We start from the raw sequence: 144,150 nt of genomic DNA, 5'->3' as shown, positions 1-144,150 counted from the left end.
TGAACCTAAACAACATAGTTTCCCCATTCTCGTTGTTTGTGTTATTTCACCCTCCTTTATGACCACAAGTAACCACTCCAATAAGATTTTTTTGTTAGACTCAAGAGTTCTGAGCACTTGCATCTTGGTGCCCTGATTTTCTCCATTCTTTTAGTTTTTCCTCTATTTATTATTTGTTTTTTTCCCAATTAGGCTGCCTTCTTGTTTTTCAGGTAATGTTTTATTTATCCATTTTCCTATGTCATGTAATTGTTCTTCTTGTATTTTTTTTCCCCATTCAATGCACTGTATCAGTGCAAGCTTCCAACCAATAGTAGTATTGTGACATGTACAGACTACAGTGAAATTCTTACTTGTATGTCTGACCAAAAATCAAACATGTTGCCATTCTCTGGTTCCATGTAACATTCTTGTAAAATGTTTCATTCGAATATTCAGCAATAATAAGCGTAATGCAGATGCATGCCATGTTGTGAGTGCCAGCCCGTTGAAGTCAACAACCAAAAACATAAAGTTGCTAAGCCAGTGTGGAGCTGCCAATCTATTGAACACCTAAAAAACATCACCCGATAATCATAGTAATCGTATACTTTTCTTTTTTAATAATATATTCGGCACTTTACACCTCTATCAGTCTCGCTCTTAAACAATAAACTAGACCATCCATTCCCACAACATATTGAGCTGACATTTCCAAATATTATCCTTATGATTAAATGATTTCCCATACTAAATTAATATGAACACTGTGTGGTCCAGGTAGGAGCACTACTGTTGGCTATTAAATCTTTCTGTCAAACCAGCACACATTTTTTTCTCAAGTACCAATCATTTTCTCAGCCCCACAGTATTATGAACAAGATGCTAAGCCGCTCTCATGCAAGCTTTGCGTATTCCCACAAGAAAGGAATCAGAGACTTTAAACCAGCAAATGACTCCCTCAAGATCAAGTTAGCATTCAAAGATGCAATATCCAGTAATTCTCAAATTCAGCGAGTTATAGCTGGTGCAAATGAAATAATGAATCATTTCAATGAGTTATGAAAAGTGCAAATAACTTATTAAAGAATTCCACCAAGGTGGAAAATGTGCAAATGAGACACTAAATCTTCCTTCTTTCAAGCTCTGTAGTTGAAAAATGATACATTAAAATGTGCTTCTCTTTGAGAGATGCAAAGTATGCAAATTAGGTCTGAAATCACCCAGGCTGGGGCTGATTATGCAGATTAGACATGTAAGAGATAAATAATGCAAATGAGACAGCCGATCATTCCAACAGTATGTAAATTATGCAAATTACATCCTAAATCATTGTCATTGGATATAAATATTACAAAAGACATGCTGAATCATTATTACATCATGTATCTTGTGCAAATAAAACACTATTTCTTAGCACAATATATACAATTCAATATGTAAATGAGTTACTGTGCATTTGTGGCAATATTATTAATGAACATAAGTCATATGATCACTCCATGATGTGAGTTATGTAAATCTGATACTAAATCATTGCCACTGAATATAAATCAGGCAAAATGGAATACTTGCACATTATTTAATTATATAAATAAAATAGTAAATAGTTGCACCCATGATGAGCATCAAGCAAATTAGACAAAACCTTAATCCAGTGCACAAATGCCTGATCATTTGAACAAAATTTGAATTATGCATATCTGGTGCTAAATCATTGTCACAGTATAATAGTAATGACCATTAAATTCTGAATCCTTGCAAAATCATATAAAATAAGCTGAATATTAAATCCTAAATATTTCTGTTTATGATAATGCATACTGTAAATAGTGACGCTGTATTTACAAATGATTAAAGACTGGTTCTTAGTGATTCAGTCTCACTGATCCAGGATTGTTCCTCCCATGTCCCCAGAGATGTGCAGGTCATGTTCATTGCCAATTTTAAATAGGCCTGGTTTGATTGTGGGTTTGTGCCATGTTACAGACTTGCACCATGCACAGGACTGGTTTGGGCCTTGTGCCCAAGTGTTGCCAGTATAGTTCAGCCGGGTGACACAGTGGCTTGTGGTGTTGTATCACAGATCCAGATTCCTAGATTCAGATGTTGGGCACTTAAACAATCTTGCAAAAACTATCTCAAGCAAATTAATTTGGACTGAGAGATTTTTAATAAGCATTTCGTAACAGGGGATGAAACTATGACCTGGAGTCCAAACACCAATCAACAATGCAAGAATGCTGATTCTCTAAAACCAAAGAAATGCAAGATCCAAGCCAGTGCCATCAAGAACAATTGTAGAGTTTGTGTTCAGGGTGTGGTCCATACCGATTACAGGCCTGAAAGGCCCACATAATTGCTCACTATGAAACTGATTTGCTTTAATATTTGAGTCAGTCAATCAGAGGAAAGCAGTGAGGAAAACTACCAGTCATCCCCTACAGTTTCACAACAGTGTCACACTAGCAATGCATGTGTCACAAATCCTGCATTCTAAAACTGAAAATTGAAAGAGGTGCCTCACACACCTTGTTCTTTAGACTTGAACAAATGTTACTAGCAGTTGATCCCCTATGTGACTCACTCTGCCACTGATGTGGAGAAGTTAAGATAGAACTGTCCTATAGTAAGGATGAAATCATAAAGGGCCTGGCCACGAGAAAACTGACTTCAGTGCCCTGATCACTTTATAATCATTATTGAAAAGTTCTGTTTTCCCTATCCACACTTACATGTGAGACTCACTATTTTCATATTTAAACATTTTAAAATGTGTCTTCGAAAAGATTGAATTAGTCAAATTAGTTACAGTTAGTAATTTGGGCTTCAGTTTTAAATTTACCAAACATCCAGAAGTGTTAGCTACATAGCTGCACTTTTAGTGACAAAGCACAAGTCCCACTTTTAGCTCACTGTGACCTTGAAAATCCAATGAGATCATATCTACTATTCAGATGGGTTAAAGGTATAGAAGAAAGTGGTGCACCTCCTCAGGAGGTTTGTCTAGTGAGTCAGCAGTACAGAGCCATCTAGTAGTCCAGAAGAATAGCTTTCTGGTTTTCTTGCTTTTTGCATCTGGTTAAGCGAGGGGAAAAAAAAATGTTCTTTTGGCTTTTTGACTGTCACGAGTAATCCAAAAATAGCAGAGCTGCCAGCACTGTCAGCTTCTGAAAGTCCAGGTGAGCATGCTGCTGATTTTAAAGTGTGCTGACTGTGAGGAAATCCCTAGATGCTTTGCTGCATACTGAAAAGCATTTCTTCATAGATGCCATTTTAGCTGAGCTGCTGCTTTTGTAGGGCTATTCAGGGGCACAAAGAACCAACTCGCCACCCTTCCCTTATAATTAGAAGAAATCACCTGGGCGATTCCAAGAGGCACTTAAACAAGTCAATTAAAATGATCCAGTGAAGAGCTGACTGGCCTGACATGCTGGCCTATGGGACACTGGATGAAATAATAGGAGCACTGAGTGTTTTACTGCTGATAAATCCCATGAACATAGTGCCTTACCTTGGGGATATTGGCTGTAGGCTAGCAAACTGACCAAGCTCAGTGTCAAATCAAAGCCAGGTATATAGAAACACTTAGAGTATGTATGAGGCCTGCATTGGCTTTCTCACTCAGTTTGTTCATCACATGGCTTTTCCTATACCATTTCTACATGGTGTAATTGAAATGTATGCTAATACCCTTAAATTAAATTATGCAATTTGTACTTTAATCAATAAATTGTTTGACTTGTAATTTTAAACTGTGGAGCAGAGGAGTAAATCAAGGAAAATGTGTCTTTGTCCGAAACATTATGCAGGGCACTATATATAGAAGTGAAAGATACAATATAGTAGGTAGACAAATGTAAAAGACACTGTGTAATTGGTAGATATGAAAGGCTCTACATAAGATGGACCTTTTTTGACACTAAAGTTCAAAACACAATAAATGTAATGAACAAAAGCAACAAGAACAGCCCGATACATTCATTGTATTCTTTATTATGTGACTTGGGTTCATAATGTACAGCTTTACACAGGAAAGCATCATTTTCCACCACTTCCTTTCTGCGCTATTTTTATTGCTTGCTAAGTGTTGTGTTGGCTTACTTACTAGTACTGTATCTGCTGATCCTGCAAAATGTTCACATTTCTGTTTTTGCATGTTTAGTACTACTTTGTGCTGAAAATTGTCAATTAAATTTTTATTTGTAACCATGTCACATCATTTGTTTAATCCTGCATAATTCAATGGAAAATGCTTTATTAATGTAAGCATAGTGTTAGTTGAGACTGATTTATGTAATTACTATGTATAATACCATGTGTGGTTCATATGGTTCACTGCTTTCTTTGGCTCTGTACTGTGATAGTAGATTTGCGAAATGGGTGATTTTGGCTCAAGATATTTTATTTAGGTCAAGTAGGATCTGTCTAATCTCTGAATTGTATTTAGTGGGTTGTTTTGTTATGTCACTCTTGCTGTGCTTACTATATTATTGTTTTAATCATTCCTGTCTTTTGCACTATTAATGATGTGATACATGTCTGTTGATGGATGGTAGCTTCTCAGTCCAGGACACATCACAGTTGTTAAAGTCAAGCCAGCTTTAGGGATATAGCAGGTGTCTTGTGGAATTTACTTCCAGTGGCTATTGAACTTCATATTGTAACCATTTTCAAACATGTGAAGTTCTTCCTCAGTGCTTCAGAAGATTGTGAATGGGGATCAGGTTCAAATCCTAGACATTTTATAAATATTATGTGAATGAAGAAAGCGTCACCAACATCTAATTTTGTTTGCCAGGTGTCTTCATAATGTAATTTAACATTCTCACACCTGTTTAATCCATCACAGGGTCACAGGCGGGTGTGGCCTATTCTGGCAGCACTGGGTACAAACATGACCTACTATCCAGGCAGGTTTCCTGTCCATTGCAGCTTTTGGTAAGTTTAAAAAAAAAAAATTAAAAAAAAAAACACTTTTAAACCCTCTGAATCCAAATCAGAGTTACAGGTGTCTATAGCCTATGCTGGCAGCAATGGACAAAAGGCAGAAAATGCCACCTGGAGAAGGCTGCAGGCTCACACACACACCCACACCGGGCTAATTTGCCTAACCAGAACATGAAAGAAAAGCCATTAAGACACAAGGAGGCTCTACAGTGCTGCCCATTCAACTCCTGATGCAGTGAAATAGCAGAGGTGTAATGGGCTTGGAACTGTAACAAGGACACCACAATCAATTACTTCAATATATTTACTGGATTTTCAGACTCTCAAAATATTTCAGGTCTACTACCAACTCTTATTAAGTCAATTAACCGTGAAGCTGGACGACATGATCAGATAAGAAGTATACCCTCCCCCCAGATCTGGCTTCACGCCCTTGGGTTCAAATAAACAGATGTTCACACCGGCAGAGGGCTCTTTTCTTCATATGGGTTGCAATCGTTTTGTGCTATAAAAAGAATTTGAAAAGCACAGGCTAGATGTTTTATGTCTGCCTTTGTAGCTTGCTTTCAAGTGAAGGTTCAAGAGAATTTTCCCACTTGAGAGTTCAGTCTTTCCTTTGCTTTCTTTAATTACTTTCCAATTTCACTTGAGATGAATTTTAAAAGCAAGGCACCATGGGACTTTCACAGTTAAGAGCAAAAAAAAAATGATGAAAAGTTGAGGAGTAAATAGAATTTTAAGTTAAGCTTTAGAGAAGTCAATCATTGAAGCCTTTTAAGTCCCAAGTCCCAGCTGGCACTTCTCTTCTTAGCTTCACCACAGACCATCACGTCTCATACATATCTGATGTAACATTAAGAAAATGTAAATTAAAAAAAATTATAAAAAGAAGGCGGCGATGGAGGGGTACAGGGATGATTTTGGAGACTTTGACATGATTAAGACAAGCATACAAAACAAAAGAGGCAGGCACACAGCTCTAACTGCTGCCATCCGGCTCCAGCATTGGTAAGGGAATGGACCTTGGCAAGGCAGCAGGGCTTGGGAGGAAATTCATGAAGCATTGCTTTTTTCATAGTTACAAGAGGTTGTTTTCTTTTTAAGTCATAATACTTATGTTTTTTATGTGTTTCCTCATTGGTTTTTTTTATTTTTTTTTTTGTATGTTAACATTTTTGATTCCTGCATCACCCCTCTGACACTGCTGGAATAGGCTGTGGCCTCCTCTGTCACACTGAACTACATTAAGAGAATTTGAAAATGTTGTATTATTTTCATCCTAATGTATAATGGACCATACCATCCAGAATTGGTTTCTTCTTTGAACCCATGTTCAAATTCAAGTCTATACTCATGTGTACTCAGTAAAATAAAACTCTTACTTGCATGTCTCCTCAGAACAGCAGACAATTATACAATATCAACAAAAGATACACATACACACACAAAATGTAGCTCATTTATACACAAAAAATGTTGAACAAAGTGCTGTATACACAAAGAATAATACCAACTTCTGAAAAAAACAAATAAAAAATGTTAAACATATAAAATTATTAAAATTATTAATAAAAAAATAAACCACAAATCTTTCCAAACCATTCAAAGGGTGTAATAAAATATGCCTACTACATGTAAACATCTCCATATACCAATGAGAAAAGGAAAGATTTTGAGATTTAAAAATGTAAGTAGTATTTAAAGACTGAATGTAAAACGCTAGACTATTCCACATTGCAAGTATTATATACTATATTTATTGTATATATAATATAAATATATTCACGGTTTACGTTACAATAGTTGTTCTTGTGACTGGCTGTTCAGTAACTTTATAAGCTGTTGACTGAAGCTCTCTCTAAATCCAGTGGTCCAAAAGGGAGGACTGAGAAAAGTGACCATGTAATATGGATGAGCTCATTAACAATCCTGTGTGCCCTGCAAAGGTAGCGTGTCTTGTTTGTGTCCCAAACAGAGAGCAGCTGTGTGCTGGTCGTATGTTTTGCCACCTTCAACACCCCCTGCAATGCTTTATGAACTTGAGCCAAGCTGGAGCTATACGAGCATGTCATGCTGCCAGTAAAGATCGGCTCCACTTTGCACCTGTAGTAGTTCGTGAGAGGGAGAAATGCAAGCAATGATGAGCCTTTCTGACAAAATCTGAAATGTGTTGTGTCCACTTCAGTTCATCAGTAACGGTCATTCCAAGAAATGTAAAGATGCTCAGTTTCTCAACAGCATGGCAATGCATGTATCACATCATTCCAAATGAAAATTTGTCACAAATAGCCATTTCTGTGTGACCTGCTTATTATTTTGCCAGTCAGTGCTCTGACCCTTTTACAGCCCTTTTTATAGCCCCCGTCCCTATTTTCTTCCACTGATGGTCTATTACTATAAAACACCCTGCTACATTTACTTGGGTGGAGTTCTCCGCCTCTCTCCCTCAAGGGCACATTGCTACTGTAGGAAGTTGTGTGGAGCATTTTGCCCTAAAAATGAGAGTTAAGAACGCCAGTGAAAGGTGGCCTCACATGCAGAAAATTAAACATGATATGCTAGAAGACATATGCACAGCAAAAACCACATAGTATGGTGAGGGAACAAGCAAAATGGAAACTTTCTCTACTCAAAGGAAGTTGTGTCATTGTTATTAGAAATGACAGATGGGTCATTAACCACAGGCATCAGTAGCAGCAATTTTCAGTAAGTGCGAAACCACAACGTATGATAAAATGTACCAAGCTTCTGATTTCTTCTTGATTGCATGCATACAGACCCATATCATGATATAGCAAAATATTTTCGTTTCTTATTTTTGGAGGACCTTTTCTTACAAATAAATAGGTACAAATTAGATATACCCCATCATTGCTGTCAATTCTGCTTCCCTTTCAGTGTCTAAATGATGAATCTCAAGTGAGTTCACATCCTACATAGTGCAGTCCTGCTCTGCCTAAATTAAGAAAGTAGGAGTTTTAATTTCAATATGTCAAATGACTTATTCTGGGGAAAAAATTAAAAAATTTAAGGGCCCATGCAAATAGTATGAAAGAATCAAAACTGTGGACTTTCTAGCCAATGTAATTTTGGTGTGATTAAAAGACAGTTTTTTATGTTTAATATAGATTGGAGAATAAAGAGTCAAAGCACAAGGTAGAGGAAATAGTCAGTTGGTGGGTAGGATCAAAGACACGCAAAGAACTAAACCAAATTGTGAGACAAAAGTCAGTCACTACAATGTGAGCAAAAGATCAGGATTAAAAACATGGAAAGTAAATCCTCCTCATTCAGTCTTTCATCTTTTATACCTTAAAGAAAGCGAGGTCATACTATAATGCCAGTGCCCATCACTTGCACCCACTACAAAACAAAATGGTATTGCAAAAATGTTAGAAAATATACATAGAATACTTAAAAACATACAAACATATGCAATCAATATCACAGGAAAGCTATGACAAAATTCAGGAAAAGCGAAGATGTTGTGTTTAAAGCAGATGAGGGATAGCAATTGTATTCCTATTGGAAAAAATCATGGTTTGTGTGACTTTAGTATTTGCCTTGAATCCTTTTATTGGGGCAGTCGACTTTCTTGCATATTATGACATCGGAGTGTTTCACACTCAATGACATATTTGTATTGCTAACCAACTGGTGGTAGGCATACACTATGCATGCAGTCTTTCAGGCTTTGAGAGGTGGGGGCCTTTTGAATAATCCAGCGGCAAGACCACTGGACGAGGCTCACGATAACCGTGTGATCTAATACTGAGAAAGAAGGATGTGACATGTATCTTTGTTTTTAAATGTACTTAAGGCCGTTATCAGCATGTATGTATCTTTTGACTAGTGGAGTGCATAAGTTATGCTAAGCCATATTACAGATGTTGCAGACTAGTATTTATCAGTTTTTCTAATCAATCATGGTATTTCTCTGAAGGGATATCCTACAGTGGATGGTTCTCATTCCACAGTTCAACCAATGTTGTCCTCCTTCAGATTTGTCTACATACATTTGGCAGCCATGCTTGGTAGACCATAAATGTGGATCTGAGTGCTGATTGGCCATTCGGAACTGAAGCACAGAATTGACTCACACCATCTCTCACATCTGTCGAACTCAAGCCGACAGTGTCTGAATTTTTTTGACATTTCAGAAAATCCTCAGGCTCCAATAAACCACTTGGATGGGTCAGCATGTATTACATACCATAGAAGCAGCAAAAATACAACATTTTTATAATTTTGAGCCAAAACTGCTTAGAAGCTCAAAACCTGGGCTAAAATCACATAGTGAAACCCACCCTTAGAGACCATCTTGATCCATTTGGATGATTTGTTATTTTTGTGTTTAAAAAATTTTTAGTGTTATGGTTCTGTCATAATTGTAGTGACATTTTGTTTACCAGTATTGTTTACAAAGGTGCTGCCATGCTGTTGATGTCAAAGGCACCCATTGCTAGTTATGTGGTTAAATGTAGATGCAATCTACAATGTCAGTATGCCACTGTTATACAAGCATTCTTCTCTTTCCGTTTGAAACAAAGTTCTTGTGCAACCTGCAACCCTTCCATCCTCTGTTCACTCTCCTTTCATGTGGTAAGGTGCTCAGGTCAATCAGACATCATAATTTGCTGACTCTCCAAGTTGTGTTATGTATGACCCTAGGAGTTGCCTATAATTATTTGGAAAATATGTTTGCAAATGCAAGATAGTATGCACCCAGTTTGGCCAGGACAGGCTTCAATATAGAAATTGATGAGAGATCAAAATAACATGGGCCTCAGTACAACCAAATACCCGGTGAGCCAGCTCCAAGTAACCAGAGCTTGGCAGTGCCAGTTTGCTCAGCTCAATTCGGTGCATTTCATGTCCCTGCAAAGCAATGCTATTTGATTTAACTTAAAACAGTTAAAAAATGTGTTAACAGAATGCAGGTCAGCAAAATTAAATGCAGTGTGATTTAATTTTAAACATAAACCACTTCAGTAAATACCACCTTATTAGTTCTGCCTCAGGCTAAGGCTTTTTCTTGCCAGCCAAGCTTCTTTTAGTTGTTATGCATCATAGCTAAAGAGCTGCTGGTTTGAAAAACCAAACTTTCTTTCTTTTGTATTAAAGAATGGCCTATGCCAGGGGTAGGCAACGTCGGTCCTGGTGAGCCGCAGTGGCTACAGGTTTTCATTCCAACCCAATTGCTTAATTAGAAACCAATCATTGCCAATCTCAGACCTTATTTAATTTTATGGCTTGTTAGTCTGTGCAATGTAAGGCTCTTATATCGTAGATTTTTTTCCTTTCCAAGGATATCATCCAAATGATATGAAGCCTAAAACAGATCATTTTCAGTCTGTCACATTTTTCTATTAAGTGTTTTATTAAATCAAACAGTGCATGATGAACACACACAGATGTAATTGGAAAAAAGCTAGCTGGAGAACTGCTGGCTGCTTTGTCTTTTACATCTTATTGCTAATAAGGAGCAATTAAAACACTGAATGCAGCAGTTTAAGATTGAAATAAGCAATTAAGGTTGGAGAACCTTAACAAGCGAGACCACTAAAATGAAGCATCAAAATGTCACTTAAGCAAAATGTGCTTTATCAGCAATAATTGAGTTCTCGTTAAGGAACTGGGTTGGAACAAAAACCTGCATATACTGCGGCTCACCAGGACCGACGTTGCCTACCCCTGGCCTATGCTATAAAGTAATTGTGTCTATAAGGTCTGATAAATTTGTGAAGTGAACAGATTTGCTTTAGAATCACCACTTGCTGCAAAACTGCAAAAAAAAAATCACATTTCTGCAAAAATATGCTGTCTCTTTTTAATTTCAGAAAAAAAAATGAGCTGACCATAGGAATTGCGAGCTGGGTGCAGGATTCTAAAAATAAATACATACATTCTGAATAATGAAAGAATGTGGCTGATTCCGTAAGTATTCACCCTGTGTCTGTTAAGGGATTTGCCCAAGACGAGGCCCCCTTACCAACTGTAGTGGGACTGAAACCTGGGGCCTTGAATTATAGAATGGCCTTTTCATGCAGTGGAGCTAAAAGATAGCGTATTCCAATCTATCTATTAGCCAGTTGTGCCTCTTACTGTACATTGCAAAAGACTCTGTTACCTGGAAAAAAATGCACATCATAACCATTTTGATCTTTGTGTAAACAGATCAAGATGGAAACAAGACACAAGGACATACAGATTTCTTGCCAACTCAGAGAGAGTAGAAATATGTAAGTAATGGCCAAAATACTAAGATTCAGAAATAGCTAAAATACTTCACTGGGAAAACAAGACTTAAAATTGTTAAACAAATTATGGGTCAAAACTTGAAACTATTCCTTTCAAATTATTTTCCTAGGTTTTTCCTTTATGTGAATACTAGCTGTGCTACCTGATGGGTTGAAATTCAAGTAATCAACATAGACCTTGGCATTAACGTTTTCAGTGCGCATTGCAATGCATATGTGTCTGTTATGTCATTTGGTGTGGGACTCGTAAATCAGAGTTAATGTTTATGATTCACCATCTGTTGGAATTATAGAGACATAACAACCAGATGGATACACAGATACTTAATCCTTTTATTAAGGTGGAAAATTTGGACGCCCACTAACACACAACTCATTCTTAAGTCATGTGCCACACTAGAAGTGTTCAGTCTGCACGTACAGTGTGGTTTAGCTTTTGTTAGGAGTTTTTTCTAATATTCAAAATTTATTTACAGAAATTACCATTATCTCTAGTATTGATTTCAAGGTTTCAAAATATTTTTGCAGCGACTTGTGTTCTGATTGTTTTCAGTTGCCACAGCATTGTCATGTGGGGATGACAGGTAATGTATAACACTTGATTGCACTGTCACAGTTATATAAAGGTCAGTTTCATGTTGTCCAAGATTGTGGATACAAACAAAACCTTCTTGTGCTTGCTTTAAGTAATTAGTTTTATGGATTCAGATTTGTCCTCATATTACCGTTTAGTTTTGGGTTTGGTATTTCATTCACTGATTTCCCAGTAAAAACTTTTTTTGGCCTGTTTTTGACCACATCCTATCTCCTAGTTGCTTATTCTAAAAATCTGCCATGTTTTCCACTCCTGCAGTATAAAAACATGACTACAAAATATTGCCAGTGACCTCTGGTTGGAGTTTTAACTTTCTCAATTTTTTTATTTTTAATAAATTTGCAAAAACCTCAAGTAAACTTTTTTCACGTTGTCATTATTGGGTGTTGTGTGTAGAATTGTGAGGAAAAAAATGAATTTAATCCATTTTGGAATAAGGCTGTAACATAACAAAATGTGGAAAAAGTGATGCGCTGTGAATACTTTCTGGATGCACTGTATATGGAATAGATTTTTAAGCCAGTTAATATACCAAAGTTCCCAGAGCATGTTGGCACCAGCTTGCTGAACAGCTGAAGAATAAGGTCAGTCTTATGAAAGATTTTAATGGTGTCATGTCTGCAAAGGTAAAGGTCGAGATCATATTAAGTGTTCCAACACTCTCACCAACAATACAGTTAAGCTCTAACGTGACTTTCTTCATGACCTGAGGAAATCAACTGCTGCAATGAAACCCTTGATTCCCGCTCAGGCTTTGACAGCCACTTGCAGGTTAATTTAAAATGAGATTACTCTAAGCTCCCCCGGAAGGGGGTTTGTGGTACACAAAGCTAGAAGTTATCTGAATGAGAACAGAAAAAATGTAAAAGCGTGTGCCTTGCTAGTGACAGCGATATTGCAGGTCTTTGGTGAGGGCATCATGCAGGTAGCCAATCATCTATATTCCTGTCTTACTGGCTTTTAAGTTTCAGAGGTCAAGTGCAGGCTGTTCTCAGCATTCACACTGAAGTGTTTCTTAGGAGAATGCTTCAGTTCTCCATTCTTTTATATTTGTCACATAATACTACTGGACTGCATGGCTTTGACCTTTTAAGGGAGATTCATGAGATTAGATCACCTCGAGTTTTGTAATTCTCAACCACACACGTTTGGTGAACTTGCAGTGAACAGTGAAGCCTCATTTTGAGTTTTGAGAGCCTGGCAGAAATCATAACAGACATGGCATACAAAGTCACTGTTATAAAAAAGTCGCAATGTACTTTACAGGACATTTACATTTTATTTGCTAAAGGGAAGACTTTTGAAAATCAGTGAAATAAAAGTCATGGTTTAGGAACTTGCTTTGTTCTGAATTAAAAATCCTTACAATACTTATGAACTCCTCACAGGTGGGCCTTATATTTAGCAATTATGGGACAATTAGTGTACTTTGCAGACGGGGCTACCACACTAAAAAGTGGGCATCACTTAAACATTCATATATTTTTTTTTTCATTCTTTTTGACTAAGATCATTACTAAGCTATTAGGATTTTAGAACCAGAAAGTATTTGCCAGGAATGCAGTAGTTATTATTGATATATTTATTGTGTTTCCTTTTTGTGCATTATAATTGTTTTTCCTTTTGTGATTGTTTCTTTCACATGACTATATCATTGTTTTGGTTGTCTGTTTCCATGGGTAGTGCCATTTTAGCACTTTTGGTTGCCATGATGCTGCATAGTTGCTAGGTGTGTAACACATATGTCGTGTGAGCTTTGAAATCCTGCCACATATAATACTGGCAATATGTATTGAAAGGACAGCATTAGCTTGTGCTGTTCAACTCCCATTTTTTGTATTCCCCTTGTTTTTGAATTTTGTAAGTTCTCATTATGAGTTTCTAGTTTACAGAATTTCAGCTCTTGTTTCTGGATTTGAAGTATAGATTTCAATTTGGATTCTGTTAATTATAAAGGAAACATTTAATATAATTCTTGTTTGGATTTTTAATGTTCCTTTTCATAAACCGTATTATTATCATTACTGAGTTAACCATCTATGACAGGTAGATTACCACTTTAAATTTATAGAAAAACGAACAGCATGAGATTTCATTTCTTAAATAGATAAATATGTATTACACTTTATATTGTATATTGAGATTATTTGTATGGGAATGTTACAATTAAATTGAAGTAATATTGTTGTTTATATCAAAGTCATCTGAGTATAATAAACATCAGATGTTTAATAATTTCTTCTTTTTAAATAACATTTTTGGTTACGTGATGTGGGCCATGCATCAGCAAAGACCTGTTTTTGACACCCCTTGAAGACAAAAAACATAAAGCTGGCCATGAGAAAAGCCATCTCTTTAAAATTAGTGCATGACCTTGTGATTTGTTTAAGGTCACAATAAAGCAGATGCAAACAGGAAACTGACGATCTTTAAAAGAGAATGGACAACTATTATGAATTAGAGGTATTCTTAGGATGAAAACTATTTGTCACCTGTCAATATTTCATTCTCTATTATGTGACTATGGAAAGCTATAACTTTCAATGTACAGTTTCAGACTTAGCTGTTCTTGGCTTTCAAAATCCTGCATTTGACACTTTCTTCTGGCATTGACAGATTTGGATTAAAATTAGTTCTATTTCTCGAGGGTATATTACTTAAAAATAAATTAAAAAGGAAACAAAAGTAGCAAAACTTACTGATTTTATTCCCCAGAATGTAAATGGCTAGATCTGATAGTATATACACTCACTAAAAACAATTATCTGTCGAAGCAGAATTACCAAGGTGAAACTTTTTAAGTGGGTCTACCTGTTTTTTTTTTTTGTTTGTTTTTGTTTTTTTTATTTTAATCTCTGAATTGTCTTGACAGATTGTTAACATGCATCCTTGACTTGGGAATAAAAATGTCAGAAAATAATGTTTTGCATAGCAGGATTTCTCAAAGAAGCTACTCCTGAGCTCCCCTGTCCTATTAGATTGGGGGCAGAAAAAAGTAGACTATACTGTTACAGGGACCAAGACGAATATACTGTACATACAAAATTTCATTTACAGTAAATTGGTTTAGCTGTTCTTGAGTGGTGCCCAGACATAGAAGCAGACATTCTTAACTTAATTTACACAGGATAGAAACTCTACCTGTTCAGTGAGCCAGGGTTTTAACAGTCCCATTCTAACTTTTTGAAGTGTATAGGCCTGACCTTTATTGAGTGTGAAGGCTGCAAGCCAATTTTTGAGTTTCAGGACCAGTCCTACTTTTTATTTTGAGACCTACATGGAGATGAAGTCTCTTTTGAATTGTGGGCCTGAAGCTTCTAACACTTTTAGTACTTCATTTCCAGGTCCAAAGACTTCTTTTTCAGTCCTTCAAGACAAGCATTTTTTTAGAGTTTTGTTAATAAGTTCCACTTTGCGTTTATGCTACCAGTTACCTTTTGGATATACAGTAAATGCTTGTTGCTTGTGTAAATAATGTACTGTATGCAATTAATTATCACTAAATCTTTAGTATTAAGGTCAAGATAATTGTACTGATGCCAGATTTTGTGAGTTTGACTGATTTTGTCCAACTTGTATTAGCTTTCTTAGGGCCCAGTGCCTGACAGTCGAACAACATAATCAACTTGGGTCACATCCATAGTACCACCATTTGTTCTCATTGGGAATTTGTACCACAGAATAAGTGACTTGAAGAAGAAGAAGAATTGATCTGTTCTCAGAGCCCATAATAATAAACACACGAAGGCAGTTTTGGAATATTAGGAAATGTTTAATTTACAGGTACAACCTGAGGAGAATTCAGGCAAGTGCAATAAGTTAAGCTTCACTCATTCCGTTCCTAGGGTGCAGAGATTTGATTGCTTTTTTAGGAAATGTACAAGTGCAAATAAATCCGCAATCCATCGGTACACAACTGCACACATATTCTTATAATCTTTCTTTTTTTTTTGGTACAAACATATTAATTTCTGTACAAAATACATTCATAAAAGTGACCAGCTTTGAGCGCATTTAAAGTAAGAAAGAAAACTTTCAGAATCAATCAGTTTCATTAATTTACAGCTTTGGAACTGTTCTTATACACAAATACATAGAGTAGGTAGGCCAAACAAAGGCATCTTCCATGTGTCAGAGGTTTACACATTGCCTGGGACTGTTGGAGATGTATAGTAATTCTTCAGAATTTTAACCCAAAACACATACACTCAAATGTAGCAGAAAAATATGACTCCATAGTTTTGCTGTTTGAAACAGAGAGTGTACCAGCAAACCATAAATGTGTGTGTGTGTGTATACATTAGCCTGTTGTGTCATCCAACCATTGACTGAACCCCTTAAATCCAATTTAAAAGTTACAGGGAGACCTTAATTGGCACAAGGCCAGAACTAGCCCTAACTGGGTTACTGTCTATTCCAGGGATTTTAGCTCCTGCACCCACATGAGACCAGTTTAGAGATGCTAATCAATTTAACGTGTCTGTTAGTTTAGGGTACCTGCACAAAACATACAAATGGCATACAGGCAATGTTTGAACACAAGTACTCAAAGCTGTGAGGTTATCCAGTGTGCCAAATGTAATCAGTATTTTCGTAACAGTACCTCTGTAGGAGGTCATTTTTTAATTTTGACTTTGGTGATTATGTCCTGTTATTTTGTAAGCTGCTTACTCTGGATTTGGGGCGCTGGATGTTCTGAAGCCTACTCCAACTAGCACAGGGTGCAAGACAGGAACAAACCATGGACAGGGTTCCATTCCACTGTAGCACTTTGGTGGTGTTTTTGTTAAAAAATAGACTTTGTTCATCCACCCATTCCTGTAGTAGTGGGTACAAGCCAATCCTAACTGTAAGTGCTATGCCAGTCCATTCCCTGGCAGACTCATACCCACAATTGTCAACATTGCCTAAAAATTATTTTGGTAAAAAGTATTAATATTTATGCAAAATACTTTTACACTTGCCCATTTTCTGAGCCAACTTTGGGCAAAGGAACAATGGGAACTGCATCATTGGGCACAAAGTAGGATGCCAGTCCATCACAGGGCACACACAGACAACGCATTAAAAAATGAAATGAAATTGCCACAGAATTTCAGCTGCTGAGCCTCCTGCTGTAGAGATGTCCTTTTGCTATCTGATGTTAAATTTAGTATTATCATCCATTATTGATGGATTAAGATCAATAATTCAATTTTGTACCCATCTACACACTGTGCTCTGAATTCTCACTTCTTTTAATCTGGAATGTTCTATATTTAGTTGTTTGCTATTTAAACAACTGGTGACGTTAGAGGGTGTTTGGGGAGGGGTGATGCCTGTGTACCATTTTTCTGATGGTACAGTGACCACCCAAACAAAAATGAGTATGAATTATTTATTTTTGATTCTTTAGTAAAGTTATTTGCCTCATTTGCCTCTATGGTGAATGATATGGATGAATCATTCAGGATACCTGCTTCCTATGCTTTATTGGACTGAATTAGCCCCCTCTTGTTTGAAAATTTCTTGGCCAACAACACCATCTACTCAGTTGCTGGATGTGCATGTGATTTTTGCTGATCCTGTAGTGTAAAGACGTAGCTAAAAAAAATTGAAATTGATAAGAGGTGACTGATGACTAAAATGGCAGAAATCAAATACCAGGCAAAACTGTCTTCTTGAATACTTGACCTATTGCATACAAACACTTTTATCTAGGCATGCTTTAATATACCGATATTGTGATCAAATTCAGACTAAACATATGGCAGGTCTAGTGCTAAAACATGGTGATTACATAAATACATGATGAGATGACAAACGTCTGTGTCAAAAGTTGCCCTCTATTGCAGGAATGACGAGGAGCTATTTATAGACTCTCCTCACTGGATCTGCCATGCGGACTAGTGGAAACAAGTGTCATATCTTTTTTATTCATCATTGACGCTAACCTGCACAGAAGAAAGTCCCAAGGTAGAAAAGAAAAAAACGTGTGCTAGTCACCATGATTTCAGCTCACTTACTCAGCCAGCATCTGAAATTTTAAAGTAAATGCAAATGCTAAACGCTGCTTGTCATGTCACTGCCCCTCAATTCATGTAACAGACGGGGAACAAATTATATTTCAAAGCCTGGATAGCAAGCTTCAGATTATGTGAACACACACAGTAGGACATCTGTGCAATCTGGCAAGTGCCTTGGCAGAGAGAACAAATCTCACTTGTTGCTCTTCATGCCGACAAATGTAGGTGCCAGAGAATGGCCCCCAATGTAAGACAGTCATCAGCATGGCATATCCTACTCATTGGCACATATTCTTCATGCTCTTGTACTAAACTATAACATAGAATTTGCTAGGAAAAACTTAATGTTTTATGTCACTGCAGAGAAATCACTTAGGGCCCACCCTATCCTCTTCATCTCTTCACACTAAAGGTGCTAACCTGGAACACAGGACCTCTGAGTCAATAAGCGGCCACTTATCGAGTCATGTAATATGGGCTGTCCATTGGTGCAGTGGCTGACAGGGCTGCTTTTTAATCCAAATTTCTTCTGGGAAGATGAACTCGTGAGAGGGGCTGAGTGCCCTGAGTAAAAGACCACCAGGAGAAGGGTGAGTGTATCAGAAAGAGAGAGAACCTGCTGTAGTGGAAGAGGCACCATCAGACCTGTTGGGCCAAAAGAGTTCTGCTTTATCTGCTGTTTTATGACTTGAACATGAAATGGAGATGGGTGGTTCATGGGCAGTCGAACCCTTACTGGTTAGAATAGAGGCTACCAAGGTGCATTGTGCTGTTATTTATTGCTGTATAACAAGTTCTTCATAAAGGCTTTGGTCTTAATAAGAACCTCAAATGATTAGACTTCAAAGTAGGACCTACAGTTCCTCTAACGCGTTAATTATTCACTTACTTCAGTGTAGCAAGACCTTAACAAAGGTATAGTTTATGTTATATAAGTGTCTAGAGTGTCTGCATTCAGTGAAGAGTGCTATTAAAAAAGATGTAGTGTATTGCTGTCCTAGTAGATGCAAATGCTGCAATTTTAAAGTGTACCTAACAAATTGAACTGTTAACTCCCATACTATCATATGTTTGACCTGTGACAAAGCCTCCATTGTGAAAACTTAAAGATGACCAATTGGCTTAACTTGTTTGGGTATTTTGTCCTTCCAATGCCCAAATCTTTGTTTTATGGCCTACTTTTATGTGCACAATTGGCCATTTATTGTTCATCAAGTGGCCTCAAATGTCTCTTTTGTTAGACTGTTGCATGGCTTAGTATCTCATTTCACAACTTGATATCTACTGTGCATTTTTCACTGCCTCATTAACATGATGGCACCCTAAGCATTCCAACAACCTACTGTTTACCACCTACTACTTATTTATTTTCTTCAACTTATTAACTTTTTGATCTGACGCTTGGAAAGCTTGCTATCTTGTTCGCACAACTTGTTTAAAGGATGCTCCTGAAATTACCACAGTATTCAGATGATGTAAAATAACTTATTATTCTGTGTTATTTTTGATTATGCATGAAATACAGTATGTCTGAGTACAAGTCTAAAAATGTGAAATACGCACATTTTTGTTTGTGTGAACATTTTCATCATGTAAATATGTGAATGGCTGTGTATTGCCTTATTAGACTGAGACAGTAATTATTATACACATTGAGTTCTTTGTTATTGTTTTGTAGAGAGAGTATCTCTAACATATTCTGTTACACCAAAGCATTACTTTTTATAATAAAACTTAATTTAAAAGTTAAAAATGTAATGTTTACATAATGTCTAAAACCAAGGAGACGGCACAGATCCTGGTGGTGAAAATGGACATGCTACATTGCATTTAGTGTTGTAACATGGCACTGCTGACATCGCTCAGGATGGCAGTTTATTTCATTAACTATTTTATCTATCAGACTATCAGTGACAAACTGCAAACAGTCCAGATAATTATGATCAACAGATATCTTTAGACTTCAATTACCCATAAATGGGCAACAAGGAGGTGCAAGATTGTAGGCAGTAGTATGAAGCCAACACCAAACATAAGCATCACTGAAACGTGACAAGTTGGAATCTACCAAATGTGTCAGTTTTACTGTCAGTATCGACATATGATGGCCAATTCATATCAACATCTCTATCACTCAATTTAAACAATGTTTCACTTTCAGTTTGTTCTAAAACTGGTTTTACATTTGCCATTGTGTTTTTGGTTGAAAGTTCTGCTCCACTCATTAATACTGATGAGTTACCATAGTTCTACCATAAAGAGGCAGAACGCATAGAAATATTCATGATTTTTGGCATCATGATGTTATTTCATCCACTAGATGGCAGCATAGTTATTTGGGCTTAACACTATAAAGCAGATGATTATACATTACCCCGATCCTGACTTGAGCTTTATGTAGAATTTATATAGAATTCTGTGCCAGAGAAGGTTAAGTAGGTAGGTTACGGCAAGTGAGTGCTTAGTAAACTGTCTCTTTGACTTACTGTTTCTTTAACAGTAAGCCTGCTGAGTTGCTTCCAATCTCACTTTAAGAAGTTCCTATCTTGTTTAACAGTTTGCAGCAGTGACTTGCTCTCTCATTCCTCCAAGCGCCAACAATGTCTTAACTTCCATACACATCATCAACTTCTCAAGGCCATGAGTGGGACTTGCATGAGATCATCCATTTCCATAGTAATTATTCACAGCCTTCACTTTGACAACACAATTTCCTTTCCTTAACTTCTTGTCATACAGACCCAACAGGTCACATTTTAAATAAATTGTTAAAATTTGTTTGACATGGAATAGAAGTCATGAACACAAAAAACAATATCTCCTGGGCTGTGTTTTTATTTTTCTCTTTACAGATTAGTATCCATTTTACACATGACTGTGCAATTTGGTGTCAAAACCAGAAAATTAATATAATAAGAAAAAGCGTGAAAGTAATATCGACCACAAGAAATAGGCCAGGAGGTTACTCAATTCTTGAAATTCTCATGTGTACTAATTTATAGCTACGACTATCCCACATCCCACAGTATGTATACACTAAGCTCCCGGTGGGATTCTTCTGCCAGCACAATTTATCTGCTCACCATTTTGAGCTCTTTTGACTAAAATTGCCTCCAATCTTACTGCTCTCAGAGACTTCCTAAACATTTTATGCATCATACAGAGTCTTCCAAATAGTAAAACATGTGACCAAATTCAAAGTAATAAGTAACATTGTTTAAACAGAAGCAAAATTCTCATAAATTTTAAGAGTTAATTCAATACAGGAAATTTCCCCAAATCAGCAGGTTTGAAGACACAAATACAAATACACCTTGGCTTGTGAAACATTTGACTTATAGCATAATCTTGAAGAATTAGTTTAATTATTCTATGAGGTATAAAAATGTTGCATTGCACATTTCACTAGTTGACATGGTGTGCTCTCCCTCAGCCTTTGGTCTTTGTTTGCTGTAATCAGTTTCTAATAACATTTTTCACTCTTTATGTGGCCTGGTGCAGCATTTGCACCTTCTTCACCCAGCAAACTGAGTCCTTTGTCACCCTCAACTAAAATGCTGGCTACAGTGAGCTACAATCATCTTAGAAATAATGCAGGTACCTTTGAAGTAAATTGAATGTGAAGGTTTGCTAAAATTGACATGCTTCATCTTGCTCACTGACACATTGATGTATTTATACAGTACTCTGCATATGTAGCTATAGCCTGAAGGAGCAGAGTCAATTTCTATTTATATAAAGATGTCCAGAATGGAATTACAGGTGGGTCTTGGGTCCCAAACAGGTACGGTTCCCGCAGAGATTTCATTACCTGATATTGTATGCAAGTAATAACTTCTATTTTAAAAAAAAAAAAAAAAAAGTTGGTTAAATGAAAATTGTCAAAAATGCACAATTCTTTATTACCACTACAACTACATTCACTTCCATTGGAAGCATTCCAAAGGCATAAAACTCCTCCCTTGACAATTATGAGATAAATGTAAACCCCAAACTGTTTTATAATAGTGACTAAATACACAGTGCAGTGTACTCGTGTACACTGCACCTTGGCACTTGTGATGTCCGCAACATAATCATCTGCCTCTAAACTATTTTGGTTTGTTTGTAAGTCATTAGTTGAAAATTAATTGAAATTCAGTTGAAAAGAAAAGTGATTGAGTTTAATGTATTTGTTCATATCAAGAGATTGCCGCTGAGATTGCTCTTGTCCAAGACCTGTGTCTATTACAAATCCTGAGGTGTGTCTGTATTTAAGGACTGAAAACTGAATCTAGGATGAGAGCATTAGTAAGAGACATTTGTGAAAAAAATGTTGAATGGTACCCAGTAGTTTGCACTTCTTTATTTTCGTAGAAATGTTTACTTGGATGGGAAATTTAATTAAGAACATGGAATTCATATAAAGCAGGAGTTGCTCAGTAAATGTCTGCAACGTAAATTAACAGCATGACAGTACTAATTTACAGACTGTAGTGACAACCAGTGTTTTTTTTTATCTTGTAGATTTCCTTTGACTTGAGGTGCAATTCAGTTTTAATTCCTGGCAAGCCTGCAAGCAGACATAAGGGAATGTAAATAGTAACTCTTGACATGTTCAGCCAACTGTTATAAAGCAGGGAAAGGACAGGCCTGTTTAATGTATTTAATACCCTGGCAACTACTCTGAAGAGTCCTAGGTTAGAGGGCTTGGCATCTAAAACATTACATTATTTTAAAGAAAAGCAACCTAAAAGGCAATCTTTTTGTTTATTATTAAGCAATATGACTGGATAAGTACTGGATAATACAGCTAATAATCATACTTTCTAAGTTGAAATGTTAAATGTCTTAACATTTAGGAAAAAATGGTAACCAACTTAACCCCAATCATGCTACACTTACCCAGTGATTTTTAGTGATAATTTTCATCTACGTAATCTTAGTGTGTTTGGGGCAGCATTGGCACTCATCTGTGAATGCCATCCACATCGACTCAATCACAGCACCTCATGACTTGACACCCTTGATTTTGTCCCTAGTTATAGGGATGGACTCTTGTACGTGCAAAAGATGACAGCCCAGCTTAAAAACAAAGTGATAAAGATGGAAAGCATGAGCTTTGGATGACACAAACAAAAGAGAGGTTTGTATGTTTGATGTTTCATGAACTCAGCTGGAAACATTCCTACAGCCACCAGTACTGACATACAGCACACCAGTTCACTGACAAAAAGAGGTGAGCTTGCAGTGCTTTTCAAGTGCAATAGGAAATTTGAAACTGAGGCAGTCATCATCAATTTCTGCAATTTCTAATAGTGTAATCTGACATCTTCAAGGCTACAAGATCAAGCAACTAGTTTTTACAATATGTGTCACATTATTCTCTCACTTGATGTCATTTAGTGTGACAATGACCTTAGAAGCACTGAAGCCAAAACTAAATAAAAAAAGAGACCTGTTCTATTCAAAATTGTAAAAAATGAATTTTTCATCCAAGGAAATAAAAAAAAAGGTTCTTTATAATTTGGCAAGAGTGTATTAATGTTTTCCTTAAATAAACATGCTGGGCATCTGGTTACAGTCTAGATGTTTATATAATGTAATTCTGCAACAACTGTAATAATGGGCTGTGTGATTTCATAGTTGAGTTCCAGGTGGGTTGGGGATGGTATGGAACAGATAAAACTACCAAAGGAAGGAAGACGAGAGATAAGAATGACTTTTATTTGAAGATGTCTCATACTGTCTGCTCCTGTATCTCTTGTAAGAAATAAACATGTGTGGCACATTATTTATTTACACAGTAATGTACCTAAAAATGTGCACTGTGACCAGCCAGACTAAACATGGCCACTACAAGATGATGATATTAGTGCTGTTAGGGCATTTATATTAAGTCTGGAGTGGACTACGAGAAAGCAGAAGGAAAAAAAAACAAACAATTGACTGACATATCGTTCAATAAAAAAGCAAACCCTTTACGAAAAAGGAATTCATATAGCCATCAAAATTTAGCTAACAGCATGCAGTCTAGCTAAATTCACAGATGTGCGATTTCTTGAAAATGTGAGGTCTAAAAATATTAATTTACTAAAAATATTGTTGGAAGATCTTTTATTTACAGATTAGAGAAAGATTGTTCTTTCTTTCTGTCTATATTATGTATCACTTTTTACTAGGGAACACATGCGTACTGCAGTTCATTAGTAAATGTGATTACTGGCAGAGGACTTGACTCAATCAGGTCACACAGGGGCTCCCAGGAGTAGATGACACTGCGAAATGCAGGACAGAACTGTGCCAGTAAGGGCCTCTGATGGCAACTTGTACTAACAACAACAGTGTCAATGACACAGCACCACTAGCAGGGGCCCCAGTTTGAAGACAGGTACCTAGGAATTAACTACTGCTGGGGCGTAAGTAGGGCGATGGGCAGTGGGATTTGGGGTGGGGGCACACAATAAAGGCCAATAGTCCTCCAAACCAAAACGTGACTTTTATAACCCCACTCTGTAATGTAGGGGCACCTGGGACTGCAAGAAGGTCCTGGACTTTTGAACCCTTTTTACATGAAGGATTTCCAAAACATTGTACCACCTGACCAGTGTCTCCCCACTAATATAAACCGAATTTTGCAGAGCAGAATATGATGTTGGCTATTGATGACTGCTAACAGTAGTCACATGGCATGCTTTTGGATAATAGTAGACCTGTTAATCAAAGCAAATCTTTAACTACAGCAGACTACTGACACATACAGTTTGTGATCAAAGGTCACATGATACAGAATTGTATCTCTAGGCTGTAACAATAGTTTTTTGCAATAGTTTTAGAACATGTAAAGTTATGTTTGTTTAAAAACTGTGCAACGCAATTTTAAACATAATCATTAAAACTGGAATAACAGATTCTTTTAAAGAGCATCAACCTCACCAGTACTGTGGTGGCCCCTTCATGGACCCTGTAAGAGGTTTATGGGCCTATCCTGGAAGATGTTCCTGGCTGGGCCTTTGAAGCTCCTTCCAGCCACGAGTAAGATGAACTTGAGGAGTTTAACTGGTGGGTTGAACAGTGGCCAGAGAAGGAAAAGAAGCAGAAGGAGTTGGTGTAAAGTGATAAATGAAGTGGATAAGTGCCTTAGGCGCTCCACCACACAGTCACAGTCCACACCTTAGTTTAAATAAGTCTACATGAGTTTAGTTGTTTTCATGATTGTTTATATTTTGTGTCTTCTAAACTATTTACCTTCTGTTACTTATTTTTGTATTTGCATACTTTGACTAATGTATTCCATAATGCCCACTACTGGCCACAACTGGCAAGTTAATGCATAACAGCTCAAAAAAACAACCACTGTCAACATGGAGGCAGCTATAGTATAATTACAGTGTCATGCAAAGGTAATGCAACTATTAGAAGTGCACAATGACCCAGAGCCCATATTACAACCGTCTCATAGGACCAGCTTTACCTCATGACGACTGACACATAAAATGTAGTGGAAAGCCATGTAGGCATCTCAGAGGAGAAATGGAAGGCAATCAAAGTGCACTGTTGACCTGACTGAGTGCACCTTTAAACAAAAACTGTCTTGATAGAAGGCGTTGTAATGAAGTGAAGGTGCATCCCTTTATGCCCCACAAGGGCACTACATTTATGGGATTCAACCAATGTGGCTCTCATATTCAACACCAGGATGATGTGCATCATTAACAAATCAAATCTCAAAGGCACAGCTTCCTGTTTTATCACGTCCAGCTATAGTCTACAGCAGTTCTTAGACATTAAGGTGCTAATGGGAAAGAGTCAATGAGCCACCAACAATACAGTAACTGTGGCTTTTCTTTCTTTCTTTGAAAAATGTATACTTTACAAAATAGAAATCCACTAATACCACACTATATTTCAGCAGATACAGTATCCTCATAATAAGAACATTTCCCTATGCTTTAACTCTGCATCAGAAAATTCAGAATTCTATCGATTTTAAACTGGATACGTTTTTTAGCTTTGAGCAAGAAATATTTTTTGCTCCCACATGTTCAAAACACTTTCTGTCTTTTTCTAAGTTTTGGATCATGAACACGTTGCAAGTGGCCATCACTTCTGTTTAAAGCATTATGGGAGAGTCAGAGGCAAAAAAGGTCTACCTTCAAATATGACGCTATTTTAATAATTTCAACAAAAAATAAATAAAATATAGGATGCCCCCCTTCTCCTCTAGACCAGTGTTTCCCAAACTCGGTCCTAGGGGCCAACTGTGGCTGCAGGTTTTTGTTCCAAACAGATTCCTAGTCGGTGACAACACCTGATAGCACTGATCTCATCTAATTACCTGGTATTTTTTTCTGTTATTCTACATTCAGAAAAGCACAGAAGCATGATTTTTTATTTATAAGAAATTTAGAAATATTTCTGCTTTTGCTATAGATTTAAATGCTTAACTCTCTTTTGTTGATTTCATTATATTTTGCCCTTTCTCTGTGCAATTTTTCCCCTTTGTTGTATCTTATTAATGACAATTAAAGACGAGCAAAGCAGACACACTGCCAAACAACACAGGCTACGACTACTTTAGCATCAGACCCACTAATTAGTAAATAATGGATTAATTAAACAATTAGAACACCTAGAAAAGTAGAATGAAAATCAAGATGAAAATATTGTTAAAAAGAAAAAAATACATTATTCCCATGCTTGGTAATTAATATATATATATATATATATATATTTTTTTTTTTTTTACCAAACTTACTTTTCTAATTTCTATATTGTTCCAAAACACAGAACCTGGAAAATAACACATCCAATTAAAAACAGAAGCTGGTTGGATCAAAAACCTGCAGCCACAGTGTGCCCCCAGGACCGAGGTTGGGAAACACTGCCCTAGACTTCTGTGTTAATGTCCAAAGGTGAACTTGCACCCCATTCAAGGTTGGCACCTCCTTTGTGTCGAATTCTGCAGACATTGGCTTTGGCCATTTGAGACTTTAAAGCTGCATTTAGTGGGTTCAGGACAAGGATGTTTGACAGGATATGAAGGTGTCCGCTGATGTCTAATAAGGAATGCATGTTAATAACAGTGTGATAATGTTTACTACTATTGTGGTTGTTTTCCTTTGCATTAAAACATTATCATGAAACATTGCATAATGTCCTTAGCAATTACACTAATATGGTCTGTTTATTGTATCATTATAATCAACATACACTCCATTTAACTGTAATGCCACATCCTCATCAACTGCATTATGTCCAGTTGCACAGGCTCTCTAAAACCCAGAACTGAGTTGCAAAGGCAATACAATGAAACATATTGGATATAATAGAAATACATATTTAGCAATGTGATGATTATAGGTCAGTTTAGGTATCCCTGTTGTTTTGATACCTGTAGCAGTAAATGATTATTCACTCATTCAAAAAAACAACCTTGGATGAGACAGCAGGTCATTGTTACTTGTGCTCAATTCAATTCAACTTATTCTTATTAAGCACACTTCAGTTACTAGCATAGGGTGTAATATAATAACTAAAATATGCTGTAGAAAATTGTTCATCTAGAATGTCCTACCCTTAGCCCTCTCTGGTTAAGGGATTTTTCAGAATGTTAGGTAACTTGATTAGATTGTGGTGCTTTTCAACTCTGTAGGAAGTAGGCACTGTTGACATTGAATCAAACAGGACATTAATCTGAAAATAGGCATCTTAATTAATATGACAAGAAATAAACGGTTTTAAATGTCATAGAAAGCCATTAGGATGCATTGTACTGTGTAAAGAAATATACTTACTGTGTATATATAAATATAATACTTGCAAAGTAATGCTCAGAACCTAAAATTCGGAATAACTAACACACACAAGATTAAGAAGCTACTAGGAGGTACTAGGTATATGGTGGCGCTCAGAACTGCTGTACCAAATCATCCCTCATTTACTCCCTTGTTTAGATGTTTGATGTTCCAGAGAAATTATCTTCTATAGAAGGTGTTGTACTCCGTAACCATGGCCTCAGATGGTGGTGATTAGCACATGTGCGTAAATATGTAACTGTACATGTGACAATACTGACCCTACAAAATGCATAATAATTGTGAGTTATTATAGTATTATTAAAATTCCATTTTAAATGTCATTCTGACGCATTCCATATAGGCTAGGTAATGGCTACCTGTGGCTATATAATGGATAAGCTGGTTCAGAAAATGGATGGACACTGTCTCTGACTTGTGTACTGTGTATCCTAAAGGCCTAGAAGCTAGACCATGAAGCACAAGGTTGTGAGTTCATTCAGTTCCCATCTCTGACGCACTGCGAAAGCCTGACCAAGTCACTTAACCTGCCTGGGCTGTCACTGTGCAAATATTGAAACCACTATGATTTGTGAGCTGCTTTGGTTAAAAGAGTCAGCAAAATCTAACTTATCATCCAGCATAACAATACAGGAGAAAATGTTAAAATCTATAAATAAAACTATTGAAATATTATTATTAATTCTAAACATTACCATAAATATGTTTGCTGCCACAGGTTTGAAAGACAGACCATTCTTATAGCAATGTGTGTGACTAAGGAACTCATCATTGATCACTTTTGGAGATGTAGCTCCATCGGTTCACTTCACAACACTCCAACTAGAACATTCGGGTATGCTGAAAGGGAATCCATCTGGAGTTTGAGCCTAGCACTGAAGTCTGACACACAGAGCAGCAACAGTGTGACACTGTGCTCCCTAACAAAGCAGAAAGTTTACCATGTGCCTTCCATAGGCTAACTTGAACCTGTGATCTTGTGAGAATCATCCAATTCAAAAAGCATAAACAATAAGCACATAGCCTGCTGAATTATTCAAACAGCTCTGTAGACCGGGAAGCTACAGTCAGTTTTTTGTTCATTAGTTAAGGCACATCTTATTGACCACTCTCCATCAGCAAGTGTGGTAGTGTTATCACGCTCAACAAGCCCAAGAATTATAATTGAGCCATCTTCACAAATGAGTTTTGGTGTGCCCTTTGGGTGGATGACCACCTGATTTGTTCATATGGCCCACTGTCAGGATTTGGGTGCCATTGCCTATGAGAGTTTGATAGTAGACTCTTGTAGTTGTGGAAGGCACACTTGGTACCATTTTCCACAATCACACTGCTTCACAGCCGAGAGGCGACTCCTAATACAATTCAGTGTCCATCTCAATTGTAAGTTCTTTCCATTGCTTCACAGTTTATATACACAAGTACTCAAAACTAGAGAGGAATATGCTGGAGTTAATGGCAAAGGGCACAAAACAGATCTTCTCTGTATTTCTGCGTACTGCTGATGAGAAATGAAAATTCTGCCCTGAGCAAAGTAAATCCACAAGCACTTATTGCCACACACACTTGCTGCACAGCTGGAAGCAGCTGTCTCACTCGCTGGCTTTCTGGTCCACCACTTTCTTATTACTGTCAATATTAACACAACTGATGCTAATATAATTTCTTAATAATAATAATAGCCTCATGAGTGTTAGTAATAATACCGCCACTAGAGGAATTTCCCAAATTTCTCTCACTTTAATGATTTACAGCTACGAGTGCAACTAATGAGTATTTTGCTGATCAATTAGTTCGTTGATTAATATTTTCAGTAACTGATTAATTAAGTGATTTAAAAATGTTTGTACAAAATGAATCTTGTTAATAGCTATAAGGTCTAACAGTTTCAGTGTTCAGTGTTTCAGTTCTTGTTGGCAGAAGACAATATGAAAGGGTAGAAGGTTGACACCATTATTAATTTGGAAAAATGTTGCCTACAGTGTGTTGTTTGATTTTGTCCACTATATGACAGCAAAGGACTGAATCACATGCAATTCAAACCTCATTTTCTTTACAGTATGACATGAAATACTGGCCATCATGGTCATTAAAAGAAGTACTCTGCTGAAAAAGGCTTCACATATTCTTGTTGACTTGTTGAAGCGTTTGAACTGCCAGAATAAAAATAAGAAAGAGGCATTGGAAGAGTTGATAGATAATCTCCAAGTGTGAGATAGAGAGAGAGAGATAGCCATTAATTACTCTAACATGGTTTCTTTTCAGATTCTCCCAAATCACTGCTATGCTCCCATGCGAAAGAAGCTCAGCTTACACTTTTTGCCCGAAGTGAGTTTCTTACCAGATGTGAAGCTGAAATGATTTCTTTGGTCTTTGATCCTCTACTGTATTTACATCTCTGCCTCTGCCATATTTCAAAATGTGTTTAACATTACTTTTCTGCTTAGTCCACATTAATACAAAACTTTGAAAACAAAGTAAGGGGAGATCACAAAGGGAATTATAAACATAGTGCTTAGTTATATGACAATCATATCTGCACTGCTTCACAAGATCAGGTGTTCAAATGTATACACATTAGAGAGCACTTTCAAAAGGACTCGTCGTTGTGGTTGAAAACACCATTTCAGAGTGGATGCAAGGCCAAAATGAATAAAAAAAAAGATGTATTTTCAAATGTGTGTTAGTGTGGACTAGGTCTTGGACATTGAATTGTTTTACTTAATACATAATCAAGTAACTAATCGATAATTTGTTGGCAACTGTTTTTATCACTGAATACTGATGACATCAATTACGTGTTGCAGTCCTAAATTCAAAAGTAGTTTTTCCCCTTAAAATGCCTTGTGCAGGATTTCTTAAACAAAATACTTTTAATGATTTTCCCCTTCCATAAAAAAAATATACATAATAATTGCTCTTTGTTTCTTATAAATAAATCTATTAGGAGTAGTTTATGTTGTTTGAGGGAAATAACAGTGGGGGAAAAACCATTACTTGTGGAAATTAAGGAGATTGGCCAGGATGAAAGTGGTTAAATCAGTGAGTCTGAGTAATGGCAACATTAAGCCCTATTAGGTAGCTCTAATAAACTGCCGGTGTTGTTTTATGACTGGTTTCAATTGACAGTCTTTCCTTTGCTCTAATGAATGCATGTGCGGCACAAGTATTTTTTTTTTCTGAAGATTATCATAAAATAATAAGAAACATACAATTTGCTCACTGCTTTCTTCCCAATTTTCTTTCACATTTTCTTCAGCTTTTGTATTCCGTGGGGTTGACTGGTGATACTGTTCAGTTTGATCCGAATGAGTAGCAGCACAGTAAAATCTCCGTTTTATTTTCAGTCTTTATCTCCAAAAAAAAATGTGGAGGAAAAAAAAAAAACTAAGCATTTGGCTGAAATGAAGTCAGCCATAATCACTTGAATTTTCTTTTATTAAAAAAGAACTCAGTAGGTGAGGAGTTCCCAGATGTCCTCTATCATCTCGGGGCATAGTCATCTGGGACACCGGTGAGATTCCTTCTTCTCAAAGCTAGGTCAACTGTCTTGATAAACCCATTGATTGCCTTTCTCATTTCTGGTGTGTAAGGATCATACTCAAGCTTTCGCAAGCCAGATCGCTTGAAGTTGCCGTCCTTCTGTCCTTCCACACACAGCAAGCGGTCTTCAGAGACGACAAGACCCAGGAATGTCACCATTTTTTTCAGATGATGGAATAGCTGTTGCTTTAAGCTTTCAAAGTGAATGACATGGACGTTTTTCCCATATTTGAGCCAGTCCAGGGTATGAGAAGCCCACCATGGTGCGTAGTTTTTGACAAACTCGGGCCATTCTGCAAAATAAAATTTAAAGGTCATTATTAGTCAGTAAGTTAATTATATAATGTCTTACACAATAAAAACCATCAGGAATAGATCTCCTGCTGCTAATCAAATAATTTACTAATCAAATCAACACAAAAGGGATGATCAAAAGGAGAATAAAGTTTCAAAAAACACAAAGTAAAAATAAAGCCTACCTACCCCTGTGGTATGGACTTCTGAAATCATTTTTGAATAATCAGACTTTTTTCCACATACTGTTAAAATTAATGTTTAGTTGTATGTTTATGATGTCATTTGCTTCTTGACCATGCTTGTTTACAAGGTGAGTTGCAGAGATGGCACTATAAAAACACCAGTTTTTGACTTTGCATTTGCCATCTTATTGAAGAGTTTGGGGGATTTTAATCTGTTTAAAGTTTTGCTTTTTGCCAAAGAATAATTAATATCTTGTCAAGTTCAGTTTACCGACTTACTCAGCTCTTCTTTGACTTCATTTCTTTTCAAGCCCCATGAAGTCATGAAGGCTCCATGCATGATCAATCAATGCTTGCCTATTTTATCATTTCCGGTTAGTATTTTTTACACATCTGACATTAGAATGTTAAAATTAAAGGCATTAATTTTTACTTTTTCTGTATATTATACATAGTCAAATTATTGTTTGGTGTGGGTTATCCCCTGATTGCCTGGACCAAGAGGCCTAGTCACATGCCTTCCTCAAAACAATCTCCCTAGCTTGCACTCATCTACTCCCCTACTTCCTGACTCGAGCCAGTCTTTCTGTTAATATAGTAAGGGAGACCCCTCTGACAGTTTTAAGGCTACTGTAACTGTATAGTGGTGTAGATAGGAGTGGAGGGCTAAAAGAGAGAGAGCGAGTGTGCTAGTCTGACGTCACACATGTGGAAGCACGCCACTTGCAGAGTAGAAATTGTCCTATCCACAGAGAGGGCAGAGTTTCTCTTTTGTTCTCCCCATTGCAAATGCTTCTTTGAATCTTTGTAACCTGTTCTCCCCTAAAACCAGAAATGGTTGTTATGTTCATTTTCCTTTCAAAAAATACTTAAAATAACTTCAGGTTTAGGTACAGCCCATTTACTGTGACTCATGTGAGCCTGGATTTGCTTTTTTTTTTTGTATTGAGGTGGCTATGTAGTAGGCCAGAACAAGGCTATTTATTTGATTTGACTCCCAATTGTTTTATTCATCCTTGTTAATGCTTAATTTTTTTTTGTTACTTAGGCTATTTAGGTTATTCTGGCATACTGAAGTTTTTTAAGAAATGTAATGAGCAAATAAAAAGACTCATTCAAAATGAACTGTTCCATAAATTGGATTGGTACTCTGCCAGATTAAAATTCTCTGAGATTTGTTCCAGTTGCATTAACATATTGTATAAAGTCAATCGTCTGCGCCACTTAGCTGTTTAGGTTTTTACATTCCCTCTGGATCAATGCATTGGTAATCATAATTTTATTCTAAAGGGGAATCGTCAACAGGGAGAAGGCAATACTACTTAAAGAACACAACGCACATGAGACACAGTACCTAGTGATAATCTACTACAGGACATGGCTGTTGTCAAGAGGAGCAATCATTAAATGCATGTGACACACTACCGTTATGTACTCAGCACTCTGTGAAATGTACCAATAAAAATGTATGGGCATCTAACACCCTGGTGACTGTCAAGTATGCTATAGAGTGTCGGAGGAAAAAAATAAGGATTAGAACTGAAATGAACACAAATGGGTGGCAATAGGAACTAAAAATAAAGCAATGGAAGTGAAACAAATTTTTAAAAATAGACTGGCAAAAATGGAAGAGCTTGTAGCAATGGGCTGCCAATTATAGTGACCGAAAGCAGTAAGTGGGGAACTGTAATCTTTGCTGAACAGGGACAGCAGTGGAGCACAAACGTACTGCTTAATGACACTGGGGCAGTTGCACAAGGTTACTGGACTCTTAAAAAAGTAAATTTCCCACTCACACTTGAAACTGTCTGTGTAAATCTACATACACGTGGAGGGTCCTGAGTGTTTGCTTGTATTGGGGTCACCAAACTCAACTGACTTCTGCACAGTGGATGCACTGCTAAGCTAGTCAACGAAGTGAATCAGCAGGGCTTTAAGGTCTAATGGGTTGCAGTATGTGTTTATGATGCTGTGTCTGTCAGAAAAGATTCAGTTAGGAGAGGAGGATCCATATTTACCTTTTCCTTTCCAGTGCGCCTGAGAAGCAAATCCAATGTGCCCACCGTATTTGCGATTGAATTCTGCCATCAGAGCCTTGTATGGGTTACGAATCATGAGGATGGCAGCATCAAAAGTTTCAATCTCCTTCTTGCCACTTTCATGGGTCTTGATGCAAATTGTTCTTCCACTCCGCCAGTGTTCTCTCTCACCTTTAAAGCCTACAAAGAGAAAAAAGATGTTTGCAGTATTAGACAAGAAGATCACATAGTATGGTCCCGGTCAGCTCCATGCAACACACCCCACCTGTCTTTTTTTATATTCTAAACTTAAAGAAGAACCAAAAGAATACATTCAAATAAGACTTTCAGTGTAGTCTGTACTCTTGACAATGCTAAGACTACTACATTACAACCTGCATGATTCCAACAAGACAAATCTCGTATTTCAAGTTGCATTAGGGAAAGCTGGACAATCTTACATACCACCAAAAAAGGTAACAAACCAAAAGAACCATATAGTCACCATGGCTAGGCTGCCAAACCCTCTTTTGTATGTATTATTGACTAACTGCACAAAGAAAGATCTGCACCTACCAGTCATGCACATTGAAAGGCACAAGGCCCATGCTGGCAGCCAAAGTAAGGGGCCAGCACTAGAGGTAATACCACAGCATTGATGTGCCATGAAAATAAAACCCAAAAACTGTATAGAATAGCTACTATATAATAGAATTTATACTCAAGTTCAAGTTTATTGTCATATGTACAGTACATCATATCTTGAGATTCTTACTGGCACATTTCTCACAGACTGGTGACAGTAGAATAGCAGACACCGAACACAACACGTACAGTAGATAATCCTAAGTAGCACGAGAGTGTAGAGCTGCTCTATCATTCTCCATACCTGACGGCCTGTGTTCTGATTCTGATACAGATTCTATACAGAGCACGGTATCCCTTAAGAATTGCCTGCTAAATAGACGGTACACAAATCATATGTTCCAAAGTTACCCTGAGCACTGGCATTAATAGAAATACACATCAGAATGCAGATGCATTAGTTACTCTGCGATGCAGTATACTTATTGACAGTCTGTATCCATTTCTGTGTACCTTATATCCAGCCCAAAGGCCTGGTATGTGTGCTGTAACTTAAGTTTCTTTTAACACCAGTAAACCCCCGATTCTCTAAAGAATCGCAGATCCAAGAATGGCAATTACTTTCTGTTCCGTCCAATCTTTGTAGGGATGTAAGATCATGGAGGGTGGGAGCGTCCTGGGAAAGTTTTCATTTAATGAAAGAAATATATTTGTGGTAAAGTTGTTTCTTTTTGGAGCCATGACTTGTTTGGTTCTGGTGTTTCAGAAGTGCGTTGTAGGCGCCTTCGTTCATTGTTTTTACACATGTAGTCTCGCTTTTGTTTTTCTATGGGTGTGTTGTTAGCTAGAAGTTGTTTGCTGCTAGGAATCATAATTGAACCCCTGACCGCAGGCACTGTGGAGTAGCTGACTGCTGGCACTGTCAGTAGTCACCACTACCTCAAGTTTAAATACATACACATATATAGATAGACGCCGCATTCACTGTGTTTCCCAGTAGACACAATACGTCAGCATTATTGCGAGTGGCAAAAGTGCCATTTAAACTAATACAGGTAATGTGGAAACCGGGTTTTCTGATGAAAAAACAATAACTTTTAAAACAGTATCGTTTACATACAATAGATTTTGGCGAATCGTGTAAATGCAATTATTAATATCCATTTATACACTAATAATGGCAATTATTAAATAATAATAATTATAATTATTATTATTTAATAATTGCCATTATTAGTGTATAAATGGATATTAATAATTGCATTTAAACGATAATAATTATAATTATTATTATTATTATTAACCATTCCTCCCATATAAGTAACATTTCGGGGACTGCCTTCTTCTATCTTCAAAACATTTCCAGACTTTGTCCTGTTCTTAAGCAACACAGTACTGAAGTATTGTTTAATGCCCGAGTCACCTCACGTATAGATTACTGTAATGCTATTCTATCTGGCATCCCACAAAAACTTATCCATTGCTTAGAACTTCTTCAAAATTCTGCTGCCAGGATAATATCCTGCTGTTGTAAATCCACTGAACATATTACACCGATTCTCTCTCAACTTCACTGGCTCCCTGTTAACTACAGAATACAATACTAAATACCGCTCTTAACATTTAAAGCTCTCCACAACCTCACTGATCTCCTCCAGACTTACACTCCTCTCGGTCACTCAGATCCTGTAATTTGAGAGTATTCAGTCTGGCAATATGGTGCAGCCTTAGTTTGTGGAAGACAGACACAACTAAAGACATGAGCATAAAATGATGGTTGTCAATTTCAAACTGTGTTTCCTCAATGTGCTCCTTGAGATAAAAAAACATCATCAAGTTTGAGAAACGTTAACAGCTAACAACAGTCTAAATAGTTAGTGACTAAATACGTTTAGCCAAAACGTTGTTTGGAGGGTCACTTGAGCACATAAATGCATAGCTTTGCTAGCTTAGCCTGGCTTAGCTAAAGTAAAGATTATAAAACGGGATTTTCTAATGGCCAAATATAACCAAAACAATTGTTCAGTCTTACCTATGAAATGTAATCCCCCGGGATCTGGTTTGGAGCGTACAGCGGTTTGTACAATCCCAAGCAGCACATTATTCATTACTTCACTCCACAGCAGTGCCACTCACAATATGGCAGCGACATTGACGTACGATTCTGCTAGTCATGAGGCGTCTAGTTATTCTATGTCTATGTTTAAATATGTCACCGTGGCAACTTGTTGGCGTGCACGCTTTACGTCAAGTTTAGTTTACAGGTTGTGTTGTGTTGTTTGGGTGCCACTTACTGACTTTGGGAAGCCGCTGGGTTTGACTCTGGGGCGCAGTGCGAGTGCGCGTGCGCTTTTGGCACGGGTTGCGTCTGGCATCCGTGCATATATACAACCTTTGTAAACATTACTAAACGAAGGTTTTATATGCGGTGGTGTGCACTTTCGAGCGGCAGTTGTATTGTGACCTGAACTTTAGTTTACAGGTTGTGTTGTGTTGTTTGGGCACTACCTACTGAGTCTGGGAAGCCGCTGGGTTTGACTCTGGGGTGCTGAGTTGCAGTGCGCATACTCTTCGATGCGTCTGGCATCCTGCGTCCGTGCATATATACAACCTTTGTTAACTAATATAGATAATTCTGTCTTAACTGCCCTCCATCTGTTTCGTTTACCCGAGTTATCCTGGTCTGGATGATGAAAAGGTGGATGTTATCCTGAAAGGAACACAATCAATCTATAATGCCTACAGAACCATTCATGGTGATTAAAAAATGAATCATAACTTTGTTAAGCTCATTTAAACCGATTTAGGGTTGTGAAGGGCTAGAGTTTGGCTTTAGGCACAAAGACGTTAAAAACAAAATCCAGGTGACCTGTCCATCAGAAGGCCCACTCACATACAGTGTTATGATATGATTGTTTAAAATGTTTTTTCTGCCTTTCCCTTTGCTCCCTGAGGAACCTGTTTTGTCCCTTTACTGTTTATAAGAGTACAGAATCCATTTATTTCATTCAATCTCTGTTTCAACAATGTTTTCTGCTTGCAGATTTTTTTTTTCTGCATGGGTGCTGCTATTTTTCCTACTGACAGTTATCTGTTTCAATGCTGTTGCTTCAGAGGGCAGAACGAACATCCTGGTTATCCAAGATTATGGTTGCAAATCAGATTTTTGGTACAATTTCATTATTAGCTTCACTGGTTGACAAATCTTTGCTCTCAAACTCCTGACTTGATTCATTCTTTTGGTTTAGATGTATTAATGAATCCGACTTCATAGTAATGAACTTTTTCTGCATTGCATTTTGTGTTGTGCATAAGTAGCACAAAATTAAATAGATATATTTAGTTACAGCATATTAAGGTGGTATATTGGTTAGAATGGACACCTCATTGATCCAGCATCCTGGGTTTGAATCTGTCATATGGTTATGTCTGTATTCTCCTGGTGTCTGTGTACATTTTCATTTAGGTATTTTGGTTTTCCTTCTACATCCACAGAGATGTGTAGGTTAGATTGATTGTTTATTCCAGATTAATCCCTGTGAGTGTGCATGAGTATGTCCTGCAATTGTTTGGCACCTCATCCAGGTTTGGTTCTTGCTTTGCGCTCAGTACTGGCAGGATACTCTCAGACCCCCCACAACATGAGCTAGATTACGCAGTTTTCACTGTGTTATATTCTATTATATTAGGTTATATACAATGTTACAATATGTTATGATACAACATATTTCTAATGGAGGAGTCTGACAACTGCTTCAGCCGTCATTTGGAAGTGTGAAGACTGAGATACAGTACATATCATATGCACATCCAAATATCTATCCATGCATCCATTTCCACAACAGCTTAATGCAGTTTTCAGTGTCAAAATTTAGGGCCTATTCAGGCAGCACTGAAATCAAGGCAGGAACCAACCCTGAGCAGGACACTAGATTATAGTAAAGCTGTGCTGACTGAGTAATGTTCTGTGCTTTGAGTAGTTATGGAGCAACACTTTGGACAGTACTTGATGCTGATGTCTTATAGCTTCTGAAGTCCTGCATTTCAGTCATCAGTGTAAAGTTTGCATGTTGTCTCTTTGTCTGTGTGGATTATCTTGTGGCACTCCAGTTTTCCTCCCAAATCCAACAGAAACACAGAACAGGCTAACTGGTGACTCTAAATTACCCCGGTATAAATGAGTGTACCATGTGGTGGACTGGCACTATATGTACAGTAGTGCCAGGGTAGGCTACTAGCACCCCATAACCTCGAAATGGATTAAGCAGGTTTGAAGATGCATGAATATAATTTTTAATTGTGAAATGGACAGTTAGCATATCTATTGGTCCCCCTAGGCACTTCAGCTACACAATGTTTTATATTGATGCAAGATCTTCAAAAACACAGTGAGACTGAAGATCTAATCAAGTGATTTACTATACCCTGTTAATTATCAGAGTTCTGCTCCAAAACAGACAGCACATCTATCCCCAATATGTAAATGATTCCCTGCAATGGTCTGTAGATGTAAGCACTTTGAAAAGGCCTAAACTGCAGATGAAATGAGTGTACTGTTCCACTGAGAAACATTTCAAGGTCTGATAGGAGGTGGCAGGCAGCAGCTTTAACAAGATTTACCAGCGTGCACAGACTAACGTAAGTGCAACTAGCATCCCTGGGGAGGACTGTGTAACCGTGACCCCGTAAAATGAGATGTTAGAGACTATTCTATTAGAGCCTTTGAAATTCAACACACGGATAAAGTTAACACACACTGGTTCATCAGATCTGTGTAATTTTTTGGAGTTCCACTCAAAATGGTGCAATGTATTTGGAATGTAAGTTGTTTCCCAACAGTGCGACAGCTTGTTGTGGCAGAAAGAATCACACAGAGGTTGTGTGGCATTATGGTGTATGCTTCTAGTTCAAATGAAAACATTAGAAAAACGGGACTACATTTGTCTGATCTCCTCAGTCACATGCTCCCTTCTGCAGTTACAAACTAATAGCAAAACACCTCAGCTGCTTACATGTGAAAGCCCTGAGATGACTAGCCAGGCTCCTGCCTTGTCCCCTTTAGCTGGCAGGTTAATAAGCTCCATCTGCCCTGTGTCTTTTGGTGTAGCTTCCTGCACACACCAGCTTACCTAGACAGGCTACCTCGCCCTCTGCTGTATTACTTTAATTAGTTTTGGTGATGCCCCATGTTCCTTGTAGCAGATGGCAACAGCTTTCCAGAGTGCACAAGAAATGCTTGGATAGAATTAAAGTATGAATTGGATAAATCAAAATTCCCACCTGCATAACACTGATGTGATGTTTGTACCCTTTAATGCTGAATAACAATGAACATGAAAGTGCTGTCCATTCAATTTGTGAGCAGCTTGAGGAGGCGGGCACTGGCCATGACTGGGAAAGCAGCAGATTATGAGAGTCAGTGCTTTGAGCTGAGCAGATGGACCCTCCCATGAATGCATTAACAGAGGGGCAAGTGTTGGTTCAGTGAGTGGCATAGTCACACACATCCAGTTTACAATTGCCAGTCAGCACTCTGTGGATGGGCAACCAGAATCACTCGACTAAACCTGTAGGGACAAGGGAGGAAATGCGCAAATACCATACAGATGGTGCTGGAACCCAGATCCCTGGGAATTGAGAGGCAACACAGCTGCACAACTTTGTTTTGCTTAATTCAGTTGCTTATTAGATTATCTTCCATGACTTTGTGGTCCTAACCATGATCTTGTTTTTTGATAATGGTACAGTATGAGGTGCATTAATCACAAAATCAACCTGATACAGTTTTATCAAATACTCAGTTGGCACTCTATAGTTTCTTTCATTGCGTCAACACGATTCATCTTCTCACCTTTGTTGTACAGAGATCCGTCAAAGTAGTAGCTGCCTGTATAGTAGCCTGTGGCCAGCTCAATGAGGTGACGTGCCCAGGTGTTCCCCGCCCCAGGAAAGCTGGCCAGTCCAATGAGCTGCTTGGATCGAGTGGGTAGGAATCGTCGGTCCATGCAGCGGTTATCTGTGGAAAGAACGGAAAACGGATACAATATAAGAACTGGGTGTTTCTATAAACCCATTTAACAAGCTGCCGCTTCTTCCAAAATGGGCCAGGCTCACCCAAACAGAGTCATCCATTTTAAGTTATAAACCACAAGGACGTTTTCCATAAGTACATGCTCAAAACCTGAAAGTATCTCAGAACATGCACAAATATACAGCAAGGCTGTCTTTTACAGTGTAGTGTATGATACCATCCATTTTCGCAGCCATTTAATCATTTGGTTGCACACAGCAACCAGCCTTGAACAGGACACCATTACATACTACAGTCGGCTGTCTAAAGCAGCATTAATGCAAATATTAACGTCACGTTTCTAGATCTTACATTACAGTCTGGGCTGATCAGCTTAACCCTTTAATGCCAGCCATGTTAAGTAGTACACTGAATGTGAACTTGGTGAGCAGGGCTTTACGAGTAAGGTGGTCTTGGGTCACTCTCCATCTCCCACTTAAATTTTAGCAGTTCTAAAGCTGTGGTTAACTAAAGCGAAATCCTCATTTCCACGTTCAGGTTGGGTGATTGGCACTTCCAGTTTGTAATGCCAAAGACTGACTTCAGTTTCCAGCCATCTCATGGTTATTGTAGAACCTGCATGCTCTCCCCATGTACATCCACATCTGAACAGCTGACCACAAACTGGTTCAGGCTGTATGATGAACTGGTGCTTCGTCCAGAGATGGTTCCTGTCTTGCTGCCCAGTTGTCCCTGCCACAGTGACATCACAACGTACTCTTTAAGCTCGGCAGTATTGCCACCTGGTTATTAGCCCCAGATAATGGCTTCAGAATTGCAGAGGTCCATCCTAGATGTGTAGAGAAGACAATTTACTTTGGGATGGCCAGGTGTACAGAATCTAAGAAATCTGGCTTCATTTTTGAAAATTGGGGAAAAAACTGTTAACATGAAAACTTTTATGCTACCTTATTTTAAACCATTTTTCTCATTTCTCATGCTGGCTCTTTAAAACGTTGTCAAGACTCCTGCCGTCTTTCTTGATTCCTGTTCTAGCCGACTGCCTCCTTTTTTTTTTTTTTTTTTTTTAATATCGCTAATGGGGTGTCATGTTTCTCAAGCCATAAGTGGAGAAGAAGAAATAATCACATCAGAGTATAGGCTGGAAATGAAGAAAGGACTAAAAGTAGAAACAGTGCCGTTGTGTGTCAATACCAGAAACAGAGGGCAATCTAATGTGATGCAAAAGGTAATCACATTTGCTGTAAACCTGAGCAGCTTTCACTATCAAAGTCACAAATCAAGGTTGACACGTTCATGTTATCTCGACAGTGTGGCGACCCCTGGCGGCAGCCTCTGGAATTGTGAAACTTTCATCTTGCCCGAATGAGTGGACATCCCAGTTTTAGCTTGAGGAGGAGGAGGAAAGGTTAGGAGCATGCGCTGATACAGTTTGTTGCAGCACCCACCACACAACGAACCACCTCAGGGTCCCACATTAGCAGCTGTGCAATGGGGTGACACCTCAGCACCACTGTAGTTCAGATGGATGTCCCGTAAATCAGAACAATTTAGAAGCCCTGATTAAACTCAAAGGGAATCTTTAGACGTTACACCGTGCACTGATCCTTGTTTGCAGCAGACTGGAGGGCTTGAAGTCTAACCCCCATTCACGTTAGTTCTATTAAAACCAGATATAAGATTGGACCAATTGGAGGACTGCGTAATTGTGGTAGGGTATCTGCAACGAGAAGACAACTCTCCATTGTGGGGTGTACGCTCAGCAATCAACCACATGACTGATGGACATACTGGCCCAGCATCTCCAGTTAAGAAAGAGCATTTTACAATTACACATTTGTAAATCAGTCACTAGTGAAGTGCCTTACAGTCTAATAACACAGCCTGTGTGACTTCCTCAACGTACATCTGTGGAGTTACTCTGTCTGTGATCAATTATAATGTGAAGAAAATAGAAAGGAGTGAGTTCTAATGCTGTTAATATGGCAAAAGACATAAAAAATTGGTATAAATAAATAATAAAGGAAACAATCAAGCATTACTATGCCACAACAGATATCAGTGGCTTGAGATATCACACCTCTAACCATGTAAGCCAATAAAATAATTAGTAATTTAAGTAATGCATAAAAATAATAATAATAAATAATAAAAAGTATGTGTAATGAAAAAATTAAATAGTCAAACGACGTAAGCCATACACAGACAACTATGTTGTATGGTAAGGATCAAATATTTCAGCCCACCCACATATGACTTTGTCCATCCATTATCCTTCCACAGAGGGTAATTGGTCTGGTCCAATACCACAACATGCAACAGTCCCTTCCTCCAGTTGGGAGCCCACTGCCGTACAGTTAGTATTGGTCACCCTAGCCCAGTCCTTCAGGCACATATCCAGTGTAGTTGTGTACAGCCAGGGCACCGGCAGCCTGGCAGTAAGGTGTAATTCTAGATGACAGGCCATACCTTGTACCTGAGTCTGGTAGACCACAAAATAGTCCTCATTCCCACAGCTCTCAAATTCTTCTCCACTGCAGCGATGCATGCAGAGCTGTTCATCCTCCCGCTCATGGAGAGTGAAATGTACGGATGGGAAACCACAGTGGCAGTTCTGACCTGCAAGAACGGCCAGTGAGTATTCCTAAATTAAAGTACAGAAAAAAGGATATGGTTAACCTGGGCATGAAAATTTGCCAGTAGACTTGGTACAATTGCTGTCATATCCACAAAGACCCCTTAAAAATACACCTTAAACATAAGTGAGTTCTCAAGTGTACTCTTATTGTCCCATCCATGATTGTACAACCACCTAACTAACTCATATCCACATAAAATACACATAGCCCTACAGCAATTAAACATGCATGCACACCAAAGCAATAAATATACTTCCCTATGTTCACATATGTTTTCACACACACATGATCTCAATGATTTTCACATACAGATGTGGGCAAACAATTAAACTGTTACACGTGAATGCTCTGAAATCTCCCCAACACATACCTGTATGAAAAATGCATGCAAACACGTTCAGTCCAAAAAGCATGTACACCATGGCCAGTGGGGGACCTCAATATACATCCCCAAACCCAGAATGAACACCAAGGCTGTCTAGGTTAATCAGCAAGGACTGGAAATAGACTCACAAGGGTAAGCAGTGCAGGCAGAGTTATAATAATGTAAAACCTTGGAGCCTCTCTGGGCCTGCCTGGAGGCCACTTTACACCATGTGGTATGCCTGTTTCAGTTTCCCTCGAATAGACACTTATTTCTCTAATATGTTGAACCACTCTGGCCTCTATTCCACCTGCCAGCTGAGCTCTTGCCTCTCGCGCAACTCTCCACTCCATGAGCATTGCTAGAGTGACCTCAAGGACCTTTTATTTTGGATCTACTTTTATGGTCAGGAATGCCCTTTAACAACCTGATCATTCTCCTAGAATCCCCCAGATGTCACTTGAACCTGAACCCTAACTTACACTAAAAACACCAGGTGGGAAAAGGACAAAAAAGGTAGTAAGACAGTGTTTTTAAAGGGGCCATAGTCATCTCAATGGCACAAAGTCAATACCAAAATGTTCAGAAAACAAGTAATCAAAGCACAAATCCATCCAGTTTCCAACCCGTTGAATCCGAACACAGGGTCACGGGGGTCTGCTGGAGCCAATCCCAGCCAACACAGGGCACAAGGCAGGAACCAATCCTGGGCAGGGTGCCAACCCACCGCAGGATGCACACAAACACACCCACTCACCAAGCACACACTAGGGCCAATTTAGAAATGCCAATCCACCTAACCTGCATGTCTTTGGACTGTGGGAGGAAACCGGAGCGCCCGGAGGAAACCCACGCAGACACGGGGAGAACATGCAAACTCCACGCAGGGAGGACCCAGGAAGTGAACCCGGGTCCCCAGGTCTCCCAACTGCAAGGCAGCAGCGCTACCCACTGTGCCACCGTGCCACCCAAGCACAAATCAAAATTCAAAAATATAAAGAAAAAGAGTCCTAAACCAAGTGAACATGGAAATGTCCCTAACTAGAACTAAATTACAAGCTGCTTTATTTTGAATGTTTTTGTTAAGTAATTGCAAAACATGAATGCCCAAGACTGCATGATGGAGTCTTTTACAGTGGAGGGACATGACATTATATAGTTAACAAGTCATGTGATGTAACCAGCCTAGCAACCAGACAAAAAGATAACTGCACCTATAAGAAGGTACACAAAACTATAACAGCTACAGTGAAAAGAAAATAGTTAATTGAAATGAGAATCAGAAATAATGACACCAGGAAACTACTGTATGTAGCAGGGAGTTAAGTGTAACAAATCTTCCAAAATTCTGTCATCCCTGGAACACTTAACTTACTGTATTATTTGTGTATCGACTAGCTTATAACACTGGAGGCTCTACTGAATTATGACTATTGTCCTTTGTGCTTGTATGTCATCTAATGCATCTTCTGTGTCCCGAGAAGCTGAAATTCTGGTCCACATTACAAAATGCACACACTCAGACAGAAAAATGGACAACAAAACATTAAGGGTATAAAAGCACACACATTTATTTATTATAAGTGCCCTGCCAGCCTGTCTGTCTGTAACACAACACAGCATTTTCAAACCTGCTTATTACAATTACATGTTCATGCAATACCCTTAATGATATACATATATATTATCTCACCGACATTTATTCATAAGCATGTGCGTAAACATACTACACACCACAAACAAGTCGCTTGACCAGCCTGTGGTATCATAGATGTTGCAAGGGTGTCAGCCAAATAAGTAAATGTAAACATTTACTTACTCACTTATATGCATATAAATGCACACACATGTACAGATTTGGTGTAAATCCAGACTGACACACTGACCTTCACAGGGCCTGGTATTTCATTCTAATACAGTACTGCAATGGGTCAATTTGCACACAAACGAAAAAAATGCATTTTCCAAACTTTTCTCCACAAATCTAAAAGGCAGATAGACTGGAACTGGCAATTAAAACTTAGAGAATTTATCTCGGGTGCCTGGGGTTTCTTTATTTAGCAAGATCTTTTGCATGTTACAAAAGAGACTTGCAGATAATCTGCTCATTTGAAAACATTTCAGCCTAAGGAGATAAAGCTACTTGATTATTTTCTAGGCAGCCAATCACTGTGTTTATTATCTAATGTGTAGGAGTTTCTCTGAAAATATTCATTATACACTAAATATCCTTCTACAGCTGGCTGGCTTTTAAGCTGAGAAAAGTCTTAGCTAACATCAACCAATTGTGAAACGGATGACTGGTCGCCCTAAAATTAGCCCCTGGAGGGCTAATCTGGTGGAAATTCATTTATTCAAGATGTTTTAAAAGTCGCTGCTAACTGCTGTGGAAATCTGCTGAAATGAGAGCAAATTGCCATGACTGATACTGAAACAGAACAGAGGCTCTTAAATGAGATAAATATAGGCCTCCAGGGGGCGTGGCTGCAAGGAAGGCCAAGGTTCAGCCATGTAAGGCAGGGAGGTGTGCTGTGCAAATATGAGGAACCTGTGGGTATACTCTGTGTATGCCAGTGTCTCTGATTTGTTCCCCTAAAAACAAAGTTACACACATGCAGAACCAAACTAAATTAGGAAAGGAGCAAAAAAAAAGCATTTGTTTAAAGTCTTCAGCCTTTGTTATTGCTGTTGTAGTTTGTCATTCTCTTTATAATTCTTATTGTTAAACACGATTCAAGCCCTCAGTATGTAAAGAGCCCGCCCCCAAGTGCAAAACTAAGCACCCATTGGACAGCCTTGGTGTTAATCAGCCTGCACTGCAATAGACTGAAATTTTGGTCCTCTGGGTTAGCAATTAAAACAATGAGAGCAATGTCAAACTAGCAATCCAGGCCACCTGAGTCATGAATAAGCTTCATCAGGCATTGTCTCATGTGAGTTTGGTTGTGCTAATGAGTATGTTGCAGGCACCCTGTTAAATGACACTTTCAATAGAATACAGAAAAATCTTCATCTACGCCAGTCCCACACCTGTAGCCATAGCTGCAAATATTGAAGTAATATGTTAAACATGCACCACTGACATATCTCTAGTCTTAAACATCACAAATTTTTGTCTTTGGCTCCCCAGACAAATTTGTATTCACCTTCATCCAGTTAAGATGCCTACCTTTTCCGTGCAGAAGTCCACACACTTGTCGACAGACATATTTGTCATTAAGACACCAACAGGAAGTGCAAGTGACATGTTGTCCGGTTTGTGGAAGCATCCTTTAAAAATTGCACTCCCATCTGGAAATGAAATAGTGGCAAACATCATTTGTGGAAGTGGCAACTGCTTCCGCTTACATTTGTTCACAGCAACCTTTCTAGCCCAAATATACTTTTTGAAAGATGGAAGAAATCATTTAAAAAATATATGCCAATTTTTTTAATTTGTGTAATCACATTCTGGGAATAATTTTACAATAGTTATGTGGCCAATGCCTAGTTATTGGAGTTCCCACACACAGGTTAGATTTTATATTCTCGCTACTGATGCTTTTGTTCTTAGGGAGTTCATAATGTACACAAAATCCTCTGCCAGCACCACCAAAAGCATCCATTTTGAATTATCATGTTGGATGAGAATTCTGCTGCCCTGGTCACCACACATTCTCCTCTCAAACAGCATTTTAAGGTTCAAGTACACAAAACATGTCTCAGGTCTTCTGCATTTTTTAGATCAAAAAAGCATTTTTAGTAGATAAGCCATAATATAAACATGCCTAAGAAAGGCAGGGGAAACCTGCCAACTAACAGAAGAGGATGGCTGTTGAAGGTCATCCAGCCAGGAGAATCACCAAATACAAGAAAGGTGTTTAGCCCGTGCTGCATGTGAAGCTTGCTAATTCTTATTTTCAGACCAAGAAATCAGGACTAATAAAGCGTTGATCTCGAGCTAATAAGGCTTCTCTTTTAAAGGCTGTGTGTACGCAAGCTGGTTGCATAGTGCAGAGGTTTCTCAGCTTTCTTTGCCACAGCACTCTTTTAATCTTGTAACCTGCACCTTCAACTTAGCAGCAGGTAGAGTGTGGATTTGATTCATTCATCACCTTTCAAGTGCTCACTTAAAAATGTGTTGTCTACAGGTGAATAACAGGCCATTTCTGTCTGCTCGTCTCTGTGTCTGAACTGGATAATTTGGCCAAACGTTGGTCTAACATGTGAACCAGCTGAAGGAAATAGAAAGCTTGGTGTTTATTAAACAATTTGAATTTAACCAATTTTAGTATGTAATACACATTCAGTACAGCATACAAATAATTCTAATTTGGTAAAACTGATTCTTATTAATTTGTGTATTCTCTCCATTCAGCCAATTTTGATATAAAGTATATACTGGAATTAGAAACAAATCAAACAGAGGCTTTTCAATCTGATGGAAATCACCAAATAGGTTGTGGAAAGTTTGTTATCTGTTTATCTCATATTAGCTGGGAGAACTCATATTTTTAAATGACTATCCTTCTAAAGTACCTTTTTCTTTTTCAGAATATTCGTATATATATTAACAAGTCCTCCTGTATATTCTTTCCTTACAACATTCATTTGTAATGCAGGAAAGGCATATACAAAACAACCGATTTGAAAAAACATATAATAAAGTTGGCTTTGCTTTAGCAAAATTTTCAGTTTTATTATGGTGAATGGTTTAAGATTTACCTCCAAGGTCGAAATGGACATGCTTAGTTAGTGATGGAGGGAATCGGTTTTGAATCTTTATTTATTTATTTTTATAACTATATGCCTTGGCCTGTGCTTGGGCACTTGGTAATGCAGCACTGGAGCATTTGTTCAAATATGATGAAACATGAAAACACTTTAAAGCTGAGGGGCTTTGTTAGTTGCTTCCATGCATGATAATAATTTATTCCATCTATTCTTTACATATATAGTGTTCACTCAATGGATCTATTTGCACCTTTAGATACCTCTGTATTGATGACAGTAGGTTTGACTCCCTTGAACAATCGACTTCAGAGTACCAGCAGTACACAACTTTTACTGTACTGTTAATAGAAAGTGCCTGACTTTCCAATTTGCCCTTCCGTATCCAAAGTTGAAACTTTACTACCTAATGAAGATGAAGGCATAGGTGGTATTTGTGGCTTATTTTGGTCTGTACCCCCCCTACATAATCTAAGACAAACATGACCTTTTTGTTAAAATTTCAGATGGGGAACAGAAATCTGTCATTGACAACCTCTTCAGCTTCAACAAAGTAGTTCAGATACAAATTATACATCAAACACATGTATGTTGGCTAAGATTATTCAAAATATATCCAAGATTAAAGCCCGACTTGTGATCAGTATTATCAAGTGCCCACCTTTGTCTGATGTGTGCTTTGCGAATGCTGTACACTTGAATCAAACATGAGGAAAAAAAACTTTCTTTAGTTCTTAGGTAGTATTGCATTTACATATTACTAGAAATCCTATTCCAGATAGGAATAATAGAGTTAGGAAGAATTATATTAAACACACACAATGGTTCTCTGTTCAGATTTCTTCATATTGGGCTAAACCCAGCTCCCTGAACTGGGCTGTGCTGCTATTAATTTCATAAGGAACATAAATGTGTGCAAGTAGCATTGACTAAATTAACTCTGTGTGTAATTCATCATAAGATATCTCATAAAATCAGTAAAAAATTTTAAAAAGGAAAATGGAAACATATTTTGAAATAGTGTCATAATGAGTGGTTCATAAAATTGATAAAATATTTATAAAAAAGTATAGAAAAACATTGAACTTATTTTAATGTTGAAACAAAGGATGAACAGATAGAGACATGAACAGGTTATTTCAGATGCTGTGACAGATTAAGCTCCTAGTTTTCCAATCTACGACTTGAACCTTCTGCATCACAGTCTATACTGAGGGGAAGGAAAGCCGATCAGTAACGGCGAGAACATCTTTCCATTACAAGAGCATGGTGTTGGGTGTAATGTTGTGGGATATGGAGGTTTAAATGCAAATCTGGAAACTGTAACCTTATGATAAATGGGGACTGACTGATCTCTCAAAATTGCAGAATTAGGAAAACCAGAAATCATATTAGAGTTTGCTTAATTGGGAAGGTGATATTTTTACCAAAATTATATTTTTTCTTTTATTCTACAAGTGCATCTTTCCTAATATTTTAAGTAAATTTCAAATGAGGTGTTACTGCAACCTCTTACAGTTAAATAAGATAGTATCTAGCAAGTAATCCATTAATACAGGTGCAGCAGCAACACAGCAGCAGGCTTAGACACAAAACACAACTTGTAACATAGAATTATTTGGTCAATAAAAGTTCGATAAAACACTTGACCATTTGAAAACATTTTTAAATATCAGTGGAACAAATGTGGAAAAATATCCAAAAAAAATGAATCCCACAGAATATCCTAATAATTTTAAAATAAAAGCTTTACCACTGACTAGTTCATTTTATATCCCCCAGTCTACCCATAGCTTGGCAACCTTTCTAAAACTATGGGGCTGGGGAGCTTGAAAGTTCTAAGGTTTGCTAGTTTTGGAGTCTGTGGCACAGCATTACCATTGACATTTGGTGATCCACAGTGCCCAGTTTCCTTTGGATACCACCATGTTGCATGGCAACAGCAGTTATAGACTATGGCATCCATCTCTTAGCTGGTTAGTGTGGCTGTTTTTCCATTTCCTGTACAGACACGGCCCCTTCTGCCTGCTTCTCCAGTGCCAGCACCCAATGTAGCTCTCCAGGTAGTCATTAACGTTCATTATGTCCATAGGCTGAACAACCTGCCCTTGCTTAAGGTGCATGAGATTTTAGAAATTTGTGTCAAGGTGATCAAGTGCTGTGTTTGGTTGTTCATTTACGAACATCTCTGCAGAGCCCTGATTTTACAGTTGGGTGTGGTGAGTTGTGCAAGATATGCCAATCAGTCTTGTACCACATCTTCTGCTCATTCACTTGAGGCAGAAATTGAGGGCGACTGTCTCATGCAGAACCTTTGTCATTGTGAGGGAACACAAACTTGGGACTTGGGTGTTGTGTGGTGAGTAGTGAAGAGAAGAAGCCTTGAAGTGGCAATTGAATGAAGTTATGTCATATAGTTTTAGCTAAAACCCTGAAATGGGTTTTTAAGATCAAGGTTTAGCTTGGTCCATGAGCTGGCTGATCATTCACAGAAGTGCGTCACTGCCTTTGGTGGTTTAAGGGCATGATTTTTGAATAGAGAATTACGTTTTTACTGTGTCTTTGGTTTGCAAATCCAATGCAGGCCGCCACACACATCTGCTGGCAAGGCGTTTCATGTGAACAGTTCCAGTATGAGATTCGTAAAACAGTTTAGGCATGTATACGAGTGCCAGGACAGGCATCACAACGTGCCTATCTCATTATCATCAGATGATAACATCTGACATCATTTCATGAGGAACGTGAGGTTACTGCTCCAAACATCTCTTATGCAGCCGTCTAACAGCCAGGGCACATCCTGAACACTAGTTAGCTATGTGCACATAAAGCTCTGGATGATGGCAACAGCTGTGGAAACTCCAAACAGCAGCTGCTAGATGGGGTATGACCCCTGTTGTGTGTTTATTGTGAGCAGCTCGGCTGAGAGCTTGCCAAGTAGTAGGCTTGTTGCAAATCCAATTTACTGAAGATGGCACCCCCTGCCAGTGTGGCAAACAGTTTTGTGACTGTGGGTAATGGATAAACTTCAGGACTTTACAGCTGCATTAACCGTACATCTGTAGATCACCACAGATTCTCATGTTGACATCTTTTTTTTTAAGCAGGAGCAATTGGTGTTGTGCATCTTAACACTTGCACTGATATGAAATCATCTAACTCTGTAACCTCCCCTACGTTCTTTCGGACTGTGAGTTACATTATACCTGCTGTATAGAATCTGGGTGCAACATAAGTGCTTTCTTGCATGCTACCATTTTAGCAGACTTCCGTTTCATATGTTGCTGCACCATTTTACTCGGGCCATGAGTATCTAATCACTCCTGGACTAAACATTGAACAACAACATGATAGGTCCTGGTACTTCAGGCAATGCGAAATATAGTCTATCTACTGTAAGTGAGGATGACTAATTGGACGCACCATTGCTAATCCAGTATTAAATTACACTTCCTAACTGTTGTTCACTGTAACTGTGGCCTTAGGATGTGTGTTTCTCTTGTGTGTTATACACCATACACTCATCTTGGCCTTCCAGAAGGGCCTGTGCTGCTGCTGCTGTGGAATGTGGCCAGATGCTCTTTTTTCTTGCTGTACTACATATTCTCTTAATACTATGGAAGCATTTTTTCTAATTATTCTCTATGACTGTGTTTTGGTCTGTGTTTGCTACCATTCGTCATCCATCCCTCATTTCTACTTGGAGGTTCAGATAGGCAGAATCTATGGCCAAGATTGTCCCACTCATCACATACCCATACTTACTCTGTTCAATTACCAGCATAGAGTTATCATCTTATTCTTAAGAAATTGATTATCAGCATAGAGCTATAATCCTATTCTAACAAACCTGTGAAAGTGGCAATAAAATTAATTTCATTGGTATTGAAATTTAATACATACATTATGAGAACTCAGCAACAAAAGTTCTTTTCAAAGAGAAACACGCAAACCCTGAATTGCTCACTTGAACGGGACAATGGAAAGTCACCGGTTAGCATAATTTGCATTTTTAATGGATATGGCAGGGAAAAATCATGGAATGTGCAATTTCCAAGATTCCACACTACAGTAAGTCTCCATTAGGTGCAGCACTAGTGACCCTAAATGTTTGTTTTGTTTTGCATATTCAGGCGACTACTAGAGGGAGCTCTTCACTAACACTAAATGTCACTCAACTCCGCACACTGCAGACTTCAACCACACAAAATGTGTTTATATTTCTTATGAAAATCACAATCTGCATAATATTTTTGGTTTTTATTATTTTTTTTTTCATTTTAATAATTGCATTACAGGAAGTAAAAATACATCAGTAACACATTGTGTACTACATCTGATTATAATCAGATTAGATATAAAAAAAAATCACTCTTCTACCCAATGGAGACTTTTCACAATGATGAAAGCAATGAAGCCTGAAAGGCTCTGTTTGGGATAATTTTTCAGAACTGCAGAATTGCAATCATATAGTTTTGTACAAGTGTATAATTTCTGATTGTTTAAGGCTCTAGTAATGCCAAAGAGAGTCAATTTTGCCATTGTATAGAAGAGTACAGTACAATGTAGGGAGCATTATGTGGAATAAGGAGTCACTTCACAAGCCTGTCTCTCTGTATTCTCAGAGTCATTATCCTTAATGCATCTCCCTCCAAAACACCCATTTAGTTAATCTAGCGCACTTGGGCCCTAGTGACTATTGTGAATCTTTTTATTTTTGTATTTTTTTGTATATCACTTGTAGTTATTGCTCATTTATTGCATTAACAACAAATTCTTATCATTGTGATGATGACATGATTCTGATGCCTCTTTGGAAACCGTTTTTACCATTTACGCTTCCATTTTGCCGTTTTTTCTAATGGCTGTGGCCATATGGTGTGTTCTTTATGTCAGTTGCAATCATGTGATCAACTTCCATGCAAAGGTTATTTAATGTGAAGTATCTTAGATGTGGGATACAAAGAAATTTTGTAGAGTTTATTTTTGGTTAAGGATCTCATCTTTGTAACTCTAGTTACTGAATTCTGTTCAGTTTTCCTGATTATGATGATGCTCTCTCTTCTTTACATATTAGGTTTGTTTTGTTTACTGGCCTTTGTTAATTTCCTGAAGAGTTGCCTTTCCCAAAAAACCCTTTTCATTCTCCTGATCGATTCCATCTCAAAACAGTCATCAATTACAGGCATTCTCAAGTCTGTTTCTAACAATGACAAGACTGTAATCAGACCCTTACACCTAGCTACAGTTCCACAACCTCGATATCATAAATCTTTGCTCATCAATGTCAAAACAGTTCAGTGTTTGCATGTTTCACTTTAATTACCATCTTGTTTTCATTATTAAATTTCAAAACTAAGGAAAGCTGTTTTATAGCTCCTTCTCTAAGCTTGTTAAAATAAGACGATGCCTGCACACTGGAAATTGACTAACTACTTTTACGACCTATGGCTTGAACTCCCTGAAACAAGCTCCTTACTGTATATCCAGACAGGGAAGCTAATCAATATCAGAAAAGGCAGCTATAAAATATACAAGAGAAGACATTTACTGTATGACTGTAGCCTTTAAATGGTTTTGTACAAATCATTATAGAGTACTTTTACATTGTTAATGTGTGTATATTGTATTTGACAATTGTTGAGCTGGCCTTTCATATTTAATATAAGTGGGTTACCAAGGTAACTGTGATCTATGAGAGGATAATTAGCCCCAGCATTTTTCTTCTTGCTATGTGCTTGTTGGAGATGTAATTAAAACAACAGCCGTCTTAAGTGATTGGAAAATTGACAGGTTTAGTCATCGCTAGTGGAACTGATGCTGAGATTTGAATGCAGTCAGATTGAGTGGCTCTTCAGCGTCACCAGTCTTAGGAATATATAATTCATGGTTGTTGATGTGAGGAATATTTTAAGTGCATTACTTTTGGGTTTCAATAATTATAATAGATAGCCATGAAAGGTACTATATAACAGAAATATAAATATGCAAGTTGATTTATACAGTAGTAGCTACCCAAATAAAATATTACAATTGGTTTTATTTATATATATATATATATATATATATATATATATATATATATATATATATATATATATATATATATACATACATATATATATATACATACTGCGGTGGGCTGGCGCCCTGCCCTGGGTTTGCTGGGATTGGCTACAGCAGACCCCCGTGACCCTGTAGTTAGGATATAGCATGTTGGATAATGGATAGATCATTTTGCCTACACGAACGTTGTCATTTTCAGCGTTTGCTTGCAGTGCGTCTGATAGTTCAACGCGCAGATCTTGTTGATGTAATCTCAGATAGTTGACACGCGCGCCCTCTGTTTTAACATACGCATCTACGACGTACTGTTGGAATAGTTTGCCGCTGGAGTGCAAATACTGAATATATTCCTCATTGCTAATCTGTACGCATAAAACTGGCATTGAGTAAGCCGCCTTATTTGCTTGGCGGTTCTTTTATCGGGAACATGTTGGAAATCTTTGTGCCAGCCAATGTCTCCGTAAGGGAATAAAAGTGGGTAAACCATAGGATCACAATTCATATTGAGCGTGGAAATTACAGGAGTTGCCTATGGGATAGATGCAAATGTCCCTTTCGGCAGGCGTTTCGCCATCTTCTGCGACGAAAATCGCTGCAACATCGGTGTGACATGTCGGGGCATTGTATTGTTGTAAATCCTGCCTAGGGGTTTTCTTGAAAACCATTCGTGCAGATGCTGTTGGATTGGACTGAGCGATTTCATGCATGTCTTTGTATGATTTAGCGAAGGGGTTGATGGTTCTGAGCATGGAATCTAGCTGGAGAAGTAGATTTTCGCTGCACGCAGAGTTTGCTTTATTTTGTAAGTGTACTTCAGTAGGTTGCGCGGTGTCAAAAACATACAACTGTCCATATCCTGAAGAGGTAGAAGTGTTAGCGTATAGTGGAGAGATTTGGTGATAAATTTGCCCGTGTATTTTAAAACAGTATGGTCCGTGGCCAGGAGGTTGAGTTATCAATGCACCCATGGAAGCAAACACTAGAGAAGAGTTGTATTCTCAAATGTGTTCACGGTAATTTTTAGCTTCTGATGTTTGCTGTGTAAGAAGCTGTTGTAAAGACACAGGTGGCTCCCGCAAAGGTGGTAAAGCTACTTTACTGTTGTGGCAGCACCTCGAGTACTTGTTGGATGTGTTACGCTCAGCAGGCCAGTATAGTGCATGACATGGAAGACGACGAATAGGAATCGAGAAATGCCGTGTTGGCTGTGTGTGGGCGGGACCGGTTTTGAAGTGGAAGCAGGACGAACCAGAAGAGAAATATATATGATATATATATATATATATATATATATATATATATATGTTTGTTTGTGTGTGTGTGCATGTATATATTTGTGTGTGTGTATATATAATTTATACACACACATAATGAAGGACAGAGTATTCATTATAAATAAATAAATATTTAAACTAGTAGAGGGCTTCGTTTGCAAACCCCCGTGTTTGGTTTTCTGGATACACACTTTTAAGATTTTTTTTTCTTTGAATTGTTACTATTTCATTAGTTTCACTTTTATTTCAGAACTTCTGTAAAAACAATATTTGTAATCTTGCGAGTCCCAATATGCTGAATCTTTTTAATGAGGTCAGTATAGGTTTCTCTGTTTGGAATTTCAGCACAGACAAAACGATCTACATCATCAGCAGTTAATATTTTTTTTTTTTACAAAGTAAAAAAGTAAGTAGAGTCCTGCATTGGACTCCTGTCTGTAAAGTCGTGCTATTTTCCTCTCACAGTTCCAAAAGTACATGGGGTTACCAAGGTGATACCCCAGCTTTTGTCTAGGTTTTTGTACAAGGGCTAGACAGAACGTTTTTGACTCCTCGGGTAAATTTAGCTTTTTAAATAAGCAGACAGATAAATATATATATATATAAACAAAGTAACCAATAAATGCATGTGCGGTAACCTCTGTTTTTGAAATTCTCAAGATTTTTTATTTGTCACATGCGTAGTTATACAGGACAACACGCAGTGAAATGCATCCTGATCCGCTTATCAAAAACTGTGCAAAGTTAGAAGAATATCAGTTAGTTTAACAAACAGTCATAGATTGAAAGATAACAGTATAGTAGAACATAATAAATAAGTAAAAATGATGTGAATAAAGTAGAATTAAGTGTTAAGTTGCAATAGTGTAGTAATTATTGTGCAAAACCAAAGTTAGACTGGTGCATAGTTAAATGAGGCATTTTTTTTTCCGCTACTGCGATCTTTACTTTTTTATATTTTCTAATTTTCCTACTTTCGTATCCTTTAACTTTCTTCACATGTGTATAGCGCCAATGGTTTTTTTTTTGTTTTTTTTTAGCCTTTCTAATTTCCCTGGTTTCATAATCTCTAACACGCTCTACATGTGTTTAGCGCTAACATTTGTAAATGTCTTTATGAAGTTCTACTTTGTCTTTTACTCATTGTCTTTTAATTCTGAGCCGGACTGGACGTGCTTTTTTTTCAATTCTACTTGTTCCGGGCTGATAATTACTTTCCTTATTTTCTGAATTTGCACCTCGATTATTCTTGTTTGTTCTTTTTTCTGTCCAACGCATTTGAGTCTCTTTTCTCCGCGCTGCTTTCTTCTTCGCTTATATGTCGACATTTAATTTATAACGTACTGTCCTTATACGCTTTATATGCGCTGAGAGCCCTGGATCTGTGTGTGCTCCAATCCTTCACAAGACTGAATGTTTTGCTGCCTATTGTCCTATTTGATAGATTGTAAGTAGGGCGTGTCTTTGGTCTCGTGGGTCTTTAAAATGTCTCCAGAGAAGATCACGTATCGTAGACTTGCTTTTTGCTTTCCAGGACAGGATTTCTTTTTATAATAGATAGATAGATAGATAGATAGATAGATAGATAGATAGATAGATAGATAGATAGATAGATAGATAGATAGATAGATAGATAGATAGATAGATAGATAGATAGATAGATAGATAGATAGATAGATAGATAGTGTTTTGACAGGTAACCCTGTTGAGGCTGTCCAGAGAGCTCTGGGCTGATATAACAACAGAAGGGTACAGCCTTCGATCTCCAGATGCCTACGTTTGTTTCTCTCCAGCCTCAGTGCCAGGTGCTAATGATGGCAAAATGCTTTCTTGAGTGACCAGTTAATAGAGCTTGGATCCCAAACCAAAGAGAGCACGCTGGCTATAGCCAAGAAAGCAGTTAAAGTTAAGAGGCATTAAGGAGGTGGACGTCTGCTAGTGTGGCTGAACCAAATACTCGGAGCATGAAGATTCCAAGCCTGAAGCCTGGAATTAGGTGTAGACTGTTGATTTTTCAGTTATAAATGAAGCATTTATAAATTAAGAGTTGTAAGATACAGTATATGAAGGAATTAGAGGACCAAAAATGTTGACTGCGCCCCCTAGCTGTCACACACACACACACACACAGATAAATTGTATTCCTGTATAGCTATTATAGATAGATAACACTTACTATATTATAATAAAAATAAGTTTTTTTTTGTATATTTGAATTATTAAGTTGCAGTGTCAGAGAAAACTATAATGGAAGCTGTGAAACTGTTTTACTTCAAAAAAGCTTCCTCTGTTCAATGTTTCCCAAACCCATCTTCGATTAAAACCAATTAGGATGTAATCGCTGTCAGACTGCATTGTTTCTGTCTTGCTCCTCTATGGGAAGACCTAATAAAGGCACGATTACAGCTTTGTTTGATGTGAATAAGACGTTAGGAACAAAAAGATTGACTCTGACAGTGTTATTCTAGTCAAGAATCCTTCTGACTTTGTCTTTGCGGTGACAATGAGTGATTGGACCCTGAGCTCAGACATTATTAGCCAGTAATGGGCTCTGTGCCTTCTCGTTCTGGCAAGGACAACGAAAAGCGCAATTAGCAGAAGCCTTTTGCCTGAATCTCTCGCAGACAGAAGGGCTGCCTAATATTCACAGCAGGCACTTGCACATACAATTAATTTTCTAGGAATGTGGGTCAAAACTGCCATAAATATCAAGTGGCATGCTCTCCTGTGAAGGCCTTAGTTTACATTTATTTATTTATCTGCTTATTTGTGTGTCTTCTTGCTTTAGTATCCAACAAATTAAAATGGCACTGGAAAAAATTGCAGTCTTCCATTTTTGTCTGCACCATTTTTTCTGGTTAGGCTTGTAGAGACCGTCCTGGTCAGCGGTGGATTGAAGAGCAGCCAATGCCTACATGAAAGGCACTTCAGCCAGCTGTTGAACTAAGGCTCAAGATGTGCAGGGAAGCAGTGCTACCTGCTGGTCCTCTGTACTGACATTAGTATGTCTTTATGTTATTTTCTATTTAATATATTTTTATGTCAGTGGATTTAATAATGTTTGACATGTTGTCCCTGCTGAGGTGGACTAGCGTGAGGATGCTCTGCCATCAACACCAGTGAATCGTTACTAGGCTGAGCTCAAACTCAGACAATCTTACAGCTGGGATGAGTGGCTGGAAGTATACCAGGCTGGATTGATGGTGAGACCGTCTTGGATGGAGGGCCGTGGAGTGGTGGAAGGGTGCTGGCATTGCTTAGATAATATACGTTTATATAGGCCCCCCTTATTATGAAAAGTTTGTTATGTGGAGTACTGCCAGCCTAAAAATGTTTAGTGAATGTGGGAACAATACATCAGGACTGGAGTGCTGGAACGCTGGTATAGCACTGGCCCTCACCACATGTGTTTGAACCAGGATCAGAATGGCATTTATTTTCTCTTTAGTGGACTAGATGATTTAGGTGTGGCAGTGGGAGGGGGGATCCAGGTGAATCATAAAGCCATCATTCCAGCACTGGCATGGGCCCCACTAGCTTGAAGCTAACATTTGTCTTGCTGCAGACATTTTATTTGAAATGCGGCTCATGGAGAAGCAAAACAACATCCAATAAATGAATAAATAATGAGCTCTCTAGAAATGTACAAGATGGCTCAGACAAGTTGTGTGTTTATACCCCAGGGGCCTGTTCACTGGCAAAGTAAAAACGGAGCTGGAGGAGGGTGGGCGGTGGGGTCTGTGTTATCTATTATTCAAACAAAGACTCTTGCCTGCTGATTTCTTCCCAGAAATTCATACAAGAATACAGTGTCAGTGGGCCACTCTAGGGGCAGAGGCATTATTAGTACCTCATTCAGAGGTGGGCAATTAGATATGTAGAGAGGGTAAATAACCTAAAATTTTATTTTTTAGTTGGCAGATGAGCCTTTTGGGTCTGCACTACCCATTCCCTGCTCACCCATGGTCATGACCCTGACTGGGCGTTTTTTTATGGACACTTCTCCTTTTTTGGCACTGCAGTACTACAGTCTACTTACATCTCCTAGCTGATTCTTGGCTGAGCTCAAGGCGGTAGATGGAGAGGCGGTTGGCACCCCCGCAGATGTTGTTCTTTTCCCCCTTGCACTCCATGTTGCATTCCGACTCACTGGCATTGGGGGTTTGGATTTTGTGTCCACAGTAGCACTCAGCTCCGAACTCCAGTCCAGCATACATGTAGCCCCTATGATAAAAGAAAGAAGATGCTGGGAATTGTAGCAACCTCCTTCATCCAAACTGGCCTGTTCTTGTGATAATAAACACATGATTCATTTCATAAGATAAACCATTGGTAATTATTCTTGTATATAGTGCCTTTCACATATTTATCAGTGTGAGGGGTTTTCTTTTGGACACTTTCATTTTGCATGTACCAAAGACTTGCATGTTAGGTCAATTGGCACTGTATGAGTAAGAGTGGGAGTATTCATGAGTCTGCCCTGCAGCAGACTAGCACAGCGATTGTTCCTGCCTTGAGTCCAGTGCTGCCTGGTTAGACTCTGATGCTCCCTCCCTACACCCAACCCCAAAGAGGGTAACAGAATGGACAGGCGGCCTTTCCATTGTGCTCACCATCCCCAGTGCATCCCTTATAGGTGTGTTACAGACTGGATGGGTAAATTTGTGCTTTATAGTCCAACACCTAAACCGTTAGCATCCTCCCATTACAAACTTCATTTTACAGGAAGAGTACACATAGTGACATGGTGGGCCTATTTACAGATGTCTCCTATCAAGATTACATTTTTATTTTTGGATTACGATTACACAACAAAGGAGAGGCACCCTCATGTTGAGAAGGCAGATTGGTCACTTGTACTGTTAGTTTTCCTTCGCCTTGACTAGCTAAGATCTTTGTGTGGTGTGGACCTGAGTTTATGTCCCAGAAGCCCAGTGGGGAAAACATGCACAGCAAGCATCTCTGAGTGTAGACAACTCAGTTACACATGATTCCTTATGTTGAAACGTTATGTTTTGTGTCCAGGTTGCTTTTATTTTTCATCTTATATTTATATTTGTAAACCATACTAGGCTTGTAAGTGGAGCTGCATTTACTAAAAAATAGATTCAACTGAGCTTCATTGTTTTGATGCAACATCCCAGCCACTAGGTGGCCACACTGCTTGCTAGTCATAATGATGTTTAATGCACTTTTATATTTAAAGACCAGCGGTTCCTTCTTTTCCATCTCTGCATGACGTAATCCACATGGTGTTGCTGCTTTGAATACGCAGGGATACAGCAGACAAGATTTCAATGTGTCAAAACACCCTGTTGGTAGACTGATGAGTATTAATCAGCCATATGTGTTTTGCAATGACATGGAATCTTTACACAACAATGCAGGATTTTTCAAGTCCATCATTTCCACCATTGCCCTTTGTATCTAACTAATCACACCAGTGTAACGATGGAGCACTTCAAATTATGCACACAGTAGAAGGTACTATACAGCGCTGCAGTTATTTACTTGGTCAGTGCCCACAATGCATCCAGCTGATAACGCATATTGTCCAATTAGTGCCTTATATTGACTCGATAATGCTTTGATTAAAGTACACATGCAAAGCAAAAGAGAATATGTCCCATATTTCCATAGTACACTTCAGTAGCTTCTCAGGCTTGGTGGTGGCCACTGAGCTGTCATTCATGTGCTAGCCACCAGGGGCACTCCCTCCTCAAACCAATGGTCTTTTGATATCCAGCACCTGCATTAAAGACACCCACCAAGATGGCACCCCATGTAACCACCAGACGCCTCATAACAACAAGAGCATAGTATGGTGGATAAAGGTAGAAACCAGTAAACAGAACTGCCATTATGGAATGACTGGCGGCATCTGCAGAGAACAGACGCAAATGGTTTTATGATTCCTGATAATCCGAGAACTAAACCCATCAGAACCCTCATTAGAGATAAGCTCTGGCTCCACTTTTCGACAAGTTTGAAGTGGTCGTGCTGTGGCTTTCGTCCATTAAAAGCATTAAAAATTCACCACCTTTTGTTCATCGCAGCTGGCCATCCAGCTCACATTGTTATTCACTGAGAAGCCAGTGAGTGAGCCTCAGGCTTAGAGCTCCTGAAATCAGCAGGCACAGTCACTGGGGGGGAGTAGCTTGGCACTTGATTTATTTATTTATTTTACTTTTAAAAAATACAAAAAGAATAAAATTATCCAGGCATATCATGGAGCCTCCCTGGTTATATTTAAAAATGACTAACAGGGACATGCGAGTGTTGTGTTGAGCATTGTGAGAATATTACACTTCACAAGTGCTCTCTTTACTGGGGTCTCTGATTTGATTAAGGAAGTGTAGGCCATCTGGTAAGCATGACTGAAGCGCCACCTAGTGTCCATGGCTAATCACACTGTAAATTTGGCAAATGCTTAAAATTCATAGGAAATTCTTCAATGTGATGAGAGTTCAAGGCACACCATGGCAGAAAGGTCATTTAGGTGAAGTAATCATTCGTCTCAATGACTTCATGTGTCCTCTTTTGGATATTTCATGTTATTGTTTTGTGTTTCATAAATAAAGCGCAAAAATGTGTAACTACAAGTACCTCAGTGTACCCAGAGTGTGATGTGTGAGTGAAGAAGGCCTTCCACGTATTTACAATGGAAATTATACTTTATACTGCTAAGAACCTAATAGTTATGACATTGGGCTGGGATCCACTGGGATACTGGTACCACCTCCTCTTCCAATACCCTCTGTGCCCTTATGTGAGTCACTGTGCTGAACTGCTGCTTTGTAAGGCAGGTCAGGATGCATTCCATCATGGAAGGTGCTATATGAAAATAAAAGTTTTTAGTTCATCTCTGACTCTCAGTGTGATCGCAGGCAAGTCACAGTGCTTATGTTGTACAAGGTGACTTAGGATGGTCCTCTTCATGAAAGGTACTTTATACAATCACACAGATTTAAAGCCAACTCCGACTCCAAGCTTGGCTGTGATGGAATTACTTTTCTTGCTAGTGCTCACACTGTATGAACTTGGAAAAAAGTCTACTGCATTGTAAGATATCTTCTTGATGGCCTGTACCATGTATGGTGCTATATAAAAACAGAACATACGATGGGCAGACTTCTGGCAGTGCTCCCACCGTGCAATTGTACTGCATTGGCTTGGGATGGCATCCACTGCTCAGTGAACAGTATGGGAGTGAAGCCACTGACTTTCTTGATGCAATAAATAGCAACAACAACATTTATTCCTATACCATATTTTCATACAAATGATATAGCTCAAAGTGCATTACAAGTTGTCAGAAAGTAGTTAGGCTACAAAGAAAATCAAATAAAAATTAGATAAGATAATAATGTATAAACAGTTTACAAAAAAAGGATACAGTACATGAGTAAGAGTGGACCAGGAGCGACTGGGATGCTAGTTCAGCCTCTGTTTCTGATTCCCTCTGTGACCCTGAGTGAGTCGCTTCACCTTTCAGTGCTCATATTGCTCATCTCTGCTTTGTAAGGCAGTTTGAGAAGATATCCACAATGAAAGGAGCCATAGGAAATCACAAGAGTTTCAGATTTTATTTGAATACCAGTTTGATCACAGGCAAGTGATCAACTACAAGTTCATGTTCCACCTGAAACTACATATCTAGCATTACTAGGTTGTGCTTGCTTATAGTTTGAGCACATTATCAATGGTACATAATTAAATGTGTAACTTAACTCCTCCCTGTTTATGTACTCTTTCTAATTGCATGACGTTTTAGTTGTTAAAGGGTAGGAGAGGAGGAAGTGCTGAACTACAGTACCTGGCAGTGTGGTAAGAATTTGGGATTTTAAACATTCTATTAAAGTCTATATAAAAAAAAACTATAAAAGGGAAAAATAGTGTCACCTAGCGCTATATATGACAAAACTCCCCAGTAACATCAGAAGCATCCTGCATTGGCCTGCACTCACTCACATAGGGCCAATTAAGTAACCATTTAAACGAGAAGTGAATGATATACAGTATGTGAAACAAACCAGAGTACCTGTAGAAAAAAAAAAATCACACAGACACAGGAATAACGTGGAGACTCCACACACATGGTCATCAGGCTGGGATTTGAACCAGTTCATTGCAAGTCACTTTGTGGCCTAGAGAGAGTCGCTTAGTCCATCAAGGCACACAAATGGGTGCAGTTGTAATTTGTGAGCTTCATTGGTAGGCCGTGGTGCCCTCTAGTGGCTAAAGCTTTAGATGAGGTTACTAGTTGAACTTTCAGCTATGAAGGAATTTCTTAGCCTACCAACGTTCACACTGATGAAACATGGAATCAGTGCCATGCACCCTTTGTCACAACAGTGTCAGATCAATAAAATATAACCAAGCCAAATTTGATCATGTTATAATCATGGTGCATGGTCACCAAATAACCATCAAAGACTCAGGATGAATATGCAAACTCCAAACTGACAGCAATTGGTTACTAATAATTTACTGTAAATGCACTTAGTCAGACCATATTATATAGCATCTTTTGTGCTTTAGATTCAGCCTTCTGACTACACACAGTGTAGTCACTGAGATGCCCTATAATTCTATTCTTGGTATTTTTTTCCTTTTTAAACATCTTTATTGCCTATCCCATAGTATACATACATCCTCATAAATACTTGATGGTTATACTGACAGTAATTGTAAAGAAATTTGTCAATTTGGAGTTTTATGGCCTAAAAAATAGCATACAAAAGTGACCTCCATTCATTTATCTGTCAGCAAGAAATTTAATGAATGAATGAATAAATGTTTAACATGCCAAACTGCAATGTTGAGCTCACTGTAAAAAAATTTAAGGGCAAACATAATAAACAATAATTAAAAAAAAAAATTAAATGTAATTTGAACCTATGTGACCCTTGGCCTAGTTTTCAATGAAGGGTTTAACAAAGCCTGACAATGTCTCATGAAGGCTATGGGTGAGGACAGAGGGGCATGTAACATTTATGTCCCTTTCCCTTTGGAGCAGAAGACCTCCTTAACATGTGGTAAAGGATGTCTGGGATGGTGGAGCTTGGTGAGTGTGACAATGTGCCCTCTTGGCCACTAGAACTGGTCAGAACATTCAGTCATTTCATGTGTGATAAGGGGAACCAATTATCACAGGGAGATCACAGTGCATAAATCAGTCCCAGCTATGGCGCGGAAGCTGACTCCTTCATGACAGGCTAATAATTGGTCCACTCCAAGACTGATAATGTATACATGTTTCAAGAGGTTTGTACTTATCTTAAATTTTGAGGCCACATCACCAAGGAGTGCTCTCAAACTTAGCAAATTCATCACATTGTATGCATTTGGCTGATGACATGGCAGATGAAGATTCTACAATGAGAATTGACTTCGAACCATCAAGTATTACAGTCTAGTTTTTTGATACAGCCTTCATAATGCCAATGATATTATGAGACTTTTCCGTTACCACTGTGTTACATAGAATGGGTTCATGCGTTGCGCTCAGTGCTGCCGTAATAGGCCTGTTCCCATGATCTTCTGTTGGATTAATCAAAATGAGAACATTACATAAACTGAAAGTATCATCCCAAGCACAAGGGTGACTGATGACTTTGGGAAGTACTTTGTTTTATTTTTCGCATTATTCTGTATTTATGCTACTTAAAATTGAAACCCTATTAGACTTTTACTTCAGTTGCATGCACTGAGTGTCTAACAGTTGCAGCACTTTTTACTTTGGCTCGCCTACTGTTTATGGAAATGCAGCGTCAGTCACCGCAATTGGAGTAATTGACAGATCAACAAGCTTTAATCAGCCGCCTGCATGGTGCTTCAGCAACACATGCACCATTTTTAAAAAAAAAAAAAGGGTCAGTCTTCAGCTGAAACATTGATTCAAAATGCAGACCACTGAGCTGAGTCTAGAAAGAGTTCTACTCATAAGGGAAAAAAGGCACATGGCCAACTGACAGCAGCGGTTTAATCACTGCTATGACCATGCAGCATAAACACTTAGATCTGTGAGCGAACAATCGCTTAGAAAGCCGCTTAATGTAGACAAGCTCAGACGCTTCTGCATATGTAAATGCATTCACCTAAGTGTTTTGATACAAATGTCTGGCATCCTTCTCAGCAAGACGGCCAATGTAAGCTTTTACCTTCAGTAATGGATTTAGTGCTTTTGTTTTGTAAGCCTTAGTGAGAGAAACAGCATCACTTCACTACTAAATCTTGCTGATGACCGATTAGAATAAAATCTCTTCCTGCTGACCACAATCTGCTATGATATTCTATCCACTGCTGAGAATTATACTGTACCAGTGAAACTGTGAAACCAAGCTCTTTACATATGCAGCTGTCTTCACCATACTATACTATCCTATACTGTCTCTCACTCTGCTGGTTTAACAGACAGTTTCTGGATTCGTCCAGGTTGCCTCCCAAATTTTGGGGTATTGGAACAGAAATTTTCATAGCTGGATACTTTTTCTGACAACAACCTCATACAATGACTGTTTATGATGCACAAGAGGTCTGTACAGTGGATTTCTTACAATGGAAAAGCACTATATAAAATAATACATATTTAATTGTGGATGGCATGTCCTAATCATACTGACAAGGTTCCCAGTTTATTGCCTTCCATTGAGTTTCTTTATGACGCACAGCAAGTCATTTGACTTTTGAGAGCTCACATCATACCAAGTTTTACATGCTCTACTTGCTTACCTTGGGTGTATAAATTGATTGATTTGTGATGAAAGTGTAAGCAATCTGATAACAATGAGCTATCTATTGCACTGTGTGACCTCTGTGGTCACACCTGCTAACTAACAACAGGCCTCAGTACTTTAATATATGCTGTCCGCCTGTTCATTTATCTATACATTTCTGAAACAAAAAAATCAATCAGTCTTTATGTCATTTTATGTAAAGCTCTTAACAGAATTAACATATACTGCTCAAGGACAGGTCACAGGCAAGAATGTGCTGAAGGCAGGGGTAAAGCCTAGATAGGACACCCAAGATGACTCAAATATCTACATCTGTAAAGATAAACAAGCGCACCAGTACCCTAATTCAAGAAGAAACATTAAAGTATAACAAATCTGTGGGCATTGTAGCGGTAATAGTAGTATTGACACGTGTATGGAGAACAGTGAGATTCTTACTTGCATGTCTAGCCAGCGTGCAACCTGTCTACACTCTCTGGTTCCATGATAAACAAATGGGTAGAGGAAGGCAGAGTAGTGTAGAGGACAAGGCTTTGGACTTCAAACCCTGAGGTTGTGGGTTCAAATCCTGCTACTGACACTGTGTGACCATGGGCAAGTCACATGACCTGCCTGTGCTCCAAATGGAAAAACCAAAAAGAAATGTAACCAATTGTATCATAAATGTTGTTAGTCACCTTGGATAAAGGTGTCAGCCAAATAAGGAAATGAAAATACTTAATACAGTATATAGTAACTTGCATGTCTACTGAGTGGGAGAAGAAACAACAAGAGTTACACTATACCCTGGATTGCCAGGTGTCCCTGACTATGTAAGAGGAACAAGGGTTCCAAGGATCTCCCTTCTCTATTTTTACATGGTATTTGTGTGAAACAAATAACATCATGTATATAATATTTTTGCTTACCTTTCTGCACAGTTATCCTGGCAACGAAAAACAGTCATCTTCCTGTAGTCGAAAAATGAAGTCCCCCTCAATGCTCTCTGCTGTGTGTTGTCAGTATAGCAGCCAATGTATTTAGCTGGAAAAAGAGAAAGGGTGGTGGGGTGGGAAAATAATCAGTTTTAAACTTTTTCAAATTGCCTCTGAAATTGGCAATTTGAACCATAAATCCATAAAGAAACCCTCTGTTAAATCTGACATGGAATTAAGTATCTTGTTGTGCTTATTGATACTCCTCACACCACAGCCTCAGATACATATTATTGCCAGACCAATTTGATCCAGTTCATAATGAGGGGCCTATCCCAGTGGCATTGGACACAAGGTAGAAACCAACCCAAGAAGGGACCCCAGTCCAGCACACACATAGAGCCATACCTAAATAGATACAGTGCTAATTTAGAATTGTCATTTAATACAGTACAACAGAGAAATCAGAGTAGCACTTACATCAGGTTTGAACCCAGACACTTCCATTTCATTTCAATCCAGATATTGCTTGTTATACCATTTCTTTGTTTTTTCTTTATGTTGAATGGGAAAGTACGCATTTCGAGCCCCAACCTGCCACTTGAAATAATGTGATTAAAAAGCAGTGCCCCAAACTTATCCAGAGCTTGACTGACATGCTTTGCCTCGGTAGTATTGTCATTAAAAAGATGTTCTATATTCAAGTGCATGCTTGTTTTATCATGTTGCTGGAGAGTTGCACGTTACATGTTGGTTGGATATGCGAGTCAGAAATTCCCTGGATTTAGTACATATTGCTACTATGAGTATTATTTGGAGAGGGATTTGAAGGACCCCTCTGCTTTTCTAATGGTTTTACTTACACACTCTCTGCTTTGCAACCTACATAATAAAGAGTTAATTGCCTCTAGGCAGTGGGAGTTATGTTCTTAAACCTCACCACTTCATTAAAACTGGTGGAAGTCACTAACTAATACTCTCAATGCATTGTTTGATTACTAGATGCAAGTCAGGTCAATGTCTGCAAAGGCGCCAGACATGATGTAGTTAGTGTCTTTGACACTGTGCACTGTTATGATGGATTTACAGTGTTATATGTACTGTAATTATCCCTGCCTCAGATCGAAAAATGCTTTAGGTTACTCTAAAATTGTAGCGCAGAGCAGGGAGGTAGGCAGGTGTTCTAATGGAAAAGACACTGGTGAAACAATTGAGACAAGCCAAGAATTAATGGCCTATAGTGAAAATAAGTAATGAAGGGTGAGGTTGGTAACACACTGAAGCAATCACTCACACACCATATACAGGCAGATTACTCTCAAACAATTAAGCACTTGAAAACACAACACTGAAGGAATTAAGTCGACCAAGCATGGCCTGTGTAATTCTTCTGGGTACCTTCATAAGTGATTAAAGTTTTAGCACAATATCTGTATGGATGGTAATGAAGTAATGGCATGAAGGCTTTGTCCTTGTCAGATCCTTAATTAAAGTTTCTTGAGTGCTGTATGCCATCTTCTGCAATAGCTCATGTCTGAATGAATACTGTATCAATAGCTGTCAACCTTTAAGATGGGCCCAACTATTGGCATATTGGAGGAAGGCCACGTCAATCCAAGATGTCACACATTGAATCAGATAGAGCCCTTCCATTGTGTATCATGTGTGGTACCAACATGTAACTGATGGGACTCGGCCACCCAGTTCATGTCAGTGAAGTGCAAATCTGTTAAGCGCTTACATTAAGTGTCACAAGACAAACCATTAGCTGCCGTCTGTGTGACACTCTCAAACTGCAATGTGATGGCTCACTTTGACAACTCTGACTCTTAAAGACTGCTGTAGAGCACAATGTGGTTGCTTTGTCTTCAGTCAGGAATCTCATTGCTGTTAGGTACTGAATGACAAATGACATTGAGACTGCAGATAAAAATCTTGGATTGAAAAAAACACTTTGCTGCTCATCATATATTCAGAAAATATTATACTCTGAATGCTGAAATATTACAACATTTTGTCCTTATCATAGAGCTATTTACATATAATTAAATTATTAAGACACTATGCAAAGTTTGGAACAATATACAGTATCTAGCAAAGAACTAACAGTCAATATCCTGTGAGCTTGTCACCATAAAGCAGACCACTCAGTTTATTTCCCTATTTCTTTTCTGTTGGTCAGTAATTACCCATCTTATATCTCAAATTGGTTATTTTTGTAGTCCTTCTTTTTGATTTGAACCAAATTGATTTTAATGGAAAAAAGTTGTGTGATGTCAGGTGACTTGTTAAATGAAATGCTGCAAATAAATGTAGTGCTGTTTCATATTTAATGAGCTATATTAAAATGGAAGGCCCTGAGCCAACTTGTTTCCGGGTCGCGAATTGTTGTTATTGCTTCTTTGGCAGCGTTCTCTAGAATTGTTTTTGCATTTTTTTTAAATGACACACAGACAGGTTAAGTGATTTTCTTGGGGGGGTGTAGAGGCTGGAACTGAGTGGTGGCCAACAACCCACACCCCCTCAGTTAGCCAGTCATATGTAGATGTGAGACTGTAGCAATTTGTTTGGATCCTTTGCAATTTTTCTTTCTTAGTTTACTTGATTAGGACTTGACTTTTTTGTTTCTGCTCATTTTTAATGTTATGGTGTCTCTTTCTGTATTTAGTCTGGCTATATTTCATTTAATTCTTTTTTTGTAATTTTGAATTGTTGGTGTTTTTTTGTTACAATTTCTTTATTTCATAGATTCAATTAAATATTAAAAGGTTTTTGGGTGGTGTTGGTTTTCCCCATTTGGAGTTTAAGCATAACAAAGACAGGGTCCAATTTGGTAACATATTCTGTAGTTAGATGGCCTGGAAAGAGAGGGAAAAAATGCAGGCGATGAGATGCTGAAGAACCTAACCTCAAAAACCAAAAACTACGCAACATCCCCTGGTATTCTACAGTACTTAAATGTGGAAAAGCTATGCATTAATGTCTACATATGATGAAGTGTCATCTTGGCAGTGGCACCCTTCAACATTCTATAGCTTCAAAGGTGGCTGCAGAGTGCTTGTACTGGTGGTAGAGGCGTAGCACAAGTAGAAAAACAAAGACATTAGTTATGAGTAGTAGGAAAAAAAAACAGTAGTCATGTATAATTCATCATTTAGATGACACACAGGCCACATCTGTGGTGCATCCCTGGCCCTTAACCAGGCTACTTCTGTTATGTCATCATGTGTGATGCAGCAAGGACATGTCCTTTATCTTATAACGCAGTGTGATGTCATCAAGGCATGACAGCTAAAGAAAAGTGGAAAAGAATATTGCACCAAAACACATTTATGTTATTACATTGAAAGTCCCAAAGCACATAAGTCCCACTAGGGGGAAAAACCGTCAAAACAGACTAGTGACGAGGCAACACAGATTATTATTTTTTTTATATAAATAAAACGATTTATTCTTCACAAAAACACTCACTACCCCAAATGAAATGAACCGCTAGGAACTGTGGCTTGCCCCGCCTTTATAGGGCTGAGGGTGTCCCTTGTAGTGATGGACAGGTGGCCCCACCTCTTGGGGAACCACCCACAAAACACAAAGAACATAATACTAGTTTTAGGAATAAAGCAAGTAATAAACAAAAGTAACATAAATCAAATACTCAAAAATGAACAAAAAATACATTAAACAAGAATTTGAATCCCAGCCAAGGGACAGCAATTTAACCTGACAATGTCCTGACAGTAGGGACCTCCTCTGTGGTTTAAGATGGATATGAGTACAATAGAGATACAAGTCAGAAACGTGTCAAGAGACAGCCGAGCATGGGCAGGAGTAAACACACAAATTCAAACAATGAGGAAATGGCAGTATAAGAGAGCAAATGAATCAGCAAAGGAGACTCTAGCATGGCGCACAGTGAACGCTGTAACCTAGGAAAAGGAGATACTACTTGTGTCTAAATGGAGGCCAACAAGTAAACGTGAAAAGACAGCACAGTTCTCAGAACATCCTGCCTCCCTTGCTTGAATGACCACAGACAGGGTCATTCAGGCCAAGTTGTATTTAGAGTTACAAATTCAGCTAACCTGCACATTTTTGGGGGATGCAGGGAGAAGACCCATACAAACGTGGGGAGATCCACATGTGAACAGCTGTGCTACACGGCTGCCTAACGATAACCACATAAACAAAGGATCCAATTCCATTTAATTCAAGCTCAATAACCAGAGGCATGCCTGATCATGATACCAGAGCTAAAAATAATCACTAATGCTCTATCTGCAAGGGATCAAGAAATAAGGAGAGTGTACTTACAGAGCCCATTCACCAGCTCATTCTGAACACCCTTTTTCCATTCCCAGCAGTAACAGGAGTAAAGCAAATGCCAACACTGGATGGGTTGCCTGTCTATCATAGGCCATACTTTCTCAGTGGATTAGTTTAGCATCAGAAATCAGCCTCATGCACACATCTTTACTTGTATAAACCCAAAGATTCCCAATTGTGGACCCTCCACCCTGTCTCTATTGAGTCCATATTGGACTGGCAGATAAAGCCATATCTGCTGTTGAGCTGATGTCATATGAATTATAATTTATGAGTCCTACCATTTCTAATCCTGCCTGTCTTTTTGTGAAGTAATGTGCCTTTAATGATCGTAGAAGTGGCACTCGTTAGCATGATTGTAATTGTGGGGCACACAGCGTGGTAATCAGGAGGACAAGTGTGTGCTTCACGCCATTTATTAAAAAGAGGCCGCAGTTTGGACTCAAAAACAGAAAAGCATATAGGGTGACATATTGTATGATATGATGTGGTACTTGTATATTTTATTTATCCCCTAGAGTGAAAATAAGTTAGCACTGCTAATTTACAGTTGAAAAAAGAAATAAAGAGGATGCAACAATTACTGCACCAAACCAGTGCACTGTACATTTGATGGGATTATGCAAACTACATAAAGCTTGGGTTATAAATAAAAACTAAAAAACAAATGCATACACACATAAATAAACTGTTGGTAGATAAATGCCCTTGGGCTAGGGTTAATTTTCTGCAGTTTACAGCCGACTGGGGCATTAAAAAGGTGGTTAATAAAGTTGTTTATTCTGGCAGTGCCAGATGTGTTAACTTAATTAGCCTTCAGGAATTAAGTGACTGTGCCCAGTGATGCACTGGCCCTTGGTACTCTGTTTTCCGGGCACTGGTGTCACACAAGAAAATAGTGGTGGCCACCTAAAGGTGCAATATTTTAAGACAGGACATTAAGCAGATCAGAAGTTCATGGCCATTGAGTTCATGGAGTTTTTTGGCTAATAGCCAAGTTCCCCTAATATCTGATCTAGCTGATGCTTAGAAATCAAATTATTGATTAATGATGAATGATGATAATAATACAGAGCTTGGTAGTTGATTCTGCATTCCTCTACCTCTTTGTGTAAGGAAGCTGGTGCCATGTTGGTGTATTGGCAAAGCACTGGACTTTAAGCTGCTGGTTTGACTCCATTCCAACAGTCAGTGTGTGGTCCTCAACAGCTCACTCAGCTTGACTGTGTACCAGCTGTTCTCCACCCATGTTTTGGATAAAGGTGTTCGACAGATATGCAATGTTAACAATAGGATTTCATCCTAAATGCACTTTCGCTTAATCTCCGTCAGGTGTCCACAAGTACACAATTTGCATTATAAAACCCGCTTACACCAACTAAAGGGCATGGTGGCTGGAGGCTATCCCAGCAGTACGGGGCACAAACCAAGAAGCAGCCCGGACAAAGTACCTGTTCATCATAGGACCCAATAATGCACGGTTTAATCGGGACTCACCACTTAACTCAACCTGTATGTGTATGGGAATGTGGGAAGAAAACCCAGACACATTAAAACGATACAAACTCCACACCAGCAATATCTAGGTATTGGATTTGAACTTGGGAGGCTTTCTCTGTAATGCAGCCTCGCTATCAATTGTACCACCCAGTATTTTGCAGACCTGGATTAGGTCCCCTTGCAGCCTTCTCAATTCAGATCGTGCGACTATGATGAACAGAAGTGTGGATATGCTGGTTATTCCTTAAATGATACCAAATGGATTCAATCCCCAGCCCTCCCCAGTCACCCTTATAGCTGCAGTCTAGAGGCTAGAGTTGGTGCTAAATGGCTATAAGGAAATACTGTATTTTTAAAATCTCAGTTGAGGAAATCCTCCAACAATAAATGACAGCAAATGAATTTAATTTCCAGCCTTCTCTTTAATTTGACTTTTGAAGCTGCTTGCAGATGTGGTGCTGCCCTCTAGTGGTAATAGTAAGAGTCAGCATATGATGGAGGAAAGCTTCCCAGCAGGCAGACCAAGTTTTGTCTTTTATTGTCATTGGGTGACCCACTAATGATGAGGCAATTAACATTTTGGTTATTTTAATGTGTCATTAATCCAAACAAATTAATTCTGGCAGGATGAAGAGATACAAAGTGAAACAGACAAACGCTGCTGTCCCTTGTTCATTCCTTTAGAATTAGCACACTTGGCTAATGAAATGTCGCAGGATTCTGCAAACAGGCAACAGACTGTAAAGAATGGAGTGGCACAGCTATTTTCATCTTTTCCCCTAATATACCTTATCTGTTTTGTTGCTAACTTGATTACTAGAGCTTAAAATTTGATTTCACATAAAAAAAGAAAGGAGGGAAAAAAGCAAGTCTCAGTTGGAGTGATAACAGCTGTCTGAGGATGCCTGATTTAATTTCCTTGAACTTTGTATGTATTTGTTTTTAGCTCACAAAGTCTAACCATGGGGACCTGGTGGATGGTGGAGTTGTGGATATATTAAAGAGCATTGTTGTCTTTTTGAGTCGTCTCAAGGGTGTTGATGGTTAGCACTGCGGTCTTATAGGTTCAGTGTCCAGGTTGAGGCCTGCTCCTGGTTGTTGTATGTGTGTAGTGTGCATGTTTTCCTGACAAACAAGAGGAAACCATTCAGTCAGTCAAGTTCTTCTGATTGGCTAATAGCCACATTGTCTCTGTATCTTATCAAGATACCTCCAGGTTTTTCTTCCCACATTCACAAAAACATGCTGGTTTTGTTAACTGGCAATTCCAAATTGGCCCAATGTGTGTGGTCTGTGTTAGACTGGCTACCAGTCCAGGGCTCATTGCCAGGTGCATTTTGGGCAGCTCTTTGTGTCCTTGAAATGAATGAAGTGGTTTTAGATATCTTAATGTCAAATGTCGAAAATTGGGTGAAAGGCCGTCTGTAGAGCACCTTTGGCACAATTAGAGCCATCGAATCTGCTGTAAAGCTTTAAAATGAATAGAACTGAGCGGATGAACCACCTTGAAGTCATTTGTAAGAAAAACATAGGCTGGCCAGCAGTCCACCACTATCATCTAAGAGGAGTTGGGCTAACCAGCTGTCGACTTTCACTGAGAAAACACATCATAGACGGACATATAGCAGAATGGAGACAGGCTGAATAAGATGCAAGTTCGAACTGACAAATAAAGATCTACAGGACCTACAGATGTTTAGGTCTACTTAAAATGTTTTGGTTTTTTTTATCCATGGCTCAGTTTGTTATTTGCTGTTATTTTTTGGTCATTGATTCAGCCTAGAGTTTAGAATCTCTGCCAGTTGATTAGTATATGAAACTCATGGCACAGAGACATTCTCATGTTAGAATTTAGGAAGGATTGGTCTTTAAGATGAATGGTTATTACTTGGTAAGATGCTAAATTGTGAAATGCAAGGCCAAAATTAGGCAGTTAGCAGAGCTTTGGAATGCCTAAATTACAAAGTAAGGTAAAATTCAGACAATTTTAGATTGCCCCTTATTAGTTTTCTTGTTTCTATTCTATAGCTCACCCTAATTATACAGGTTTTTATTCCCTGTACTACTGGTTAATTATTTTATTTGTAAGTGGCTCACAATGGGCAAGAATTCCCCTGGATGGGGTAGGACATTTGACCTTTATAGATCACTAGGGTTTCTTTTTTATTGGAGGCTTAAGAATGCATGAAAATGACCAAGCTCCACACGCTGGGCAACTGAGCTATGAATCATAATGGAATCCTGGCATTCCAAGACAGCTATGTCTCACCTCCATTTGAATTATTATATACTAGCAAAATACCTGCGCTTCGCAGCGGCGAAGTACTGCTTTAAAATTTTTATTAAGAAGAAAAGTAAACCTTTTTAAACTGAGGGAAAATATACCAATAATTATTTGTTAAGGATCTCTTTGTATACCACGTTGTCAGTTCGGCCCTCCGGTTGTAATATGACGAAGCTGTGCGCTGAGCTTACTCTTGAGCATGCAACGTATAGTTGGCCATGTGAAAAGCAATCTTTTGAAAAGAGTGGACATCTCTTTTCTTCTTAGGCTGAAATTTGGCAGGCTTATTCCTTACAGCTTACTTACAAAAGTTAAGCAGGTTTCATTTCGAAATTCTACGCGTAACGGTCATAACGGTCGACAACGTCATGTTAAACTGTCTTATTTATGGCCCCATCTTCACGAAATTTGGTAGGCGGCTTCCCTGCGCTAACCGAAACCGATGTACGTAGTTATTTCGGAGGTATGACGCCACTGTCGGCCGCCATATTGAACTTTCCAACGGTCTTTGTTACTTATGGGCCTATCTTCAAGAAATTTGGTACGCGGGTTCCCATCGCTAACTGAATCCTACTTACGTACATATATACGTCCATAGCCTGCAGCTCGGTCGCCATGTGAGTCGGCGTTGGGTCCCCCATCCCCACGCCTCCCACATAGTTGGCTGCCTGCCTATATAAGGCCGTCCATCGCTCCGGTCTCTTCATTCCCTTTCTTGCTTCGCCACGGTATTCACGTCTTCCTGCTGATAACTGCAGCCTTTTTATTTAATCCATGGCTTCTCCGCTGTTTTATTGTTCGTTTATTACGATTATAGTTATTGTGTAGGTATTTTAGTCTTAGTTTACATTGTTCAGGTACCCATTTCCTTTATCGTTCCAACCGTACCCCCATTAACATGTCTATCGAGGTGATCACCATCGATCAAAGAACTGTCACTTACCGAGTGGTTTCCATGCCCGGAGATGGCGACTGCCTTTTCCATTCTCTGTGTTACATATTGCACGGCCATATCAGGCTCACTCTTGATATCCGGAGGAACATTGTGTCTTATGTATTGAATGACTGGGACAGGTTCAAGGTGTGGACTGATGACGGTACAGGAGATAATTAAACTACACAGGAGCACTAGAAGAGTGAAATGCTTAAGCCCTTCACCTATGGTTCTGTATGTGAGTTGATGGCTGCCGCTGAATTGTTCGATTGTCGCTTTCAAGTGTACCGAAATGGCCAAGTATTTTACACCTTTGGACAACCGCCAATGCCTCTTAAACATCTTAGATTCACAGGTGACGATTTGAGTAGTGGACACTTTGATGTTTATGAATGTTTAAACTCTCAAAAGCTGGATGCGAAGTTATCAATAAAACACATTTCAATTAAACGCCTCCAATTTCCACTAAGGCTCTGCTTCGCAGTGACAATTAATAAGTCTCAGGGACAGACCCTACAAAAGGTTGGCATTGATTTGAGGCAAGATTGCTTTTCACATGGCCAACTATACGTTGCATGCTCAAGAGTAAGCTCAGCGCACAGCTTGGTCATATTACAACCAGAGGGCCGAACTGACAACGTGGTATACAAAGAGATCCTTAACAAATAATTATTGGTATATTTTCCCTCAGTTTAAAAAGGTTTACTTTTCTTCTTAATTCTCACTAATGTCCAGGTAATCTCACCAATTTGCCTCACTTGGAAGATGAGCCTCTTCTGTCATAGGTTAATTGCAATGGACATGTTACATATGGCCAGGAGAAAGGAATGCTGTGCAGTTTAACAGCAACTGGAGATTTGAGCTTAGAAACCATCTGTCAGGAATTTTTCAAAAGTCACTTCAGATTGCTGTAATGAGTGCTGAGTGATGCTTTTCTAAATTTAACTTTGCCTTTTACCTTCTTCTACTTTTTTTCTCTTTCCTTATGTTCAGCCATGCAAAACTAGAAGTGGCAAAATTCCACGTTCACCTTCTCTGCAGTCTCATAATGAATAGTGTGTGTTCCCTTGGCTTAAGTGTGACTAAACAGGTGACCAGTGACAGGTGGGAATTTAATAAGGTTGCTTATGTGGTGAGATACACATTACATGGAAATATTTTAGGTAACTGCCTTTGTAGGGTTTGAATGTTGTCCTTGTATCTACAGGGAGGTCATCTTTGAGTAGTCCAGTTTTTCACCCATGTCCTGAAGATAGTAATGTTAGGTTAATTGCCTATATACTGCCCTGATAAGGGAGAGTGAATGTGAGTGTGTGTGATGGTGTGCCCTGCCACATCCACATTAACATCAACAAACATTTATTTCTACAGCAAATTTTTATACAGTACAAACAATTTAGTTCAAAGTAAAGTATCCGGTGCTGCTGGGGTAAGACCCCAGCTAAGAAAGATTCCCTAATAAGACTTAGAAATTTGATGGTTTTTATCCAGTGATTTGTATACTTATCAGTTTATTTACTTTTATTTGCCTCTAATGTCAGTCACATGATGGCAACTTGCATAGGAACCATCAGCAACATGGCTGTGCCAACAGAATATCAAAAAATAGCTTTGCAGCAAAATAATATGATTCAAATAATGCAAAATCTATTCTAAAAATTCGAAAAATGTTTTTTGACAACAGGAATCATGTAACAGTTCACCAAAATGGTTAGAACTGCTCTAAAACAATAAAAGTAAAATGTTTCCTGTGTTGTGCAAAATATGTTATAAATTTAAAATCTAGAAGTTACTGCTATTCTGGAATCCAATCGGACACAAAGTTGACACATGAGAACAGAGACATTAATAGAGAGGCAGTGTGGATGACGTATGGGACAGCCAGCAATAACAACCGGGTCACCATTTAAAAACACATAAACTTTTGCTTTTTTTCTTAACCCATTCTACGAAAATAACTGGGCAATGGCAGGTACTTCAGCTAGTAATCTATATAGATAAAATCATAAACCATTTCCATTTGTTTGTTCACTAATCATGCAAAAACAGCTGAAGTGATTTTCATGAAATATTGCATGTGCCCAGGTAGGTGCAACTTAAAATATGTGCTATACAGTATGTCGTTCTAGGAAGAGAAATTATAAAGGGAGGGAGGCAACTGCTAAAACAGCTTTGGCGGGGGGACTGCAATTCCCATCAGGCAGCATGAGTGTGCTGGAACAAGGATATCATCATCAGCATTCACAAAGGTGTATAATGGCCAAAGCAGAATCACCAAATGTATGCACACTGTTTTCTTCTAAGTTACTTTTTCATTGTCTCACAGGATTACAGTTTTTGTTTATGAGCATATTTTTTCATGGTGGATTGTGATTCACCATGTTGAATTTCCAAAATGACAGTTTTTCCCACTCATTTATTTATACTTAGGCAACTACAGGAACTTTGGCTAGTTCTAGATAAGACCCTGACAGCCACTGACACCACAATTACCTGTAGGCTCAGACAATCCCACACATAATATTTGTTTCATACATTTAGCAATACATAGCTTTAAGCCAGCAATGCATAAGCAGTTGGCTTTTGCTAGCAGTGTTTTTGGCTTGGGTGAGCATGATCAGGCCATGTTTAGGACTATCAGAGCATCAAATAAAATACTGAGTGAATTCTGGTTTAAGCTGGAGTCAAGGCTGCTAGCAGGGAGACACCATGCACACTGGTTCTATTCACCTCTGATTTTGGATATGCAATGAGTTTTAATGGCATTACAAAAAAATTAAAGTAGACTACAGTTAATAAATGGACCCCACGTTACTTTTAAAAGGATCCATTCTGGTCCAGGGAAAGAGGTAATTATAATTTATTGTGGTTGGTAATAAAAAATGTTAAAATTTAAACACTGGATGTAGACTTTCTGCAGATATACAGTTTCCAGGTTTGAGAAGTCAGGGTGCTTATAAAATGTATGATTGCATTTGTAACGAAAGTCTTCATAACTGTCCTCTAGTGGATTGTCTACTGCCATCATAAAGATCTGCATTGTGATAGTAAACCTTGTGGAGGACGCTACATAAAAGAAACTGTGATTTGTTGGCTGCAGTGTGGGTTAGTAGTATAAAAGCTTTGTGTCAGCCACATAGAAGATACCAAGAATGCACAAACACCTTGGCACTTGGCTGACATCACCACTGTATTTCATTCTGTGTGCTTGATCATTTTCTTCACACTTAATCAGAATGAAAGGCTCTGTATACACTGACTGGCCCCTTGATATCGTCTCTCAACTACCTTCTCCTAGTAGCTGCAGTATGTTGAGACAGACTAGGCTGTTGGCCTCATTAAGACTGTTTATTTTTTGGGTTTTGAGAGATATTATAGGATATATGGAATGACTGAAAAGTCAGTGTCAGGTGAGAATCTTCCTTCTGTAGTGCAACATACACACAGAGCACCTATTGACCAGAACCTTGGCCACGTGTGATTCAAGTGGGACTTCATCTTTCCATGACTCACCTCGACTTTCCTCCTGATCCCTGCTGCCCTTCCCTTTCAGTGCCCGGCTCCAGCTACTAGCGTAATCTCTGCCTTTCTCAGGTGCGTCCAGAGAACCTGTTTTCAACCATGGGGGGCCATAGCGTTTGGAGGGCCTCTGAGCCTCCTTGAAAACCCTTCCAATTAGGCCCAGGTTCTGGACATCCAGGTCCCCGTTAATCGTCTCACTGGCCAGAGGCTCTTTTACAGTTTCTGTAGTCTCCCCAGCAAACCCAGAATGCAGGAACACCAGACTCCCAGCTGTTAGATAGAGGATTATAAAAGAAAAGAACCGTACAGGCTTCCTGCGGAAATAGCGCTGCAATTTCAGCAATAGCCTAGCCATTCTCCACCTGTCTTACTGAGCCCAGGTTGGATTACGCTCCGGATGTGTCCACTCAGCATAAATAAGGCCGCTTTCTGAGATGTAACCTCAAGTCTCAAAGCAAACCCCCAAGAAACAAGAAAGTGACGGGGGCCGTGCCCACTGGATATGGGGATGCAGCACACTGTCTTGCTTTCACTTTCCTGGTTCTTGGCATGGTGCAGCGATCAGGTGATGGTGTCCAGTGTCAGCTCGTGTGTCCAACTCTCACTGTTTAAGTCCTTCTAGCGCTCCCAGGGGATTCTGCTGATGGAGGATTCATATCTCAAAAATGGAGTGATCTGTGGTACTTTGAAAGACGATCATTTGGATTCCAGCTGCACACAGCCCGATCGCTTCTCTAGTGCCAATGGCTTTGTTTACCCTTTGCTGAGAATAGTTTGTTGTCTCTCATCCTTTTGTTTTGTAGCAGGGGAGTTCAGCGCCTTTGGGGGGGAAAAAAAAGAACAGTTAAGTAGGAAATAATAAGTAAAATCCTGTATTTGACTTTTTTTTATATCCGTGACCTTTTCAGCCTCACCTACCATTAAACAATTTACTATTGTAATATAGTAATTATTACTGTAGAAGTGTCAAATTTGAGTTATGCAGTAATTATTATCAAACAGAACGCAAGTAAATTATTCAGTTAAATTATATAAACATAACGGTAATTCTACAGTTAGCACGTTATTATGTTATATTAAAATAACAGGTAAGATTTGAATACTGTTGTTCTGTTTTCCAAACAGCCAGGCCAACTCCAGTAGCAGACCATCACAGACCACACATATAAACACATACACTGACACATCCATACTTACAGCCAGCATGATTTGGAGACCCTGATCCACTTAATTAGATTCCCCATATGAACCAGAACACCACACTGATGGCATACAGCATCTGCTGCAGCCAGGGTCAAACTGCTGCACCATTAGGTGGCCAACCAAGCTGTACTTGTCTTTTAAGAAATGAACACAATTCCTCTTATTGCTTCTTACTGACCATTACTTTCTGTAATTTATTTGTATGAGCATATGATGAGCTTTATGTGTTTTTAATGCTGGTAGTACTTCTGGTAAAACAACATTGAATTGGATTTTAAGTACTTTGAGTGTCCATAATGTCTCCTATTGGCATTAAGAGATGGGCGGGCCATATTGGGGGGTCTGAGGAAGTGCCCAGTTGCACATGTAAAGTAATGGATGATCCGAAGAACAAATAAAGTAAATGCCCTCAGTCTCACACATAAGCATTACACAGTTGGAACTCACAACTCGGCCTGTACTGAGAAGTGACTGAGTAATACACATTTATGTTGTGATAGGAATGCTAAACTAAAATTAGTGAGGTGCACATTGACTTCTACAGACAGCGTATCCATCACTTGTACATTTTGAATGTGGCCACATAGGCCTGGACAAACATAGCAGAATAATTGTTAGACATCTATCTATTTGGAAAGAATGAAGAATGTTAAGTAATTTTTGTGAATTATGACCATGGCCACTGTCACAGTTTGCAAGGATGAATGAGTTTTCTATTTTCCAAACAACAAAGGATTTGAAAGCATGTTTCTTTAAATACCCTGGTTGGGAAGGACAGATGGTATTTGGATCAGCCCCACAGGGACATATTACTATGTAAAAGTAGGAAAATAAACCATGAGGGTGTTCTTTCACAACATTCATTCGGTGGCAGATGGCAGTAGCATTTCTAACCATCATTTGATACGGATCATAGACCATCAGACTAATAAAACAATGTTCAGTGAGCACCAATAACCACCAAGGAATCACAAAGGAGTTCTAATACATACATATTTAAGCCCAAGTGTGCACATAAATACAAATATATTGAGCTATATATTTGGCATACAATATCTACAGAGTAATACAGAGTATATGCGTACATCTTTTAATTATTTTGTTTTATTTTTAGATTTTTTTTTATGGCTTGGTGGCTTAGTCCCTTACCACTCCCCAAATGCAACACTAAATAACACTTCTTCTCAAATCTTAGGCTTTTCTCTTTGGATCCCATCATCTCTTTCCTACCAGGTGACTCTTTGTCCTAATTCACCTGCCCGGCTCAGTGTGTGGGGTGGTAACATTATATCCCCCTTTGGCCTGATCTCTGTCAGGAAGGGTGAGTCCAATAATTTAGCAAACATGTCCTAACATATAACCTTTTTGGGACCCTAAGGGGTATACCTGTTTTGGGGCTCCAACGTGGTTCATGAAGCTGAGCACATTTATGCCAGGAAATGAGTATATACTCTATATATCAGATTTAATTTCTTGTATGTTCATGAAACTGTAGTAATCCAATGCAATTGCATGGGGGTGGGGGGGGGGGGCGCATACTGTTTGTTACAGTTTGGCAGCTCTCTAAATTAAATACTTAATAGTCTAAACCTCAAGGCTTATTATGAGACCTAAAGCCAAAATCAGCCTGCCCCAAACTTAAGAAGCAAGCTAAATGGCCTGCACAAGGCAGAAAGAGAGAGGGAGGAAAACTGTAAAACCACTTGTTGCAACTGACAGACACATAATTCCTCAGTCTTTAAAGATTTTATTAACCAAAATTTCAAACACAAGAACAATGTAAAAGCAAAAAAGAATCAAAAGGGAATGCCTAAAAGACAACCCTATAGGCAATTAGTCCAAAATCAGAAACCACACATCGAGCTAAAGTGTGGACGTTAGCACTGAGGCTGTCACAGGCTTGTATAGGCCTGGGGGAAGTTCATCAACTGCAGTGTCGGGGGCACTATCACATAATATCAATTAAAAGGTATAAAATGCAAAGTTGTTCACACACTCACCGGCAAAAACACTGATTCCAGTTTAGTTAAATAACTGAAATTTGCCAGGATTATACATGCAGTGTGTACCTGTTAAAACAAGACATTCTGATATTTCACTGTTTATGGGTAACCCCCCTCAATAGAAATACTAACTGCCCCAAAATCTAAAATATGCTTTGACTGATTTGATTGAAATTTGGTAACATTATATAAAAAAGAATAATACTGTAGTGAGTAAGCTATGCTAAAGCACCATGTCCTTATTTTGGCTCATCACTGTAGAGGAATCGTGGAGAGAAACGGTGCCATCCATCTGTTTAGGGCTTTCTGGCTTATGCAAATGAAAGCAACCAGAAGTAGCAATAAGTGGGATACACGAAGAGCAGCACTGACCAATAGGGTGGATTGACAGATGAAGAAGGGGAGGTGTCCTGGACAGGTAAAAGAGACAGGATAATATGTGGCATGGAGAGTGAGCTGTGAAGTGGAAGGAGGAAAGCTCAGCGTAGCTCTAGTAAGACATGGTTAGCAAGTGTGCTATAAAGCACGAGTACAGGTTTTGCTTTGCCACAAGCAGAGAGAGAGAGAGATGTAAAAGAGGAAGTGGTGTACTCGGATCCAAAACAAGCCAGGAGCAACATTGTCCCTTTGTCAGTTTAAATGCTAGCATAGCTCAGCTAATGGGTCACCCACACCCAGAATGGAGTGGACATTGCACATAGTTCTTGTCATCTGTTCATTTCTGTGCACTGATTTCAATAAGTTAAAGTAAAACATGATTCAATATTAAAACTTTATTGTCTGAGTATAGCTTTCATGGTTAACATGAACAAAAGATTAAAAAAAAGAATACCGCCATAGTAATGTTTTCTGGTGATGTTGTCACATTCCACTCTTGTCTTTGTGATTCTTTCATTAGTTTCCTGTTAGCAAACAGGTTTTAAATATATATAAATGAATACCTGCAAATTTGTATGTATTGTTTAATTGCATATACAGTATATGTTGCATGCCATTTTTAGTTTTGTGTTTGTGCCTGATGTTATTTTATTATTATTGTCACTGTCCTGTGATGACAAAAATTATATTATGCTGTGTCCACAGAACAGTAAACTTGAACTTGAATTGCTCAAAATACCAACGTGTCCCTTAATTCACCTTCTCCATTAATACTTAATGTTCTGATAGAGGATGTTACTTACTGCACAGGATGGGAAGGTTTTTTTTTTAACTTGTAATGCTCATTTTTGTTCATAAAATAAAAAGGTGCAAACAATATCTATGTGACAGCCCACCTCCAGGGGGTCTGATTGAAGAGTGAGTCAGCTGTGGCTTGTGATGGAGACGCCCAAAAGGGATGAGCGTAAACTGCTTTACAAATCTGATTGCCTCAGTGCAGTCTCTTGTTGCTGGGGAGATACAAAAATTGTGTGTGTGTGATGTTTGTTTGTGTGTGTGTGTGTGTGAGCAGAAATTATCAGCCCAGTGATGATAGAGCTATCAGTCAGCACAGCTGCGGAATTTAAAAAAAAAAAAAAAAAAGCACAACAGGTCATTAATTCTGATTCATATTTAATGATCCAGCAAATATTTAATCAGAATGGAATTCAGGAGAAAATGTCAGAATTAATCATCACACACACATTATTCCACTCTTGGAAACCCCTCTGCAAAATGACGGGCTCCATAAATTCATCTTTATGACCCCAAGTGCCACTTGGTCCTCATAAATACTTTCGGGCCCATTTCTGCCTTGTGAAGTGAGACCCTCAGATTCAGCATTTTAAGCCAAACTTTGACAGCTTTCCTTTGATTCATGGCAGCAAGGTCAGATTGGTAGAATGAGGTGCCTGAACTCTCCACTTGGGGTGGCCGCTCTCCTACCCAAAGTTCAGAGAGGAAGCCTATCTTTTTAAGGAGAGAGAACCACAGCTTCTGATTTTGAGATGAAGATTCTCATGCCGACCTGCTTTATGTACAACTGCAAACCACTCTGCACTTAACGTGAGTGCAAGAGGACAACAGCTTCCACAAAAAGCAGCCATCACCCAAACCTTGGGCTAACAGCAGAGGTGCCACCATTAGGTCCAAAAGCCACTCCTGGGTATCTTACTTGTGAAAATCTCAAACAGTAAAGAAGAAAAGAAACATTGGCAGAGTTATCCACTCTTCTATCCATGCTTCTGTCAATGAGAGTGCCCACTTTGCACAGAGGACTGTTTTCATTTCAGCCTGGCTACACCCACCCCTCTCACAACAACTGATGTGTATGTAAAGTGGATGATGTTTACAGTACTTTGATGCCACTTATTCCTTTTTAGGGCCACCTGTTCCAGCAGGGACAACCCCTGGATAAAGCCTGAAATTATGTGCAGCTGTGAGCGGGTGTATGGAGTTAGGGGCCTCACTGAGTGAAGGCTTTCTCTTGTCAGCTATTTTTCAGTATCCTAAAAGGCGAGTAAGGGAAGGACGAGAGACAGAGTGTGAGAGCATAACAGACAGCTCAGCACATTAAGCTTATAAATACTTAATCGGACTCTCTTGGCCGGCTTGTCTTACACTGTTTTAGAAGTGAGTGGCATTATGCAGGATTTCTAATTTCACTAACAGTAGCCTTCTCATGTGTCTGCTTTAAAGAAAGAAAGAAGGAAGGCAAGAGATCCATGCTAATTGGGTTAGCAAGTGCATTGTGACAGGCTGATGCTGAGACAGACAGAAAGATTTACAAGCTGCATAGCAGGCCTGAAGGGCATCATGACACACATGACCATGAGCAAGAGGCCTGGTGCAAAGAAAAATGATTATGAGGTAGAGTCAAATAAATAAGAATATTGAGGGGTTTTCAAGATGTTGGTGTAGTCCGGCAACCATTAGCCACCCCCCCCCCCCCCCCCCCATTCCACCCCAATTAAAGGCTCTTAGCCATAATTATGGTTTATTTTTCCATTTTGGCCTTAATGTGCCTTCAAACAGACAACCGCTCTGATGTCCCAAAGCACTGCCTCCCCGTTCACCACCTACTACAGTGACACTGCCAGGAATACCTTATAGAAAAAACTCTCCATCTTTTAACTTTGCTTTAAATAAGTCTGGGTAATTTGTATACTATATCACCTGTTTGGGCTAAACCAATCTTAAGAAGGTCTCCCACAATTGACAGTCACACAACACAAATTTTCCAGTTATAGCCTTCATAAATGCACTAAGCAAGTCATGAGCAGTTGCAGCACATGCTCCTGAATTCCCTTCCAGTCACCATGCTCTACAACTATCCATCCATCCCTCCATCTATCCATTATCCAACCCGCTTTATCCTAACTACAGGGTCACGGGGGTCTGCTGGAGCCAATCCCAGCCAACACAGGGCGCAAGGCAGGAACAAACCCCAGGCAGGGTGCCAGCCCACCGCAGGGCAAACACACACTAGGGACAATTTAGGATCACCATTGCACCTAACCTGCATGTCTTTGGACTGTGGGAGGAAACTGGAGTACCCGGAGGAAACCCACACAGACATGGGGAGAACATGCAAACTCCACGCAGGGAGGACCCAGGAAACAAACCCAGGTCTCCTAAATGCTAGGCAGCAGCGCTACCCACTGTGCCACTGTGCTGCCCCACTCTACAACTAGCCACAATAAATCAAGAGTTATAGGTATGGTTTCCTTGTGTGTTTGTTTGTGTGAGTTGACAGCCCATAGGTACTCAGCTGGAAGTACAATGCATAAAATATATTTAAATATAGAAGAGCCCGATAAAATATACAAGAACAAGAAGATCAGGGAAGAGCAAAAAATGAATGAAAATGGGTGTTCTGAACCTAAATGAGGACCGTCTTGAGGAGCCAACGCAACATTTCATCCTTGTCCAGAAAAAGGAAGTTCCACATTGATTTGCTGCCAGATCTGTCGACTTTTACTGGTGCAATAGCTAGATTGAAACTGTGATGAGAGTTGTGTAATACATAATCCACTGCAAACACTAGTCGTGCATTCTGACATCAACAAAGCAATGAGATCCTGTAATTGCTGTTTTTAATATTGACATACTCTGATTCAAAGCCATGTAGTGTGACACTGGTCTTCCAAACAAATTTCAATGTCAAGCTTATTTTTCACAACCTTGTACAAGCAACAGGTAAAGAGCACAATTCATCCCAATAATCAATCTGATGTGCGAAGCATGCTTTTCCATGAATACCTCCAACACCCACACTCTATTCCAGCACCATGTGATCAAAAATGCAGACACCAACCCTGGACAGGCCACTAGGCCTTCAGAGAAAACTCATTCAGGCACACTAGGGCAGTTCAGGGGCCACAAATCAAATTAAACTACTTATCTTTGGGAAGTGCGAAGAGACCAGAGTATCAGAATAAAATAATAATAAATCATAGAGACACCGGGAGAACATGCAGATTCTGCAAGGAAAGTAAATGGGTCTGATTTGAAACATAGAACTCTGAAGCTGTTAACTTGCTGGCTTTTATTTTAGAGTTCAGTAGTCAGCAGGCTAGATGATTCTCCCTCAGCCACTTGCGCATGTAGACTTTCAGAAGAACTCTAATTTTAAATTTGTGGAATCCACGTTCATGATAGATAGATAGATAGATAGATAGATAGATAGATAGATAGATAGATAGATAGATAGATAGATAGATAGATAGATAGATAGATAGATAGATAGAAACTTTATTAATCCCAAGGGGAAATTCACATAGGACTAACATAGTGCCTCACCCCTATTTTTACTTTTCCTGGTGTCTGTCATTTCCCCTCCCTTCCTTGTCCTTGTTCTTTTTACATTTTATTTTTTGCCAGTACCTTTCTCTTTGTTGCTTTCCTGGATTACCTGGATTGTTATGATATGTGAATTGTTGTAGAATATTTTATTAACATATTTAATTTTTTCATTATCCCTGATATAATATATGTTACCCTTTTATTTTGGTTATTACAGTATGTACCGCCATTCTGAGTTTGTGCAGGTGCCACCGTTTTCTGTAATGGTGTTTAAGGTTACTAGGTTTTTGTGTCCAAATAGTTAAGACAGGTGACATCACTAGTGTGATCTTGTTGAAGATTGTGGATAACTCAAAAGAGTTTTGTGAAATGATTGATATGGGTAACAAATTATTCCTGTTAACAATGAGTGTTTCTGTTTGGACTGATTTAGTTTAGCAGCTTTTGACCCTGCTAGTTTCTTACAAACTTTATTCTCCAACTTCCGTTATCAGACACTTCATCTGATTTTTATCTTGGCAAGACAGGGACATAGCCTTTAATTAAATTACAGAGCTCAGGTGCTGCGGTTGCTAGGGCCTGTGATGGTCCGGGTCAGCTCCATTCTCCCTTACTGCATTCTTGAGCCTCTTGAACCCAAAACTGTTGATGGTCATGAACCAAGATGAGCCAGGCAACTGAGAGCACACACATTCAGCAAGGGGTTGGTGCAAAATGTGTCTGTGCTTTTGTTAAAATCAAACCAAAAACAAAGTGTCAACAGTGAAGTGCTCCATCCTTTAAATAAATAATGCATAAAGACAGTGAATGTAGAGGTTAAAATATTCAACAAATAATTCTTTAAAATGAGGTTAAAATCCTGAGTAGTAAAAACCCTGCTGCCAATCCCTCGACTTTCCGCGGGGCGCCACTCTGAGCCTGCTCCTAGTTTCACTGCCAGACCCTCGACGGCAGCGGGAGCCTTCACTCAGCACATTTGGGCTCTTTTCTGGTTTTTGGATTGTTTTCAGGATCATTGACTTTGCTTTAATGGTTCATTTTATTTACAGTTTTCATGTTAATCTCAATTCTTTTTATTGTAGTTATGAGACATTTTTGTTTGCATTTAGTTATTCTTATCACTTTGAACAATGGAAAATTTTTTTTTAATTAATAAATTAAATGATATTTTGGTGTTGGCCTTCCCATTTGGGGTAAAGCCAAAACTTCTATGGATTGTCTATTTAATTCCTGGATTGACTTATGTATTATAACTGAGTTAATTTACATGATATTTATAGCTTGCTACAGTAATCTAAGCCTGTAGTCAATGAAGAGCACTGCATAAATTAATTGACAATTTTCAGACTGAGTCAAGAGGCATCGTATTCAGCAAACTGCAAGAAATGACTCCATGACCACAGGCCTTACAGCTCCTTTTATTTTTATTCTTTTAAAACATGAGCAACAGATTTGGCCATTTTTATGCATGTTGTCTTGTTTCAGGGAAAGTAAAATCACCCCCTAGCTTGTCTCTTTAACCTGCCAATGGTGAGCCATCATATGCTTCTTCTTTGTAGATCTGTATAAATTAACTTGTTTGTTCCACAATGTCTCCCGAGATTAAGATGAACAACAGGCACAGTGCATCAGTTTCACAAAGCTGGCCTTCTGTTCTAGTTGAACTGTGTTGCCGTTGCAGACAATGCACAAGGTTATTTTATCAATTCCTTCCTTTTCCCTGACCACCCACTGTTTATAATAACAATAAGACAGAGCGATGACCAGTCTTAGACAAAAGGCTATCGTTTTCCTTTGCCTGTGCAATGGCCCTCTGGATACAATTTCTAGTTGTACATCAGACGGGTCTATTAAGAGCTCAAAGAGAGAGACAAGTCATAAGGGGGAGAGAGGTGGGCTTGCGGCTAAAGAGTTTATTATAAGAATGCAGTACTAAGGACTGCACGCACATCGTCACTGCACTGGAGGCACACAGTTTGTATTAATGGTTTCTTTTTTTTGGATTATCTTTTGCTGAGCAGTCTTCAAGTGTGACTTATTATTAAATATTTACAAACCTTATATCGCAGCTGTCTCCTGCACACCACTAACGTTGTTTTACTCTTGACATGGCAGCCTTGGGGCCGTGGGCAGGTCCCACAGACCTGGCCCTTTTTACATGACTGCTGTTTGCATAGCACAGATTTGCACACACTCACAAACACACAAGCAAGAGAAACGTTACATTGAAGTATTTTTTTTTTTGCACTGAGTAGTTACAACCTGTAGTGCCAAAAATATACAGTATATATTTAAAAAAAGAGTTGTCACCACTACCCAGGCTTCGCACAGAAATTGTTCACACGTGAAGCATTAATATAGTGTACCAATTAACAAATATATCTCAAATACATCTCACATGCACAAGCTTGGTAGAAAGTGGTACTTTAGGAACTTTAATAATGTGTTAGTTTGATGAATAGGACTGTTCTTGTTTAAACAGTTCAAGTGTTTAAGTTATCTTGCCAGGCATGTTGGGATTCACTATTTTATGTCTGAATATAAACTCTGCCGCCTGGTTGTTAGAGTGTGGATTTTCTCCTATTAGCGCCCATGCTGTCCCTGCTACCTCCCTTAGTTTTACCACACAGCCTGCTTTTTTTCCATTTTTTCACTCACTTTTAATTTGCAAAATGTGAAAGCAGTACTGGGCTTCTGCTGAGGCAGCCAGTCATCTTTTCATCACAGGTTAAAAAACCATCTTTAGCTTTCGAGAGATAAATTGTCCCTATTTGTAACATAACAGAAATAGACACACTTTAAAGGGCAGATGTGATAAATATTTCAGAGCACTAAAATCTCAGCCAAGGCTAAACCAGAAATATTTAGTTTGCATTCAGATCTCATTAAATATTGATTTCAGAGTCCTATTGGTTCTCAGAACCAACAGAAATAATAAAAAGGGGCTATGCTGCATATGTGTATGTGTGAGTGGCTCATTCCGTGGCCCAAACTGGGCACATATATTCATGAATCCATTTGTGAGTGTTCTAAAATAAGTGCTACTGTAACCCGACAGCAGCTTCTCCTCCTTGGCCGCTCCTGTGTTGTGAAGATGCTACTGAAAGCATAAATCACCCGTTTGCCTTCTGCCTCCCTCTTTTTTCTGTCTTCTCCTATATCCTCGGCTCCTCACCTCCCTCATGGCACAGTTGAGTCTATTTACACTGCTCCTGTGTAAATTAAACAGGACTTATCAGTATTTAAACAACAGTGTGTTGAAACAGGCGCAAAGGGATGAGTTATTACGTTGCTCCCTAAATGCAGCGAGAATGCCTATTTCCATAGAGAGGAAAACATTTAGACGACTGCCTTCCAAGAGCCAGTTGGGATGCTTCAGTCGTTTTGGCACACACAGCTTCTCTTTCCTATATTTGGATATAAAACTGGCAAAAGGGGAACCTCAACATAAATGTGCTGCTAGTGTCCTCTTAACAAATTCCACATGACTAGTTTATCATTAGCCTCAAATATCCTTTTTTGCATTTTATTTTTAACTAAAGTCAATATGTTTTTGTAAAGAACAGCATAGTGATTAGGGATACTGCCTCACAGCACCAAAGCCCTGGGATCAAATTCCCTGTCTAGTCACACTCTGTGCCATTGTGAGTCCCCTGGATTTCCTCTCACATCTCAAAGACATGCATTTTGGCAGCTCCAGATTGGTTCATTGGTCCTGCGTGAGCCCTGCAATGGACTCGTACCCTGCCCGTGGCTGGTCCATACCTTTTGTGTCCCTGAAATCTTGGATTAAATTAAATAGGTTGAAAGAGAAATGGATGTTTGTATATAGCTCCTCACCAGCTGCAGCAGCTCAGAATAATAATCTGTTAACTATAATTTTATGTTTATATGCTTTCAATATACCACAAAAACAAATATATACAGTAGTTGAACATCTACAGTATTTCTAGTAACTCGCCAAATATTTATGAAAACTCATTATGCAAATACTGCGGATTGGTTCCTGCCTTGTGCCCTGTGTTGGCTGGGATTGGCTCCAGCAGACTCCCGTGACCCTGTGTTCAGATTCAGCGGGTTGGATAATGGATGGATGCATTATGCAAATAAAAAACTTTGATCATGATAACAATGGCCACGACCATAAACAAAATATCACAAATGATAGAAAAAATGGTAATTGGAAATACAGTACTGTAAAAAAAAAATAACATTAATGAATAAGAAAGGAAAAAAAAGTAACAATAAATATCCTGGAGAACTATGACAATGCTGAAATTATACCAGGAAGCAACTTCAAGGGCATCCCAACAGGACCAGCAAAGAGTCAAGAAGGCAATGGCACAACATACATACAGTAGATCCAGTAATAAAAAGAAGCTTGTCAACATTGTAAAAAATGAACAGCAACCTCAATTAGTCACAAAAAAACCACGAAGGTGTGTGTTTTCTGGTGTAAGATCACAATTAAAGGAATGACAATGACAAGAAGTGGACAATGATGGATCTTTAATTTGAATTTGCGCTGTCAGTGGGCATTTACAATGCTTTTGTGTGGCAGTATACAGGTTTAACTATACACCACACACTTTTGACAGCCCTGTCCCTGCAGCAGATCCCAAATTGAAGCCACTCTTTCTTTAGCCACCAAAGAGCACAGAGGGGCCTCTGGCCAGTTTTTCACCCAACTATTTTTGAATAGACAAAGCACTGGCTATTGTCTTGTGATGACTAAAACCCAATCCAGGGTTGGTCCTGCCTTACTCGAAGTGGCTGATATTGGCACTAGCCCCACTGTGACCCAAGAATTAGGTAGAGTAAATGGATGGACAGTTGGTGCCTTTCATACACTATGCTTGGCTTTTGCTTGAATTTTTTCAAAACTTATGATGAAACAATAACTCAAAGGGCTTCTGCTGATGCCGGCCAGATGTCAGATAGTGACAAGACACTGTGCTAATTCTATTGCTTGGTTTTAGATGCTTGTTGCTCAAGATATTCCATCTTGCAAAGTCCCCGTTGAAAGAGCCTTAGCTTCTTCCTCTACACAGGCATAGTTGCTTTTGGGTTTCACAACACTTTAACAAAACTATATTCAAAATCCCTTCGGGAATGCATGTTTTTTCACCCTCCAATACTTGCTTCACCCAGCTCTAACAATTAAATAAGAAATGAATATGTGGTGTCACTACAACATGCACGTGCTGCATCCTGCAGAGATGATGAGTTCAAGTGACCAGGGCAATGCTAACTTAACTAATTCTAATTAAAAAGCTGGATTAGTGGGCAGACCTTTCGCGTCTTTATTCACGGCAAACTGCAAATAGCTCCAAATGTACGGTAATTAATTAAGAGGGTTTATGGGGTTTAACAAATGCTCATTCTTAACTTGGTTTTGCCTGAAACTGTGCCACAACTATGTAAGTGACTGCTGGAATAAGACACTTTCAACTGAAGAAACACACCTACATTTCAGTTTGTAGTGCGGCATCATCCCAGGGCCAAATTATAAAATAAGACACACAACACTTAAATGACTCCCTCAGATCCACACATTGAGCCACTGGGGGGCACTGAACTGACAACCCGAAGGTGGAAAGTCAAGCATCTTAACTACTAGGCCACACTTACCATTTATGCAACTATGCTTATGGGGAAGGGGCTTTGTCTTACAGACTGTTGAGAATTTGGTGGAACAAGAAAGGAGTTTGTGCTGTAATTTTTACCAAAGAGGGCCAGGAGGAAAACACATGAATTTCCCTGTATATGTGACATTACTACAACTAGTACATCATGGAGCACTGAATTAAAGACATGTTAAGTGTTTTGCTAGGGAAGCTTCTTGCAGTCCATTCTGAGTCTTTGACAAGTCATTAGTCTAAAAAAAAAATAACTGATGTAAAAAGTCCAATTTATGTTGCAAATAGTCATTTCTAAATCACTGTGATGAAATATTAAGGATATTCCTAACTGAAAGCATATCATTCTGTTCTAGTTATGTGTTCGTCAAGTTATAGTCCATCACAAAGACTTGGTTACTTTTCCATTACTGCAAGATTTGAGCACATCTGCTGCGAAAATTTAGACAGCAGTTCATCAAGGGCCTTAAGACTGCGCAGTCTTAGGTTAGACACTTATGCACATCTCAAATTGATTTTCGGCCTACGCCCATGAGCTGTTCATCAATATTAATCGCCATACTCTGTATTGATTCCAGCTTTTCTTAAGCTAGCATTATTAAATTACAGGCCAGTTGTCATTTGGAGGCTGGAGACGAAGCCTACTAACAATATGAATGTGAATCACAAAGTGACTTCATCTTATAACAGATGAAGTTTAGCAGAAAGCATTTTTTTCCAAATAGAAAGGAGCTTCTTGCAAAAGGCTTTTCATTTTTTTGCTGGTGTGTTCACATATAATGCAAAAGCACATATTGTTGTCATCATGTTTGTCTGTCCACATGAAACAAATGGGAGCCCAGTGATCCGAATTCTTGAAAACATTCTTCAAAGACATTTAAGAAAGTTCTGGTAGACATGCTGTATAGATTTTCTAGAATTGAAGCAATTCCAACTGAGAAACACAGGTGAATTTTCAACATGGTCTACCTTAAAACAATGAAAAAGTCTGTGCTGACTCAATTACTGATTTTATTTGCCCTTTCAAATTTACCTTGCAAGATGTTCTTTCAGTTTGCATAGTTTTTCTCTTTTACACTTCAGATAGGTGCTTGATTGCAAAACAAATCCCTTGTACAAGTTATTGAAACGCCAGAAGAGACACTTGTATGGCCAGGAGCTCAGCGTCACTTCAGCTGGTCATGCACAGGCAGACTTCAACAAAGATTTTAACTCTCCATAATGATGTTCTTTCAAAACATGGTATGTTTAAATAATATAAATTTAAATAACCACAACCAACAACTCACAATAGTACATCAATTAATGCCATTTTTACATCACTTGAATTGGAGTCTCCTGTCTGTGAAAGCTCTTGAGCCACCACAAGTCTGTCTGGGTTGGTTTGTAACTACACCACATTGTAAGGCGCTCTACTAACACACATTGCTTTCTGTTATCACTGTTATATTTAATATCCCTCATTTTTACAAAGATATTTAATATTCAAAAATGTGATCTGACATTGAGAAAGTAAATGAACAGAAATTTTAAATGTTCTTAGTTTCTACAGTGTTTACATTTTGTCAGCCACCAGGATTATGACATGCAAGAAGATCATAAAACCTTGGAAACAAATAGCAATCAGAACTCTACAATATCCTCCAACACACCACATGGAGCCAAGTAAAGATGACTTGTGAGGATTAAGCAAGATAAAGTACAAAAACAGCACCCATATATTTCTGGAGGTCTGCACTGTCCCCTTTTTTGAATTTCAGGATAATATGTTTTTAAAGTTTTTTAACATATCCTAGTTTCCTTCAGTGAGTCGTAACATTAATTAAAATAGAATTTATACTAAGACTTGTATCTGATCAGTTAACCTCTTTTTTCAGTGAAGGATTCAAACTCTCCATTATTTTTCCATACTGAGGACATTTAATTCTAGTAGCTATTTATAAAATGTCACCTTCATTTTCATGGTGTATTTAAATCCCTGTGGGCTTCAGTCACTAAATAATTTATTTTCAGTCCAGTCTGCACCCTGAGTTTATTCTAAATAAAATGTTCTTCATATTGGGCAAGAAGCTCATTCAGAATGCACCAGGATTCAGTCCCCAAGGGGAGGCCGTTGACTGCAGGATGCTGCAAATCAGCCAGGCGTTAAAAGTCCCAAGACTGAAATACACAGTGCATACTTACGTCAACAATCTGCTAAGCCTTTTCAAGTCATGCTAGCTTTCCTGCTCTGTTCAAGATGAGAAAGATGCAAGAGATTGATTAAAAATGCACTTTGTCTTTTTTGGAATAGCTTTGACTGAGCAAATGTTCTTTTTTTTTTTTTTTTCTGAATTCACTGTCGTAATCTTCTTTATTTATTTATCTGGTTTGTACAATGCTATATACTGTATACCCTGTCATTCTTCTTATATTCTGTAAGTGCCTTGAGCATGGGAAAGGTGCTATATAAATAAAATGTATTATTATTATTAAATGCAAGAACATTTCAGTGATGACTTCATTCATAGTTCACCTTAGGCAAAGGTTACTTAGATAAACGGGAGGAACGTTTGTGCTATGCTAAATTTGAAACATCTGTCCATTTTCTAATCCCACTTATACAATTCAGGGTTTTGTGGAGCCTGAGCATACCCCAAGGTGAAAGCAGCAGTGGATGGCACACCAGTCTGTGGCAGAGCTCCCTCACACACACACACACACACACACACACACACACACACACACACACACACACACACTTGCCCATATAGAATTACCACTGATTTTTGGAAAGTGGGAGAAAACCAACATTTCCTGAGAAAAAATTCAGTGTCACACTCGAATTCAAACCCAGGACTATGGAGCATCATGCCACCCACAGCCCAGACAATGGGGAATAGATGATAGGACCGAGTCATTCTAAATCACACTGGAAATTGGTGGTCAACTGGTAGATGCAGAATTGGTTAATCAGAAGATACCATTGAAATGATGGCCATTGATGGGTAAAAATTTGTCAATTGGGAAACACCAAGTTGGTCAATCAGATGATACCATTTATCTATCTCAAAGTGGTGTTAACTATCCAAAAACAGAACACAAAATGGTGTTGCCAGAATAATACTGTAGTAATTAAAAATAGAAAAACAAATTACATGTACACAAAAGGTACAAAAGTGAGATTCCAACACTCTGCTGCAAATACTGAAACTACATAAAAACTATGATAATAGCCAGCTAGCCATTATGTGGCACAAGGTCTTCTGTCTGTTTAAAATGATCTGTTTTACGCCATTCTGAATTTGCCTGGTGTGAGAGGGTTGTTGGAGTAGGCTATGGACCCCCAGTGTAGCTAAAAATGGTTTAACTCTATTTTAAAATGTTAGGTTACATAGGTTTTGATTACTTTAATAATAAGAAATCCACCAGCACAACATTTACGTTTGGGCAGAACACACATGGTTGTCACCATGTCAGCCTGAAACAGGAACAAGTAAGACCACCGAAGGTAAAGGTTTCATGAATCCAGAGACAGCTTGACAAATCCTCAAATTAACCTTGGCTCGCTGGCTCGGCTGGGTCACACAAATGCACTAAAAAAGGCATCTGGCTTATTGCCTTTATTTATTTATGGAGATCATCTTCTGTGCTTCCGAGCTGGCATTTTTTTTTTGTTCAACCAACTCTCTGTATTTCCATATAATGATATGGCACCAGCATGTTTTGTATTTCTTTTATAGTTGTTATTTTTTTCTTTATAGAGAGGTTTCATATTCTCCATGAAAAATGCTTCTAGGCCACTGCTGACCAAGGAGAAGTGTAACAACAGATTTACAGCACCGTTACTAATGGCTATGTGAGTTACAGGGTGTTTTATGCTCTCTTTAGAAATGTGAAAAGCTGTGCTTTCTTATGTAAAGGACCTCGGCTTTCCAAATACATAATTCATTAGCGCATAATTTATCTAGATACCATGGTAAGTAACCCTGTAGCGATGAAGCTACCAGAGAACTTCTTAAAGAAACACTAGGGACGTTTTTAAAGATCCTTTAAGAAGGCTGCCAACATCTCCCCTGAAACCGTTTATCTTCTTCAATACAATTGCCCGAAGCAGCGGGATTTTGCTACTTATCTGTGCTATCGACTCTTTCTATATGTTTCTGAAGTGCTAATTTTACTCTGTACAAGGGATGATCATTTGGCAACTTTAGGGTCTGTGGAATGAATAAATAAATAAATAAATAAATAAATAAATGGCTGTCAGTAAAGCCAGCCATATTTGGAAAAACAAGCTGTGGTGGCTGGAGAAGTAAAGAAAATGAGCAGGTCATCACAGCGATCTATTTTATCTACACAAAGATGCCAAACATGGTGTAGGAAGGTGTCTGGTTAGTGCTGATTTAGTCAGGAGGCAAGGTTGAATTGAACCTTACCTCTGTAAAGCGACTTATGTAGTGTAATTGAAGGGCCCTAAATAAACTGATTGATGGACCCCAGGAAGACATATTGATGATGGGACACACCGATGTAAGCAAAGCACTCAGTTCAAAATAATATTTAAAATTTCCAGCAGTAAAAGAAACATACATTCTTTCATATTTGTGTTAGTAATAACATTTCAAAGCCTTTACTGTTTCTTGTCAATAAACATCAATGAGGTAATTCTGCTTTTAGGCCTTCTAGGATTTGAGTTGTGATTTGTAGCAATTTTAAACTAAAATTATATTTAATTATGTCTAAAACATTACCAACTAGTTGCTTCCAGTGGTCTTTCCTGTTGTTGTCATGTGTGTACCCCCTCTGGTGTGCTGTGCACTCCCCTTTGCTGCAGCCTGCTCTGCTGCAAATACTTTCCACGACTAGGCAGATGTAGCCTAATTCTTCTTTTATTAATATTTGTTGTTGTTAGGTTATGACAAATATGTTGTGAGATTTTTTCATGTAAGAAAGACAGAAGTTTTGAGTAAAGTAGTTTTATTCAGTAATCATGGTGCTGGAGAATGGCATGTTGATAGTTAGAATTTCACTGTACTCTGCACCCATAATAATAAAGACCCTGTAAGATTATAATATAAAAGCAAGTGTAAACAAACCATCACATTTTGGCAAAAATAATTGCTTATGGTTGCTTCATGACAATTATTATGACCAAAGAGAGGCAATAAAGTAATTTTCAGTGTTGTTTTAACTATTAATAAGCTTGATTCTAGACAACATACACAAATTCCCCTATACTGCATGTCAATATTCACAATTTGTCTAAAGCATTTTTACTGTGATGATGTAAAGATAAGCATTGTGAATTATTAGCATCAGAAAAATTTCACTTCTTGAGATTTACAAAGTAAAATGTTTCAGTTAGTGATTCAAATTAGGACAGGTTGAATATTGAATATGTTTCTTGAAATGCAATTGGTGTCAGCAGTGGGCTTTCCTCTGTATCAGACAAAATTGCCACATAGTAGAAGATAAAAAGTTGTCATGCTAATTTTTTTCGGGTAACTAGTGAGACACGGGTGAAGATTTAAACACTCATTAAGCGCATGTGTCTAGTGCTAAATCTGTTTAGAGAGTGAAGACCACAGCTAATGACTGGGGTTTAGTGAATGCTCTGGCACGGCAGCACATGCCTGGCTAATATCACTTTGCTTACACTGTGTTGATGTGCAGCCTGCTTTGCCATTTTCAGCAACTTCCTAGACGCAAGTCTGAGTGTTTAACGCATGTCTCACTTGAAGAGACCCTTGATTTCATCAGAAGGAAACTCCAGACCACCATAGCATTGGCTGTTGGTGAAGCAAGGGAAGCAGGTCATGAAGCACTGCAGTAGACTGCCTGCCTCCCTCTTAGTCTGGACCTTCTTTAATGATGTGATATCGGTAAAGCTGAATACACTGCTGAACTCTTACCCGTCTAAAACACAGCCTGGCCTCAAGAGGCTGAAAAATACCACTAATTTCTTCATATCGGCATTAAACACTTCAGCATTGATGATGTGAAATCAGGGTACATAGAAAATAAAATGCAACAATTTATCCATCCATCCACCCATTGTTCATTTTTTGCTTCTCCCAATAGAAATTGGACAGTATTGTGAAGCAACCCTGGATGAGGGTGTCTATCAACCATAGGGCACATTCCCTCAGTTTAGAGGTGCCAATTAGCCTAACACTTTAAGGATGTGGGAAGAACCTGGGGAAAGAATCAAGTACAAACCCACCTCCACATGTTTGAGAACACACAAGCACCACACAGGTAAGATCAGGAGCCGTGAGGCTGTGCTCCCCCTTTCTTAACAATGTTTATATACACCACTACAGAGCAAACAAAGCACAGAAAAGTAAGCCAGTTTCCAGAAAAAAGATGTGGTAATAAACAATTCATAATGGAAGGAAAAAAAACTAGATGAGACAGCCCACCAGAGAAGAATCCTTCAACTTTTTTGTCCCTTTAGGTTTTTTCTTTTTCTTTTACTGGCTACTTCCTTCAAACATGAAGTGAGAAATTATATCATCTAAGTGCCGGTTGCCTAGCAACCAGTGTTTGAGCCGAGACGTTAAATTCTATATATATACAGTATATGTCTATAGATATAAATACACTACCCAAATGTATAGTAACTGTGCAGAAAGCGAAGCACTGGAGGCGGACATTTTATAATAGAAATGATGATACACGCACCTCTTTATTAGTGAAAAGCACACAGAGTTTCTGGAACTTGAGCTATGAGAGTGGGGGTGGGCACATACAGATGGCATGGTGGGGGGGTACGTGAAGGGCTGAATTGCCAATAGTGTCCGCTTGATCAAACATCATTAGGGGAGTGGTCACTCCTCTCCTCTGACTTACAGTGTCACCCCACTGCGTGAGTCGCTTAACCTGCCAGAGTTAAGATGGATCTGAGCATTGCGTATTGGGAAAGGCTGCTGCTTGCATAGGCTCTGCATTTAATTTAACCAGCAATGAGTAGACATATCTGATCACCATACTCCTTACTTTATTTCTCCATCCACCTATTGATTTTTTAATCCATTTATCCCTCAATGGAATCACAGGGAGTCATTCCAACAGCATCAGGTACCAACTGAGAATGGGGCATCAGTCTGTTACCACACTAATGCCAAGCCAGTTTAGGGTCACTGATCAGCCTAATATTTGGGATACTCAAAGGAAAAGTGCAATACCCATAGGGAGGCTGCTCACTCCAACTGCTAGCCACTGTATCACCATGTCTTACCACCCTATATCTATATCATTCTCTCAAATACATAACCATTGTAAACAAGTGTATTTAAAAATTCAATATATCTTTACATTTTGGAGCAACTGCCTTAAGTGAAATCACCCAAAATGTAATGCTATTCTGAGCTGGATGTGAGCATCATGTGGAGCTCTTTAGGTGGCGGTCTGTTTCGCTCCAGATGCTGAGAAGCACTTCTGGCAGGGTTGATGCAGTAGGCGCAGTGAAGGTACAAATCACCCATATATTTTTTTCCCTCCTGGTTCTCACTGTCAGAGTTCTCAGAGGCCTGGCTATTGGTCAGCTGTAACCAGAGTCAGATCTGCTTGGACTGTCATTTCGGATTCGCATTGTCTTTGGTGTTAATCAGTGTTTTTTGAAACTCTACTTTCTTCACTAAGAACAATAAAAACGGGATTGTACTTGGTGTTTTCCGTTTTTTTTTTTTTTTAGAAGTGTGGTATGATGGCATTGGGTAGTACATCTGCTAATGACTGAGGTCAGTTACACCTTTGTAATAACGCATTAACAATATGATTTGCTTTTGTTACAAAAGACTAAGTCATTAGCAGATGTACTACCCAAAGGAGATTGAAGACTGCAAAGTGGTGGCAGGGGAAAGTGTAGTTAAGCAGCATAGGATGGTGGTCTGTAGGATGACGTTGGAGATAAAGAAGAGGAAGAGCATGAGGGCAGAGCCAAGGATCAGATGGTGGAAGTTGAAAAAGGAAGACTGCAAGATTGAGTTTAGGGAGGAGGTGAGACAGGCATTGGGTGGCAGTGAAGAGTTACCAGACAGCTGGGAAACTACAGCAGATGTAGTAAGGGTGACAGCAAGAAGGGTGCTTGGCGGGACATCTGGACAGAGGAAGGAGGAAAAGGAAACCTGGTGGTGGAATGAGGAAATACAGGAGAGTATACAGAGGAAGAGGATGGCAAAGAAGAAGTAGGATAGTCAGAGAGATGTAGAAAGTAGACAAGAGTACAAGAAATAAGGCGCAAGGTGAAGAAAGAGGTGGCGAAGGCTAAAGAAAAGGCGTATGATGAGTTGTGTAAGAGGTTGGACACTAAGGAGGGAGAAAAGGACCTGTACCGATTGGCTAGACAGAGGGACCAAGCTGGGAAAGATGTGCAGCAGGTTAGAGTGATAAAGGATAAAGATGGAAACGTATCTCAGAAGCGAGGAGAGTGTGTTGAGCAGATGGAAAGAGTACTTTGAGAGGCTGATGAATGAAGAGAAAGAGAGAAGAGGTTGGATGATGTGGAGATAGTGAATCAGGAAGTGCAACGGATTAGTAAGGAGGAAGTAAGGACAGCTATGAAGAGGATGAAAAATGGAAAGGCCGTTGGTCCAGATGGCATACCTATGGAAGCATGGAGGTGTTTAGGAGAGATGGCAGTGGAGTTTTTAACCAGATTGTTTAATGGAATCTTGGAAAGTGAGAGGATGCCTGAGGAGTGGAGAAGTGTACTGGTGCCGATATTTAAGAATAAGGGGGATGTGCAGGACTGCAGTAACTACAGAGGAATAAAATTGATGAGCCACAGCATCAAGTTATGGGAAAGAGAAGTGGAAGCTCGGTTAAGAAGTAAGGTGATGATTAGTGAGCAGCAGTATGGTTTCATGCCAAGAAAGAGCACCACAGATGCAATGTTTGGTCTGGGGATGTTGATGGAGAAGTTTAGAGAAGGCCAGAAGGAGTTGCATTGCGTCTTTGTAGACCTGGAGAAAGCATATGACAGGGTGCCTCGAGAGGAGCTGTGGCATTGTATGAAGAAGTCGGGAGTGGCAGAGAAGTACGTAAGAGTTGTACAGGATATGTACGAGGAAAGTGTGACTGTGGTGAGGTCTGCAGTAGGAGCGACGGATGCATTCAAGTTGGAGGTGGGATTACATCAGGGATTGGCTCTGAGCCCTTTCTTATTTGCAATGGTGATGGACAGGTTGACAGACAAGATTAGACAGGAGTCCCCGTGGACTATGATGTTTGCTGATGACATTGTGATCTGTAGCGATAGTAGGGAGCAGGTTGAGGAGACCCTTGAGAGGTGGAGATATGCTCCAGAGAGGAGAGGAATGAAGGTCAGTAGGAACAAGACAGAGTACATGTGTGTAAATGAGAGGGAGGTCAGTGGAATGGTGAGGATGCAGGGAGTAGAGCTGGCGAAGGTGGATGAGTTTAAATACTTGGGATCAACAGTACAGAGTAATGGGGATTGTGGAAGAGAGGTGAAGAAGAGAGTTCAGGCAGGGTGGAATGGGTGGAGAAGACTGTCAGGAGTAATTTGTGACAGATGGATATCAGCAAGAGTGAAAGGGAAGGTCTACAGGACGGTAGTGAGACCAGCTATGTTATATGGGTTGGAGACGTTGGCACTGACCAGAAAGCAAGAGACAGAGCTGGAGGTAGCAGAGTTAAAGATGCTAAGATTCGCACTGGGTGTGACGAGGATGGATAGGATTAGAAATGAGGACATCAGAGGGTCAGCTCAAGTTTGACGGTTGGGAGACAAAGTCAGAGAGGCGAGATTGCGTTGGTTTGGACATGTACAGAGTAGAGATGCTGGGTATATTGTGAGAAAGGTACTATGGATAGAGCTGCCAGGGGAGAGGAAAAGAGGAAGGCCTAAGAGAAGGTTTATGGATGTGCTGAGAGAGGACATGCAGGTGATGGGTGTAACAGAACAAGATGCAGAGGACAGAAAGATATGGAAGAAGATGATCCGCTGTGGCAACCCCTAACGTGAGCAGCCGAAAGAAGAAGAACTGACCTCTATATGTACTCCAAGTGCTGCCATTGGTGTTTGTTTTAGAAGTCTAAAGTCCAAACATTAAGTACATGTCTTAATGTCTTGCTATGTAGCTGTAAATGATTAATATATGCAATCTAAAATGTTGCCATGGGTGTGACCAAACAGTCTTTTTTAAGGTGTTGAAATTGCTAAGGACACAATTATTCTAATGTTCCCACCGGGATTACACCTAAGGGATCCTAGGTGAGGATTTTGCCAGAGCCTAGCACTGTCACCTGTATGTCTCTATCCTTCACGGTTTCAAATTAACTGACTCTGCCCACCACTCCAGTTACTGCCACTCCCACCACACGTTACTTTACTGTGGTGAGTAGTTCCTCTTTGTTATCTTACTGGTAATGTTTATGTTTTGTTCTATTTGTTATGCTTTGTATTATATTGCTGTTCAGTGCTTTGTGACCCTTGTCTGTGAAGGGCGCTGCAGAAATAAAATACTATTGTTATCAATCTTTAATTTAATATTGTTTTTTGTATCAGTATGCTGCTGCTGGAGTATGTGAATTTCCCCTTGGGATTAATAAAGTATCTATCTATCTATCTATCTATCTATCTATCTATCTATCTATCTATCTATCTATCTATCTATCTATCTATCTATCTATCTGTCTGTCTGTCTGTCTGTCTGTCTGTCTGTCTGTCTGTCTGTCTGTCTAGAAGGATTTTTGCAGTGGTCAGATCTCATCTGTAATGGCCAATAAGAGGATGGCTGCTCGTTTATATAGGACTGTGTTCCTCAGCACCTTTCTCATCATTTACGATAGCACTTAAGTATTAAATGAGCTAACTCTACTACCAGTCCAGAAGATAACTAATGCTGAGCCAATGTTCATCTCTCTCTGTCTTTTTCTTTACATTATATAGCAGTGAGTGACAAATAGAGCTAGACAAGTTTTTAGTCATTCGTTTTATGTCTTATTAACGAGAAACATGGCAGTGACTGACTGCTGGATGCACTAGTGGGTCCTAGTAGAACAGGAGAGCTTTTTTATGCTGAACAGATGGCATCTTTCGGAATACCACCATCCAGACTATCAGACTATCAAAAATCCCAGTGGAAGCAGTCTTATATCTGAGGATAAAAATTTTGAGAGTTTTTGCACATTCAAATAAAAGAGCACTCAAATGTATCAAATGTATCAACCAGTTAAGTCAAGGAATTATTTTTCAATGCCCTGACTGAGTCTACCATTTCTATTATATTAAACTATAATTTATGGTGCTTTTTAAATCTGTCTGTCTGTCTATGTAATTGTGCCTTGGATGTTTATATATCTATTGATAAACTCATAGTCCAAAATGCAATGTATATCTTTCAAACAGTGACACAAAATATAAAAAAACTCTTCGATTTTGTTGTCTGCTCTCAATGTGTGAAGTGTCTATCCATACACTTATGCATTTTTGTTTCTGTTTAGTCAAATTTAGACAGTATGGCTTCCTAGAGGTGAAGGGATTGGCCTGTAAATCACAAAGTCATAGGCTCATATCCCCCTGTTGACGGATGGACAGTGTGTGACCCTAAATTAGCTGCTTTATTGACCAGTGTTTTGATTAAAGATACATATACTGTACATATAGTTTGCAAGAATGTGCTCATTCTGAAAGGCGCTGTATGCAGTTACAATTAGCTAATGGCTTGATGCACGCAGGCATTCTGCATTCTAATGACTGCCTCTAATTGCAGAACGTTTTTTCTCCTTTTTTAAGACACTGTACAACACTGAGGATACTCTATTCACTCATTGATTCCAAGTCCAGTTGGTGTTGCATTGGCCAGGACACTTCCAGGCCGGTCCATGTGACCTCCCAAGTCTTTGCTTGTGATCTCCCAATTGAGTGATTTGGTAATTATAGCTGACACAACTGCTGAGGGGAGCAATTTCCTAATAGTTCACTTTGACATCTGTCAACCACAGTCTTAAAACTCATTTCCAGGGCAGGCAGTGCAGCTCACCGCTCTGTAGATCAGCTTTTTTATTCTGCAGACAAGTGTAAAATTCCACTCTGCTCTATTTGTGCCAGAGTGGTTTTAAATTGAAAATACTGCTGACTTCCATTAAACAAGAATGCTCCCAGGGAATGCTCCTCTCCTGCATTCATCAATTCATTTTTGAACATGTTTCATCCCACCCAGAGGCACAGCGGTTTTGGGTGTAAGGTGAAAGCCAACCCTGGATAGGAAGCCAACCCATTTCATTCCAAACTCTCACACTTGCATTCATTCATTCAGTTAGTTTGTGATCCTGCATATTTCAATAAAGGGTAATGGTGGAACTCATATTTCAGTATCATTGGTTGCATGGCCGAATCCCAATGCTGGGTGGGACACCAGTCCATTTCAGGCCCCTCTGATACACATTCATTCCTGTATTCTTTCATTTTGTGTATCTGCTAATTCCACTACAGAGCCATGAGGCAGTCAGAGTCTATTTAGCTTCTAGTGCAGCCAACACTGGTCATAATGCCACATTTATACACACACATCAACCTAACTTGTACATCTTTGGATTGAATGTGGAGAGACGTGACCTGCAAGTACCACACAGAAGGAATCCCTGATGTGACTCAAAGTTAAAGCCAAGTGTTGTGCCAGGTCAACCCCACATTAACCAGATCCCAACTCCTACAGTGACCAGTACAAAATAATGGATGGGCAAGAGCAACACAATGGTTGCTTTGTTTTTATGTTTAGCTTATGCAAGTATTGTGTGTATGAATCCTGACTCTGTTTGACTCTCTAAACCATGACATTGCCAGCTTTCTACCAACAGCACAATAAGCACACAATCTCAGTTGAATAAATTGAAATTTATAAATTGCATTTTCATGAGGAAATGACCAATCAATGCTGTTGTTTTTCTTTTTTTATGCATTTGTTTGGGGTCTTGATTAGCATTTTTGTTCATTTTGTATCTCTTTACAGCATAGTGAGATGTCCTCTTTTCTCTGTATCTTTTCCAGGTAAATTGACACAGTACGGCTGCTCTGTATTTAAACTGAGCCCATAGAGTATATTGCTCACCCATGGTATACCACAAGAAGGACCACATAGAAGAGAGCCTTTCTGGCAAAGACCACTAGGGATGACCCATAGAGAAATCAGAAAAAGCTTTTTGGTGATAGCAAAACAGTCAAACTTGATGAATTCAGTTGTTGGCAAAAAGAAGAAAAAAGGAGTGTGTGTGAAAAGGCGACTAAAAAAAGCATGATATGAATAAGTCATTGGCAGGCTGGTTCAGCTTACAACATGCTTTCAAATCCTGGGGCAGACAAAGAGGATGGACTGAAGATTAAAAGGTGTGTGAGCCTTCCATTTTTCTTCCGATGTGCCTGTTATTGTAGTTTTCTGTGTTTATTTAGTAGGTGTTTGTATCAGCTGTTTTCAGCCTCAGTTACTAACAGGTTTGGTTGCTAATGCTACCGTGCCCCCAATTGGTCAATTTTTTTAGGCCTAAAACCCCCCAAAACGATTGTAACGAGGTAAATACAAGACCGTCTCATCCATTCATTTTTGAATCTGCTTAATCCAAGCAAAGGGCTGCACACGATCAATTAAGCTATGAAACCACATTTCAGATTAGATATCTGATTTAGCAGCCAATAGTTGAATGTGTGGCATATACAAACATTCATTTTATTTATAGTAGTTAACCACATAACTTTGGTTTTCTTTTTTTTTTTAATTCTTACAAAATGTATTAAATGTTGTTCTATGTTTTACTGGTTTTACATCAAAGAGGTAAAAATAGTTTTCTTTACAACATATTGATGCATCTTACATGACGGAATTGGTGTTTAATTCAAAGTTAGACCTGACATACTACTGTAGCTAATTGTAAAAGACAAGACAGTGAAGGACCTTCTTCAGTGAGAAACAAAATAAGTGATAGTAGTCAGGTAGGGGCCAGAGCACAACATAAATGAGCCAACTCAAGCATAAAAGTTCAATGGAAAACCAAACTTCAAATTCAAAAAATACAACCAAAAGGTCCTAACATTAAGCTACAATCCTTTCCCTCCCTACACTCTTATATTCATCATTTCTTTAAATAGTCCAACGTTTTTAGAATGGCTGCTTGATGAACCCACATATCACATCCACAGACCAACATTGTATGTCATAACTAACAATATGGTGCAGCAAGGAATTAGAACACAACCCATTTAAAAACACAATCAAAACAAGAAAATGTTGACATTACAAACATAGTATTAAATATATATAAATAAATCTCATGATAACAAAATACAAACCATGAAAACTAATAACTCAAAATTTTGGGATGCCCAACACCAAACCAAACATACACTTGTAACAACTGAGATGTTAAATTGCTTGGCCCTCAATCAGACTTGCAGTCAAGCTTTAGGTTTTGTTATTTTCTTCAATGCATATGTCATGTTTTAGGGTCCCAGCCCTGGCTTAAATGTAGTGTCATGTGTTGTAATCTTTTTGCTACACTTTAAATAACGTAATATTTTTTTGTTGTGTTTTGAATATTATCCTGTTTATTTCAAATTTCTTTATGTATTTTATTCATTTTTGTGTTAGTGTGTTTAGGTATGTCCCCTTTACATAGACTTTCAGGGGGTGGGGCCACCAAGACAATCATCTTTCAGGCAGAGGGTCAGGTCCTCCAGATCGGTAAACAGAAACCAAAGATGTCAGCAGGGGAAAGTTACAAAAGAATGTATAAAAACAAAAAATACAGCAGAAAAAATAATTTAACAAATCCTTTCTATAACAGTTAAAGCAGTCATGATTTTAAAACATTTTTAAAACAATGACATCTGCTGTTCTAATTTGCCTACCTGTCTGTTACATGCTTGTGTGACAATGCTGCTCATTTTGAACCAATTCCCAAAATGCTTTACATCAACAATGCTTACAAATACTGACTTAGAATCAACAAGAAGACAATCTCAATAGCATAGCTGCTCCAGCCCTATAAACACTAGGGGACGCTGCTTATCGGAGATATCAGAATTTCTCATTGTTCTTTATGCTAATTTTTTAACCCTGGAACAACAGTAACAGTCTGGAGTAATTTTAGACCATAATGTGCAAGTGCCCTGAAAAGTGAGAGCAAGCAAGTGCAATCAATAGTGGGTTTTGATTTATTAAATAGTAGGCTGCCCGCTGATTTATTAACTTAATAATTGGTTATGTGAAAAGCTTGAATGATTTGTAGTGCTAACTAATAATTAAGCAGAGAGATGGCAGGTTATCTAAGAGATGGCAGCTCATTTCAGGTAAAAAAATCTGCTTATCAGTTCTCATGGAAAATTGCAGAACTAAGGAAACTCTTTTTTTTAATGTATGAAAAGTTGAATGTACTCACTTAAAATCTCGCATGAACTGGCTAATCTTATGATAAAATCTCAACCCATAATCTCATCATAATGATATAATAAATAAACCTTGTGATAGATCAAAGAATAATATAAAATGGTTGAATAATGACAGGGCAAACCCTCGTTTGACAAAAGAGAGGAAATCATTTAGTCCTTCAAGCTTCTTTGTTTTTAAATTAATAACTAAGTTGTCCCAATATCTCATCCAGATCTGTCTTCAGGCTTGTCAGGGTTTCTGCTGAAACTTCATGTCTCGGACGTTTGTTCAGAGTAGAGAAGTAGTTCCTATCTTCAGTCGTAAATACACTCCCCCCTTATTCTTCCACTGCTATCCTCAAGTACATGATTCCCTGTTAACTTGAAAGAATTCTGCTTGATCTACTTTATCAACACGTTTGAGGATTTTGAAGAACTAGATTAGGTCCCCACACGGTCTCTCCTGTTGAGAACTAAATAGATTTAAAACTCTGAGTCTGTCATTCAAAGTATGATATTTCCTTAAGTCCTGGGAAGCACTTGATTGCTTTCCTCTGCACAGCTTCAAGTGCTGCTATGTCATTTTTGCACACAATACTGCAGATTTGGTCTAAGAAAATCCCTCAATTTGTTTTTACAACTGTTTTTACAATACTTTATAACCTAACATTTTTTTAGCTTCTGCACATTGCATAGATGATGAAAATATTGTGTCAACATAAACCTTGAAATGCTTTTCAGAGGTTGCTTCCTGTTGGACATTGTCTCCCATTTTGTATTTATAATTGGTATTCCTTTTTGCCCATAGGAGGGCACTTTTCTACATTAAACTGCATCTTCCAAGGGTTCACCCTGTTCTGAAGCTTGTACAAGTGTTTCTGAATTATTTTTGCTGCCATATGTCCGTAACAAAATCATGACAACCAGCAACAAGCATAACAGCCAAGCAGAGACACTCAATAAAAGGTGACAACCCCCAACCAGCAAAACACACAATGTTGTTTGTAGAATAACAGCAAATTTTACAAGCAACTTGAGAAATACATTTAAAAGCTACACAAATGAAGGGCAAGACAAAGAAATGTAGAAGAAAGTAGACAGCAGTCAATACCAAAAAAGATAAAAGAGTACCAAAAATATTCTAATACACTCATGAAAATCAAACTCATTGAACACGCAGAGTCTGGACTCTCTAGAAAGTTTTTTTTACTAACTTTACACAATACCGTGGATCCTGAATGCAAAGATTAATTAACCACCTTCTTATATATAGTAGGTGGGGAGAGATGACATAATATGTCACCTGAACGCATACCATGTGAATGGTAACTTGGCAATGGCCAAGCAAAAGCACACAAAATGTGAGAATTAACCTAAATTAATCTAAAAAATAAAAATATAATTATAGTAATTAAGAACTTAATACAAATGAATGGGAGATTCCAAAATGCATACAAAGTCTAAGCTTGCAAGTATAAAACCACAAAATGAATCATAAGGGAAGCCAGCTAGCTCCCTGATCATAATGCCACATTTGCCTAGTCTAACCTAAAACCTCTTTGCTTACTGCTGGAGACAAACCAAAGCAGCTCTGCAATTCAGCTGTGCCCCTATTGTGATGAAGTGACTTAAAGACCTCATTGTGCCCTGAAATCCTTAGTTACATTGTTGGTGACATAAAAGTGTGGACTATAACTAGTGAAGCTCTCTACTCCTTTCTCTCTTGGTGGATATGCCTGGTAAGCAGGACCGTTTCTAGCCTTTTAGGGCCCCTTAGTAATACTTCTATTGTGGGCCCCCACCCCGTTTCACCCTTCTTCTGTGTGTGGGTTGGCTTACTTATGCCTACAAAAGGCCCTTCTGGTAAGTCCTTGGTGAGTTGGCTCTACCAGCTCTTTTCCCAACAAAAGTGCATGTGCAGTGTGGTGGAATATTCATCTTAACATTTTCTTCATGTAATTCAAGATCATTTGTTAAACACGTATTACAGCTTTTCAATTGGGGTCAGCTGGGAAGACAGTGAGCGAGAGGGATGGTGGATTCAGTTAGCAGATCTGCATCCCGAGCTCATGGCTCATTGGCTGTGTGCCGAAGCCGGAGTGCAGAGCTGTCAGTCTGCTGTGTTTATTGATTTTCTCAGAAATAAATCAATGCCCTTCACCGTTTTGATCCACAATATAATTTACAGCAATACGTTCTCCATCAAGCCATAACAACAATTTGAAACACTCACGTTCGTTGTAACACAGCAGTCGTTCAGCAGCTAACAGGCTTCACAATTATGGCTCCTTCAATAGCCCCTGCAAATACAAATGCAAAAACAGGATAGAAATGATCAGTTGGAAGCCATCAGAAGCACCAATATGCCCTCTGTGAAGAGGCAGGCTCAGACTGGCTACCCCATTGTCATTAATAATTTGATCAAATCCTATCATCATGTGCACAATTAATGCAATTCTAAACTGGCTGAGTGGGGAAGGGGACACTTAAATGTTACCATTGCTCAGTAGTCATGACTTAACACTGGCAACCGATACTGGCATGACCCCACACTTCACGTGAATGATGCACTTTTTCTCATTGAACCTACTAAACATGGCCAGGTAGACGGTCTGCTCTCATTAGGTAGACAAATACTTTTCATTTGTCCATCCATCCATTATCCAACCTGCTATATCCTAGCTACAGGGTCACGTGGGTCTGCTGGAGCTAATCCCAGCCAATACAGGGCGCAAGGCAAGAAACAAACCCTGGGCAGGGCGCCAGCCCACCGCAGCTTTTCGCTTGTGTAATAGGAATAATGGCTACCATTCATGTGTAACTGTCACTGTCTATATAGAGTTTGCATGTTTTCCTTGTGCCTCTGTGACGTTTTCTTCTCCTCTTTTCTTCCCATATCCCAAACACCTGTGTGTGGGCAAAGATGTGGGTGTGTTTATCAATGTGACATGTAACAGACTGGCCTCCGATCAATGTCTGTTGCCTGCATTATACATAATCCTCTGTATCCTGGAGAGCTTGTAACAGAATTTAAAAGAATGGAGACCTTTGGTCTTGTCCATTATAGGAGATGGACGTCTGAAGCAGAGCTCCGCTAGCAGCGGCTTTATTTTCCCATGTATTTCATATTATTTAGAGGTATCCTGTATTTAACCCGACCAAGGAACTTCCACTACAACATACAAGCATGAGTAACAAGAAGAAAAGTCAGAAAGAACCGGAAAAGAAACTTAAAACTGCATCAAAGTCAAAGACAGACTTGTGGCCCTGGAAGATGGGTGCAGAAGAAACAATATAAGAATTGAGGGTATACCTGAGAAACGAGAAAGCTCAATCTCAGTGAAATTTGCAGTAGAATTACTCTCTAAAATAATTGGAGATGATTTTAAACTCGACACTGATTACGATGTAAGCTTGATGTGATGGCACTTCTCAGACACAAGCAAGAGATTATATTTGAAAATAATCTTATTCGTATTTTCCCCGACTTCTCACCATTAACAGCTGCAAAACGTGCAGCCTACTTTAATATTAAAAAGTTGCTACAGAAAGCCGATATCAAATACAGCCTCTTGTATCCCGCCAAACTGAAAGTGGAAGTTCAAGACCAATATTATGTATTTCCAAGCAAGGAGGAAGCTGAAAAGGAACTAAAGAAGCTGTTTCCGACACTCTTTTGAAAGTTAATAAGGAGCCGTATTCTGTCAAGACATGGGAAGGACCTATCATCTGCTCTTGGATCGTTTAAAGAGACTGGTATTATAAATATACATCCTTTTCTTTACTTGGACATTATATGTTTATGTCTTAATTACAGTTATAGACGTAAGTGTGGAAGTAATTAAAGTAGGGTGTTTTTTCTGTTTTGTGTTTTTTTTTTTTAACTACCTTTAAGTAGACTGTTTAACATCATACTCTTGGTTTATTGCTATTTCTACTATTACATTTCTACTATTACATTAGGATTTATTATGTTTATCCTAGTGGGCGGCGCAGTGGGTAGCACTCCTGCCTCGCAGTTGGGAGACCTGGGGACCTGGGTTTGCTTCCCGGGTCCTCCCTGCGTGGAGTTTGCATGTTCTCCCCGTGTCTGCGTGGGTTTCCTCCCACAGTCCAAAGACATGCAGGTTAGGTGGATTGGTGATTCTAAATTGGCCCTAGTGTGTGCTTGGTGTGTGGGTGTGTTTGTGTGTGTCCTGCGGTGGGTTGGCACTCTGCCCCGGATTGGTTCCTGCCTTGTGCCCAGTGTTGGCTGGGATTGGCTCCAGCAGACCCCCGTGACCCTGTGTTCGGATTCAGCGGGATGGAAAACGGATGAATGGATGTTTATCCTAGACGACTTTTTAAAAATCATTCCCAGGGTTCATTCTTTTATTATCTTAATATCTTAAAATTGCTGAAGATTATTTTAAGCGTAAAGACTGTTAATGATTTTATTTTCGGCAGATAGTATTTAGAATTCAGCTGCAATAGATATCTCTTTGTTTTAATACTCTAACACCGCTGCGGGGTGGGGTTTGTTTTGTTTTGGACGTGCTCTGTCTCTTTGTATGTCAGAGGACCAGGACATCGCGAAGTGGGATCTAGCCTCATGTGGGGAGGCAAAATGGGGGGGGGGGGGAATAAACGGGGGAGAGAAAGAGAGCAGGCTATATCTAATGCTATTCTTCTAATCCTTATAACTATAAATATCAATGCAACAATAGGCTAAAATGCAATAACTCATGGGGAATTTTTAAATTAAGATTAAAACTGCCTCACTACCAGTTAAGACTATAAAATGACATTAAAAACTCAGAATCAATGTTTCCATGATGGGACAGTTAACTTTGAGCTGAAATGTTAAAGGCCTGAATCATGAATTAAAGAGAAAGAAAGTATGCTCTCACCTAACAGGCTTAAACGCTAAAATAGTACTTTTACAGGAGACCCACTTACTAAGCAAGGATCAGTTCAGGCTACAAAAAGACTGGACTGGCCAAATGTTCCATTCTAGCTTTATAAAGAAAACTAGAGGGGTGGGAATTCTAAAAACAGTTCAAAAACAGTTCCATTTGTAGCATCAGATGTAGTATCGGACCCTGAAGGGAGATATGTGATGGTCATGGGCAACTTATTTAACAGTAAAATGATTTTGATAAATGTTTATGCACCCAATGTCGATGATAAGGAATTCATGCAAAATCTATTTGCATCCATTCCCAATGTGAACACTCATAAAATTATAATGGCTGGGGACTTTAATTGTGTTTTAAATCCACTCTTAGATAGGACTCCTGTGACAGGGGGGACGACATCTAACACTGCAAAAACAATTACACAGTTTTTAACTGACCACAACTTATCAGACCACTGGAGGTTTCTTAACCCAAACTCAAGATCATATTCGTTCTACTCACCAGTTCATCATAGCTACTCAAGAATTGATTATTTTTTTATAGATAATAATTTCCTGCCTACGATTAAATCATGCAAATACGACACAATTGTTATCTCCGACCATGCCCCTCTAGTCTTGGAGCTAAAATCTTTAAGCCCCTCACACTCACCTCGTAGATGGCGTCTTAACCCTCTTCTATCAGCAGATGAGAACTGCACAGAATTTATATCCAAACAAATCAGCTTCTTCCTAGAGACAAACAACACCCACAGAGGTTTCTGCAGGAACACTCTAGGAAACTCTAAAGGCCTTCTTAAGAGGACAGATTATTTCATATCTTTCCCACAGAAATAAATTAGAAACCAAGAAACTGTCAGAGCTAAGAAGCGAAATTACTGGAATAGATGAAGAACAAGCCAGGCGTCCAAGTGAAGCTCTTCACAGGAAAAGGCAGGCCCTGCATACAGAACTCAACATCTTAACAACTAAAGAAACTGAACAACTTATTTATAAGTAAAGACATCATTACTATGAACACGGAGAGAAAGCTAATAAGCTTTTAGCTCAACAAATTCACAAACAAGAAGTTCGCAATGCAATACCAGTAATCACCAACACGAATGGAGAAGAAATCATTGACCATAAAAATATAATGCACGCATTTAGAGATTATTATAAATCCTTATATTCTGCTGAGTTCAAAGAAGACAACACACAATCTAATGCATTTCTGGATACATTACAGACACCACAAATAGATGCTTTAAGTGCTGAGGAACTGGATAAACCTCTGACGCTAACAGAATTACTAGATGCTATAAAGTCACTTCAAAGCGGGAAATCAGCAGGCCCTGATGGTTACCCCGTAGAATTTTATAAGAAATTCTCCACTCAGCTAGCTCCCCTCTTATTGGCAACATTTACAGAAGCTAGAGACAACCAAATACTACCTCAAACATTTCGTCAAGCATTAATCACCGTCTTTCCTAAACAAAATAAGTACTTGTTACAGTGTGCATCATACAGACCAATTTTACTCCTGAATAATGAAGTTAAGATACTCTCAAAAGTTCTAGCTAGAAGGATGGAGAAAGTGCTGCCCTCGGTAATATCACAGGATCAAACTGGATTTATTAAAGGCCGACACCTATCTTCCAATCTCAGACGCTTGTTTAATGTTATATATTCACCAGCAAAATCAAACACCCCAGAGATATTACTATCATTACACGCAGAAAAAGCATTTGATATGATTGAATGGAACTACCTTTTCACTGCATTGGAGAAATTTGGGTTTGGCCCGAATATCTGTGCATGGATCAAACTACTGTATCCCAATCCAGAAGCTTCAGTTTGTATTAACAACGTTTGTTCAGACTACTTTAAGCTAGAACTTAGTACCAGACAAGGATGTCCCTTGTCGCCACTGCTGTTTGCAATCGCCATTGAACCACTGGCGGTTCACTGTCGAAATTCTTATCAGATAAAGGGGATTATCAGAGAAGGACTGGAACAGAAAATCTCTCTATATGCAGATGATATGGTTTTATATATATCAGACCCAGAAAACACTGTGCCTGCAGTTTTAACAGCACTCACAGAATTTCAAAAGATATCTGGTTTTAGAATTAATCTGAATAAAAGTATACTCTTTCCAGTGAATTCACAAGCATATAATATTAGATTGGACACCCTACCTTTTACCATAGCAGATCAGTTTAAATACCTAGGGGTAAATATCACAAGTAAACATAAAACTCTTTATCAACAAAATGTTGCCGTTTGTATGGAAAAAATTAAGCAAGACTTGCATAGATGGTCAATCCTTCATCTCACTCTAGCTGGAAGAATTAACGTTGTTAAGATGAATATCCTTCCTAAATTTCTTTTTTTATTTCAAAACATACTAATATATATCAATAAATTGTTTTTTAAGCAATGAGAGTCAACAATAACCTCATTCATTTGGAACTCAAAACACCCACGTATCTGAAGAGCGACCCTACAAAGACCTCAGGCAGAAGGTGGCATGGCTTTACCTAATTTTCAGTTTTATTACTGGGTAGCAAACATACAAGCCATAAAAACCTGGACACAAATAAATGAACATACACAGGCCTGGTCCGCAATAGAAATAAAATCCTGTAGTACTTCTTTATACTCCCTACTCTGCGCTCCAATAAATGCAAGTTATCGCAAATATACTAATAACCCAATTGTGCTTTACTCACTTAGAATATAGAACCAAATTAGAAAGCATTTTAAGATGGGAAATCTTTTATCCGTGGCACCTCTGCAAGAGAACCACTTCTTTCAACCCTTGCAAACATATCCAGTTTTTAATATCTGGAAAAGTTTTGGGATTAAAATGCTCAGAGATCTTTATATAGACAACATATTTGCATCTTTTGAACAATTACGTTCCAAATTCAACCTCCCAGCTACACATTTCTTTCACTATCTTCAAATTAGAAATTTTGTTAAACAGAAACTGTCTGATTTTCCTCACCTCGTACCCTCCACCATGCTGGAAAAAATACTGCTCAATTTCGAGGAATTAAACACCATTTCCGCATTATGTAAAATCTTATTAGAGTTCCTACCTTTCAAAGATCCAAGAGGAAATTGGGAAGAAGATCTCTTAATATATCAGAAAAGGAGTGGAAGGTAGCAAAGCAGAGAATTCACTCGAGCTCCATATGCACAAAGCATAGAATTATTCAACTAAAAATTATATATCGAGCAGATCTGTGTCGCTTAAAACTGTCCAAAATGTTTCCAGGGCAAGATCCAACCTGCGAACGCTGCAACCAAGCTCCTGCCTCACTGGGTCACATGTTTTGGACCTGCACCCAACTAACATCATTTTGGACCAAAATTTTTAAATGCCTTTCAGACAGCCTTGGGGTCACAATCCCTCCTAACCCATTAACAGCTGTGTTCGGTGTTCTTCCAGACGGACTTGAAGTGGAGAAGGACAAGCAAACGGTGACTGCATTCACTACACTTTTGGCACGCAGACTTATTTTGTTAAATTGGAAGAATCTTATCTCTCCTCTGATAAGTCAGTGGGAAACCGATGTTTTATATTATTTGAAATTGGAAAAAATCAAATTCTCAGTTAGAAGATCTGTACAGAATTTTTTTTAAACCTGGCAGGATCTAATCACTATTATTTTAGAATAAGAGAAATAACTATTACCGCATTTCATTCCCTTCTCCATTTTTTATTTACCTATATATATATTTCTTCCTATCTTTTGTTTATTGTTGCCTTATTACATCTTGCCTGAAGAAGGGGCCTGAGTTGCCTCGAAAGCTTGCATATTGTAATCTTTCTAGTTAGCCAATAAAAGGTGTCATTTTGCTTGGCTTTTGCCTTATTAAAAAGCCCTAAGCAATTCTCCTTTGGCTAAGCTCTCCTTCTCAGGGGTGGGGTTTGATTTGTCTGCAATTTTTTTTTTTTGTTATAAATTGATCTATTTGTATGGAATGATTACAATAAAATTAATAAATAAATTTAAAAAAAAAAAAAAAAGAATGGATGGCTGGATGACTGTTGGCTAATTGACTAACATAATTAACCTGTGAACTTTGAGTGAAACACATGTGAACATGTAAGCCTGCTGTGGTGCACTAATGGGACCTTTCCTTCAGATACAAGGAAACTGAAGCTTTTCTCTGTGTGACTTTTTTTTTTTTAATAAACCACCAAGGCTTGGGTTCAATCCCAGGCAAGAGGTCTACCTCTACAGTTACTAATAATGGTGGTAACAGTGGGATATTCTTTTCTGAATGGAAAATTTTAGCAGGGATAGCATGATATTGTGTCTGCTATGATGCCGTGATGGCAGCCCTCCTGCCGATGACACTCATGCTGTCAGGCCACTGAAGCTTTAACTCAGCTAGGTAGGTTATTTATGGCAGAGGACAATGATTCAATTCTAGGATGAGGGGACACACCATGTTGATTGGTAACAGTGAATATGATCTAAGTTACTATGGTGTTAGACTTGGTATCCTATTTGCATAGTCAGCTGAACAGAGTGTAGCAGTATATAATGCACAACTATGGGTAAGGGTGGAAAGTCATATATAAAGTCAGGCAGTCACTCACTCATTTTCTAACCCGTTATTCCTTGAACTGGGTCACGGGTTGTGCTGAAACCTATCCCAGCTAGCATAGGGCCCAAGCCAGGAATACTTCACTGGACATGGTGCCGGTACATTGTAGGGCAAACACACACACACAACCACACACTGGGGCCAATTTATTTTCTCCAGTGCACGTAATCTGCATGTCTTTTGACCATGGGAGGAAACCCATGCAGACATACAGAGAACATGCAAACTCCATGTGAACCCAGGTCTCCTTATTGCAAAGCAGCAGCACTACCACTGTGCCACCCTCATATATAAAGTTACAAAGGGAACTGAAGGTGCCAAAAAGGAGAGAAATTTTTTTAAGAAGTAGGCTTTGAGAGGGAGTTGAAAACCAATTGTCGGAGCGTTAAACTAAGTCCAACTCTGTCTGCCTAAAGATCTGTTAACTAAACAACTAGAAATTATTTAATTCTTTGTTCTGAAAATATCCAGAAAATATGGATGCCATCAGCAAACACATGACTGGCAATGAGCATCATTACCACCAAGAATGCAACCGTGAATGTAAGACAGAACTGACAATGACACTAGGATTACATCACAAATTAAATAAAAAAAAAATAATAACCATGTCAGTTATTTATTCCAGATAATATATAACCTGCAAAAACCAACCCAAAAAATGTGAAATTAAGATTCAAAGCATGCCGATGATAATCGTGCTCTTGGGTTACTGAACGTTCCCTTCTGCTCAAATTGCTAAGTTTGCTATACAAATGCTGTTAGGCCTATGATTCAATTGTAGAAGCACTGTGGTGTTAGAAGCGGAAAGTGTTAGCTGCAGTAATGGTGTGGCTCCTGCAAAGAATGCTCAGGCTTGGCTGCTTAAATAATTTATGGCAGGGCTACAGTTCAGTTCTGAGGGTCATGATTTAATTCTAGGAGTGGGGCACAAAACAGTGATCAGTAGCTTCTAAACATGGTGCAAGATGTGGTATGCTTCTCACAAAAGTAAGTGGGAAAGAATGTAACATTGTTAAATGTGCAAGTCTTTTATGGTGTGATGAAGATGACAGTAATACCCAAGATGTAGACTCCCCTCTTCTGTGTTATGATTTTTTCACTTTGAGGTTTTTTTTTCCTCTTAAAAAATATATTTTTAGAACAAAACTATACATGGGAATATGGGTTACTTTTTCTCTAAAACTTTTCTGTGTGTTTTCCTCGTCTTATAATATTTCCTGAATATAATGATTAATTCATTCATGGTGCTGCAATGTTATTTTTTTTTTGCATTTGGATGTTACCAAATAATTCCCATTACCAACACACTGCTTCCGATTTCCGTAGAACACTGTTTCAGACATCACCGCACCTTGTGTCATCAACATGACCCTTGAAATCTGGCACAAACATTCACTCCATATCCGTGATAATGGGTAAAATTGCTGTCAAAATTAAGAGTGCATTTCCTTCTCCAATTTCTGGCTTCCAATCTTTCTGTTTCTCTATGACTTCTTTCCTCTCATTTCTGGTTTTGACCACGTTTCATCTCCTGGTCCTCTTCTCACCCTCAGGCAGAATAGTCTGTTTAGGAAACTTCTGTCTGGTGTTAGGTCCTGGACTAGGGACTAATGTTGAGCCAAATCACCTTTATAATATGAACACAATGAAACTGGAAAATCTTACAAAATTTCACCTCTAGTGATGTAAAGCCATGGCCAGTAGCTACCCTTGACAAGGAAAAGACACTAGAGGACAAAAGTAGAAGGGACCAGCAACTCAGAGTCAGTGCATCAGTATTGATGAGGAAAAAAATCAACAGACTCTCAAGACAAGAGAAATAGGGAATGAAAAGGATTGAACCTTCTAGAACGATATAACGAGACTGCAGTGGGATGGCAAAAAACTTAATTGAAGAGAAATAAGATAAAACAAGAATAGTGAAGGGTGCTGCTGCAATAGTGATAATGAACAAGATGCCTTTTATGGAATACATTATTAAGGAGGGACCCAATACATTTTACTGATTTCTTGACCAGATCAAAGGATTTATAGCTGCATCTGTTTTGGTTTTAAGCCTAATTGTTTAGCTGGCATGTTGTATTTGAAACAACAAGAAGAAGGTTGCCTCACCAAGGAGCGTGTGGTTCCTGCATTGTATTTCTAGTGGCCAGAAAAGTTCCAGCTCCCACAAACAGGAATTGGGTTTAGACAGTTGAAAGAAGGATGGGTGGGAAACTATGGTCAAGACAATCAATTATATTCCTAGGTCATTCTATTGGTGTGAAATGGGGGGGGGGGGGGGGTGGCCCTTGTGGTATTGGACTGCATCTTCTGCCATTAATGGAGTTTAAAAAAATCTGCTGGACAGTCCACCCTTACTAATCCTCAGGACGTGGAAATTAGCTTAGTGGACAGAACCCGGTTCACAAACGGCACACTACTTTTGTTTTATGACTGCCAACACTCATCGTTTTCCCTGCCCTTCATCAGATTGGCACGAGCTGAGGCCAATCCTGGGTCATCCTGCTATTCTAAGCAGGTCTCTGCTAATCCTTTTCTTCTGATAGCTTAATCTTCATTAAAGGTATTAGCCTCAGGTCGTCTTCATAAGTCTGCCTCAGACCTTTGTTAGCATCACTCATTTCTCAGTTTGATTGCCCTAAGCCAGATGTGCCCACCCACATCATTCACTGCCTTACTTCTTGCAGAATTGAGAATTTTGAAGAGCATTATAACCTTGTCCAGACTGAAATTCTAAGTGCCCTCCAACTGCCCTGTAATGCTCTTGGCAAACTAGTGACTGACAGAATGTTAAGCCTCCCAAGTATCTTAAAAGAGGCCACCTGAATGTGACCGATTCATTACACATAATCCACCAGATCTGCTTATCTGTCTGAAGACTACAAAAAGGCAATCGCCCCTAGCGGGAATGGGCAAGGTGCCCACCTGTCCACTGAATGTCTCAAGGAGGAGGAGGAATGTGCCATTTGTTTTACTTGTGTTTCCAAATGGAAATGAGCAACTAAGCAGTCATATTAGTGTCCATCTTCTGGATTTCCATTAAGGCTTTGTGAAAACTTAAATTTAAACAGAAAATCAAGTGGAACTGGATAGGCTGACTTTGGTCAAACTTATTTTTGTATTACAGTAGCTGCTTGTTAAATGTCTTAAAGCAGAACTGAGAATCTGGTGGTTGATCATTTTAAAGTTACGTGTCATCTGAAGCAGCATGCAAATCACCCGTTCATCCATTTTTCAAACTTGCAACTTGTTGGAGATTATTCTTGTAGTATTGCGTGCAAAGTTGGAACCTAAGCTGCAAGCCTGAAAAAATCTATAAATGCAATGACATGAATCCATCCAACCCACGTATTTCAATGTATGGTATGGGGGGTGGTCAGAGCCCACCTGACAGTACTGATGACAAAGCAGGAAGAAGCCCTAAAGAGGGTGCGAGTCCATCACTGGACACACTGACACAAGCTAGTTAAACCTCTAACCTACATGTCTGTGAGGTTTTGGGTGAGTACAGTACCCAAAGGAAAACCTGTAGAGAGCAACACTGCCTAATGTGCCACTGTGTCATCTGTAAATAAACAAACCATATAAAAATAACAAGAGATGATAATTACTTGATGGTTGAGAAAGGAACCGCCTTTGAATTCTTTCAATGATGGTTCTTATTTAAAGTGTTTGTTTATAATGATAACTACTTCATTATCTCCAAGTATTCAGTGCTGAGCATACAGAAAATGTGGCCTTTGTGGGGTTCATAGGGACTTGTGGTGTATGACTACTCTCTAGAAGAATCAAGTGTCATTTGAAAATGAACAAATGAATGAAGTTGACATTTCAATACTCACTAAAGGAATAAAGTGAAATTGTGTCATTTTAAATATACGTATATAAAATGAGTGAGTGAAAGAATGAATGAATAAATGAAGGTAGCATTTTGATACTCTAAAAGAATAAAGTATACTGGTGTAATTAAAATTATAATTACAATGAATGTTTGTCATTTGTTTAATAATAATAATAATTCATTACATTTATATAGCGCTTTTCTCAGTACTCAAAGCGCTATCCACACAGGAAGGAACCGGGAAGCGAACCCACAATCTTCCACAGTCTCCTTACTGCAAAGCAGAAGCACTACCACTGCACCACCTGTGAGGATTATAACATATGGGTTATAGAAGATTGATATATGCATGTATACGCAGACACTGGACAATACTTTTAAATGGCCTTGTGCCAGACTACATCAGTGATCTTCTCCATCGCTATGCACCTCTTCACCCACTAAGGTCCTCTGATTCTGGTAATCTTGTTGTGCCCCACACTAACCTGCACACTATGGGTGACAGGGTCTTCAGCTGTGTAGTGCCCAGACTTTAGAATGACCTCCCTAAATTAATTAGATCAGCTGACTCAATTCATTCATTTAAAAAACAACTTAAAACTCATCTGTTCAGAAAAGCATTTAAGTTAACATTCTGCCACTTCTTTTAGTTTTACCTCTCTGTCGAAATGCTCAGGATAATTTGTGTGTGCGTGTGCTACAGTCATATGAAAAGTTTGGGAAACCCTCTCAGCCTGCATAATAATTTACTCTCCTTTCAACAAAAAAGATAACAGTGGTATGTCTTTCATTTCCTAGGAACATCTGAGTACTGGGGTGTTTCCCGAACAAAGATTTTTAGTGAAGCAGTATTTTGTTGTGTGAAATTTAATCAAATGTGAAAAACTGGCTGTGCAAAAATTTGGGTACCCTTGTAATTTTGCTGATTTGAATGCATGTAACTGCTCAATACTGATTACTTGCAACACCAAATTGTTTGGATCAGTTTGTGAAGCCTTGAACTTCATAGACATGTGTGTCCAATCACGAGAAAAGGTATTTAAGGTGGTCAATTGCAAGTTGTAGTTGAATAAATCATAATTGTGTGATTACATTAAAATGAAAATTAAGTGTAACTGCAATTAAAATTAAATAGAATAAGTGGGTGAAAGTGTGAATGAATGAATGTCATTTCAATACTCTCTAGAGGAATAAAGTATGATTAGAAAGAGTGAGTGAGTGAGTGAGTGAGTGAGTCAGTGAGTGAGTGAGTGAGTGAGTGAGTGAGTGAGTGAGTGAGTGAGTGAGTGAGTGAGTGAGTGAGTGAGTGAGTGAGTGAGTGAGTGAGTGAGTGAGTGAGGGCAGCATTTAGATACTCTCTGGAGGAAGAAATATTTGAGCAACTAAAATTATAATTTGAGTGAGTGAGTGAGTGAATGCAGCACATCACTTCTATGTAGAGGAATCTGTGTAGTTAAACTTGTAATGAAATCAGTGAGTAAAAGAATGAATGAATTAATGAATGAAGGTTGGACTACCTTACTGTCTGAAACACGGGTGTCAAACTCCGGTTCTGGAGGGCCACAGTGGCTGCATTTTTTCATTCTAACCATCTTCTTCATTAGTGACAAGTTTTTGCTGCTAATTAATGTCTTTTGCCTTAGTTTTAATTAACTTGACTCAGGCCCCTTAGTTGTCTCTTTTTCCTTAATTAGCAGCCAAATAATAATGAGAGACAAATCAAGCTGCCACATGACCAGCTCACCTGTGTCCATCACACAGTATTTGAAAATAAAGAAAGGTTGATCTCTCAGGTCACTAAAACATTTTGATGGTGTTCTTAGAAATAAACAGAAAAATCAATAGTTTTGGAAATGTCTGCTGTGGCAGAATGAGAGCAGCAACAAGCCATGGAATTAAATAAAGGGTTTAATTAACAGCAAGAATTGGCTTCTCATTAAGAGATTGGTTGAAGTGAAATTGGTTGGGGTTTAAAATCCCAGTTTAGCTGGTCATCTGTTGGCTCATTTCACATCTCATTTCTGTTTGGCTGTCATTAAATGAAGAAAGGAATACATTCAGAGGACTGAATCCTTAAAAACAGGGTTATTAAAATGAATGGGAAAGGAGTTAATTAGCAGTAATAACTGGTCACTGATTAGGAAAAGGGTTAGAATGGAATCCTGCAGCCACTGTGGCCCTTCAGGCGCAGAGTTCGACACCCTTGTTCTAGAAGAATAAAGTGTAATTATTTCATTAAAATGAGAAATACAATGAGTGAGTGAGTGCATGAAGGCGGCATTGACTACTCTCTAGAGGAATCAAGTGTAATTGTGTAATTAAAATATATCCAATGAGTGAGTAAAAATTCAGTAAGTTCACTAAATAAACAGAAAATGTTGGCTTAGGTTGGTTGATGTCGATGTTTGTGCGCAGTTTCTGTCTGGGAGGTGACTGCTCTTCTTCAAATTGGTAATAGTTGTTGTCGAAGGCCCTCAACCATTTTTTTTTTTTGACACTCTTTGCCATACTTTCATTGTTGTCCAAATTCCCAGCCAGATACTCACCATGTTGATCAGTCAGCCATTTATTTGTATTTTTTGAGGCTTTTCTGTCCATCATGCCAACAAGCAATTAACCATGTGGCTGTGTAGTCTGCTCAGCATTGCCCTCTGCTTCAGTCCACCTCTTAAACTACATTTTTCCATTGAAGACTTGAAATGAATAGTAAACCCAACCTGAATATGTAATGCTTTTAATTACAGAGCTCAGGAATAACTCGAGCCATCAAGCCTGAGAGGAGACCATTAAATGCTCATGAAGAACATTTGTCATTCACTTGGGTTTGTTTAATTTTTCAAGCTGTTCCTGTGGCCCCAGAGGGCTGGGTGGTGGAAACTTGGCACAGTTTGCTGCTTATCCGTCAGTGATGCATTGCAGAAGTTTATACAGCTGGAGTTGCTCAGACAGATTAATGCAGTGTGCCACTGACACTACCATGTCTCTAAGTGCCAACATAAGTGTATTGGCACATGAAACTTTTTATTTCATATAGAACCTTTACAGGTAATAACATGACTTATTCATACACCTGCTTAGCCTTCAGCTGTAAATCCTTCTACTATACAGTTCAACACTTTAGCCACTGCCTAACTTTGCCACACAAGAGAGGTGAATCCAATAAGAGTCTCGGTGCTTAGCTCCAGAGCTCCACTCTGTTGAGGGAGCTGTCACTTTTCCTTATACACCAGTGATGATATATGATATTCCCAGTTATGTTATGGTTAAGGTTGGGGGAAGGGACTCAAATAATGACGACTGTTGAGTAAACCATGTAACATAAACCTGAAATCCAATTGCTGTTCAGCTGAACTCCTAAATCACAAAGGTCCAGAGGTCTGCAGCTAGACCCATCTTGGTGAAGCCGACCATCCAGTAGAACTAAATGTGGGGACTCCTAGTTAGGACAGAGTGGAAGTGCATCTTAGACAGACATTGGGAAGCAGTTTTCATTTAAAATATTGTGGCAATGCATGGCAATCTTTTTTTCAGGTGGTTGAAATGTACACTTCAAGAACTTTTAAGAGCCATCTTAACATATCCACGTGTGTTGTGGCCAAGGAGGACATAGGCTCATGCGTAAAAGGACAAAGGAGTAAAAGGGCCAGGAGAAGGAGAGAGTTAAGGCATTGAGAAGAAAGCATGCTCAAAAAATGAATGTATATTTGTAATCTAGGTCAAAAATACTAAACTGCTAACCTTAACCCTAGCTACAAGCTACTTCCCTAAATATTCTGATTGTGTACTTTGGCATTTGTTGTTTTATTTACATACAGAAACGTAGACACTAATTATAGTATACCACGATTTTTCAAACTGATGTTGTTGTGGCTTTAGATGCCACAATGAAGAGAATCATGTGACTGGCATCCTCATGTTACAAAGACAAACTATATAGTATCACCTTTGCAAAAATAACACAAAATGATTGTGCCTGGACTAATCCAAACTAGAGTTTTGAAAATCATAAATAATATCCTAAACAGTCAAAATGATGTGACAGGAAAATAAAAATGGTTCATGTGAACTCCTCCAAATCAGTTCTTGAAGCTCCTATCTTTATTTGACAGCCAGTTGTTCAAATACCTCCTCCAGGGGTGTTTAAAAGTAGCCAGGCTTTCAGGCTCAACTCCATGTCCTGGCAGTTGAAGATTCTCCGGGTCTTTTGAGTGAAGAAGGGCTTTCTCAAGAAGGGTCTAACTGTAGACCTCTGGAGCTCTGCAATTCAGTAGCTCTGCTGGAAAGCCAATCCGGTTTCATGTTTATGTCACATGATTTAAACATCAGAGGGTTTGGTAGTCCACTATATGACACATCATCTCGACAGTTGCCATTACTTATCAGTAAGGTAACCATCCCATAACCCTGATCTTAACAGTAGGGCAAGTGTCTTTTATGAGAACAAAGTGTGAGGTGAGCCTTGAAATGGGCGCGTTGAGAAGGATGGAAATGACTTGGCACACCACCAACGCACAATGCAAAGCCCACTAAACGTCATTGAATTTGCGCAGTTTTAATTGGCTCCTCGCTCAGAGCAAGACTCTGTTGGCTTATTTGTTTCTGCCTGCACTTCCCCTTGGTTTCCACTTGGTGGCCTCAACTACCTAACTTACAGCTCGAATGAACACATTTCTGCCCGTAAGGAGCGACCTTTCATTAGGAAGGCCCTGACCCTGTTCAGCAATTGTCTTAAGTTGTTGCTAGGCAGAAGCTGCCACTGCACACTCACGACATGTTAGCTTATGACATACAATGCAGTGCGTCACTTCAGTTATTCATTCCTTATCTGAAAACATGTATTTCAATGCGGGCTTCTGGCCAATCAGAGCCTATTAGAACCAGAAGGAACAGGTGCAAGCATGAGATACCAGTGAACAAATACTTGGAATGATCCTAGCAATTAAAACAATTATTGGGTACAAGCAGAATATACCTGTCTAGTCCTTTAAAAAGCTTTAAAAAAACATTTATGAAACCTGTGAACTCCTTATTACACAATGCGCTCGGCTGTGGACAGGTTCTGGTTTCCCCAAATATTTGTGGAGTAAGACATTTCCAAATTTCTGTTGATTAAAATTCAGTGTGGCCCAAATGCTTCTAAACCTGGTCAGTAACCCATTGCCCAGAGGTATCAAGGCCAGGAGATTTTATCACCAAAGGTAATCCTACGGTGGGGCTAGCCTCTGCTGAGCACTGCACATTTAAATAAATCAGCCACCCAACCCCATATTAGCCAGCAATGGAAACATCTACATTTGCTCTTGTTACTGCCTCTCGGCTCTGGCTTCCAAAACACACTGCAGCAGATTGGTCTCCTTGTGATGTGGGATGAAAAAGCTGCTAGATCAAATTACTGCCATTGATCTCTTAGCATAAAATGTCCCATCAAGCTGACGAGGCCCAACTCGCCAACCCAGCTACTCCAGAGTTCACCTCAGGACAATTCATCAGGGCCTTGCAAAGCGCAATGATCCATTCTGAGAACATCAGAGGGAACGATTAAACCTTATTTGATTAGCCGTCCATGTCTATGGCTCCTCTTTAATCAATAATTTCATTTTTTTTTTTGTTGAGGTCATAGGAGCACATTTCAAATATGCTGGTCAACATTTTTCAGTTGCTAAGGAAACGCTTGCTCATGTTCAGAGACTATAGACCCTGACAATCAGCCAACAGTGAATTGCTTATTGGCCAAAGTGCAAATTTTGAATTAAGGCTTGGTATTTTGGGCAAGCTAATAGACTTAAATAATGATCACTTTGTGTCAAAGAGACTCCAGAGCTATGGGAGATCCCAGATTTTAAAATATGACTATGCTGCTTGAATGGTGTGACATGGTGACCATGCAGTGATGTCCAGCATTGAGTTTGGTGAAATGCCTAGTAAAATATAAAAATACTGGCACTTGACTGGCATCCAGTATTACTGGCGAGATGGCATGTACACCTGTACACAGAAAGAGATGCCAGTGCTGCACTGGGCATATACTAAAATCCACTGAGTACCACAAGTGCAGTTACACAATGACAAGACTGTGAACAGAGATGCAAAAGGAAAGGATGAAAGGGATAATCGATTGAATGTGTCAGCCTTTAGTGAACAAGATGTTGTGCTGCTGTAACATCCCCAGGCTCAGAATGATGCAAGGAGACCAAAAAGTTCAGTGCGCTTGTTTGGTTTTTAGAACTTTGGCTGTTAAAAATGTGTACAGCTGTAATGAGCAATGCAAAACTGTTTTGCTGGCAAGGTACGTCCTGTGTTTGTTCTTTGTTAGGCAGCAACAAACTTCGCACATAAACGCACTTACTTTCTAACTGCCCATGAAACCGTGAGAAGACCTCACCTAAATCGTGTGAGCCCTCAGTTCTGAACAGTGCCTCACAGCCAGCTGCAGTCTAAAACACAAATATTTATTTTGTAATGCTGGACCATAGTGAATTGTTACATTGACGATTTGGCTGGTTAATTAAACTCGCAAACATTCGACTTAACTGAATTAAAGAAGTTGGTAAGCCTTTCGAATTTGACACAGTTGCGTTATAAAATATCATTCTCAAACCCGCTGAATTGAACTAAACGAGACTCAAAAGCACAGCCCATTCTTGGATCCAACGAAGTTTATTATTTCATATCTCGATTATTTTGTAGATTTGTAGACTGGAAAACCCATCACTAGAGAACTTGCAGCAGTTTGACCAATCACCATTCATGTTAGCATCCTGTGGATCACGACCAGTTTGATCATTTGGAATGTGCACTTTACTGTTACATCACATTAGAGGCCGCCACCACCAGGCTAACTTGCTCGTCCAAGTCATGCAATCGTCGTCACTGTGCGAAGCAGCTGTCAGCGACATCAGTCGGCTTTTCCTGTGTTGAGATCTGTCGATTGGCCTTGCCTTGCTGACTCCCCCACGTCCCGACTCTTTACAACTGGTCAACTACTTCCTGAATCCCCATAATAAACGAAATATGAATGGAGTAATTGATCACCCCAGACGTTCACAAACAGGACACAGTTCTCTCACAAAGGTCCAAAGTACAGTATTTTCTTCACGGGCGCAACTAGTAACTCCAGTGAAAAATCGGATTGATTGACGCTTTATTTCTGTACACCACGAGAACAATTGATGAGCAGTGCATTCTAGAAAGAAAGACCCCACGCCGACTATACAGCACTGCCCACGGAGTACAGACCTGCGCTGTCAGATGATCAGAGATGCGCTGATGAGTTCATGCCTTAAAGGACCAATAGTCTGCGCGGCCATTACTGACAAACTGATAGCCTTTCAGCCATCGGTGGGTTTACGACCGAATGTCTTTAAATCGGAATTCAACATGTATGGCAGTCGTGGAAGATGAAGCTATTCTGTGTCCATAGGTCCAGTCAACCCCGAACTCGAAGTGATTTAAACGAGTTAGGTAATGGATAAAGGATTATAACTTTATTTAATTAATCCAAACCCAAATCCTCCGCTGACCCTGACCATACAATTTTGGAGAACATAGCAGTCATTTAGATTATTAAAATGACAACATTAGTGATGTTTTTATTCTTTAGTCAAAATCCTATACTGAAGAAAAGACTCGAATACCTAAAAGGTGTAAGAAGGACCGAGTGTGTAGAAAATGAAGCCACGCGACCTTAACAAGTACACGTCTGGCCAGCTGGTAGCAATCTTGTTGAATTTACATTCCGTGTTGCCCAGCGACATTTAAAAAAAAAAAAAACATAACAGTAATTCGTTGACAATAATAACCTTATACCTATAAGTGAAACAAGTATGATGCCGAAAGTGAAGTACTGCAATTGAAGTGCGAGAACATAGCTACTGCACGGAGCTAACGTGCATGGGTTAGCGCCTAACATACGAGGCGTTTGTTCAAAACGTGTACAGGGACAGACGTGTCCTGGGTAGTGTGATCCGCTTGTGGTCACAAGGTACGCCGTCTTCCTCTTGGAGGGGCTCCATCTCCCCAGGCATCTCCATCTTCACGTAGAGGCTAACTTAGCACTCACGCCCTCTCAAACTGTGCACGCAATCTGAGTATCTGTCTCGTAGCCACTTGAAAATCGAAGTCAAATTTTATTAAGAAACCATTATAACCACACTAATATTCCATGAAGTATTTATAAAGTAGAGTTGTCCTTCGCATACCCAAAAAGCGCTTACATTTCGTTAATTCATTCAACTCTGTTATTTGATACATATCTTTTCAAACCGGCTTAAACTGAGTTTAGCTTCGCAGGGGGCTTAAATGTGCCGTCCTGAAGTGGTCACAGGTCCTTTATAGTGACCACACGAGCAACACCGGCAGTTTAGAATTGACAGTCAACCTTAACAACACGTCACTGTGGACGTGGGAGGAAACACCACTGATGCTTGGGAGAACGTGTAGAGTACACGCACATGGGCCAGGCGCGGGTCAGTTAAGCAGTCTTCTTGTTTCAAATCAATGATTTTTCCCCTCGGCACAGAGCCTGGAAGCCCAGTGTGCGAGGTTAATTTTAACGGACTTCTAAAACAACAACTGGAAATAGCGTCGATGTTTTGTCAGTTACAGCTTCTCAATTTTTGGTGTCTCTCGTTCTTTCGAGTTCGTTCCGTTGATGCTGATTATAAAAATCAAATATTAAGTACAAAGCCAAGTGGAAAAAGTGACCGGAGATCCATTTTTAAAATTATTCTTCTTCTTGGGGACTTTCCGTTCTGCAATTCATGGCCACGTAGTGCATGCTTTGAATAAGACTAGTCGCAGAAGATGGAATGCAGGTGAAACTTGAATGATTTTATTATGCTCGATTACTTCTCAAATCATATATCACGGGGTTCAGAGTCAAAGTTTTAGGTTTAATGATGCACCATAACATAAGTTAAGACTGATTACGTTTGTGTTTTAAAGATGATTGTCACTAATTATTTCAAGTTCCTCTGCTCTCCTTTCCCATTTGTTTACTTGGAATGATAGCGCGGACTGTAAAAGGCGATATATACACTTGAGACTGAATTGATGAACTTATTCCAGCCATCTAACTCTCCCCGTATAGTCAAATTCAGTGCAAAAGGTTCATTCGCATCGCATTTCGGGGGCTGTGCTGGAAGTCTCTTTGTGATAGAGTTCAAAATATTGAAAGATACCGTTTAAAGAATTAATTTCTGTCTTCAGTACACAATTATTTATTAGATGTATAGATATTACAGAAATATATGAATGCGCATGTGATTGTTAAAATCAAGAATTCTCCGATTTTGCTGCAAACAGCAACAAAACGTTCTTTCCGTCCATATACATTTCTTAAGTTTTGGGAGAAAGTCTGGGCGCGGTCCTGCAGGAGGCGCCGTTGAAATTGAGGTCTGTCAGACGGCCGACTGAAGCGCACGGAGACACAGTGGTTAGTCCTGCTGACTTTTGGATCTGCCGTCCAGCGGCCGGCTGCTGCCGAAGTGGGTTTGCACAGTGTCCCCGTGTCTGCGTCAGTCCAAATGGGGATTCTGACGGGAGGTGTGTCGGGGCGTGGGCTGGTTTTCATCGGTTATCAATTTTATTATACCATTAACATAACAGACATATTAATATACAGTCTATAATAGTCTATAACAGTCTCTTAAATAATTACACTTGTGTCATTTTCTTTTTACTTTACACAAGGTGTCAGTGTACTGTACATTTTTTATTTGTTCACTGTTCAATAAAGTAATATTTGGGAGAGGGGAACGGAAACAAAATATGTCACTTTACTGTTGACAGGACATTAAGACTCGACCACCTTGGGTTCACAGCTTCTGCCAAATCTTTGTTATATAGCGCCCAACTTAACTGGTTTACAAATTGCGCATTTGTGTGCCTCTGGTCAATCATTCACGTATAATCCCTCAATAATTCCTCTATCACAAGACTTGTACTTCTCACAGTTACACCGGGGCGATTTAAAGCAGCCACTTTATGGAAGGCAGACGTCTTTAAAATGTGGGAGGAAAGGGAATGACTGAATCAGCGGAAAAGAGTAGCATTTCGGTAAAAAGTGGGGACTGCGTTCGCTCCTTTGACAATTACTGTGTCACCGTGAGTACAGGTTAATTAAATCAGAGAGGTGCTTTATTTATGTGCCAGGGTTTTTAATTTGCCACAGCCTGATGAAATATCCTTGTATCACCTAAAGTGTCGGGCAGACAGAGTGTGAACAGACAGTCAGTGGAAATTAACAAGCTCGTCTTCAACAGCCATTGCGTCTCTCTCACTCGGTGGAACACATGCACTCATTAGATGGGGCCTCAGAACAAGGACCTCCACCGACACCTACGAATCACACAGGATTGGGTGGGTGGGCAGGAACGCGGCCGCCATGGAGAAGCCAAATATTTCCTCGATTCTAAATGACTGGTGCTGCTCCTGATGATAATGATGATGATGATGATGATGACACGCCAAGTGCTTCTGTGCCCTTTACACTGCAGAGCGCAATGAAGTCTCCAGCGCTTTTAATAATTATAATAATATTGATCCAGTAGGAAGCGAGGCAACGGCGTGCACGTGTCGCGCTCCATCTGTCAGAAAGCCGCCTCTTGTCGGTCGGATAAGAAAGCAATAATGTCACTAATGCATTATAATTCTATTGTGCCAGACTTCATACTAAAGATAACGACATTCAATATCCTCGTTGTACAGAAGCACTGCCGCCAACAATAAAAATAAGATGAAATTTTCTATTTTTGGTTTGCACCTATTAATAGATAAATTCCTGTTGATGTCTCTAATGGAGAGAAAGCTTGGAACATTTTAGTTATATAGTTAGAGAGGCACTATATAATAGGTCGACAGAGATGTTAGTTACTCCATACCTATATATAGTACAGTACTTTGACTTTAACTACCTCTCAATACAGAGGTTTCTGATGGTAAGGATGATGCCCGTGACATTCCCACTGCTGCTATTTCGCGATCCCGGTGCCCACGTGTCTGCAACATTGCCACTGCGAGCCTTGGTAGCCCAAGTGACGGCGGCGGTGGCCCTGCACGGACCCGCCAGTCGATCTGGCCACACTTAGGCGGGTTTAACCACTGCGGTATAGTGATGACTCCCCCAATGCCTCGTGTGTGCACTTGCATGGACCAGCACTTGCACCACACGCTCCGCAGGCGGGGTGGGCAGAAGTATGGAGACACATTGGTCACTCGCCCGACTCGTCGCGGCACACTTACACTCAGCCTCAAGTTCCATTGTGCTCACCTGAGAGGTGGGGGTGGTGACAAGCGCAGGTGCTCCCCAGCTTGGAGCCCCCAGACAGATGCCGAGGGGCTGCCTCCCACCTCACGCGCCGGTGTGCATTTCGTCGCGTGCTAAGCTGCTGGAGAAGGAGGGCAACGCAGAGATCTTCTCTTTGGCAGCCGGCATTCTTCTCTTCTTTCTAGTGATAGACTTGCTTTATTTAGGTCCAATCTGGAAGTCTCCTTCACGAAAAGAAGATTCGCCAGTTGGAGTGGTTATTCCTTCCTCGGATCCCCATTCCCATCCTTTCCACGTTAAATGTTGCTCCTCTTCCATTCGTCTTCTTCAGTTTTCGAAATGAGACAGAAAAGAAGGAAGAGGAAAAAAAACTACAAAGATGACCCTGTCTTCTTTATGATACGATCCGCTGTATTTGAAGATTTTAGCTGCGGGGGATTGCAGAGAGGCTCCCAATCAATAAGAAGAAGCAAAGGGAAAAGAACAGAATATGTGGAAAATCCGTGGAGTACAAAATGTCCTTTTTATTTTCCCTTCTGTCCCAGCAGGTGCTGAGTGTACGAAAAAAAAAATCGCCCAGTGGTCAGATGTGTCAGCTCGTGCAGCCCGCTGATGTGCGGTGTCTGAGCCCAAAAAAAGCTGCGGCTCGCTCGCTCGCTCCGTCTCAGCGCGGCTGACTGATGGACCCGCAGCGAGCTCTCTGTACGGCGGCGGATCGGGGCTCGTCGCACACGAGCCTACAGCACTGCCTACAGTATTTAAAGGGACACAGCATGCGCTCAGCCGAGGGTGTGCTGGGGAGGGTGGGGGCGGGCATGTCTATATGAAGAACAGGCTGCCTACAGCTTTTAAAGGAGCATGGCGTGTACTCAAGCTTGGGTACACAGCTGTGCTGAAAGCGCCTGTCGGCTGAAGTGGAAGTGCGGGCACGCGCATCCTCCGTTATCCATGGATACAGCACTGGCCACACGGCTCATCACGTGCGCAGTCTACGTGTGTGTGCGTGTGCGTGTTTGGATTGAGACGTGTTAGTCTGTTCACACTGGCCGTCATGTGTCCAGCTGAAGTTGGAGTAGATGAGAGTTCTGAGGCTTAATTGCTTTCAGGGCAGAACACTCAGTCTAAGCCTACCTAAAGCGAGAACATGCTAGGTAACAATCTGCAAATTATAAAACACATTACTGGGATGATATAAAGCAATGCAAAGTGACAGTAACATATTCAACAGTCTTACTATTTAAATGACCATGCATGATTATTAATATCATTTTTAATAAAATGGTTATAGACTAGTTTTGCAATGGATATCTAAACCGAAGTGTGTGGATACTGCACTTTACTTATGGGTTCTGACCACAGTGCCCATACTATATTGTTGTGTGCGTATGATGGCATATACTGTAATATGATAGGTCATCATGTGTTCAACCAATCTGTGAGTGCCTGGGGGCATCCCATGACTAGACTTTATGTGCCTGCGGGTTCAGACATTTTCAGAGTACCTCATCCATGTTCAATAATATTTTAACATAATAATAAATAATTAATTACATTTACAGTTGTGCTTGAAAGTTTGTGAACCCTTTAGAATTTTCTATATTTCTGCATAAATATGACCTAAAACATCATCAGATTTTCACTCAAGTCCTAAAAGTAGATAAAGAGAAACCAGTTAAACAAATGAGACAAAAATATTATACTTGGTCATTTATTTATTAAGGAAAATGATAGAATATTACATATTTGTGAGTGGCAAAAGTATGTGAACCTTTGCTTTCAGTATCTGGTGTGACCCCCCTTTGCAGCAATAACGGCATCTAAACGTTTCCGGTAACTGTTGATCAGTCCTGCACACCGGCTTGGAGGAATTTTAGCCCATTCCTCTGTACAGAACAGCTTCAACTCTGGGATGTTGGTGGGTTTCCTCACATTAACTGTTCGCTTGAGGTTCTTCCACAACATTTCGATTGAATGAAGATCAGGACTTTGACTTGGCCATTCCAAAACATTAACTTTATTCTTCTTTAACCATTCTTTGGTAGAACGACTTGTGTGCTTAGGGTCGTTGTCTTGCTGCATGACCCACCTTCTCTTGAGATTCAGTTCATGGACAGATGTCCTGACATTTTCCTTTAGAATTCTCTGATGTAATTCAGAATTCATTGTTCCATCAATGAAGACAAGCCATCCTGGCCCAGATGCAGCAAAAGAGGCCCAAAACATGATACTACCACCACCATGTTTCACAGATGGGATAAGGTTCATATGCTGGAATGCAGTGTTTTCCTTTCTCCAAACATAACGCTTTTCATTTAAACCGAAAGGTTCTATTTTGGTCTCATCCATTCACAAAACATTCTTCCAATAGCCTTCTGGTTTGTCCACATGATCTTTAGGAAACTGCAGATGAGCAGCAATGTTGTTTTTGGAGAGCAGTGGCTTTCTCCTTGCAACCCTGCTATGCACACCATTGTTGTTCAGTGTTCTCCTGATGGTGGACTCATGAACATGAGCATTAGCCAATGTGAGAGAGGCCTTCAGTTGCTTAGAAGTTACCCTGGTGTCCTTTGTGACCTCACCGACTATTACACGCCTTGCTCTTGGAGTGATCTTTGTTGGTCGACCACTCCTGGGGAGGGTAACAATGGTCTTGAATTTCCTCCATCTATACACAATCTGTCTGACTGTGGATTGGTGGAGTCCAAACTCTTTAGAGATGGTTTTGTAACCTTTTCCAGCCTGATGAGCATCAACAACTCTTTTTCTGAGGTCCTCAGAAATCACCTTTGTTCATGCCATGATACACTTCCACAAACATGTGTTGTGAAGAGCAGACTTTGATAGATCCCTGTTCTTTAAATAACACAGGGTGCCCACTCACACCTGATTGTCATCCCATTGATTGAAAACACCTGACTCAAATTTCACCTTCAAACTAACTGCTAATCCTAGCGGTTCACATACTTTTCCCACTCACAAATATGTAATATTCAATCATTTTCCTCAATAAATAAACGACCAAGTATAATATTTTTGTCTCATTTGTTTAACTGGTTTATCTTTATCTACTTTTAGGACTTGTGTGAAAATCTGATGATGTTTTAGGTCATATTTATGCAGAAATATAGAAAATTCTAAAGGGTTCACAAACTTTTAAGTTCAACTGTATATAACATTGGGGAGCCACTTCAACCACCAGCAATGTGTGGCATCCAATTGGGTGATGCAAAGCAGCCATTTTGCACCAGTAACTTCACCACACATTAATTGCTTTGTGGTGAAGGGGTGAGAGATGAAGTTAACCAATAAGGAACAGGGGATGACTAGGGTGCCAGAATGACTAGGCTGTAGTACTGTAGGCGATTTTGCCAGAACACTAGGGGAATATTCTAATGTTTTAGAAAGGTATCCAGGGCTCTTTTATAACCATAGAGAGTTAGGACCTCGGTTTTATGTCTGACCTGAAGGATGGCATCAATTCTTAAAGCGCACTGGCCCCATCACTGCACTGGGGCACTGGGACTCACACATAGACCACAGAGTAAGTTCCCCCTGCTGGCCTCGCCAACACCTCTTTCAGCATCACCCAAGCTTTCCTGGTTGGTCTCCCACCCAAGTACTGGTTTAGACCAGACATGCTTATCCTCAGGTGGATTAACATGTCACTGATTTAGTTTCATTTTGCCCAGACAGGACCATTGGTCCCAAAATTAAGTTATTATGGTGGCTCCAACAATAGTCTCCAGTCCATGTTTGAGGATGTATTTGCCATGAGAGAAATTATTATCTGGATATTTTGTTTTAAGTAAATACAACTAATGTAAAGCCATCTAAAAAAAAGCTTTTGGCAACTGTTTAGGTGGTTTGACAGGAACCTTGAGTCCATTTGACCCAGAGGCCATTATGAGGAAAGACGTGGATATGGACATCTTATCTTGTGATCAAGGCAGAAAACTACGCTCTCAGTCTTCAACATGTGCTCAAGCTATGTGGACACAGAACTAAACCTATGGATATAAACTGCATTGGCCACACCATTCATCATGTCTTGAAATGAAGTGTGCCTGTGTGTCCTACAACAACTGATGATACAGGCCACATCGAATCTTCGATTTATTATAGGGAGACGGGGCTGGCTGTTTTGTTTTCTTGACCTTTAACCCCTTGAGGTTTTTTGTCCCTTCATCTTGTCAGATAGAGTTTTATTTTTCCTGTACTTTCAGCCCGTCTCACCCTTGTATTTGTTATCAAAGTGGACTCTGATGTTTGCTGTTGTAACTATCAAAGACTTATAAATACTACATTCTTGTAGCTTGTTGCAACAAATATGCCTGGTGGCCACTAGGAGGCCTCAGTGTGCAAAGGAGAATGTTCTGATGTGCTCTTCTGGTTTACCTCAGCCACTTTACCTCTTCCTTATTAGAATACTAAACTATTCAAATATTTATGACGAGAACAGGCCATTCAGCCCAACAAGCTCATCCAGTCTATTCTCCCAGATTCTCCAAAATGATATCGTCGAGATATGAGGGTCCCTAAAGTCATAATGTCTACCACATTACTTGGTAATTTATTCAAAGTGTCTATTATTCTTTGCACGAAGAAAAATTTCTAACATTTGTTTAAAATCCGCCTTTAACAAGCTTTTTACTATGTCCCTGTGTTATTGAAGGTTTAAGGAGGTATAAGAAAGCACTGGCCCCAGATGAGTTGGCGCACCATCCCATTATATGACACATTTGCCACTTATTTAGTAAATGTCATAAATTTATTAGCCTTTTTTGGAAATTGACAAACCTTGCTGAAAAGTCAAATACATGTGACCTCATCTTTTATGGCAGAAATTTAATGTCTTCAGAATGCCAGTACCATCCAATCCATGCTTCCCCTACTTTATTGTCTCACTCGACTTTCACAGGTTAGGATTTCAGGTTTATGGAAGTCTGATTTAAACAATTTGTTCTCTAGCTTTACCCATCCATCCATTTTCTTAAGCTGTTTATTCCATTTGAGTGTCGCAAGCAGCTGGAGCCTCTCCAGGTAGCATGCAAGTGCAAGCTAGGTTCCAACCTTTGATAAGATGCCAACTTGGTTTTTCTTATGAATAAGTCACCCTGGAGTGTGGCAATGTGCTGCATGTTGATTAGCACATGAAAATTGCACGATAAGGATGCTATAAATGTGAATGCTACAAGCCTCCCTTCTACATGTTGAAAAGGTTCATCAGCAGCTCAGTAAAACACCATGTGGGTTTACAATGCTACTTCTAATGAGGCTGTGCAATGGTCTCTCTAGAAGTATCAGCTAATATAAATAAAATGTAGTTTTGTATTGTAATGCAGTCTTGTTTATCATGGCACTGGAGAGTGGTAAGGAGTCACATGCTGTTCAGATGTGCAAATTACTATTTCGCTGTACTTGGTACATGTGACAGTACTAGTAGTATTAATGTGACAAACCATGATATCACCAAATCTGCTTAATCTAATTTAGAACCTCAAGGAGCTTGTGCCCATGCCAATGGCATTGTGTAGAAAGCAGTAAACAAACCTGGACCGGGAGCCAGCTATTAGCGTTTGTTGCACTTGACTAGCTGATTATTTTCCAAGCTTATGTTTGCATTAGAAGGGTCTCGGAAGCCACAGCATTAGCACAATTTGGCAGCCAACTTTGGATGGGGTGCCCCTCCACTATGACCCGGTGCCAATGTAGAGTTAAACTGACCTACATATTTTCAGATTGTGGAAAGAAATCTAGAGGAAGTACAAGTGGCCATGGGCAGAAGATGTAAACTGCACATAAAATGTGTCCAGGCGGGGAGTATAACCCAGGCCCCCACAGCTATAAGGCCACTTTATCATTGTAGGCATTTCCCATAGTATATACCACCTTTTCTGGATCACCATAATTAACTAGTCCCTGTTGTAAGGTCCTGTTTATGCTCCTTTGAGAGATGAGAACCTACAGGCCCACAGTTTTTGATTTCATCTCCATTTCTGCGGATCTTCTGTTTTTAAGAAGGATTGCAGCCTGTCAGATTAAATCCTGGACCCTAGTGATTTAGTTACTGGAGGCTTATTGTCCTCTCTGTTAAAAAATGCTATTAATATTGGAGAAAAGCCAAGATTCACCTTTACAAAGACACAAAATGAAAGTTTGGTTAAAATAATTAAGACGATTTTCACTTTTCCAGACCTATTAGACTTTATTCTGCTTGCCTGTGGCTTTTTCATTGTGATTTCAGGAGGCCTCCTCATCACCTGTGTAGAAAAGACATTGGCATCTTGGATTACCCACTGACTGGCAGCCAAAAATGTCTTCATCTGGGCTGGTTGTAAGACCCCTAGTGGAGTTTCCAGCTGACTAGGCTGGCACAGATGTGGGCCTTAAAGATGAGCCGCACCCAAAGCTGTCTGTCCTTGCCATCGCCAGGATGAGCCTTTTTACCCATTCTCTGCAATTCCATTATTTCTCTTGGAGTTTGAAAAATAAGTGCAGTAACCGTACCTATCCTTGAAAAGACAGTATATTTAAGAAACAATATATTCCTAGGGAAAACTGCATTTTAGCTTTTGGCTTTTTAGTAATTGAGCATCTATTACACTTGTGTATTAAATGAAGTTGCACATGGTGGATATCACATCAATTGATTTATCATTCTTTTCACTCATTAAAACCTTGATAAACATCTGGTAGACTCAGGAGCAGCCAATCGATTGGAAGTGAAGATAACGTCCATTCAGGAGAGTGACACATCCAAAGCACACATGGCTCAGCTGTTTTGCTCTGCTTGGAGCCTCCAAGCTGCTGTCCATGTCTAAGGACCCAAATGTCAGTCTTGGTACTGCTGTCTCGGGAAGAATGAGCAGCTAAGATGGTGTGTTAACCCGGAGCTGTGGCACCAGTTAGAGTTAAGACCAGAAGAGCATCATGTAGTTTAATAAAAATATCATAGCACTTTACTACTAATTGCCTCAGTTAAAGAGTGATTACTCGTGATTGTGGGGATGAGATCAGTGGAGTGGACTTCTTGAAACTTGGGCACATAACATTTTTTCTTTTTCTAGTAGTGAGAGAGAGAGATATTAGCCTCAGTTCAAAGCCAACGTTCACTAAACAATGACTACAGCTATCCCATTGGCTTTAATGAGCTCCGTAAAATTCGATAAAATTAAAACATTTCTTTTTCATAGCTCACTATTCAATACTCTTGGTACATATGTCCAAGTACATTTTTTTGCTCTTCGGGACACTCTTTCTCAGTACTTTATTATCTGATCTTTAGATGCAAAACACAGGCATACTTTGTTCATGAACATCCTCAGAGAATTACAAGAAAAAGCTGGAATTGTGAATGTCAAATGTGCTGGAAAATATGGGATCACAAGCTTTGCATCCTCGAGGGCAAATTTACTATTGTTCATTATCTGCTTTTTAATTTATCTGCTTTAAGGTATTATTAGTGCTTCACTTGAAAGGTTGATCTTTTCAAATACATCTCAATAAGGAATTAAATAATTTCATGGAAAGTAAAATTAAAAATGTGATCTTACTATTTTAACTGTTAGCTGCAATTCAGGGTCACAGGGAACTGAAGTGTAATCTGATCACAAAATCAGCAGCTCTCACAAACTGATCTAAGCACAGGCTGATAGAGATAAAACTGGGTATGAGGACAGCCACGCAGATGAGAACTGAAAGGACATCCATGTGCACCACCCGCAAACATGCAAAAGGAACAGTGTCATTTATCACAAACCCTTCGCCAAGTCATTAATTTCATCAGGGGAATGCTAGGTGACACTGATGGGCCCTCTGAGTTGATTTACTGGGCTTTGGAATGTCAACAGGTGGAGGATTTTGGCTTAGAAGTATTCAGCTTGGTCCATCCATTAAGCCCCTGAACTCTCCTAATTATCTCAGGCGACTGGAGCCTATCCCATCAACACAAGACACAGAAAACAAATCACAGAACACAAAAATACACTATAAAGTACCGCTTCACAATGAGCAAACCAGGACATGGCACAGAAAGTATTTAGTTTTGAATGTGGCTGCCACTATAAAGTACTTGTTCTAGCGCTGCTGTGCCTGTGACTTGAGAGATGTTCAGCATACTTCATCTTTACCCACAGGATCTTTTAGCCATTTGCGACACAACAGAACCGTGGAATGTTGACATTGCTGAGACACATCTAGGACTTATTCATCAACCATTGTTACTGGGGAGCATGTCTGTTCAACAAGCAAATGGACATGCTGCCAGATGGTTTGTACTGTATATAAATGTTTTGTTTTTAAGTTTATTGCAATAGTTTGCTTATGTGTAGCGTCTTCCCAATGTCAGGTAAATAACCAGGAAGATAGACAGACAGAGATTTAAGTCACTATATCATAGATAGATAGATGTGAAAGGAATTTTATGATTGATGGATAGTGCATATTAGAAATAAAGACAAGGGCTGCGAAGGAGAAATCTTTTTTAATTTGCCTTGGAATTGCCAAATTCTGTTTCTGTTCAAACTGATGTGCCTGACTTTTCAATTTGTCCACAAATGACACTGTGATGTTTTAGAGGGTAATCCTTATGCCCTGAGACTAGATAACATGGCATTAGATTTGCAGTTTGGAACATGTTTACATTTCTTCTTCTGGGTCTTAAAGTCTGAGAATGGAACACATTAGAACAGTAGAAGATTGAGTCAAGAACAGCCATTCAGCCCAACAAGTTCATCCACCCTATTCACTTAGATTGCCCAGTAAATATTAAGTCAAGATTTGAAGGTCCCTGAAGTCTTACTCTGCACCACACTACTTGGTAATTAATTCCATGTGTCTGTGGTTCTTTGCATGAAGAAAAACTTTCTGACATTTGTGCAAAATCTGCCTTTATCAAGTTTCCAGCCATGTGCCTGTGTTCTTATTGCAGAATTTATTTTAGAGTAACAACTGGGATCTAGTGTACTAATTTTCTTCATCAAATTAAACCCATCGATCGCCTCTTGATCTCTGTTTGCTTAAACTAAAAAGCTTCAGCTTCTTTAATCTCTCCTCACAGCTCATCCCTGTCAGTCCCAGAATCAGCCTAGTTACTCTGCTCTGGACTTCCTCTAGTGCTGCTATCTCCTGAACACAGTACTCCAGGAGAGGCCTCACTAGTGTGTTATATAACTTAAGCTTAACCTTCATTGACTTGTACCCCACACATTTCATGACCACTTCTGTACACTGTCTGGATGTAAACAGTGGCCAGTCCACTAACGTAGGTCATTCTCATAAGGTGTACCTTCGATTTTCAGACCTCCTATTGTGTGTTCAAACGTAACATGTTTACTTCCTACATTTAACACTTTACATTTACTGACATTAAAATCCATCTGCCAAATAATCTGCCCAAGCCTGTCTGCTGACCAAGTCCCTCTGTGACAATTCAGCTGATTATACATGATTTGCCCTTCCATCTAGTTGGGTATCATCTGAAAACGTAACCAGTTTAGTGATCATATTCTTGTCAAGATCATTTGTGTATATTAAGAAGTGTTGTGGCCCCAGCACTGATCCCTGAGGAACACTACTTTTAACACAACCTAATTCTGACCTCACCATAAGCCTTTGTTTCCTGTGAAGAGTAAAACAAGACAGACAGTCCAACTGATGGGTAAATAGACAGAGAGATAGATAGATTTACTAATAGTGAGACAGACATGAAGGGCACTGTATTAAATTATGTATCTAGTCAGATAAGAAGTGACTAATGATTGGTTATCTCATTAGGAGAGGCTTTACTAGTACATCTGGAACCACTAAAATACTAAAGATTTGGCACTAAGGATCAAGTGATTCTTGTTATAATCATTCCAAATCCCTATAGGATATTCATATTGGATTTCTCATGGGATTTCTTTTAACTAGGGATTAACAGTAAACTGCTAGCAGCAGCTGTCTGTTGCACTAATAAGTAGATTGGCATGAACACTATTAGTTGTAGATGACGGAGCGGCCCAGTCGAGGCTCCATACTGGAGTGCAGACGTTTGATAGGCTATCTGTTTGGTGTTTGTTCAGTACGGTATTGTATTTCATCTACTCAGTACAGTTATGTACATAGCAGAGGTACAGAGCAGGTTTCTACTACCCTACCCCATTATTTTACCTCTATTTTCAATTTGTAATATTGTTCTTACATTTAGAAATTTCTTTATTTAATTCTGATAAGAAATATTAATTAAATCAAAATACTTAAAATTAAAATATTTATAGAAAAGAAAAATTAAACTTAAAGTTACTGTCCAAAAAAAACCATTTGCTTGTTGGGCTTACAGCTTTTACACTAATGACTTTCTCTTGTTGCCATTCCTTCTTGTTCAGGCCAAAGAGTGCTATGTATCATTCTTTCTATCTTCTGCTATTCTATTTTTAGCCATTCTCCCAGCCTGTGGTTTATTTCTTGCTTTGTTTGGATGTTTTTCTTACCACACCCCCCACTCATTGCTGTTCTGAATTTTCATCCACTCTAATGATGGCATGTACTTTGGCGTACTCTGCGATCCACGTGTTACTATTTCTATTATCTCTTATTTCCACGCTCTGTAATTCAGTAATATATATTTCTGCTAGAACATAATGGGCCCCCTTGTTTGCAGAAAGACTTGATTTTTCCATAAAACAAAGATGAGATTGTTGTAATCTACTATTCATGGCTCATGCAAAGCCCTGAGCTCTTGAGGGCCTGGAATCTAGAAGTTATTAGACAATCCATCAGGTTTATGTTTCTAAAAAAGCGCCAAATGTCTGTCTCAGTGCAATCTTTTGACTGTTGACTAGATTGGTTGAAGTGTTCCCTGTCCAGATGTGTCCATCACAGGAGCCAGTTTCTTGAGGATAGTCTAGAGCTAAAATGACTGAACGGAAAAATAACAAACACGAAACTTAAGTCTGTTATGAGATGAAGATGTGTTGATTAGTTTTTGAGCCAAATCGTGCAAGAGAAAGAGGCACTCTAGAGGAACCCTCAAATACCGTAATTCTGCAATTAATTATGAACTCTTCTCATCAATTGCTACTGTAATGACCTATTTCATGATCAGA

The 144,150-nt window shown here is 39.1% G+C and overlaps 1 protein-coding gene across 1 annotated transcript; it reads right to left on the bottom strand.

Annotated features, from left to right (window-relative positions):
- Positions 1-28,962: 28,962 nt before the first annotated feature.
- wscd2 (WSC domain containing 2) lies at positions 28,963-134,089 on the bottom strand. Its single transcript, XM_051921321.1, has 10 exons — positions 133,067-134,089; positions 110,679-110,745; positions 79,503-80,330; positions 66,943-67,057; positions 59,335-59,519; positions 46,415-46,536; positions 42,712-42,886; positions 40,063-40,227; positions 33,627-33,827; positions 28,963-31,422 (listed from the first exon to the last, which is right to left on the bottom strand). The coding sequence occupies exons 3-10, from the start codon at positions 79,864-79,866 to the stop codon at positions 31,070-31,072; spliced, it is 1,680 nt and encodes a 559-aa protein (XP_051777281.1). The 5' UTR covers positions 79,867-80,330; positions 110,679-110,745; positions 133,067-134,089; the 3' UTR covers positions 28,963-31,069.
- Positions 134,090-144,150: the final 10,061 nt, after the last annotated feature.

The sequence above is a fragment of the Erpetoichthys calabaricus genome, chromosome 18 (assembly GCF_900747795.2).
Source record: "Erpetoichthys calabaricus chromosome 18, fErpCal1.3, whole genome shotgun sequence".
NCBI classification, from domain to species: Eukaryota; Metazoa; Chordata; class Cladistia; order Polypteriformes; family Polypteridae; genus Erpetoichthys; species Erpetoichthys calabaricus.
Note: the sequence above shows the minus strand (reverse complement) of the source record. Positions and strands in the feature narration are given on the sequence as shown.

Bases quoted from the DNA above. Each gene is read 5' to 3' on its own strand.
- wscd2 (XM_051921321.1), bottom strand. From the start codon at position 79,866: ATGGCTAGGCTATTGCTGAAATTGCAGCGCTATTTCCGCAGGAAGCCT. The intron at 33,828-40,062 runs GTGAGAAGATGA...TTCTCTTTGTAG, and splicing joins CGGATCTCTGTACAACAAAG to GCTTTAAAGGTGAGAGAGAA. The intron at 31,423-33,626 runs GTAAATATGGAT...TTTATTTTGCAG, and splicing joins GGCGCACTGGAAAGGAAAAG to AATGGCCCGAGTTTGTCAAA.